Source organism: Catharus ustulatus, chromosome 2 (assembly GCF_009819885.2).
Source record: "Catharus ustulatus isolate bCatUst1 chromosome 2, bCatUst1.pri.v2, whole genome shotgun sequence".
Taxonomy (NCBI): Eukaryota; Metazoa; Chordata; class Aves; order Passeriformes; family Turdidae; genus Catharus; species Catharus ustulatus.
The window spans coordinates 77,580,975-77,725,153 of record NC_046222.1 but is presented as its reverse complement, the minus strand read 5'-3'; positions in this window follow the sequence as shown (position 1 = coordinate 77,725,153).

Sequence of the window (144,179 nt, the reverse complement as noted above, 5' to 3'; positions counted from 1 at the left end):
AAATCAGTTTTTTTTAACTGTGCTTAATTTTTTCTAGGAAGTCTTTCAAGGGAAAAAGAAAGAAAAGATTTCCTTCTTTCCTGTGCTTTCAAATTAATTATATCCTGTGGTTTCACATTATTTATACCCTAGAGCTGGAGTATATCTGCTATTGAATTCATTCCATAATAACCATTACAAAATACAGTACTAGAACACAGACAAGGAAACTGAAGAGTCCATGCCTCTAAACCATATTCCTGTACTTGATCACATTATTACAGCCTGGCTGTAGTACTGATGAAGAATACTTTCCAGCAGGACACAAAACAGGATTTATCTCCCTATAGAAGAAACAGCATGGTCAGGGTCTATGGGCAGTTCCTTGAGACCTTCCAAAGTCATTTATGCAAACTTTTTAAAATAATCTGTTAATTCCTTGAATTCATAGCTCAGATTTCAAGCGATAGATATATTAAAAAAAACCCCAAAAAACAGAAAACAACAAAGATGGAAAAAAGGTACATTTAAACAATACCATCAAAATTTTGTTCCCTATATGTCCTTCTTATTAATCTTCCTTTCATTTATTTATATTTCACCTCCAAAAACATAATAATATTGTATAGTATTATGTGTAATGTTAATGTTACGGTTATTCATGGGAATAATGCTAATTTAGCATTTGCATGAGAAAAAATATAGAGGTGGGAAAATTAGGTGTATTTTTTCGTTTAGTTTTGGGGTTTTTTTAATCTAAAAATAATCTCATAATCATGTTTTCAGTGATAAAAAGATGAACTTGATATAAATTTAACTTTTTTCTGTGGAATATTAGGAAAAATGTTTATAAAAGTTTAAAAAATAAAGTTCTACTGGTCTCACAATAACTAAACCAGTGTTTTTAAATTTCACTTTGCTGTGATTTCATAATAATTCAAAATGAAACTTGATCCTAATCTAATGAAACTCTACTTTATGAAGTATTTCGGATGAAATTATGTTTATTTTTGAAGCTTATTAAGGGGGGGAGTAATGTTATTGCTACATATAAGACATTGTTAGAGATTATGAAGTATTTGCTTTCTTTGCAATTAGAATACTGTTTTTGCTAATCTTTGTGATAAAATATGTACACCCATGACCAAAATTAGGATCTGTATACAACAGATAATACCAAATTATTATTTTAAGTACACTTTCATGTAGATATCTTGTGACTGCATGCCATAGTTCAGAAATAAACACCCTGATGCTACTTGAAAAACCTGTAAAATACATTTTTACACCCCATAACAAAAATGTGTCTCCCTCTCTGCTGGTATTTTTACTTTGTTTCCTTTTCCTTAAACTTTTGTTAAGTTTTAAAAAATTATTTGAAAACTGCCAAAAGCACAATAATGCAAGATACCTACTCTATGTAGCCATGGATTAATGGCTCAGGAGACAATGAATGACCAGGAGGCAGTAAGTATCACACAGGATATTCCCGAGCATGTGCAGTCATTTATGACTCAAAGACCCTACTGGTAATTCTTGGCTAACCATGATAGAACTAGACATTGTAGTCCTTTGAAAATTCTCATAGGTTTTGCAAAACCACTTAGCTAAGAACTATAAAACAATTTTCTGTGAAGTTTGCAACAGAAGCCAAGTGTACAAGAGATAGCACCAATGAATGTTGATGTGAAAGAGTTCAATAGTGCAAACAAGCATTAAGTTTTGCTTATTGGGCAACAGCTGGAGAGAAAGATTCATTCTTGTTATATATTCAAAATTGATGACACGTCCATATAAGCAGCTCTAGGTCAGCAGCAGAGTGCAGTGTACCTGTATGACATAAAAGGTTGATACTAGGGTAGAAGTCCAGAAATGCTTGTCCTGGCACCCAGCTCTCAGACCAGGACTTTGGTCCAGTGTAAGCCCACCAGTCCCACAGAAATGTCATGGACATTCCAGGTTATTTCAGATGTTACTGAGGGCCTAAAATCTAACTGAACCAAAGTCCTAAATAACAAAAGAGAAGTAATATCCATAATAGGAGAAGTAAGACATTTAAAAGATAAGAACGGAAGGGAAAACGTGAAGAACCATGAGTAAGATAAGGGCTGGGTTCAGATCATTATTCAGGTACTTTCTTTTCAGTGCTTATCATGCAGATGTCTAAACATGAGCTATGTTACAAAGCTCACACAACAATCAATGATGATCCTGTTCCTAGAGTTAATGAAAGTGTGGGAAGCTGAATATTAAGCTAAAGCAGAAAATACATCTGATCAGTGGAATAATTCTAGATTCCTCTAAATAGGAACAGTGTTTATTTTCTGCTTTTCACCGGTTCTTTTTTTTAGATGTTAGAGTATCAGAGACAGCTGCACAAAACTGGCAGTTTTAACATCTTCTAAAATTACAGACCTTGCCAGTTTCTTATCAGTTTAAATCCAATTGATTTACATTACGAAGAAAAACAAGTAGTTTTGTTTCACATTTTCACATATAAAGATTATAAAAGTGCATTTTTAATTCATGTTTGATACTTTTGAGACTATATCTGTTTGATATTTATCCAGAGAGTTATTTGAATCTTTAATGACTGAAGAGTAGTAGAATCTCACTATCTTTGTGCAACAGCCAATAGCACAGTTGAAAACATATGAATAAGACTCATCAGTTCAACCTGGTTAAACTCTCATTTAGGATCTCTTTCATAGTCTTTGGAACCTACAATTAATTTAATAAAATACTGAGATAATAACTTTAGTCTTAGTAACAAACCAGTCTGTCTTAGGAACCCTGAATAAACATCCTGAGACCGAGGCAAAGGTTTGGCATGCCAACACGCTCCTCCATATCAAGTAACCACAGCACTAAGTCCAGTTTTTTCTCTGCCTCTGTGGGCATACTGCCAGCTTATCTTCAGTGCTATTGACCAGAACCCCCAGGTCCTTTTCCTCTAGGCAGCTTTCCAGTCACTCTCCCCAAAGTCTGTAGCACTGCATGGGTTTGATGTGAAGAAATGCAGGACTCAGCACTCGGTGTTATTGAAGCTTATACTGTTGTCCTTGTGCCATTGATCCAACCTTGCCAGACCTCTCTGCAAAACCCTCCTGCCCTCCAGCAGATCAACACTCCTGACAATTTGATGTGAATCTTACTATCTGTCTATTAGTGGAACCCTCAACTCTGAGTTAATCACACATCAGATTCTCATGGAGAACATGGACATTTAAATATTCAAAGTAATGTGTCCAAAAGGAGGAGAACAACTCTTTAAGATGGTACAATAGATATAGTTGACCATGGCAAAACCAAGCACCATGAACTAAAATATAAGTCTTATGGCAGAAATGTACCTGATTTTAGAACACTGTGATGAAATTATGTGTGAAAATTTCAGGTGCTCAAAAAGTAGTTAAACGTTAATCTAAAACTACATCTTCACTGTAGTAATTGCAACTAATGCACATGTAAAGCTTGGATAGATACTGACAGCAATGCCACTAAAACTATTCATGGCTCAGGATAGTTTTACAGCCAGAGTATGTCTTCCACCACTTTTTCAGGGAGTATCATGGACCATGAAAAAGTCTTTGTTGCTCTGATACCAATATGTGATGTACTAGTGGCACCTTCCTAGAATGCAGTAATCTCAGCAACAATTGAAGACATAAAAAAATATTTCAGATTACACATTGTGAAGTTAATTATGTGCTTAATTATGAACTGGAGTTAATTATCATTTTTCTCAAGATTCTCAGATACTGGTTCTCTGAAAAAGTCATATATTACAATCATTCTGGCCATTTCAGAAAAGACAAATTAAAGCAGCAAGCAAATAATGGAAATCAGCAACCCTCAAATATTTCCAGGAGGACAAGCTTAGAGAAATAAAGCAACACTTAGAGCAATATAGTCATGTGGTGTCTGAGAATCACAGTTCCTGTAGATGGCTGCTCTCCAGGAGGACAACAGTGTTCTCAGAATGTTGTGGCTTACCTGACTCATTCTGAAAACAACAGGTGGAATAGAGAGGCTAGATATACAGCATTTTATCAGCTTATTGATATATTGTGTACTTCAAGAAAAAAACATAGTTCATAAAAATATTTAATAAATGGAATAAAAATTGAGTAAAAAAGTTTCAAAGCTGCAAAACTGTCATTGCAGTTTCCTAATACTCTGAATACGCCATGAAAAGGACACTTAAAATAATAGAAATTGCTGTAAGTCAGTTTCTTTGTGGAACAGCATATTTGTCATTTGTTATAGCCTGCTGGGTTATTACAGAACAATTGTCCTTTCCTGTAACTGGTGATATGTTGACTATGAAACAGAAGAAATAGAACTATCAAAGTATATTATTCATAGTAAAAATATTGTAAATATATTGTAGCATTGCAGCTGATATCGATTGAAAACCAGCGCATGCAATTAAGCTAAGAACCAAATCTCATACCCTTCTTTGTTGATAGATAATATTTTATATAAATTCAATGATAGTTCTATGTGAATAATGATACAAAGTACTATGGTAAGTTAGTAAGCCTTGAAAAACATGTTTTTGTTTACACAAGTACTTCATTTATCATAATACATTGAGAAGGTGTCTGAATACATGACTAGTGTCTATCTGGCATTAGAGCATTTATTTTCATTCAGGAATTTGCTTGGTAGAACTACATCATCTGCTTTACAGAGGGGTAGAAATTATTTTGCCCAGACTGTCCACAAAAAAAGCTAGGCATGTAATCTAATCTAGGAGCCTTGACTTGTTACCTGGCCAATTGTCAAAAAAAGGCTGCAACAGAGGTAAGGAGAAGTAATTTCTTTTAAGCAGCTATTTTGAATACTGGGGGGCAGGGGAAAGGGTTGTCTCCCTGGGTCCAAACTTTATTCATTTACTCAGTTTACTCAGAAGTCCATATACCTAAATTTCAATTATTTGTGTAACAACCTTGCACACATGATATCAAAATATCCCAGTCTTGATGGTCCTTCTGTCTTTCAACTTTCATGAGTTTGTGTAGAGGAAAAAAAAATCTTTCCAGCTTAAATGCTGGAAATATCACACATGCTAAGCTTGTATTTCATTGGCAGTATAGCAGTCCCAGAAAGAAAAAGGAAGAAAAAAGAAAAAAAGTTTGAATTAATTCCATACAACTATGAATGTCTGTACATAAAAATTCCAATCTAAATTAGTACTAAAATATTGAAATAACTTAGCAAATAAAATAAAATTAGAATTACAGAAATGAAACAAACTTGTAACTACTCTACAAAAATAACAACTCTATACCAATAGTGCATGTGTCACTTGTATGCTACCTCTCTGGAAGAAAAAGAAAAATCTTAAAGTTTGTAAATTCATCAGACAACTAACAGCAATTAGCATAATTAGCTTCAGTTGCATAACTATACAAGGAGGATTCTTTGTTTATTTTTTATTAAAATTGCAGAAAGCCGAAGTAGAAAATCTTCAAATCTTAATATTATTTCAAATTTCTGTGTCTCCAGATATTTTACAGCTGGACGTTGCAGAAGTCACTAGGATTAACAGTTATGTTATGACACATGAAGCTGTCTTGCGTCTGTTACTTCAGAACTGTGAACTGCAGTGTTGACAAGCCCTTTTTTTTTATACAAAGTAAGAAGCATAAATGGAGTAAACCCAACATTGAATAGAATGCAATTTCAAGTTTTTTTTTTCAGGATTATTATGAAGTATTTCACCCGTCTGCATTTTGTTTCTATTTTTTTTTTCTTTAGAAGTGACACCATGGACACCTTCAAATTAGAAGTATGAAGAGTCGGTATCAAAGTGATTTTGGAATTTTGCCAAACAAACTTCCTGCATTTTAGAAATAGCCTTCATTATTCTTAAATGCTGAGCAGAATACTAGTCTTGAACTATACTAATGAAAATGAGGCTTTCAGTACAATGGCTGACCTTCAGTATACTTTTAGTTTAATCTCTTGCACCCTATTAATATAATGCCTTCTAATTTAAGGCAGTCAGACATTTTCTGGATAATTTTTATTCATTAATAATAACATTTATTAACATTTTTGATATTTGCACTCATTGAAAATGTATTTTTTCATCACGTACCCTTTGACCCATATATACATATTTAAGGAAACAATACGGTAAACTATGCCTCAGTTAAAAACTTCAACCTGATTTTAAATTAGTTATGCATAAAAATATACCAGAAAGTTCTGTGTCTTAGAATTCACTAATGTTATGATATGAATATTAAAATGTATGACACTACTATCTGCAGACATATTCCATTAGTACTTCAGGATGCTCATTCTTTTCTGTCTTGCTTTCAACATAGACTATTTTAACATCCTTATTACTCTAAGAATATCAATCCCATCTTTCAGCCAGACAAAAACTATTGTACAAAATATGACAGCAGTGTTTATTACACCTGTATTGGTTCTGTCTTCTTTTATATTTCTCCCACTGAGAGACAAAATCTGGTTTTACTATTAATGACAGAAGGGCCTATGTCTCACATACACTTAAAGGGTAACTTTTATTGCATATAAAATAGAAGTTTAATCCTGTATTGAAAAGCACGTAGAAACATTTTCTGCAGGAAAAAAGTCTAGAATAAGGATTATAATTTTAGTGCCATGTTATAAATGTTTTTTTTCTAGGAAGAAACACCATGAGTAAAAAAGAAACAATAATATTATATAAAATTTAAAAATAATAGACATTAACTGAAGCTTATGGGTATTGTTATATTTGTTGATTTTGCGTTTCTGATGCATGTCTATGTTTCTACAACTCAGTTCTCAAATGGAATTCTTCTTTGTCAAGGATCTTTTATCCAGTGCAAACAGTGCCAGAAAGACAACCAGAGCTTAACATGTCAACCAGCTCTTGCTTCCTTTCCCAGTCATGGGAAAAAAATAAAAATAGAAATCAAGGCTAAATCACAACCTGCAGGTCCTTTTTAGTGTTGATTTTTCTCTCTCAGAAATGAATGTAGGTATTTTCTTCTTATTTTGTATAGATTTCCTGCTATTTTAAAAGGAGTAAGAGCCACTTAGAAATCAAGGTAATGTTCTGTTTTGTTTGAATGGTCTCAAAGCATTTTGGTTTATATATAAATAATTTAAATAAAAGGTATTTTGTAAATCTGTGTAGCAAGTATTATTTTAAAAATTGCCACATTATATCTCTACCCATTGTACTATAATGATGATATACGTCATTTAACTAACAGGTTAAGTATATAATCCGTGGTTTCTGTTAGGTCATTCTAGAATGTCTCTTTGACAAAACTCACTAAAATGCAATATTATATATCTTTATTCAGAGGTTTTTTCTAGGTTTTTTATTTTCTTTCTTTTTTATTTTTATTTTTGAAGACTTGCCACATGGTTCTCAACTTAACTGACGTAACATTTACTTGTTGCTTATGGCAATACTCTAAATAAATCAGCAGCTCATTTAGAATAGCTTACTGATATTAAATCTGAAGTGGCTTGTGGTTTGATCAGCTTTTCCTGATGACAACAACATAGTAATTCCCTCAGGGTGTATGCCACCTCTCACTAGTGCGTTAATCTAGTGTTTCATCTTCTTGCTCAATGGAATATCCACATAAATAATAAAACAACAAACATGTAATTCAGAACAATGCCAGATCCAAAATGTAAAATAAAATTTTTCAAGTGTACTTTCCTTTGAAAAGAATTTATGACTTTGAGATTTTTTACTGTTTTAACAAATCAAGACATTCTGTAGGTTTTCACAGCTACAAAGAGATGCTGTATTTCTGTGTTAGTCAGTACAAAATCTTAAAGAATGGCAACCAGATTGATTAGATGAACCCAGCTCTGGTCAAGGATGAAACATCTTCCTGTTCTTTTTTCTTTTTTTTTTTTTTAACTCATGGCACAAAAGGGAAGTAAAGATCTGTCAATTAAATATTTGGAGGTTATTTGTAAGGTGGAAGTTAAAGTATACGGAAAGAGGTTTTAAAAAAAAAAAAAAAGGTCACCTCTGTGCAAGTAAGGGACAGCAACCATCACCCTCGGGCATTGCAATCGTCCAGTACAAGCAGATAGTTGTTGTGGTGATTCTCTGTGGATCTTCTTAGTGCTGCAGTTTTCTTTGCTTTCACAATGAAATGCAACTAATGAATTCTGTAGATGGCTATGCAGGAACAGCTTTCTCACAGAGTACCTAGATAATTTCATCAATTTGAAGTTCTCAGTGAATATTTCTGTCAAACAAAAAAAAACTAGTCTATTATTATTTAGTCACAATATTCTACTTCCATCACTAGTTTTAAAGGTACTATAATAGAAAGCTTAAGTACATGTCCATTTTCTGATACAAATAGAGGTAAGTGTGTTTATATACACCATTTTTCCCTTTCCTTCTTTCTTCTTCCTTTCTCATTTCCTGTTTTCTTCTCCTCTCCACTCCTCTCTTGTAATTTAAGGTCATCTGAGGACTTTACATATTGTTCGTCCTACTTGCATATTTGCAGTATGTGTCAAAGTGTTAAAAGATAATGTAAAAGTATCAGGTGTCAGGAACATGAATGTTAGACTTCTTTATGTACAAGTAATCATAGTTAAGCAGGTTTAATAAGACTAAATTTGGCCAGACCTCAAAAAAAAAAGAAAAAATTAAACTATAGGTTTTAATATGGAAAATATTAATTCTGAGTGAAAAAGAGACAAAGGGCAAGTACATGCCACTTATTAGCAAAGAAGACAAATTTAAACTAGTTTCAATTTAGTAGAAGGAAAAGTAAATATATACAGTAATTTCATGATTATAAGCCGCACCTGATTATAAGCCACACTTTCGTTCGCAGCGAGGATTCTTGTACATCTTTCACAAAGTTGCCAATTAGTAACAAAATCGCAGGATCGCGGAGTTCAGTGTCTCGGCTTGGGGCTGGGTGGACTCAGATCGACCCTGCTTTTCCTCTACAGGAGCTGGGCGAGCTCGGATCGGTCTCGTTTTTCCCCCACCGGGGCTGTGCGAGCTTGGATCGGCCTCACCACCCCTCCCGCCCGGGCCATGAGGGCTCGGATCGACCCTGCCTTTCCCCCGCCGGGGCTGGGCGGGCTCGCACTTCCGGGTTGGCAAATTTCTGAACCTCATCAACATATTGACCACACCTGATTATAAGCTGCGCTTTCGGGTTCGGACCAAAATTTTAGTCAAAATGGTGGACAAGGGATCCCCAAAACATAATGATTGAGTAGCAGTTAGTGGCAATGGGGGATAGCTACAAAACTTGAATCATGTATAATTATAATTATAATGTGATTTGGATGTTCTATGATCCTTTCATATTTAATAGAGAGAAATTCTTGGAGTACAATTAATTAGAACTGTTTCTAATTCTGTTCTGCTTTAGGACCAGATGTACTGTACTTTACCTCTACTGTACTTGCAGCAGTGATCTAGCACATTAAAATCAAAGGTTACTTGAATTCTGTTTACAGTGATTTCACGATTATAAGCCGCACCATTTTGACTAAAATTTTGGTCCAAACCTGGAAGTGTGGCTTATGCTCCAGAGCAGCCAATATATGAACGAAGTTCAGAAATTTGCCAACCTGGAAGTGCAAGCCCGCAGGAGCCCTGTGCCGAGTGGTGCCTGCCCGGCCCCGCACCATGCAGCAGGGCAGTGCCAAGCTGAGCCCGCCCAGCCCCGAGCCGAGCCAGTAAACCCCGTGATCCTGTTACTAATTGGCAACTTTGTGAAAGTTGCACACGGATCCTTGCTGCAAAAGAAAGTGCAGCTAATAATCTGGTGGAGCTTATATATGGACAAAGAAGGAAACGTTGCCGACACCCGAAAGTGCGGCTTTATAATCAGGTGCAGCTTATAATTGTGAAATTACTGTACCTTACTTAAGATATATTTTCCATGCAAAACTCAGTATGACTATCAGACTAAAATCTGTATGAAACTTTCACAAAACAAGCTTCAGCAAATTCTTCAAAATCATTATTATTCATTTAAAACACCTACAAGTCTTCCTATAAACCGTCAAAATCTTCAATTTGTCTACTATTCTCTCTTTATTACCCCTAAAGCCTTTTTTTCAGTGCCTTCTCAATTCCTTACAAAGGAGTTCTGGGCAGGAAAATTCCTTCTTTTGAGATCAAAGGTCCTCAAAAGTGAATTATTCAGTAGGAATATTTATTATCCAACTCTGATTATTACTCAGTTATAATATCATTCTCTTGACATGCTGCTTCAGTAAGAATAGTACCAGTTGTGAGACATAAGAAATAATTCTACCCAATAAATCCAACCATTTACAATTTGCAAGAATTATCTTTCTTTGGTTATAACACAAAGCTGAACAATAAGGAGCTGACTGCACTTTGCACATTTTTTACTTGCATTACATGAGATAGAAGCACAATGCCTAGTTCATGTTTGTACTGTATGCAACATTTAAATTGTCATCTTCAAGGAACTTGAAGTCTGTACAGACAACTTGAGCATTTGTACTTTCCTGAATATGGAAAAAAATTTAAAAACTGGCTCTTATATCACAACATTTGTAGCTGCATACAGGAAAAAAAATGGTGCTTACATAATTGTTACATGTGGCTGGTACTTACCTCTTTGTAGAAACTTTGTTTCTGTAACCCTTGATTTTCACAGTTACAATACTGAAAGCAGACAAACTTGTCCAAAATGAGTAGGTTTCACAGAGGTTTGATACCTCTTACAGAGAAGATTCATTTACTTCCAGATAGTAATACCAAACGTTTTTCTCATTTAGTTTTCTCATTAAGTGCACTGAAGTTACATAAACATATCAGATGAAGCAAAAGTGAAATTTAAGGCTTTTCTTGGTCATAGAAAGAAGGACATATTTCCAGAAAGTGTAATATCACTGATGGTGTTGGATGGTACTTGTGGTAATAACCATTTACTTGTCACAATGGTTTATGTACAAGATGACTGAAACAGGAAGTCTACGACGAATCAAATTCTATGACTTTCAAACAGCAGGAAAATACAAGTTATTTGACCTAGACATTTCAAAGATGTATTAAGGATATAGCAAGGGGCACCTGTTATGAGTTACAAAAATTAGAAAAAATATTTGTTGGATAAGAAAAGTAAGAAATAAATTACCCTCTCCTCTTTTTTTTTTTTTTTTTTAAATATTTTATTGCTCACAGAAATGAGTAAGAGGAAATTTTGAAGACAGAAGGCAACTTCAATAAGAGCAACTGTGAAACTTATGAACCTTAAAATGAGGAGAAGGAATGTTTGTAAATATAAAACATTGATCTAAAAGACAGAATCATAACTAAACTCAAGAAATAGCAACAGAAATCACAAGGAAATGAAATGAAAGGTAAAAAATGTTTAGAGAGTTCAGTCTTACATAAACAATATTTGAAGAAAAAGCATAAGACCAAATAATGCAAACACATCAAAATTATAGAAGTGCAATAAACGACCAACTTGCCTGCATCAAAATAGAGTATGGAAAATTTTAAAGAATGAAAAGGGAGATAAACTAGTGTGAGTTAATTATAAATTGCATAATCATGCAGAAAAAAAATAAAATGAGAAAAATATGTAAGAAGTGGTATACAAATACAGTCTGGCTTGTCTACATAATGCACTCCATACATGGACATACACAGACATTCACACACAGCTCTCTCACTGTCTCTTGCCTGGGACGACTTCTCTTCCTTTGGATCTTGAAAAATTTCAAGTTCATTAAGTTTCAGAGTATCTTATATGTTGAGCCATCTCTTCCTGCTAGTGAGTCTGAGTGAAGACTAAAGTAGTTTTTCAAACCCCACATTATATTGAGAAAAATGTTATATCTACCAAAGCACACATCAATATCTCAGTATACTCAAAGGGTCCACCTCCACATAGTTCTTAGTTAATGTAAGACTTCCCTACTCTGTTCAATTAGTTTAATATTTGCATAAGGATATACAAACTTTGTAAAGATTTAAAAGGTTTAAAAACTTGGTTTTGGTAGTTTAGCACAAAAAAACCTGATGGTTTAAATTCATTTAACCTGAGTTTTCAAATATATGTATGAACTGCTACCTTTTCTATCTAACCTTTCTTGTCAGTGGAGAAATATGGGCATTTCTACTGTGAATTCCCTAGCACGCACTAAGGTATGCATACATATGCTTAGTATCAAGTGAAAATTACTTTTTCCCCCTGTCTAGGAATTGTAGATGTGGCCCTGGGAATTTTCCCATATGTAAATATCTACAGCATCAGAAAAATCTCTCTTCAAGTCTCAGGAATATTTAGGAGTGTTGAGCCTATGTTCATTAAGAGTCCAGCTGACAAAATACAAGCCACACAGCAAAACAAATGAGTTTTCATGCTGATTTGGCAGCATAAGTAGAATGCTAAAATATATATTTTTAGTGCATCTTCATGACCTGGACATTGATTTGAATCTATGTTTTATCTTATTCATCAAGATAGTAGATTTGGAACAGAACATTGTGACAGATGATTACTTGAGTAAAAATATTCTTAGCTATATTTCTAACTGTTGGGGAAAAAATGTTATTTTGATGTGCATAAAGGAAGTTGTATTATTAAAATTTTTCATACTCTCTAGGAGTCGTTCTGACAGAATAGTTGTTCTGGATTTATTTGGCATAATACATAATAAGTCAGATACCAATTATTTACTTCAGATACAGTTGATGAAAGACCTAAGACAATGACAAGTTAAAAAAAACACTAAAACATCCATTTAAAGATGACAAAAATCAAAAAATAATATCTGCAAAACTCTATTGCATATTATTTATTCCTGAAAAGTATACATCAGTTACTAAAAGACCAGATTCATCCCTGAATTCATACAAGTAGAAGGAAAAAAGCAGAATTGACAAAAACTGCTAACTACTTATAGGCAAGTTTTCACGTGTCAAAGCCAACTTAAGGAACTTGTCTTCTAATAAATCAAAAAATGGAAAAAGAAGAAATCTGTGACTTCTGTACCAAATATGGCCTACCCATATTTGATCCATCACTTCTCCCTAAACTTTTTTATTCCTCTATATCTCTCATCTGTGATGCAAGAAAGTGTTCTGTCATCAATTATAATCTCCATATCAATTTTTTGTATGCTGTATATGGTGAATATATTAGGAAATGGGTTGTCTTAGAGCTTCATGTAGATCAAAAAGAACTTTTAGAGTGAAATATCCAGAGGCTTGTATGAAAAATCAGAAAATACTATTCAGTAAGAGATGACTTTTGGGGAAAAAACTCAGTTAATTCACTGCTTTATTTAACAAAGATTGACCAAAACTAAGGGAGATTTTAATTTCCTTTATGTAAGCTTGTAAACTATAGCTATAAATAGGAATCTGTGCAATGTTATAGTGTAAAAAAAAAAAAACAACCTGAAGATTTACTCCTGCATGAATTATTTACATTTTATAAATTATGCTAAATATTTATGTCAAATGACTTATTGCTGTCTTCATCATTCTGTTGATTACAATCATGCAAAGTTTTGTAAAGTCTTGAAAGACTTTTTATTAATTCTGAAACTGCTAAAATGCATCACAAAATCTCTTGGAGACTCATACACAATTCCTCTATGAATTAAAATTACAATTAGAATGGGAACCATTCTTAGTTGCCAGAAATAAAATACAAAGTAGTATTTGAAACCAAAATATCAAGGAAGAAAATAATATGTGAAGAACTTCGGTAGACAATATGTGGTAGAGATTTGATTCCTATGAATAAACATACTGGTAAATATATAGATCATTTCAAAACATGCCGTTTTCAGAAAATTTTAGAAAACCTTAGTTTTGGTGGGACCTTGGGGAACTTTATGTCCCAGCCTTCTGTTTGAAGCAAGACCTCAGGTTTTCATTTCCATGACATGGTTCTGTTACCTAAGCATCAGAAACTTTTGAAATTTCTTCAACTCTTGATTTTTCTTTAGTTTATCTCTAGTACCAATTATTTGAGACAACTCTTCTCTTGTATTTTTTCTACCACTCTAATGTCCTATGCACCTTGCAGAAAAGTTAAAGAACAATTTTAGACTTAAGAAGACTAATTTGACACAAAGTTGTTAAATTATAAAAAGTGGAAAGAAATTAGAGAGCATAATGATGTCTTATAATTACCCAGTAAATATGCAGATGGAATTTACTTGCAATTTTTTGTCTTGTTTCAGTCAAGTAAAAGAGAAATAAAATTCATACAAATCAATTTAATTAAATGTTGCTGTTTGGACTTCTGTTTTATTAATATTATAATGCTCAATTAATATTACCAGTTAATTATTTTAATTTGTTCCATAATATGATCATTTTCTTTAATCTGTTTGAACAAGGGGATGGTAGATACATAAAAATGGTTAGACATTAAACACAAATATTTTCCCTATACTGTTAATTAATAGCTGCACTTTCCAAACTTCTTCTCATCCAGATTATACCAAGGAAGATAAAAAAATGCTTGCCATAAGTCACTGACCATATATATGATTTATATTTTTAGGTTTCTTGACTGCATGTTTCTTATAAATTTGTTTAAGCACTTGTATGAGAGTTGTATTTCCATTTGCCTTGTGATCTAGAATAAAAGAAAAATACAACTCCTTTAAAATTAGCAGCTGCTCCAAAGAAAGATATATATGTTTCCACTAATCAAATCTAATCAAATACAGATAGCAAATTACTTGCAACACATTCTGAAATATGGTTCTGACATGGTTTTTATCTTCCTGAATGGTTGCTGTTACTGCCTCAATTCCAGCTTATGATTTGCTATAATATCTACAGAATGGCATCTGCTTAGAGTATTACATTTGTGTGCACCAGGTAAAAGAGGGTGATTCATTCAATGCAGTAATCTCAAACATACATCTCCATCATTAACGTTAGGTGCAATTTAATTGCCTAAATAAACTACTTTTTTAATGTAAAACTAACTAGAAAAGACGAATTTTCTAAATAAGAACATCTTTCTGGGTTCTAGGTGGACCATGCCACTCTATATGGAGAACTTTCAGGCTAACAGCTGTTACAAAAGCAATCCAGCTGACAGAGACAGCAGCAGCTGAACATGCTGCTTCCTTGTTTTGAGCACCTGAATCTGCTAAATGTTCCAGATGGTTGGAGGGTAAACAAAAGGGGTATTAACATCTCAATTCATAACCTTGACATGATGGTAGTTACTGTATTCAATCGTGGGCGTTAATAAAGCTTTCTAAATATTTCACAGTCAAGGACTTTGTGCATATCTGTTCTATGACTATTAATATCTGGACCCTTTAGACTGCAATATGTTCTTCACAATCCACTCTGCTTTATTTCCAGGTATAATTTATATAGATAAGGAGGGTTTGTGTGGCATGTCTGCAAATTAAATATTAATAACTATTTAGAAGTGTAAATAATATAATGCAAATGATACACATCAGCTATTACTTCAAGTCTGTAAATAATTAGACTTTATCAAGGGTACTTAAACATTACAGCTTTTCTTCTGGAGACCACAAATCAGAAAGGTTTGCATTTTGGTAACTGCAGGGAAATATTTCAGAGAAATAATCAAACTGAACCAAAGTAGAAAACAACATCCCTGAGCCAGAAAAAATATTTTAAAGTTTGACTTTCTTCAACAGAATGAGAAGCATTATGCTGCAATGAAAGACATGCCTATTAATCCTATTCTGATAACATTAGTCTGTTTAGCTTGCTATATTTTCTATACTTAGTTAATCCACTTGCAACTCTTCCAGAATGAAAATGGAAAATTTTTCAAAGCATGAGTGCACATACATTTCTAAAATTTCTTTCATGCACAGTGTTTTGTGTACTACTAAGTCTGAAATGTAAAATAGTCTTTCCATAAGGTATGAGTTTTAAAACATTTTTTTCACACAATTCCTTTGTTGTCAATCCACAGCAATGCAAACAATTAGTTTAAAATATAGAGATGATGAAAAAAGACAACTTCGGCATCCTTATACTTGTTTTTGACACTCTCAGTTTTTACAAAATAACATTCAAAAAACTAACTAATAATTTTAATTTTACACCAGCCAAATACTGCATTTTCTCCCTTAAAAGCAGCAAAACTCCAACCAAAATATGAACTTTGTCTATACTTTTTTGAAAGTGTGTTTGTTTTGGTTTTTTTACCATGGTGAAATTTCAATATTTAAGCATTAGAAATATCACTGCTGAAGATCTCTAATTCAATAATATCAACATCTAACATGGATCTTTAAAAAAAATAGGAAAAATAGTGGATCATATAAAAAATTCTTGTGATTATATTAAAGCAGATATTTTTGCACCATTACTAAGAGAAAACAAAAGGAAAATGGCCTGACTATGGAATTTTATTATGTTCTTTTGTAGGTAGATTATTTTTTTTCTCCAAAATAGTTGTGCATATATAATGAATCTTCTCTAAAGGTCAAGGTCTTATTAATACTGAGAAGAACTTAGACCTCAAATGAGCATTTCATTCTGTGGGACAGAGCAAAAACATCACTTTATTCACCATGACTGTAATAAAAGGAAATTATTCCTCAATGACGAAAATAAGTAATTTTCAAATATACGCTCAGATACAAAAACCAAACTAAGCCTATTAATTTTTCTTAGAAAATATGTAACTGCGTATATGTATTATGTAGCTTTGAATTTCTGAGTTTCCTTTCTCTTTTTATTTGAAAAATGTCTCAAGTTTGAGATATCCTACAAAATGTTTTGAACTAATATGACTGTTCAGATATTTTCTGCTTCTACTCAGCTGAAAAAACAAGAGGAATTAATTATTCTTGAGAAGTTAGCTGCAGGACCAGTAAATTAATCAAACTTTTTAATTTCAAGATTTAAAAGGTTTAGTTTTTTGTTTTGTTTTTCTCTTTTTTTGGTGTTATCTTTTATATGGATTTTAATATTGTTTAAAAAATTGTAAATTTTAAAAATTATATACTATGGAAGAAATTAGTGAATTCTAAATTTTGCCTTTTATACCTCACAAAATGCTCAATTTCTCTGCTATGCTTATTCACATTCAATTCTGTTATGGTAAGCCTTCAGATGAGGAACAGGGGAAAAGCTGAACAAGTAACATTTTAGGGAGCTGAACTTACTATGTTAGCTGTAGTAGGGTAGGAGGTGAAGAACAATAAACTATATGGGCAGAAAATAAGAAATACTGATCCATGAACCCAGGACCACATGCTTCCTTTACATATCGTGCCATTCTCCTGTGGAGAAAGAACAGAAGCTATCAGCTTGGCTTTACATGGTTTCAGCATAGGCAAATTTCCCAGATGATCTCTAGCTATTATGCTTTTCTGAAAATATTTATAATATTAGAATCATTGTAAGTATGGACTGCAGATATTAACATTTTGAACTGAGTTGGCACCCACAGATGAGAATATGCTTAACATCTAAGTCAGGATGCATACCTGAGTTATATGACTAAGCTGCCAGTCAAACAAAATCTGTTGTCTAACATCTTAAAAAGGACTAGAAATCTGTTGTTCATGAAATTGTGTAAGACCAAATGCAGGGCTTTGGAAAAGGCTAAATACTACATTCCATATATATAAGTGCATATATATGCAAGCATAAAATTAAAAGTTGAATAAAACTTTCATTTTTAATAAAACAAAATACAGAAATATTAAAATATAAAGTTTCAAAATTATACAGGCAATATAAAGTGGTGCGTTGACTTCCACTACCAATTACTCTTGCAAATCAATGCATACGCATTGTAGCAGCAATCCGTCATTTTTGCTCTCTTCATCACCATGATATCTGAATGTCTGAGAGTATTCAAACAGTTAAACATATTCAGCTTGGAGACTAAATAGCACTCTTCAGTCAGAGAAAGAAATACTCAGGGATGGATTGATCAGTGTTTACTGCACATAAAAGAAGAGAGAGAGGGGGAGGAAGAAAAAAGTGATTGTAAAATCTTTGCTGTATGTTTCCATGTACGATATAATAACTATGAGAACGGATATGCAGTTGCATTTCTCTTATAAGGCAACATTATCTAACTGGATGCATGTCCAGAGTGTTCTCTACGCTTTCGTGGGCATTTGGCAGAAGAATACCCCTATGGAATTCAAGCAGGACAGAGCGGGGTGGGTGTTGTTCCCCTCCAATAGGAGTTGAGGGAGAGCAGTTAGTGGATTATATGACTATTTCAGGTGTGGTCAACATAAAAATAATTATAAATTCACCTGTTGTTTAACTGCGAATTTTTGGTTCAACAACTTTAGTCTAAAAATGACTCTGCCTAATCCACATGTGATCATCTTTTCATGAAAAGTTGGTCAGTCTGGAAATTGACTTGAATGGATGGCTCTCAGACCTATTATTTTTATTTTTGCCTTTTGAAGGTACTATCTGAGACCTATTATTTTTATTTTTGTCTTTTGAAGGTACTATATAAGTAAGTTCTACATTGAGATTATTTTACCAGTTGAGACATTTCTCTTTAATGCCCAACTGACGCCAACCTCTCTAATACACTCTATGACTGCTAAGCTAAACCATCTTGAAGATAATGATGCTTTGACCTTGCCAGCCAACTAAATCCAGAATGCATTGAAAGCTCAGTTCAATAGAGTCTATGCAAACAAAAAGTGTCACTATAATAAGTAGTGCTTTTATTGCTTCTAAGTTTAGAGGAGTTAGCTGTTGCAGCAGACCTGTCATTAGGGGCAGAAGTGAGACAAGACACAGACTCTCATTCAACAACATGAAAAGGTTTCAGTTTATTCTTCTTTACAGCTTTGCCATCCTGACTCTGACTACAGCAAGCTCCTGTTGTAGGGTCCAACTGCAGACTCTGACTGTGGCTATCTCCTGCTGGACTCTGACCACAGGGGTTGGTTTGCAGACTCTGAACACAGCTTTCACCCAGCTCAGCTCTGACTGCAGGCTCCAATAGCAGGCTCTGACTCAGACCCAGACTGACCTCACAGCAGATCTTTTACTGCAGCAACCCTCTTCCATATTGCATTCTTCTTTGTGTCTCTCTGGATCATTCTTTCTTCCTCAGGACTCCTCTACCTCCTCCAGATCCTCTTTCTCTAAAATCCTCCTGACCCACCAGCCCAGACCTTTTATCACTTTTCTTTATTAGTCACAGCTGCAACTCATTAAGGGCAAGGCTGTTCTTCTTTGGTAATTAGTACAGCTGTGACTTATCAGGAGTAAGGTTGCCTGAATCTCTTCTTCCACACCTACAGTTACCCATATGGAAATTTATCTATGCCATTGGCTCAGTCATGTCAATATGAGAAAAAAGATAATAGAAGAGATATCACCACATTGGGTTGAGATCTATAAATTTATAGTGTGACTACTTTCTTTATTAATTCTATGTTCTGTCACTTGATAGCTAGTTTTTAACCTTTGAGTACTTTTCAAATGAAAAACAACTTTTTAAAATATTCCTCTTTGTTTTAAGATGGTATTGCAGAAACAATTAAAATAACAAAATAGCAATTGATCTCCCCAAATGCAAAGCAACAAAGCAACTGTTACAAAGATACATCAAGTTTATATACTTTTCATGAGCTTAATATTATTTCATCTTTTCAAGTTCCTTCCTCAATTTATACAACCAGAGTTCACAGGTTTCTGAATTGGATAAACCAAAGAAGTTTATCCCCTGTACTAAACTTCTGCATCCAAAAAAACCTGCCAAGGCTAAATAATTAATTTCTCAAATCCGTCTGGTTTTCAGATCCATTGAAAATAAACAATGCACAACTTGTTTTCCTCTTTTCTCACAGCAGTTTAGATACATACTCATATATACATGTATACATACATAGCAACATGCCTTTGGTAAGGATTAGCCTCCATTACAAAGTTTATTTATTTTTTTCTGTACATAAAAAAAAGAACAACTTTTATTTATTCTTATGAAGCACATTGCATATTTTATTTCAACAACAGTAGCATGATATTTTCTTAACTTTCCTAACTTTCTTAACTAATCTTTCTTAAGTGACTTTAATTGAAAAAATATGCATACACCAGGCTGAGTTCACACCATATACGCTGTCTTTCCAGGGATTGGTATAAGTGCCGGAAAGGGTGGTGCAATGCACCCAGATTGTAGGATGAATTTCTGTTTGCCCTTGGCTGGTTGATAGAACAAAGGCAGGGAATACATACACCTCTGAGAGTACTTCACTAGGTGAAGCTATAGAGATTGGCATTAATTCAAGGTTCTCTTTACCACGCTTTTTTGCGTAAGATTCTTGTCCATAAGATAGGTTGTGAAATCTTTTTTTGGGATGATCTCTGATTAGATTAAAAGTTGTGTTGTTTCTGTGTTTGGTTGGTTTCCTTTGTTTTAAGTTGTGTGTGTCCTTAATTCCATGTGTTTGGTTTCCAACAACAGAAGAATGGTCATTTTAATATCATTCAGTTGTGAAATAGGACTTGACACTATTAAGAAATAATGAATATTTTTGCCTTATATTGCTTCATTATTTTTTATGCTTTTTTCCCTGTTGAAATAACATGTTTTTTCATTGTTTTGAAATTGTAAAGAAAACTAAATTGAGTGAAGTTTTAGTGTTTTTACTTCATTGATATCTAAACTACCTTCATCAACCTTAAATCCTGTCAAACAAAGTTTTTTACTTGACAGGACAAGGCGCAAAGGCTTTCCTGTAATGGAGAATGGACATTGCAAAACGATACATATAATAAAATATTCCAGAAGTAATTTTCTTGTGTCAAGAAGAAAAATTTCCATGCTGGTTAAAGATTCCCGATTTTATGTGTAATTAAATATACATTGGGAGAGAGATACAATTTGCATGTGTGTGTGTGTGTGTGCTGTGTGTGCACACAGATAGTACCAGGTTGTAATGGTAACAGCAGCTCATAATTAGACAGAGTTATTTTTCCTACGAATGCATGTACTTTTGGAGCAGTTTTCTCAAAAAACTTTTTTTCAGCACTTGGACAAGATAATGTCTCCTCCTTTCTGAGTCAGAAAAGGGAAGGCTGCTGTGTAGCTACCAGGATGAACAACACCAGTCCAAATTGCAGGCAAGAAAGGATTCAAACACTTTGTTAGAATTCTTTGCTACAGATGGTAAAATAAAAGAAAAAAATGTTAATGGAAGCATTTTAAATTCAGCTGACCTTTTCCATGTTTCTTCTTTGTTAAAGGAATCTTTTGAATATACAGGAGACACAAAAATAAGCCTCAGCTTTTCCTAAGAAAAATAATTTTTAAAAAAAGTCATTCTTCCAGGATTTATTTGCATGTATCACTGTTTTTGGATGCTAAGCAGAAGACAAAAGTACAGACTGAATTAATGCATTCTGCTGATTAATATCCCATCCCATCAAATGAGCTAAAACTTTCCCCTCAGACCAGCAGCCTTCACTAATTTTTATAATGCTAAAATTGAACTGATTCTAGGATTATCCTTAAAAGTAGTACAGACTTTGATATGGGGTATACTGTCTCCTTCCACTTAGGGATGCTGCATCTGATTCATAAAATTCATATCTGCATAGATTTCATAAGATCACTTATTAATCATGAGACATACATTGCGTCTAAACATCAGAGGAATAAAATTGTGAAGGTAAGGATTTCCTATATGTTAATGAGATGACATTGTGACAGTCACACCAAGAAATAATGACTCCTGTCTAAAAAATAACCACAAGAGAAAATTCTAAATCTTAACAAAACTTTGAAAGTGATACTTTGAAACTATGCCTAATAGAATTCAATAGCAAAACACCCACTAAAAAAATCTTTCTTATCAATAGAATAACATTTTGGACATCTGTACAAGCATTTTTGCTGCCCTGGAGGTTGTTTATCTGCTTTTGATTGCCAGTGATATCAAAAAAGAAATATGTACAAAGAAAAAGTAGTTTACTCATAAAATTTAAATCAAAGAAAACCATATCAGCTCTACCTGACAGTCAAGAGTAAATGTCAGGAAGCAAAATGAAAACTGGGGAAAGAAATACGTAGGAAAGTGGTGCTGGTATGTTGTTTTCCTTCTTTATCTGCTGAGGTTTTCCCATGTATGCATTCAGAGAAATCAGGAACACCAAGAGGTAAAACCTCTGGGCTATTCAAGAGAAGAAATCCCTTAATTAAATAAAAATGGTAACATGATGTTGTATAGATTATTATGGACAATAATCATGCAGTAGTTTTATTGGATCTGGAAGTCCTTTGCATGTACAAACTGTCAGTGTAGCAGACATATTCTTGAGATGCAGGGATTTTAAGTCTGTCTTTTATACTTCAATTGTTTGCAAGGAATACCTGCTAAAATAATTCAAGGCAAACATTCATAGAAATTATTCATTATACATTGATTTTAGCGAACAGATAAAACAATATTGAGATTAAATAGGTCAATAAGCTAAATCTCTCTCTCTTCCTCTCTCAGAATTAGAATAACATTATTGTAATTATGGTCATTTAATTCATATGTACATTTGCATACAAAAGGTCATTATTCAGGTACACAGAAAGCAATTAGTAATGACCTCTTATCTCCAAAATCAAGTCATGTCAGTCAATATTTTTTACTTTATTAGGATCTTGAGCATTTGAAGGAGTACATTTTTTTTTTCAGTAAACTTAATATATAAAGGTTACACCAATCATATTTTTTCCATAACCAAAGAGAAAAAATAAATTGTGAGTATTACAGGTTTTTCTTTTCTTGTGGAGAGTAACTAGTGTTTATTTCTGTAACCGCACACTAAGGGAACACAATGAAAGACTTGTCTTTTTGGTTGCATTGTTAATGAAGTCTGATTAGTGAAGTGAAATACCACAGTAACAAAATGTCAGATATGGATTATTATTGTTTTTTCTTCTTCTGTATCAAATGGCGTGACCTGAAAATGCCTGGGACTTACTCCATGTATTGCTTTTTTTACCATGTAGTGTAACTCCAAAGGTTTTTATATTCTACCATTGGACTTTTCTGCAAAAGTGTAGTGAAAATAAAATAATGTGGAAAACATGAAAACAATAGGCAAAACTTTTTGGTCTTTTTCAAAAAATATTTTGAAAGATGAAAGAGAGAGAAGAAATAATACATGAGAATGATACTATGTTTTCTGTACAGGGATAAATGATGCTTTTATGATCAACCACAATCATGCAGAGATTTGTTGTCAGAATACTGAGTTACATTAGAAAATGTCAGACATTGGAAGCCAAGTGCTTTTACTGCGCTTCCCACTTGCAAAAAGGAATAATCTGAGAATTACCTGTAATAGAACCTGCATCTTCTTCAAATTTTTCCTGTCCTATACAGGCCTGCAAAGGAGAAAGCTACGTTTCTTTTCTTGCAAGCAACACAAATCCACTTCAGCCCCCTTCTTCACAGTAGAATATATCCACATCAGATTATCTACTCTCTTGTGCACTGTGTATTTTGAAATATATAACCTCTGGATATTTGAAGGAAGTAGGACTCATCCCAGTTTTTGGTTTTGTTTTGTTGTTGTTGTTGTTTTTCTCTGTTCTCTTTCATGTCTAATATAGTCCTTAATATTTATATAGCAACTGTGTCCCAAGGTTAAAGTCAGAATCAATGGTTCTGAATGTTAAATCTTCTGCAGAGCTACAAAAACTCTGCTTGTGGCTAAAAAGAAACAACTGGACACATTAACTAAAAGTACATAAGGACAGGAATAATTTAAAAATTGAAAAGGATTCGTTCCCTGTAAGTGTCAGAATATATATGGGAGAGTCATATTTTCAAAATGTTGTTTATTTATAGAAACCTGAGATAGACTGTAATTTACTAACAAGCAAAATATTTGAGTATCCATTCCCTGGAATTTTTGGAGTTTATACAAATGTGGTCACAGATAGAGTGCATATTTCAATTTTTACTGGTAAAATTAAAATAATTTGCATCATAAAAATGTTGAAGTACCAAGATTTATTTTTGTTTGCCATTTTGGATGATTTTTTTTTCAGAGGCAAACAAGTGTGTTTCCTATTATGTTAGAATTCAAATAAATTATGAATGAATATCTGAACAACTTGTATGCAGAGAGTAAAAATCCCTTTTCACTGCTCACAGGCTGTAATAAGTAATTATTTTTTCAATGTACTGGACTGTTTTGCCAATCAGTTTCCTATATTGATGTTTGGTCTCCTGGATGCTCACCTTTATTGCAAAATTAAATACAGATGTGTTATGTTAAGTTTGGCTTTAGCTTTGTTTGTTTGTTAATAAAAGCGATTTTATGTAATGTATCATAATTCTTTTCATGCTGATACATTGTCCTACATGACTACACTTTCATTAAAATAATCCCTTGGGTATAAAATAAGATCACAGTATTTCTTATAGAGCAACACACAGAAATCATAGTAGCTATGGAAATAACCAATTTTCCATCTAACTCAAGTATGTCTATAACAATGGTGGGTTGGCTAAAACACAAAAAGTCTAAGTGGAAATATATTTTTCTCTTAATATTGTTCATGTTTGGGATCTCTCTAGACCTCACAAAAGTTAATTACTAAAAAAACTTATATTGTAAAAGCTTTCAAAAATGAGCTATCCACAACACAAAAATTGTCAAAAAAATCAAAATTATATGCATAACTGACTTTATATTTGATACAAGAAAGAATGCAAAAAGAGATTCTAACATGCATATTTATATATCAGACTTATATTAGGTATATTCTTTGCAAATTTCATTTGTCATTGGGCTTGTTTGTGGGAAAGTTTGTTATTAAATAAACAAGTTTACTACTACAAACTCACAGGTTTTGTTCTTTTTTTTTTAATCTTATGATTTCAGACTCTGACACAGAGTAATTGAAATGGTCTGAGGTTTAACATTATGCCAAGGAAGTATTTGTGAAACTTTTTTCAATAAAGAGGAAAAATAAAATTTACAGTAATTTCACGATTATAAGCCGCACCATTTTGACTAAAATTTTGGTCTGAACCCGAAGTGCGGCTTATAATCAGGTGCGGCTTATATATGGACAAAGAACGAAAAGTTGCTGTTTTAGTTTGGAGGACAGGTGTCTGCTGAGAAAGGCAGGAGTTTCTCTTTGAAATGGAGAATGCAAACCCCCTCTCTCCAAATTATTATAATTTTGAAATCAAGGGGCTTTCAGGCAAAAATATGGGAATTAGGAATAACAGTTCTTTTCTAGGGAAATCAAAATAGAAATACAGTACTACAAAGAAACAAACTCCAAACCCTGACACAGTCAGAGTACAACCTGACAAAGCCAGAGTACAACCTGACACCGTCAGGCAGGGTGTTGGTAGCAGTCCCATTAAATGGTGATTGCAGTCCCCTTGCAGTGACAGATGTGGCTCAGTTGGAGTAGTGCTCCTGTAGAAGGTGCAGTTTCCCTCTGGAGGTCCAGTGGTAATGTGGAGAAATCCGGTTTTCCTCTGGAGTCCAGTGGAGAAAGGGGCTACCTTATTGTCCCAAAACCTCTGTTTTTATCTTGGTAAGAAATGTTGGGCTCTTCCCCCTGGCTGGAGCAACTTTCAATGGGATGCAGTAATTTTATCAGTCACGCAGTGGGACTCAATGGGCCATTAGCAGACAATGACTGGCTGGAGGAAGGATGGGGTGTGAAAAGATAAAGAACAATGCCTTGCCTGGTTTCAATGGATGGCCCATTAGCAAATTATCTGCCATTGAGATAAGGATCACTGTCCCCACCCTCAACAGATGGTGATAGAACAGATACCTTTTATCACACTCTGTATTGTAACATGCGGCTTATAATCAGGTGCGGCTTATGTATGGACAAAAACCAAAAAGTTGCTGAAACCCAGAAGTGCGACTTATAATCAGTGCGGCTTATAATCGTGAAATTACTGTACACTGGAATTGTTATATTGATACTGCTACATATCTGTGTGCAGGGCTAGAGTCTCAGTTATATTTAGAAATTTGTCTTAAGGTTCATTACTTTTTGTATAAACATTTCCCAGAAACATAATCAATAATTTTGACTCCTTCATCTTCAGAACATACCTACCGAATGGATCCAAGGAAAAACCAAGGAATCCTATTTACAGTAATTTCATGACTATAAGGCACACTCTTTTGACTAAAATTTTCCCCCAAACCCGGAAGTGCGCCTGATAGTCCAGTGCGCCTTATCTGATGTGCAAAGTTCGGAAATTTGCGAACCCGGAAGTGTGATCTGCAAGCTGAGCTGGGACCCGCGGGAGCTGCGGCCATGTGGGGGTAGTTGGTAACTGGGAGACCCACGGCTGCCGGGAGGGGGAAACCGGGAACTGGCACAGCCACTGGCTGGGGAGAAGCGGGGGGAAGCGGCACGGCCGCGGGGAAGTGCCGAAAAGCGGCAAGAAAGCGCAGAGGGAAAGCACCACCAACCCTGTAAGCAGTGGCATCCGCCACTGCCACTGTGGCTCTGTAAACAGCGCCGTCAGCCCTGTAAAGCGGCGCCACCGCGGTCCTGTAAACAGCGCTGGCCGCCGCTGCCGCTGCAGCCCTGTAAACAGCACCGCTGACCCCAAAAGCGCCACCGGCCCCCACCGCGGCCATGGCCCCAAGTCGCCCCAAACCGCTGCTGTCCCCAGCCCTGCCTCGCCAGCCAGTGCCGGGGGTGGGCAGGAGTGCCGGGCCCCATGCACGGGGAGGATGCTTGCGGCTGCGTTTAAAGGCTACACCAATCTGTGAAAAATATTTGCAACTTGAGCATCTACCAGTAAACTCCACGATCGCAGGATTTTGTTACTAATTCGTTACTTTGTTGCACACAGCACGGATCTTCGCAGCAAAAAAATGGTGCGCCTTATTGTCCGGTGCACCTTATATGATCTACAAAGCTGTGAAATGTGCCGGCTCCTGGGGGATGCACCTTATAGTCTGGTGCACCTTATGGTCGTGAAATTACTGTACTGGACTTTCAGATAACAGAAACACAGATGTTAAAATCAAGAATCAAACATACCAAAAAAGATTCAGACATATTTACTGAAAAAAAATTAATCAAATAGCCTTATGTGGGATTCATCTTGCCAACTGAATATGCCTAGCTTAAGAGCAGAATTAACTTCTTCCTAATCTTAATATGCACCACACTACTAAAATGTATTTATTTGTCTCTTTCAATTTAAAAGCAATCTTAGAGTGACTAGCTTAGACATTAGCTCTGTAGACAATAAAATTTAGCTGAGACTAATTATATTTGCAGATATCACTTCTACTAAGAGAAGTCCTTGCAATACCACCAAAAGTGGGAAATTATTCCTAGGAAGTACCGTGATAAATTTTCCTAAGACTTAAGGCATGTTCAAGACAACTGGTGTATGTCTGGGACTGGGAAATGGGTCTGCTTCCCTGGTGTATCTCTACTCTTGGTAGAGAATGTATTTTCTATGAAACTTTCAAAATTTAATATTTCCATATCATATGCTTTCAGTAAGAACACATTGGCTGAGAAAGTAATAACCAAGAATAACTGCATAAGAATTAGTTTAATGAGAAAGACAAGGGTTTTGCTACTTGTAAGACTTCTTTTAAAAACCTAATAAGCTGCAGTTCTATATGCATGTGAGTTGTACTTCGGTTTTTTGGGGGGAAGCGGAAACAGAACACGATGCCTGCAATGAAGACAACATTGGAATCCTGAGAGTCCTCAAATTTCAATGAGGACAGGGAATCCATTCTTTCAGTATTACAGAAAAATAAAAACCCATGAAGTTATAAGTGAGAAATTTGGGGAGCAATTCATTGTAGCATATTACGGTAAAAAATGAATGCATTGATAATCCAAAGAATTATGATGGGTTTATTTTCTTTTTTCCAATTTTTAAAGCAGTTACTCTGTTGAACTCATTTGGGATTAAATCAGATTCATGTTAGAGTAGTTCTGAACATCATTTGGCCCACAAGTGATAACAGTTGTCTAATTGTTTATTTAAGTCTGTGAATTTCACTGTAACTTTAGAAGATTTATTTTCCTGTTATTTTTCTTTGCATTCTTATCTGCTAGAGTAGATTTATATTGCACTGTAATATTTCCTAAGCATTTAGTATTCTTCTGAGACTATTGTTTTAGTTAAAGGATGGCATTGTCATCAGGGAAGATACTGCTCATATTTAAAACACATGCTACTCCATTAGTTTCAGATTTTTGGCCTGGTAGCGACAGATACCTTCAGTTCAATGGATATGTTCTTTCAGTTAAATGTATATGTATGTGTAGCAAAAAGGAAAAAAAACCCAATAAATATTGTTTTCTTAAAAGCAAATAAGGAAACTACTAGTTCCCCAATCAGGACAACTGAAAATCAATTAATTTTTATTCTTCAGAGAGATTTCAGGAATTAAAGGAAAAGCATTTGAAAGAAATAATAAAGTAGAGTTGCAAGAGCAAAGGAGAAAGCTCTTATTGTGAAGCCAGCATAAAAAGAAAATTAACATACTGGAGAATAACACTCAAGTGCCATATAGAGGAAAAAAAAACAAGGAGAAAATTGAAAGATGGAGGTATATGGAAGCTTCGAGCAGCAAGGTAAGGGAGGAGAAAATAATAGTGAAATAAAGAGGAACAGAAAGGATAGGAAGAAAGGAAGAACTGGAACAAGGACTGAAGAGAAGGCAGAAGTTGTAAGAAGGAGATTTAAACTGCACAAGAAATCCTGATTAGTCAAGTGTGTTTACCTATCTAATTAAATAATTCTTGATATAGTTTCCAGTGCTCATTCAAGTCACCTACTTTATTGTTGTCACCTGTATTTGCCCTTTCTGAATTGTCTGGGTGTCGCTGGTTAATAAAGGTCATTTTCAGAGTTTATGCCTCAACTGGGCCATATGCTCACTACCTTTTTTTAAAAGACAGTAGATCAGAAGTGGAATCTAATCTAATTCAAAAGTGTCTCTTATTCCAGCATGTAAATGTGTGAATAATGAGCTACCCATTTAAAAGTTGCTGAAATTTTCCAGAGATATTTTGGAAAATGTTTATTTATCTAATTTTGAAATACGTATGAATTTAAATAGGTTTGATATACCCAGAGAAAACTGGAGAGAGTCCTGTGATAGAAAAGGAGGAATGGCCTTAAGCTGAAAAAGAGTAGGTTTAGATCAGATATTAGCAGAAATAAATACTTTATTGGGAGAGTGGTGAGGCATTGGAACAGGTTGCCCAGAGAAGCTGTGGATGTTCCATCCCTGGAAGTATTCAAGGCCAGTCTGGATGGGGCTTTGAGTAACCTGGGCTAGTGAAAGTTATTCCTGCCCATGGCAGAGAGGTTGAAACGAGATGATCTATAGGGTTCCTTCCAACAAAAAAAATCTATAATTCTATGATATTTGTAATCAACACCCTTTGAAGTAAGAGTAGTTTTATCACTTCAGGGGTTAGATTTACTTTCAGATTTCCAGCGTGTGAAATAGATGTTTAAAGTTAAGTAGTCAGTTTTTAACCTCTGTTACTGTTTTCATAGTTTGTACAGTCTGTGAAGACTCGAAAGTAGTGGAGTTGATAAAGAATACTTAAGTTAATTTTATTTCAATAGTTACTACAATATACAACACGCACTCAATTGCAGGAACTAATCTGGAACTGAAAACACCCATAGGACTCAATGAGTTTTCCTAAGTAGCTCGTGTGAGGTTTCTTAATGAACCCTGCTGGGCTTCCAGCTCCCCCTTTAGGAGGACTGGTTTCTCTCATGAGATTTGTGTTATAATTTCCAGTCTTGTGAATGTGCCCTTGGATAACCTAGGGCATCTGAAATGCTGCCAGACAGCTATGTTAAGGTAACTGAGCCAGCTATCAGATATGTATAGCCTAAATGTCTTCATCTGAATTAATCACCAAGACTTCCTTTATAATTAATGAAGAGAAACGGGTACTTCTAAGGAGTAATATATCTGACCTACTTTTAATATGAGGTGGATTTTATTTTAAAAGACCCTATTTCTTTTCAGTTAGGACAGCAGGAGCCTATGGGACCTAGCCTGAATATAGGGATGTACATTATAGAAGTCTAAATTTAGTTGAATAAGTCCTGTACAGTCCTGTAGGAATTTAAGTCATATTGTAAGGACAGGATGACTATATAGAAACACTCAGCCTTCAGATCAATTTCTTTTCAGTAGAGTGGACAAACAAATAAACTGGGCATACCAGTTAAAAAGAGAAACAAAATCTGTTTGTGATTCTGTGTTAGAAAATACAGATACTTTTCTTTTGAATACCAGGAAGGACAAAATGCACTAAAGTCATTAAATGAGAAATAGGATTTGTTTCTCTTTTTTAAGCGAACACTCCTATAGCTTTAACAAGAAGTCATTTCACCAGAGAAGAGTTATAGCCCTTAGCCATAAGAAACCAATAAAAAGTAGGTGTTTGGAGAACTCTCTTAGAATGATACTCCCTGCTCTGTTTGTGTCTAGAAAACTGCTTGAAAAAGCATTTAGCTTTTAAATATTCAAAATACCCAGTATTGGTTATACTGATATGAATACGCAATTACCTGTTAGATTAATTTTATAGAACTTGCGTTGCTAAATGGCAGCTCTCTTTCACTCCTACCAAGTTTTACCTAGTGTTGTCAAAATTAACAAGTTGTTTTTGCATTACTGCTTTTCAAACCTGCTTACAACTTCTGCTTTGTCTGGGATCTCCCACATGCAAAGGCAGGTCTTGCTTATAAATAGGACTCAACTCTAAGTAAAAGAAAGCAGTTCTTTCATTCCTTCTTTCAACATTTATAATAGAATTGAATGCTCATTCAGGCAGTATACAAGTTTGATAATCTTCTTATTTAAAAAATAGAATTTATAAATAAGAATCATTATATTGAAAAGACTTCTTTTCAAAATTGATATAACTGTTGAAATTAAAACTGCTAATCTATGTTTTATGATTTTTAATTTTTATATAGAAACATAAGTTCTAAGATACAATGGTATAACAACTGAAGAATATATTTCTGAACAATAAATCTTAAAGAAGTTTTCTTACTATTTCAGTCTTCAGAATACTGAGAATTTAAAATCAGTGAAAATTTCAGCATATGACAGTGCTTTTTTCAAGAAAGGTGCTAATATTTACTCTGAATGCTTTGGATTCAAATGCACAGCTACAACTTCCATGTGCGTGTATTATGTGTGATTGCATGCACATAAACTGCATGTGACTCATGAATGTACTCTTAAATGCATTTGTGTGCAAACAAAAAATACATTGACAATTTTTCCTACCACATGGTCCCATTTAAGATATAGCAAATGGAAACAGAAAATTAAGGGATATACTTGGTCATACATCATCACAGAGTGAAATTAGAATACTAGGAACAGAGAAATAAGATAATAGCTACATCCAACAGCAACTACTAATGAAACTGCATGACATTTAAACAAAACATTGTTAAGAATGTGACCTTGTAATATTCAGGCAATATGGGTAGAAGTTTTACAGCTTTTCAGGAAGAATGAATTACTTCTAGAAAAATAACATCTGCAGGTTTATGAATAAATGATGGATGATTAGCATAAAACCATGACTATTAATCATAGACCATTCTCCCTAACTAAAAACTGGGCAACAAAGTACTATTAGAAAATTGTGGAAGCCAGGGTTTTGAACTAGTACGTTGTTTACATAAATGTGAGGTTACTAAACATTGACGCTAATCACCAATCAAAGACTTGATCTCAGCCACAGTTAAGTCAGAAGGTTGCCATATAAATAGAAGGAGCTGCCTCTTAAGTAAGTGATACTTGTCCACAATGTCAGTTGCAGTCCCACAATTCATGTACAAGTATGAACACTTTACCTGTATAAAAACATTTCAGGAAGGTTTTTGTTATTTTCTTTAAATATTGCCTTTACACTTTTCTGCTGCTCTTGTTATTTCACACAAAAGCCAGGAGATTTTTATATGTGAAATGATATTTTGATGTTTGTTTTAAAATTAATAAGTCTGGAATAAATTGTTGGTTATTAAAATAGTGGAAGTCTGATGGCATGCTCTACGTGTTATGGTTTAAATGACAGTGTTTACATTCGCATTTCTTAAGCCAGTCACAGATACAAGAAAGTAATTACAATGAATTCACGATTACAAGCCACACTGATTATAAGCCACAGATCTGGGTGTTGGCAATATTTCGTTTCTTTGTCCATAAATAAGCCGCACCGGATTATTAGCCACACTTTCGTTTGCAGCGAGGATCGGTGTGCAACTTTCACAAAATTGCCAATTAGTAACGGAATCGTGGGATCACGGGGTTTACTGGCCTGGCCCTGCTAGGGACGGCCGCCAGGGAGTGGCCCCAGCCCCGCTCGCCGGTGCCACCGGGAAGTGGGAGAGGAGCATGCCTGGCCGGTGCCACTGGGAGGAGGGAGAGGGGTGTGCCCGGCCAGTGCCACTGCCACGCCCCCTGGGGCCGGACAGTGCTGCCACTGTGCCACCACTGCCCCGCCGCCCAGGGCTGGGCAGGCTCCGGCTTGACTTGGGGTTGCTGCTGGCTCTAACTTCCAGGTTGGGAGATTTCCAAAATTTGTTCATATATAAGCCGCTCCTGAATGTAAACCACACTTCCGCTTTGGGAGCAAAATTTTAGTCAAAATCATGCAGCTTATAATCGTGAAATTACTCTATATGATATGAAGTTCATTCTGTTCTGTAGTGAAACAGTCGTTCACTAATATTGATGATTTTCAGCATGACTAAGGAAAGTAAGTGGGATACATTAGATGTTAAGGATGATACTGTTCACTTTCATTAAATACTCTGAAATCTTGTCCAGCAAGTTTCTTTAGGGCAGGAAACGTTTTATTTTTTGTTGGAAGAAGAGGACAAAGCTTCCAGCATGTAACACTACAGATATTGTTTTATTCATAAGAAGAAATTATACTGATTAAAAGATTCCCATTAGAACAAGACCTATACTTCAAACTCTGAAATTAGTTTTTGGACACTAACATTTTAGCTGAGTCATTTAGCATTTTAGCATTGTCTTTGTTACATCTGGTTCTAAAGAATAGGAGAGCCTCCACACTGTGTTAAGAAAAAGAAATTAATTCTAGAGTGTGTAAAACAAGAGTGTCATTGTGAAGTGTCATGGATGTTTTAGACCATTGGTGGAATTCATGTCTTAAATTGTTTTAAAACCCTCTCTTTGTTCTTTAGGATAAAATAGTGTGAAGTGTTTGAAAACCAAAACACATTAATCACAACTGTATGCAATTTTATGAATTGCATGACTTCCCCTTTCAGTATGAGAGAGCTCAGAATCCAAGAGAGAACTTGGGTGGATCAGCACAGTCATTCCAGTTCTGCAATATGTAGACCTGGGAAAGGGTATTAGGGTTCCTCCAGAATCTCTTAGGTTCTTCCTTTTCTACATCCCCTAATGTGTTGCCTATCTATAAGACTGTAAAGGGAATGCTTTCTTGATGACAAGGCCATTCAAATTGCACTAATGTTGTCTACTATGTGGTCTTCTTTTTTCAGTGCTCAGTATCTTCTTGCTCAGGACACCTCTGAAAGTTTTCTCTTTTATGGTCAACAGGTTGTTTGCACAGTTTGTCTGACTACATCCCTGATCAAATAAAACCTGTTCAATGTTGGTTCTGTTATTTGGGACAGGTAGTCAATCATATTTCTCCTTATTGTCTTCTAAACAACAGGATGGTTATTTTGTCTACTGCAGCAAAAGTTCATGGATAGGATAAGCAGTCCTAGAGGCACCTGGAAAGAACTTATTCCACTGATACAAGAATAACTGTTCAGTATGTGTGTGCTATGTACTGCTAGTTACCATAGAACTGTGGTCTCTTGTAGTGTCTCAGTGGCATTTTTGATTTATTCAAAATTTAATTACATAGTCCAAAATTCTCTGGGGATGCGGATGTCAGAAAGTTCAAAAGAAATAGGAGAATTCAATGTGTGGAATACATCTAGAAAAAGTAAAATGACACCATTTCTTTTCTGTATGCAATTTCAAATATTTTGTGTATAAATCTAGATTTTATAGATTCAATTTTTTTCAGCTACAACAGAAAAAATACCAAAGGTATGTAGTATAATAAAATATAGCCTTGTTGTCAGTTGCAAAAAAAATGTTTATGCAACTAGCCTAGCATCAAGGTGATTCTTCAATTAATCAATTAATTAATTAATTAATTTTAGTTCTAAAGAATTAGAAAGAATCCTGTAAAAAAATGCACAAGTGTGCAGGAAAAGCAATTAAATGAGAATTTTCAACAAATTTGGTGTAGGTCTGACTTAAATCTCAATTGTGTACATAATTTAGATTTTTACATTCCATGGATTTGGCATGAACTGTATAATATACTCTCAATTTTCTTGGTATGCGTGCCTCTCTCCAAACTTAGACAACCACAGCAAAATCTATTTACAAATGTACAACCCCCATTTACCTCCTCTGCCCTCACTAGTTGAGTTTGCACCAAGTCAGCACAGAACAGCATACTTTTCTGAGCAGTATTGCTCTGATGCTATGGAAAATTCTATTTTGAACTTAAGAACTTCTTTAAAACATGAGTTTAATGTGTAAAGCAAAGTGCATTAATATATGGCAATGTCAGTTTTCTTGGTTGCACCACACCATGTCCCTGATTCTTTCTTTCTATAGAGGGTGTTGTAATACTGTATTTTGTGTCGTGTACCTCAATGTTTCAGCTGGCATATTTCTCTACTAAATGTTTCATTTAAGTCTGTTTAATTTGCTGATAATCAGAGGCATTAAGACTTCTACTGGAACGTATCAGCTAAAATTATTTTCTTACTGCTTTTAGCCTTTAATTAATGACTTGGAACATACTTTTAAACTCCTTCGCTCTTACAATTAGCTGTAGAAAGGCTAAAGGTTATAGTCTCTGAAGATCTGAGATGGTTGAGTAGTGAATTTTAAAAACTAGTTTTTCTTCTTGCTTTACTAGTACAATATACACCTTCAGCTACAAATCAGGTCTCTTCATGCAGTTTCTAGAGACTTGCAAAAAAGTAGGTGCTGAACTTCCTTAGTCTGAGACTGATCATACATGACATATGGGTGTCTTAATTTACTTCTCAGTGACTTACCTAATATTTGAGAAATTACAGTAAATTCACTAATACGAGCCGCACTGAGTATAAGCCGCATCTCTGGGTGTTGGCAAATACTTTTTGTCCATAAATAAGCCGCACCTGAATATAACCGCTCTGTCGTTCACAGCGAGGACCCGCGTGCAACAAAGTTGCCAAATAGTAACAGAACGGCGGCAGGGCGGGGTTTACTGGCTCAGCTAAGGCTGCGCAGGCTCGGCCCGCTAGGGGCTGCTGACGGGGCCAGGTAGCCCAGCCCGGTGCTGCCGCTCGGCGGAGCCACTGCGGGCCAGCCACTGCTGCCACTGGGCTCGGTCACCATGGCCCGGCGCTGCCCTGTGGTGGCAGGCAGGGACGGAACCCCCGCCGCTCCCATGGCAGCAGGTGGGGACTGAGCCCCCCGCCGCCTCCCCGAGCTGCGGCAGTGGCAGCCCGGGTCCCCCACCGCCTCCCTGAGCCGCGGCAATGGCGGCCCGTGTCCCCCGCCGCCTCCCCGAGCCGCGGCAATGGCGGCGCAGGGCCCCCCCGTCTCTTCCCCGGGCTGCGGCAGAGGAGGGAAGGAAAAGCTCTCCCTCCTCTCTCCTCGCCCCCCGTGCTGCCGGCAGGCAACCAGGCTCCACCCGCAGCGCTACAGGGTAACGATTTGTAACAATCGCAAAATGCCGACTTTGCAGCTGCTCGCCTAGGCACCCTGGCTGGCACTTCTGAGGTTGTAAATACCTGAGTATTAGCCACATTTCTGGTTTAGGAGCAAAATCTTAGTCAAATTGGTGTGGCTTGTATTCGTGAAATTACTGTAGTTTGATATCCAGTTTCTCTGAATAGTTATTGGAAAACAAATTTAAATTCTAAAGAAAACATATATTTAAAAAAAGAATACTTGCTGAAGCAACTGCTGCAGGCTAAGAGACCAATTCAGGTGGTGAAATATATATACACAGTGTAATCTGACCGCTTACCTCTCTATGTTATCACAGGAGGTTTTCCAGCTGCTGTTTCAGATGGTCCGTGTTATGACATGTAAAGATATTTCAAGTGACTCACTGCATCTAAAAATTGTATTAAATTCCTCTGTTTAGCTACCTCACTTGTTTACTTTTAGGTAGTAAACTCATGTTCATTTTCTCCTTTTTCTGATTCAGTTTTTCAGTCAAAATATCAAGCTGTTCAGCTCATCTCAAAGTCAAGCACCTCCTCTTACTTTCACAAAGAAATTAAAATAGGGTAGATGTACTTACCTCGTCTGTCCTGAATTGTTTGTCCTATACTGATGAAAAGTCTTCTTTAGTCCAGATTTTCCAAGAAATCTCAGTGGTGTAGGATTCCTGAAGACCATTTGACAATAAAGACCAATGTGAAAAACGCATTTCTTACCTCTGCCTTTTCCATAAATTTTGCCAAATTACCTTCTGTGTCATTCAGCAGCCATTCCACATTTTCCCTCGTGTTTGTTTTGCTTCTGATAAACTATCTATGAAATGTGTTGCTCTTGCCCTTCACATAACCAGCCAGGTTTTATACCAGATGAGTTTCAATTTTCCTGACCCTATACCTGAATACTCAGTGTCTGTATTCTTCCAGGGTGAGTTAAACTTTCATCAACATCCTGTATGCTTCCTTTTATGTCTGAGTTTTGCCAAGAGATCCTTGTTCATTGCCACAAACACTGCCGAGGTCCACTGTCATGTTTACTAGACTTTCTGTATTTACGGGGTTAGAGGAAACAGTGTTTGAAAAAAATTAATTTTTATGGGTGCATTTGGGATAATATTGGAAGTTTCAAATTTACTTAATGAATTTTGAGAATATATAATAGTCAAATTATTAGCATACGGAATATAGTCCTCTTGAAGGGAATTACAGTTTTTGTAACTTCATTTCGGAGTCTGATTTTGAATAGCAGAGATTTCATCCAGTAATATGCCTAGTCTGGGCAGATAACTACATCAAGTTTTTTCCTCTTTCATTAAAGTCTATCTGCCAGTCAGTTTCCTTAATAAATCATTTATGTTTGAAGTGGAAGATGTAGCTATAATGTCTTCAGATATCACCTTGTATCTTAACTATGAGAAAATCAGATTTTTGAAAGGAATGTAGAATTTGAGAAAGGATTTGTCTCTCTTAAGGACTGCTGATAGATATAATATTAGCAGTAATATATTGACTTTTCTCTTAGTCTTGAGGGGATAATCTGTTAGTTCAACAATTCAGGTTCAGTTCTAGGAATACCATTGTCTTTGTAATCAGTTATATTTTCACTGGTTCCTGTAGGAAAGACTGATATATCTGTGATGCAAAAAAGAAAATTGCAGTTGCTTTTAACTCTTATAAAATCTGATGATGGACACATTATGAAGGGTCTAAAACCAATTTATTTTTTTTTATAACTGCAAAATTATTACTGACAGTTATTGCTTGTATGGTCAGGTACAGACAGCTCTGCTATTTATTGCTACCTATTAAATATATCATAATTTCCCACTAAAATATTTTACTATAATATTTCTTGAATCTCTTTCTGGGATTACATATTTTAATTTTTTTCAGACTCTGAAAGTTTTGAAAAGAAATTATTCTCTTCTGACCTTGACTTTCTGGATGTCTAAGTAGCTGGTTAGGAATGAAATTTCAGAGGAAGGGTACAGAGTTTTTTCCTATGAAATTTATCAATGAGTGGTGTTCAAACTGATAATATAGAGCATTTATTTAAAATGCTGACAGAAAACATATAAGGGTACCATTGAGTTCTAGACTTCAGATACATATGCTGTAGATGCTTACATGTAGACACAGAAATGACTGTGTCAATACACAAAGAAAATGTTAATACACATTTGCATTGTAGTCACTGGTCTTGATTCAAGTGTACGCACATAAAAATCTGGTATTATTTGAGGTATTCTGAAATACTTGGTGTGATTAAACTGTGATTCAGGTAATCTGTATTTTCAATACCTCTCATATATATAACAATCCTGTGCAAAGGTCTCAGATACATTGAAGTGGACAGCTATTTCCTTTGGCCAGATCAAGAAAATCTGAAAGGCTAAGAACACATTATATAAGCAACATTTAAAGATATATCTTACTGCACATGCACACCATTAATGCAAGCATTCTCTTCAAAGATATATTTATTTTAGTGTCTAGGTTAAGATATTAGGTATTGCTACATAGACATCTTTCATTTTCAGATATCTAGGTGCGTTTGTACATATATTTAAGTTGCAAATACACATACAGATGGAATGCATAAAAATCCCTGAGAGGATGTGTTGGGTTTTTTCTGCAAACTAACAAAGGAGACAAACTCCTCAGCTCCTCAGATAATTTAAAATTAGGCCAAAAACCAGTATTGTGGTAAAACTCCATGGGAATAATATTTTATTTTTAAAAATTACTTACAGTAATTTCACGATTATAAGCCGCACCTGATTATAAGCCGCACTTTCGGGGTACCAGCAACATTTCGTTCTTCGTCCATATATAAGCCGCACCAGATTATAAGCCGCACTTTTGTTTGCAGTGAGAATGCTCTCGCAACTTTCACAAAGTTGCCAATTAGTAACAGAATCGCGGGATCACGGGATTTACTGACTCGCTTGGGGCCAGCCGGCACTGCCACCGCTGCCGCCGCTCGGCAGGGGTCGCCAGCACTGCCCCGCGGTGCTGGCGAGAGACCACGCCCCCTGTTGCACAACAGAGTAACCAATTTGTAACAATTACACGATCGTGGATTTTACTGGCAGGTGCTCAATTCATGAGCTTGGCTTGGCCCGTGGCTAACAGTTCTGGGTTGGCAAATTTCCCGAACCTTGTTCATATATTGGCCGCTCCTGAGTGTAAACCGCACTTAAGGATTGGGACCAAAATTTTAGTCAAAATGGTGAGGCTGATAATCATGAAATTACTGTATGTGTATATATACACATATGTATGTATATGTATGTATGTATATATAGTTGAAGCTAGTTTTCTCAAAACTTGCTGCCATTTCTAAGGCAAATGGCAAGCATTTTTTCAGTGACTATTCAAATACCTAATTTTCACTGAAATCAGGAGTCATGTTCTCATATACCTTTTGTACTTGTATAATTGAGGGTCGCAGATGAGAAATGAAACCCTGGCTCTACTGAGAGGGAAAAATAGTATTGCTTAATCTCAGAGCCCTGAGATAAAAGACATATGCCATGAAGTGCATTAATGAATGCTGTGAAGCATTCAGATGTTGAAATTAGTGCCATAAAGGTTGGTGTGAAAATTATTATTCCATCTTTAAATATGACTGAATAGTGAAGACTAAAGAATTGTAACTGGTGCCAACTATGTGGTAATGAAGAACAAAAAAAAGGCATGATAGCTTCTCATTAAATGATCATAACCTTGTGTATAGAGGAGTAGAAGCACAGCTTTTGTTGGGAGGTGTGTAAGAATAGATGGTTATGTGATTAAAGAGTGAACTCTACTGCATATAAGTTAGGGAGAGCAATTACATTGGATGGTGTGTTCCTGTGTGCATGTTTTTATATTCTAAAATCTGTTATATTTTAACACTACAGTGTGTGAAAGAATGGCCTCAGTGCAGTTCTATTTTGATGAAGGCTCCCTCTATCTATGTTGTGTATGGACACAAGAGGCTCTCAGGTTTCTAGATAATGAGGATCCTAGGGTAAGACTCTAAGAAAGGACTACTGTTTTAGAATTCCTAGTGTTAAAGGTATAAAATCAACAGGATACTTGAAACCAGAAAAGGCATCTTAAAAGCTGCACATGCTGTGATTCTTACTATATTGTCCTTTCTTGATAAGAAATAACAAACATTCTAGATGAAAATATAGTATTATATACCGTTTTAAAATAAGCCACAGGTTTTGAAGTTCATATTCAGCAAAATATTGAATCACATACTAATATATTAATCCAATCAATTTTCAAAAATGAACCTTAAATTTTAGAACTCAAGTGGCTAAACTGTAGCATATGAAGATTTGTATTTTTTTATTTATATATCAACACATATTTTGGTGAATGGAGTTGACAAGTAAAGTTGCTAAACTTATGAAAAAAATATCCTTCCTAGAAGTGAGTTGTAAGCAAAACCAAGAAATTAAAAGAAATAATTTAGCAAACAGTGAGAGAGAAAGATAAAGAAAGCATAGACCAGGACAGTTAAGCACTTGCCAATCATTTCTGCTTTAAGTTTAACAAAGTTTTGGTAAGAATTTTAAGTAGTGTTTGCAAGTAAGTATAATGCCATTACATTCACATATTTATCATTTAGAATACAAATGTACGTAATTTCTCCGCAGCAGTCCAACTATGATCAAGTTATTGACCTGTTCCTTGTTATTAACTCCTTTTATTACTATTATTATTATTATTATTATTACATTTTATTATCCTAAAATTGTATAAATGGCATTGTTTCATATTAAAACTTTAAGAATTCTGTACAGTAATTTCACGAATACAAGCCGCAGCAGTTTGACAACAATTTTGGTGGAAACCCGGCAGTGCGGCTAATACTCGGGGGCGGCTAATATGTGAATAATTTTCTGACATTTACAACCCCAGACATGCCAGCCAGGGTGCCGAGCCGAGCACTTGCCAGTAAAAGCCGGCATTCCGCGATTGTTACAGTGTTTCTCTGTTGCCCTGGCTCCCCGCAGGCAGTACGGGGGGCGGGGAGAAAGGCGGGAGAGCTCTCTTCTTCCCTCCTCTGCTGCAGCCCAGGGGAGAGACGGGGGGAGCCTGCACCATTGCCGCGGCTCGGGGAGGACAGGGGAGGGGTGGCGCCGCCATTGCCGCGGCCCAGGGAGCCGACGGGGGCCCTGCGCCACCATTGCCAAGGCCCAGGGAGGACGGGGTGGGGGGGGGCGCCGCCATTGCCGCGGCCCGGGGAGGAGGGGGGGTGCTCTACCCCCGCCCTCCGGCACTGTGGCGGGAGCAGGGGGTGCTCCGTGCCCGGCCGGTGCCGCAGCAGGAGCGGGCCGCTCTCTCCGTGCCCAGCCGGCGCCGTGGCGGGAGCAGGGCCGGGGTAAGCGAACCCAGAGGCGGCGGCCAGCCCCGAGCGGCACCACCGAGCTGGGCCACCTGGCCCCGTCAGCTGCCCCTAGCGGGCCGAGCCTGTACAGCCTTAGTTGAGCCAGTAAACCCCCCGCCATGCCGCGGTTCTGTTAGTATTTGGCAACTTTGTTGCACGCGGGTCCTCGCTGTGAACCACAGAGCGGCTTATATTCAGGTGCGGCTTATTTATGGACAAAAACCGAAATATTTGCCAACACCCAGAGATGCGGCTTATACTCAGTGCGGCTTGTACTCGTGAATTTACTGTACTTTGAATAACAGTGTTCCGAATACATAGGTCTGAACATGGGCAACTGGGATTCTTTTACTGCTTTCAGCTTTAAATATTCACGACAAGAGAGAAAACCTGAGCACAAAGAAGAAAGAGAAGAAGAGGAAACATATTATATTTATTAGACTGTCTTGCTTAATTTCTTTCTCTTTTTAGAGTGCTGTAGGATCTCTGGTTGCAGTCTGATGCCTTGTCATATTTTATTAGCCCAGGTTTCTAATTCAGTTTTCTCATCCTTAAAGCTGTCATCAGGTGATATAATATTTATTTTTCAGAACTTCATTAGGTTTTTCCAGGCTTGGTGAAGCGTCATTTTTATTTTTCAAAGACAGTGATTAAGAAAAATCATTGACTAAAAAAATCATTTAAGTTCTTACATAAAGTTTTGTTTAATAGGACACACATATTCCATATTTTTGAATCATTTATCCTGTTGCCACTTAAATTGAAGCAACCTTAATGTCTCAGATTTTTCCTCTGACAGCCAATCAAAGTTATGTTTGCACTTCTCAGGGTGAGACTTTTCCCTGATCTATAGGTATCAAGCAACAATGATAGATGTGGGTTTTTGTGATCTGTTCAAATAAATATTTTATGCAATCTACATGGAAATACTAATTTTGATGGTATTCTTTACAGCACTGTATTTCAGCAGCACTGCCCATTTAGTATAGTGCTTTGCACTATTTACAGACATTCTATTCTGAATATAATTCAAGTTGTCTGTTCTGTTTTTTAAGATCCACAACTTTGAATAAGTCTAATGAAAAGATGATTTTCATATCTCTAAATGTGAATTCTTCCAACATCAATCCTAAAGTACAGTTAGATCATATCTTTAGCCTTAAACCCTTGAGCTAGAATACACAAGTGGATATTTTCATAAATTACTACTAAATAAGTCTACATAAAATATTTAGAAGACCTTAAAATTAAAACACCAACTGGAGTTCACTATTCAAAGTAGAAGGGTAAATAATTTTTGCCCTGCTACTGTTGTGAAATCCTAAGCAATGAAAGGAAAGCAAATAAATACTAGTGGAAGCAGTTCCTTATAAATGTGAAATTACTATAATTAGAAAACAGACATTTAAGAATTCAATAAAGCTTATTCAATCAATGAATAATTGAAATATTTATTACCTTAAAAGTGAGATAGGTGGACTTTCCATATTGTTTTCAGAATAGCTATTATCGTGTCGGTAACAACCTTTAGAAAATGGCATTATCGACTCCCAAGAATTTCCACTTCAAGTAAACTGTCTCTATTTAGAGATAGTTATTCTGCTTCTACTCTATTTATTCCTTATCATAAGGAATTGTGAGATTCTTTAATAATAGCTTTAGAGAGTTATAGGAATAAAATGGTCGTACTTTAAAACAAGCTGCTGAAGAAAGTGGTATAGTCATTGTTTGCAAAATTACCGTTTGAGCTGACATTGTGAGGAACGTTCATACAGCAGTGAAAGATCCTGAAGCTTGCTTAATTAAGTGGAGAACATTATGATCATTCTTAGTTCACAATGCAGAACTGCAGAATTGTCATATAGGCATCATGGTATGTCTTTCATCAAACATCTACTGGAAGAGCCATATTGAATTTTATGGTGTTTTCTGCCTTATGAGAAGCATTTTTAAATCTTCTGTAAATACATATGCAGAACATCCTGTTACTAAATACACCATTTTAAACTATTCAATGAGTCCCTCTTCAGCACCATCAAAGAAATCCAATACATTCTAAAAATTTGTCACTGGACTGGAAGATTTAGACATTAGGACGTACATTGTGAATTAAAATGTGTAAATATGCATTTTTCAGGTTTTTTTTTTCTAAATTGCATGACATCTGTTATTTTGCATGACATCTGTTATTTTCCCTGAGCTCTTCCAATCCTCTCTATTATCCCTACAACTACTTGGCATTTAAATATTTTCAGTATTCTACAGAACTTCTTTTAATTTATTTTTCTTTAAATTTCTAGTTCTATGTAAGAAAAACAGCCTATAGAAAACTAAGTTCTTTACGGCCAGTAAATAATTTTATAACTTTTTCAAATATTATTTGTGATCCATTCCTGCCATTTCAGACATCCAGATATGAGTGGACTGAAAAACATATTGTTGCCAGAGGATTAAGTGATAAATTCAATGATTATGGTAGCATGTTCAAAGAGACATCTTGTAAAAAATCCTACTTGTCTCAATCCTTCAACATCTGTACCAACAATACATTATAAGTATTGGTTTCAGTGAGCAAAATCTCCTCAATTTATTTTTTCCATTTTTTGCACACATTAAAGACAATGTCCTTAGTAGGACCGGAAAATGATCGTAAAAAGAGTTTTGCTACTACAAAAAAACAGAAAAAGAAAAATAGGTGCTTGTTCTGTAAAACGTCAATTATGTAAATTCAAGTGCATCCAAGTACTTTTACAGTCTGTACAGCAATTGTGCCTATCAGTTGGATATTAGTTTTTTGTCAGAAATACTTTCTTGGAAGTATCTTCAGGGCATTAAAATTTTCCTCCATTGTCTTTTGTAAACAGTCCTCTGTTATACTCCGCTGCAAAACAAGAATTATGAAATGAGGTATATGACCTTGCAGAGGTATTTTTACTGTGGCTCATTTCATATTAAGCCATACCTAAGCAGTTTTCAATCCTTCACCCTTCTGAAGCTGGTGTATTTAAAAGGAACAAAGAGTTTCTACTCTCTCACATGTTTACTGTGTTTTACAAGTCTTATTTTGATATACACAGTCTTCTGAAAAGTTGAATAATATCCTTTTTGAAGCACACCTTTTCCATTTCTGTTACAGAAGGCTACATTTAGATTGACAAATTAAATGGCACTGAGACCTATTGCTGTGGGACACTGAACTAATTCTGTTAAACACATTTCAAACCAGATGTTAGTAACACATGGACCACACTACCAATGTAAATAATAAACACTGTTAGCTTGTATTGCTTCTATCTCACTGGGCTGTAACCAGCTAACGTAATTTACAGAAGTGTCCTCTGCAGGAGTCTTTCTCTGTTCCCAGTGCAGATGTCTGTTGGGATAATGTTTCTTACTCTAAGCCAACTGTAAACTCATGGAAAATATTGACTGGAAGAATCTGACTAAGCAAAATCCCTGGCAGACAATACCCATCTAACCTTTGAAGAGTGTGTGTATGCTTCAGTTCTTGTACCAGGCAACATTCACTGTCAATGTTTATCAGTAGTATCTGATGGCATAAGTGAATAGGTTGACGTTTTAAAACACACAATTAAAGTGAGACACAGAACTTTGAAGATCAGTCTGTTGTCACTGTTAAGAATCCAGCAGACTTTCTCTTAGGAGAAGGAAAAATAGTTTTTGCAGTATACAGTAGTTTCACGAATACAAGCCGCACGGAGTATAAGCCGCACTTCCGGTGCGTTGACAATGTTGATGTCTTTGTCAATAAATAAGCCGCACCCCGAATATTAGCCGCACTTTCGTTCGTAGCAAGAATCCGTGCGCAGCTTTCACATATTTGCCAATTAGTAACAGGATCGCGGCATAGCGGGGTTTACTGGCTCGAGGCAGGGCCAGGCAGGCTCGGCCCGCTCATGGTTGCTGACAGGGGCGGGTGGCCCAGCTCAGCGCTACGGCTCGGCTGGGCCAACCGGGCGGTGCTGCTACCGCCGCCGCCACCAGGCTCCCTGGTTCCCCACTTCCGTCTGCACCGCCGTTGCCGCGTTTGCTCACCATGCGGGCGGTGCTACTGCCGCCGCCGCCACCGCCAGACTCCCTGGCCCCCCTCTCCCGTCTGCACCGCCGCTGCCGCATTTGCTCGCCCTGGCCGGCACTGCAGGCCCCCTAACCGCCGGGCTCCCCCACGCTGCTGGCCCTGGTTCTCCTGGGCTCCCGTGCACTGCCAGCCCTGCTTCTGCCGGGCTTCTCCCCGCCGTCGGGCAGCCCTGCCCGCCGGGCTTCCTGCTTCTGCTATCCTCCCCTATGCAGTTGGGCTCCCATGCACTGCCAGCCCCGCTTCTGCTGGGCTCCCCCGCCCTGCTGGCCCGGGCTCTGCTGCCCCCCCTGCCCCACCCTGCTGGCTCAGGCTCTGCCCCCTGCCCTGCTGGCTCAGGCTCTGCCGCCCACCCCCCACACTGCTGGCCCTGCCTCTGCCAGGCTTTCCCACCTCTGCCGGGGCCGGCCGGGCTCCAGCTTGTCTTGGGGCTGCCGCGGGCTCTCACTTCCGTGTTGGTAGCTTTTAGAATATTGTTCATATATTAGCTGCCCCCGAATATTGGCCGCACTTCCGGGTTTCCACCAAAATTTTTATCAAATTGCTGCGACTTGTATTTGTGAAAGTACTGTAGTTAAAACTCATGGATATTTTTTTTTTTTCTAGAGGCTGCATAATAAAAAGTAAAAAAGAAAGAAAAACAAACTTGTCACAAAAAAAGAGTTTGTGTTTCCAGGTTAAAACAAGCATCAGGGGCCTGGAAAGGAAAGGAAGCAATTCCAACTGAAATGCATGACAGGCTCCATGTGGGAGAATGCTTGAGAAGAGGAGGCAGTATTCATATTTTTAGGTTTATAAAGACACTTGTGTTGTTTAAGGAAGGATATCAAAATTGTAGCACAATAAAACTGAGTTCCCATTTGGGGGATGTTTCAGGTTGTCTGCTTCAAATAAAATTCTGCTTACAGTTGTATCTTATTAAGCATACTGATGGGTGTCCTGATGGGAAGCAACAGTTAAACTTGCAGTTTGTGCATTTCATAAATTTTGACAGAGGTACAACAAACAATACACTGTGCTTCAATCAGACCTGTTTTAATCTGGAATGTTACAGGCTCATCCCACTGTGTACTGATGAAGTAGATCTTCCAGTCTGTTAATTCACAGTAGGATGTTTGTTTGAGAACCTGGTCATGAATTTAAGGTTGATCAACATAGTTGTTTGGTAATGGTATACACTACACATAAAAGTGGAGGAGCTCTCAAATACTTCCTAACACAGTTTATATAAGAATAACACAGAACACTAGGTCTTGAGATACGCAAGGTTCTGTACAGATGGAACAGAGGATTTATTTTGCCCTTAAGCACAAAATAATTTTCCTTATTTCTCTCAGGCCAGAGGGCAGGAGTCAGTGTATATAGACAACCAACACCCATAGACAAAATGACACATGAAAATACGACTTTTTAAAAAAAGAATATTTCAGAAAAGAAAAAATATGGAAAAATATTATCATTTTAAATAATTCCATAAAGACAAAACCTAATCTAAAATATTTTACTTCTATTTTTAACGAGACATAGTTAATTAAAACCCTTCAAAGAATAGGCTGTCACTTAGGTAATGCAAAGATTCTATTTTCCTGTACCCCTTAATTAAAACGTACCTACAAATGTAAAATGAAACACAGAGGATATTAAAATACTGCAAATAAACCTGCACTAATGTACTTAGTATCTGATTTTGTTACCACAAATGACATTTGTGCAAAGGAAGTATAACATATACTGGCAATAGCAAAATTAAATACTTTACAGAAATGTGATACTTCTAGCCATTAACAATAAGTACTTTTTCACATTGAGAACTTTGAATGCTGAATTATTACTTATGCTATTGATCCAAATAATGATGACTTTCAGTTGTCTTGCTCCAGGAAGCAATGTGAGAGATCTGGGTGTCCAAATGCCTATGGGCAATGACAGATTGTCTCAGATCTCAGATTTATAAGCTTCCTACATAGGAAATTGCTTCCTCATTAATGTCTTGCTCCTTTAAACTTTTTGCCATGTTGATATTAAAAAAGGTGTCCTAAAGTAGTTGAAAAAATATTAATATCACTCTGAAATTAAATAGATGCATGATCACCAGGATTATTTTCTTTATGTTCATTCATTTTATGTTTTTACTTAAAACAAAAACTAGAAATATTTTTCTCCATTTCATTCAATTTATCTTTCTATAATATAATTATTACAGATGAAGACAACACAAATTGATATAACATTGAACAGTAATGTAATGTGCTGTATAAATTTATAAGGAAGCAAACATTTCACCTGATCACTTACAAATATTGTTGAATCTTTTTGAATTGTAAAATTATTTTACTGGTAATCCAGTTATGTATATAAATAGCCTCAGCAGTGTCTTCCTTCTCTGGCAGAACTACTGCACAGCATTATGAACTGTTTTTTATCTCTGTAAATATATATGTATGCTGTACATGAAAGGCTGAATCAAAATAAAATCAGTAAATATATTTCATTCAGTAAAAGAAGATATTTTCGATTTTAACGGAAATGTTAATATTTCTTCTTTTAAGGTGTAAGTTTTGGATGCCCTCTATCTTCAAGCTTTTTCTGTCATCTTTGCTTTCATTACCCAGATGCAGAAATTTCCGTAATGGGAACAGTGATTGGAGTTATATTCTAGGCTGGAGTCAGAAGGACAGAACAGAACACTGACATATCATGTAGTTAGCTACTGCCTGTAAGCTTTCACACATTCACTTTGGGCTCCTATAATAAGGTAGATTTTTAAAAGGTCTTATTAATATGTATTTTCATTGGTTGATTTTTGGGGTTTTTTTGTTAAATCTTTGAGTAAAAAAATTGTTCGCTAATAGAAATTATTTAATCTCTCAAGAATCATCTCTTTGCCAATCTTTTCTTGATTCCTGGTCTTCTCTAATGTCTTGATTTCTTTGCCTGTTGTAATTATGAGCACTAGTTTAAAAAAAATTAATTTAAATAAATATTTTTATTTGATTAACAAAAATATTTGGAGTGGATTAACAAGATTCTTCATAAGGACAAGTAATGTCAAATGACATTTTCAATGTCATGTTCCCTTTTAATAGCTTTGAAGCCTTTGATCTTGTTTTCATCTCATTAATAACTGTGGTATTTGAGAACAGTATATTGTAAGAAACACTGTTAGTAGAAAAAAAATTGCATTTTGATGCCTTTTAAATCCTTTATTTCATTACAAATTAAGACTTTTCAAATATATTCTTCCTGAAGAAGACAGAATCAGTTTGTTTGTTACTATGAGCATTTTGGATGGGGTATTAGCTGAAAATCCTAATAACACATAAAATGACATGTTCTTAAAAGGTCATCAAGACATGATCTTCCCTAAAGGTTACTATTCTGTGCTGAAACTAATTTTGTGTTTGACCTGCCCTATTAAAATCTTCACTGACAGGGATTCTTTAACCTCTTTACATAGTACCTTTCCATTATCCTCTATCTCTATATTTGGACAGTATTTTCAACAGTATGTTTGTATTATGGCTTGCAGATGACCTGATTTAAGACAGTTTGTATTTCTATTGTCAAAACAAACCAAAACCAAAAAAACCCAAACCAAACCAAACCAAACCAAACAAAAACAAACAAAAAACCAAAACTGAAACAAAACAAAGCAAAACAAGAAAAAAAAAAAAAAGACAAAACCAAAACCAAAAAACAAACAGAAAAAAAAGAAAAAAGAAAAAAAACCCCTAAACTCAAACCAAAATCTCACAACCCATAAAAATGTGCCCCTGAAGTTTTTAGTTAGTGCATATCTGAAAATTAGAACCAATATACACAGCTAATATATGAATATGCAGTAGACCATGAGAAATGTTACTCTACTTCCTGTAAAATTTCAGGATCACTGCAGCTTGAATTTTTTTTGCAGTACTAGATGGAATACCAGAAAAATATAATTAAAAGGGGCTGGACAATAACAGTTAACTGTTAAGCTGTTAAACAGTTAACTGTGATAAAATTAGTGGCATTACCACCTAGCTTTACATGTCTAACAAGATCTGCAATGGTTTTACCACATGTTTATCACTTCCCTGAGAACGAATTATTTGAACAGTGAATTTTTTTCTCTTAAGATGGTTTAAAGCAAAAATTATCCAAGTTACAAGCCTTAGTGTTCTGCAGTGGGAACAGAGAAAGACTCCTGCAGAGGACGGACAGTTCTGTAAATTATATTAGCTGGTTACAACCCAGTGAGACAGAAGCAAAACAAGCTAACAGTGTTTATTATTTACATTGGTAGTGTGGTTCGTGTGTTACCAACATCTGGTACACAGAAAGACAGGAGTGGGACTGCTATCAATGGAATTATATAAACAGATAATATGTCTATAATGTAAATTATGTTTTTTTCAGTGTCCCATTGTGAATTCTAGAACAGAACAAAGTCATTCACTTTTATGAATCTTAAAAAAAACCCAAACCCAAATAAGCAAAAATACCCCCAGTAAATTTAATTTCCAATAAAGTTTCCATAATTTTGGAGTGCCTGCTTCAATGCCAGCGTGCTTATACCTCAAGATATCTCATTAAGTTCCATCATTTGTATTAAAAACATACCTAAAGATGGTATGTTATTGTTATATTTCTCTGAGAAGGAAGAGAAAAAAGAAAACTTTTACAGAAGTTTTTTGTTCTTGCTGGGAATTTTATGAGGATAATATTAGTGTATTTACTCATTTAGCATAAATTTTATTCTGAAAATAAATTTTCTCTTGATTACTGATACTTGAAGCATCCTTTAAAAAATACTTTAAATTCAAGCCATAAAACGTGACTTTATATGTAAGTAATTACATAGCTCTTCTTAACATTTGTTTACTTGTGGTACAAGTGAAGAGAATGGGTGGCAAATTGATATTAATTTCTGTACTGAAAGTAAGATATATAGGAACAGAAAAGAACTCAAACCCAGCTTCATTTAAAAAATAGGTTAAACAGGAACAAGTAGATTAAATACATGGTCTGTTATAACCTGTTGTGAGAATACACAAGTTGATTTGAAGGGTAAGAAAATTACAGAAATGTTCTGATAGATGTAGTTACTGAACTCTAAAAAAGGTTCTGAGCTGCAGACTAGAAAAGAAGAAAAACCTGTAGACTTCACCAGAACTAGAAATTAGCCTACTCTTTCCATTAGGTTATTTTTGAATTTGAATTGCAAAAGTACAGTAGTTTCACGAATACAAGCCGCACGGATTATAAACCGCACCCCCGGCGCCTCAACAATGTTGCTGTCTTTGTCAATAGATAAGCCGCACCCCGAATATTAGCCGCACTTTCGTTTGTAGCGAGAATCCGTGCGCAGCTTTCACAAATTGGCCAATTAGTAACAGGATCGCGGCATAGCGGGCTTTACTGGCTTGGGGCGGGGCCAGGAAGGCTCGGCCCGCTCATGGTTGCCGACGGGGCCGGGTGGCCCAGCTCAGCGCCACGGCTCGGCGGGGCTGGCCGGGTGGTGCTGCCGCCGCCGCCGGGCTCGCTGGCCCCCCTCTCCCGTCAGCACCGCCCCACTGCCGCGTTCGCTAGCCCCGCCGCCGGGCTCGCCGACCGCGCCGCGTTCGCTAGCTCCGCTGGCGGGCTCACCGGCCGCGCCGCGCCGCGTTCGCTAGCCCCGCCGCCGGGCTTGCCGGCCGCCCCCTCCCGTCTGCACCGCCACCGCGTTTCCTCGCCCTGGCCGGCACTGCAGGCCCCCGCACCGCCGGGCTCCCCCACCCTGCTGGCCCTGATTCTGCTGGGCTTCCCCCGCTGCCAGGCAGCCCCACCCACCGGCCTTCCTGCTTCTGCCATGCTCCCCTGCACTGCTAGCCCCAGTTCTCCTGGGCTCCCCCGCCCTGCTGGCCCGGGCTCTGCCGCCCCCCTGCCCCGCCCTGCTGGCTCAGGCTCAGCCGCCCGCCCCCACACTGCTGGCCCCGCCTCTGCCAGGCTTTCCCACCTCTGCCGGGGCCGGCCGGGCTCCAGCTTGTCTTGGGGCTGCCGCGGGCTCTCGCTTCCGTGTTGGCAGCTTTTAGAATTTTGTTAATGTATTAGCCGCCCCGGAATATTAGCCGCACTTCCGGATTTCCACCAAAATTTTGGTCAAATTGGTGCGGCTTGTATTCGTGAAATTACTGTAGTTGAATTCTAACTATTTTCTCCAAGGAAAATGAGCTAGTCAAGGACCAAAACCAAGTGAAGAGGAAGATAGCTGTGTAATGTTGAACTGTGATTGGCTTCTCTTCCACCAGGAATTACTTTACAAAGGGTTTTCTTAGAAAATGAGATTACCTCTGGAGAGAAGGGAAAGAAGACTCATTATGTCACATAGAAATCCATTCTAGATTTGCCATTTAAACTTTGGTACTTTGTGATCTAAAAGCACCTTAATCTGCATAAATTTCCATAACATTATATGTATAATATATATAAATTTATATGCCACATTTTACAATGTTTAGCCTGAGAGGGAAGCTATTTAATTAGTTTCATAAGAAATGTACATTTGATTTAGATTTACAGAATGGTGTCTAATCTTTAAGGAAAAATAAAAGAGGAAGGAAAAAATCTTTACCTACCTACATAGTGGGTGTCTCCAGACTTTTACAGAAGGACAGGCTCTCTCTTCTTTTTTTCCCCTGTATCATGAATTTACTCATTTGTTTTAATAAAAATTTTGTAGAATGAGCTATTTTCCAGAAGCCAAAGGCTAAAATTTATTGCACACAAGTAATGGCGGTTCCAGTTTACACGATATAGAAGAGATCAGTAGGGGCAAATCTCTAGTGGGTTAGCTTCAAAATAATCATTGAGTTTTATCCTATTTTATCTATGGCATGCATATTATAAAATACACTGTGTGAATAAGTAATATTCATGTATACCACATCAATCAGCCCAGAGGCTAAGAAGCCAAAATCGGTGTTTGATGTTTACATATAGAATTGAATAAGAAATGTACTTACTGTATTAATGGGTTTAAACTAAGATTCCCTATTAATAAATCATAGTCTCTCATATAGCCTGGGGAGACAATATAAATACAATATAAACTACAATATAAATAATATTTGCTTTACTAATGTAATCACTGATGGATAACAGATGTATAGAAGATCAAATATTATTAAACAATATATTGTATATCTTAAAACCAAGACGATCTCTGGTTTACCAAAAGGACCCAAAATTTAAATTGATTTAAAGAGTTTTGGAAGCTAAAATAGTTGTACATTTTGTTGAATGCTTGCAAGATTTCATAGACTCTGTGTACAGTATGTGTATGTAAAAAACAACAATAATGAGACTCTGTAAAATTATTATGGGTCTGTTGTGATTTATTCCCTGTAGACAGCTAAGCACCACAGAGATGCTCATTCACTCTCCAACACTGGGATGAGAAAGAGAATGAGAAGGGGAAAAATGCAAAAATAATGTGGGTTGACACTAAGATAGTTTAATAAATTTTTAAAAAGCTGTACATGCATGTAAAGCAAAATAAGGAATTAAGTCACTCCTTCACATCAACAGTGTTCAACATTGCCCAGGAAAGCAGAACTCCATCTTGCATAACAATTACTCAGGACAACAAATGGCATCTGGAAATCCCCACTCTTTTCTCCTTCTCTGTAGCTCTTATTGATGAGCCTGACTCCACATGACATGGAATATCCCTTTGTTCTGCTGGGTCACCTATCCCGCCTCTGTCCCCTCTCAGCTGCTTGTGCACTCCCAGATTCCTCACTGGTGGGACAGTCTGAGGAGCAGGATAGGCCTCAATGCTGTGTAAGTACCGTTCAGAAGTAGCTAAACTATCAGTGTTGTTTTGGTAACAGACCCAAAACACAGCACCATATGACCTACCATGAAGAAATTTAACTCTGTCCCAGCTAAAATCAGTAGAGGTTGGAAAGATGAAATTAATCACGAAGTGTTCTTATTTTGTGTCATTGCATAGATTCAGAATTCACATAAACATACACACCTCACAGTAACTCTCAAGCTAATCTATCTGCAGTCCAGCATGGCTTATGTTGCCTTTTTTCCAACCTGGAAATGAAACTCAAGATAACTTTAGTAAGGAGGTAATATAAGGAAGCCTTCAGGGGCAGTTATGGAAAGATGTCCACCAAAGTCCACTCCTACACAGATGAGGACATTTTTTTAGGTTTCAGGATATCAGCATAATTGATAAAAGGGACCAATTAGAAGGACAAGTGATGATCCAATTCCTATCTCCAGGTAAATTCCCTTCTCTGGAGCACCCCTTTCAGCACTAGCTCTAGTTTGTCCATGAGAATGTATCACCAAGAGTTGTTCTCAACCTTGGATCCTGGGAAGAACCAAGCACTTGGAGCTCTGGAATTTGTTTCTTTCTGCTTAGGGATAAGGCCATGGAAAAGAACTGGGAAAACTAGTCACTAATACAACACACTACAGAGCTACAAATACATGTGAGAATAATATAGAAAACATATAAAAGAAAAAAAAAAGGCAAAACCCAAATGGCATCACTGGAAGTGAGACTGTTCCAAGAGAGATGCTGGTCTGTTGAATTATTGGATTACTATAACAAATCCAGACCATCTTCTGCTGTAGACTACACAGCCTGTGCTCAGAATCTCATGGCACAAGTCTCTGTCATGCTGGACTGGTCCATATTTTTGGAGAGTTTAGTTTAATTTATTTCAAATCCCCCATTGTCTCTGATATGCTTTCCTATTTTACTTTTCAGGTACATGTTCACCTCTCATCTCTCTATATGATTCTTTTGAGTCTAGTGTTTAGCTTCCTTCTGTCAGCAAGCATATGGTCTTGGGCAGTGTTCTATAGGTCATAAAAATTTCATCTTAAAAGAGAGATGGGATTCCACCTAAACAAAACGTAGTAACTGTCACTAATTTTCTCAGTTCTGCTCTGGTACATCTAATCAGCGGAACTTTTTTTTTTTTCAAACTTATCCAGAAGTATATCACCTTTATTATATCATAAATTAATCCTCTATTTGGAAATTTCCTATTTTACTAGAATTAATTTTGATGGAAGGATAAAAGCAAACTACAGCACAAACTTTCTTCCTTCATTACTTTTTATTCCAGGTTCAGCATTGGTTTAGTACTGCAGATTTCAAATACATGACATTAAAGATGAATCAGGTGTATTATTCTGAGCAGCTGTTTGAGACTGCAAAAAATACCACATGACTTTCAAAACCAGATCTAGATGGATTGGATCTCTAAGCAAAACAGAAAGCAATTTCCATGCATGCGTGTAGTGAAGACCCAAAGCCAAAGAGCTCTATTTAGCTAGATCTAAGAGGAACAATTAAATCTGCTGATTTAGACTCTAAGGTGCAATATTAGATTTACTATTAAGTTAGAAAAAATTTTGCCTGCATTCCTAAATTTCTCATAAAAACTGGTTTAATTCAATTGACAGTGTTCAAACCCTGGTCTTCAGAAAGGGCAAGGAGGACCTAGGCAACTAACTGCCTGTCAGGCTCAGCCCAATCCCCAGAGAGGTTACAACTCATCCTGAAGGACATTGTCAAGCACATGGAACAGAAGAAGGTGATCAGGAGTAATCAACAGGGATCCACCAAGGGGAAATTATGTCTGATCAACCCAATTGCCTTCTATGATAAGACGACTAGGTGAATAGATGATGGGAGAGTAGTGGATATTGTTCTACCTTGACTTGAGCAAGGTTTTCAAAGCTCCATTAAAATAGCCAGCAGGTCATGGGAGGTCACTCTATTCAGCTTTAGAGAAGCCACATATGGAGGGTTCCTCAATATAGGAGACATGAAGCTCCTGGAGTAGCTCCATTTGATGCCTATTAAGATGATTATGGGACTGGAGCATCTCACCTTGTGAAGAAAGACTGAAGGAGCTGGTGTTTCTTAGCCCAGAGGACATGACTGATAGGGGATATTATTGATGTATACAAGTATCTGAGGGAGGGGAGCAAAAGGATGGACTCAGGCAACATGGTGTTGAGCAATAGGACAAAAGGCAACAGAGAGAAACTGGAACGCAGGAAGTTCCACCTTAACATGAAGACCACTTCTTTACTGTGCAGGGGACTGTGGAACAGATTACCTGGAGAGGTTTGGGGGTCTCCCTCACTGGAGATATTCAAAAACTTTCTGGACGCTGTCCTGTGCAAATGTGCTCTGGGATGACCCTTCTTAAGCAGGGACATTGGATCAGATGACTCACTGTTCTACCTTCCAACCTGACCCATACTGTGATTTTGTGAGTCTGTGAATCTGTGATTCTATGATGTGTTTTCTCCCATTTAGTGTATAAACTCATTTCAGTTTTGCATATATCATATGTATCACTGTTTTCAATAGACAGATATATTTTTGGACCTGCTACACCATCTACACTGCTGAGTAAGCTTCTGGAAAGAGTAGAAGATGTTTTCTCACCAGGTTCATGGGAACATGCACAACAATTCTTAATTTTTGTTGTTTAAATACATAAGTAGTGTTAACATTCTATAAAGCAAAACAAAACCCAACAGTCAAGGGCTTATGTCACTGAGATCATATAACGTTACCTAGGAGTAATATAGCATTAATGATAATTACCCAGTAAATAACAGATCAGTCAGAAGGAATTAACAATATGAAAAATTGTAACTATGATACTTAAATTTTTGAAAGTTGCATTCCTGGTATTTTGTCTGAGATATGTAGATACAAATAATGGATCTGGAAAAGGTAGAGGAAGGAACAGGTCAAATCAAGGGACAGACAGGGGACTGCTTCAGTGTGCCATGATTTACTCCAAAGGCTGTAGACTTCCACAAACTGAGAAAAAGGCTGCCAGACCATATTGACTTGATACTTCAAAAGGTACTGGAGTCCATTCAGTGCAAATAAGAAGTCTACTAGAGTATTTTCAGGATGCAATATTGTCCATTGGCTAAATATGCAGTCATTCATAAACTACTAGAAATTGAACTGGACATTAATTGATTTCTGAATGCATTTACTTGATTAAATTTTTCCAGTGTTAATTCCCCCATAAAATCACTGATTTTGGTTCAGGTAAGGGTTAGATTGATTTAACATTACAAGAAACATCTGAAAGACATTATTTCTGATATTAGAAGACAGTGTTTACATTTTTTGTAAGAGACTGAAAAATTTTAAACCGAAACATAGCAAAAAAAAAAAAAAAAAAGAAAAAAAAGGAATAATAGATTTTAGAACTGTGAAAGCCTGAGTTTTAGAAGCAATGTCTAGACATGAGAGATTGTGAGTGTCAATAAAATCAGAATGAAAAGTGAATCAATAAAGCTTATGCTTAGCCTCAAGCATTTGCTTAAAATATTCTAAAGGGAAAGCAAAACTGGATAGATTTGATCTATAGTGAATTTACAAATAAATTTTATAAGGAAACTGTAGATTTCCTTAAATACCTACATATGTCTCAACTGCCTAAGGATATGTACTAGAACATAATTGTCATCCTCCTGGGTAATTTTTTTCCTCTTCTGTTCATGAATGATAAATAAGTATCTTTAGATAAATCAGGTATTTACTGCTTAAATGGTATTCCTCCTGAGGGAAAGAGATACCACACTTGTAGTTATATATATATATATATATATATATATATATAGAATACACATGAATTTCCTCACAGGAAATTAAGACAAACTGAATAAGAGAAACTTTTATAAATTAACCAATTTGATGTTGAAGAGATAGCAGTTTTAGCTACAGCAAGCTTCCCCACATGACTTTCTAAATATTGTTCTACTATAACTCTGGGAAGACCAACTGAAAAAATAAGAATTATATGTCTAAGTTACTCCAGGTTTTGTTCAAAAGACAAAAGAGAGCATAAAAGTCTTCCATTTAAAATGAAAATATTAGATATTTTCCACAGCTGGAATATTAACCTGGTATGTCTATTTGCTCACTCTCTTTTATTGACTGTACTTTATGCTTTTGAAGGTATAAAGTAGCAGATAAAACCTTTTTCTTCACAGGAATCCTTGCAAGAAAGATCTAGTAAGGTTAGCTGGAATTACAGACACCTGTTACAATAAGTTAAGTTGTATAGAAATGTTAATAAATGTTGGATTTTCCTTGGATTTTCTTGTATGTTCATGGACATGTGCATATTAATACCTTTCTGTGTGCCAGAAATCCTTTGATTTCACCAGCAGTTATTGGAAGATTTTTCTGTTACCCTGGTTTGCACAATACAAACTCTTCAAGGAAATGCAGTAGTTTAGCTTTAGAACACTGAGAATGTGCTACACCTAAGGTACTGAGTGCTTAAGGTGACACAGAGACACCTTACAATTTTGACACACTTTTAGAAAGAACAGAATGTCATTTTACTGTCAGGGTTGCTGAAGGAAAAAAAATCAAACTAGATTAAACTACTTTGCAGATACTTTCTTCATAACACTCAAAATAGCAAACACCTACATGAATACTTGTAAGAGAGAAGTGGTGCAGAAATGAAAGAAAATCTGTTTATTCTAGTTACAGGAAGTCTAGCAGACACCTCCCAGTCTTTGTTGTTTTAATGACTTGTGTTCTTTCTCAGGAGGTAACAATTGGGGATTCTACTTGCATCTTCCAGCTTGAACTGTATTTAATGTTAATCAATGTAATCACTCATCAAATATAGATGTTCTTGAAGAGCTGATGTCATAGAATACACTCAGGATTACTTCTCAGAGTGCACATTCAAGTAGAATTTAATCTTAAATCATATCCTTTCTCCTATTATTTTTGAAAGAGGTTGTATATTTCTTACAGCCTATACTCCCTTTGAGCTCTTCTAGTGGGCCACAAAAATGTAGTCCTTCATCTAAAATTTCCTCCATTCCTGTGTTACTTTCTTAGACAAAGTAGATGTTGGTTAACATTTCTTTGTTAGAACAGGAAGTGCAGCCACTGGCACTTAAGTAAGTAACAAGTAAAACTTCATTTCAATACAGTATAAACGATTTTTTTCCTTTTGGTGAATGCTTATGTTTTAGTATTAAATGTGTCTTGCAACCAAACTTTACATTAAAGTGTAAAAACAATTAATTAACAAATGTAACTACTTCATAACTAGTTTCTGAATAAGTATGTTCATATTACTCTGTAAAATCAGTACAGAGACTACTCTTTGGTCATAAATTAAATGGCACATGCTAGCCATATTTACACTATAAAAGCTTGGCCATGGGTATTTCCTATGGCACCTTTGTGGCTGTCCAGTCTTAATATGCATCAACAGATATATCAACAGCGCTCAGGAAAACTGTGGTATCTTGAGAGGGATACAGAAAGTTGAAAATCTCTCTTGCAGTAACATCAATCCAGCATTTCATAGGCAGGTTTTGGGCAACATAAGCAGCACAAGAGCAATCCCTAAATTTCCTAAAAGTGCAAAAGATGTGCTAGACCCTTTCTTTACAGTCTCAGTGCAAAGGAATGGGAAATGTCATTGCTGAAATTCTACAGTTCTCTTGTTAAGACTAAGTGAAGAAATTTCCCTTAAAATCATTCTCCCTCCATTTTCCCAAGCTTCTTTTCCCTTGATCCACCTCAATCTGTCCTGTTCAGTGCCTTATGCTTTGCCCTAAACATCCCATAAGTCTTCAATATCCCCACAATGTCCTTAAACATTCTGTAAATTTCCACACAATTCTCAAATGCTCTTCCTCCTGTATACCATAAGTCTAAAGTCCTCATAGGCAATAAAACTCTAGTCTGCAAAGAGCTCTGTGAAGAGAAACTTTTTGGTTGACTACTACTGTGTGGACTCACATCAGGGACAATAATCTTGCTGTTCACCTTTGTTAGTCTTAGACCAGCTGGTTCCACATGGTCCATTTCCCTTCATTAGGTTACTAAATTTTCTCCACCTGCCATTGTTTATCTGACCTTTACTGGATCTTTGTATTTTTCTCTCTTTGCAATGTAACCTAATACTATTTTTCTAAGGATTAAAACTAATCTATAATAATTCGGCTGTTTAACTAATGAAAATTAAAGCAGCCAGCCAAAAAACAAATGAAAGAAAATATTTGTGAAAGAAAGTCCTCAACACAGAAAAAACCTCTGGGGAATAAATGGATCCACAACTTCTATTAGTTGTCTTTTCAGGTTCCTATTAGGTTTGGCAGACTAGGTTAATGCGCTGTTCCAATCCCTAAATCACCCAGTCTCTAGATGTTGAGGTTTACAACCTTGATGTGGGTCCAAAGGGGAAGATATTAATACAGAATTGTCTGATCTGTATTCTGCAAATTTTGGAAATTATCCATCTGAGGTGCAAGACACTGTTCACTAAACACAGATATTTAATTTAGGATGTAATGAATTGTGATGTGAAAGACAATATAACACATATTATCTAAATTAAAGCTAAGGTTCACACTTGTTTGGAAGATTTTTTTCCCAGAAGAGCTACTCTCTCTTTGCTGACTGAAAACAGAGCCAAATGCAATTTGGCAGCTGAAATTTAGATTTCTAGTACTGGTTCAGCTGCCATGCAGCATCTGAGAAAATTGTAAGGAGTTGGAAGACACTACAGACTTGAAGAAGACCCACAGCTCCTGAAACATAGAATGCCTGGAATCTGAAAGTTGAACATATCAAATTAGACTAGATAGCTCTGCATTGCCTAATCTTATTCCTTTAAATTTCCATACAGAGATATGGTGACTATCCATCCTACAGCCCTATAAAAAATATAAATAAGGTGTACAGTAAGGCATCAAATACTAACAAGGAATTCAGTAAGCTATCAAAGGGTGTTTTTTTTATACAATTTTGCACACTGATTTTTCTTTTGGATAGTGTCCAACTGCAGTATAATAGCAGTTTTGATAGAGTTTTGTGGAGAGAGAGTCTAACTGACTAAGTTGCAACTCTGCTGAGAGAGATCTTGGTGGACAGTAAGTTACAGTAATTTCATTAATACAAGCCGCAGCAATTTGACAAAAATTTTGGTGGAAACCCGGAAGTGCGGCTAATACTCATGGGCGGCTAATATGTGAATAATTTTCTGACATTTACAACCCCAGACGTGCCAGCCAGGGCGCCGAGCCAAGCACCTGCCAGTAAAAGCCGGCATTTCGCGGTTGTTACAAAGTGTTACTCTGTTGCACCGTGGGTGGAGCCTGGCTCCCTGCAGGCAGCACGGGGGGCGGGGAGAGAGGCAGGAGAGCTCTCTTCTTCCGTCCTCTGCCGCAGCCCGGGGGAGAGACAGGGGGACCCCGCTCCGCCATTGCCGCAGCTCGGGGAGGAGGAAGGGGGGCCCACGCCGCCATTACTGCGGTTCGGGGAGGAGGGGGGGAGCCCGTGCCGCCATTGCCGTAGGTCAGGGAGCCGACGGGGGCCCCGTGCCACCATTGCCGCAGCTCGGGGAGGAGGCGGGCGGGGCTCTGCCCCTGCCCTCTGCCGCTGTGGCGGGAGCAGGGGGTGCTCCGTGCCCAGCCGGCGCCGCGGCGGGAGCGAGGCCCGGGCGAGCGAACCCAGAGGCGGCGGCCATCCCCGAGCGGCACCACCGAGCTGGGCCACCTGGCCCCGTCAGCAGCCCCTAGCGGGCCGAGCCTGCACAGCCTTAGTTGAACCAGTAAACCCCCCGCCATACCACGGTTCTGTTAGTATTTGGCAACTTTGTTGCACGCGGGTCCTCGCTGCGAACGACAGAGCGGCTTATACTCAGGTGTGGCTTATTTATGGACAAAGAACAAAATATTTACCAACACCCAGAGATGCGGCTTATACTCAGTGCAGCTTGTGTTTGTGAATTTACTGTAAACAGAAGGAAGTGGTGTGCCTTGGTGGTCATGAAGGAGCAGCAAACCAGGCTGTATCTGCATAATAAGGGAATGATTACCTGGTACTCATTAGCTGTATCAAGAATACCAAATGTAGATTTAAACTTACCGGTACACAAAAGAAGCTGATTGCCTGGAGTGATTTCATTGGAGAGCCACCCATATGGTCAGGAGCTGGAGCATTTGCACTGAGAGGAAATGCTAATGTACAAGACCTCCTTTAAACTGGAGAAGAGAAGGATGAGTGAGAGCTGAAGGGTGGTTTCCCAGTGTGTAAAGGGAGGTTACTGACAATGTCAGCTCATTACTGAAATGAATAGTGAGGGAAAAAGAGGCAGTGGCCACAAATTGAAACAGGAGGTTGTAACTTGGCGTGATGAAAAAGAAATCTGTGACAATAATTAAGAACTTTAATAAGGAGGAACCTAGTTGAGCCTGGGGCTGAGGCAGAGAAAATGCTATTTTAAATTTTGATTTATATTAACTGACATAATCTGAATTAATTTTCTCTTACTTAAACCTGTTTTGCCTATGACAATAATTGGTAAACACTGTCTTTATCTTAACTTACAAGCTTTTAATCTTGTTTTCTTCCCCTGTCCTTTTGAGGAGGGGGAGTAATTAAAATGCCTGGGTGAGGTGCTGGGAACTGACAAAAGCTAAGCCTCCACATTCAATTACATAAATAGAATAGAGAAGCCTATTTACCTGTTCCTACTCATCAATATATTAGGTGCTTTGATGCATTGAATTATTAGCAAAACCCAGAATAACAGGGAAGAAATAAACTACTTCAATCAGCAAAGAGTTTAGAAGAGCTTTTCTATATCTTAGGCACATGCATTCATTCTTGTTTATGCTTCATCGGATCTAAGGCTATTTTAAACATATTTGGAAAAACTTTGATACATTGCCCCCAAAATCTTTCTATTAAATTCCATCATCTTTGTATTTCACTTGGGACAAAATTAGGACAAATTCTGTCTTTTCTTCAGGATAAACTATCTGTGATTTCTGAAAATACATCAGTCCCTGAACAATGAAAAATAAGTTCTTTATTATGAGAATGTTATTCTGAATGGCTGCCAATATTTAAACTATGTATATTGGAGGGAAATAGACTTTACCCTTACCAGATGGCCAGCCTATAAAATTTTCAATAGTAACTGCGCTATATATTAGGAGCATAATCACTTCTATCACTATCGTTATGTGAACAATTTGAAAATAATAACACTGGAAGCAATAAGCACTGTGAGTACTTTGACTGTGTACAGGGAGTCTTCATTGGGGTAGAAAGGTAGACTTCCTAGGTTTTTTTAAATTTTCATCTAGGAGAAGTTGATATTACCTCATTTTTTCAGGTGATGTGTCTAACCTCTATATGTCGATGGTTCTATTTTGCGTATTCATTTGTGCTAACTCATCACAAAATCAGACCTCTACAAGACTGTCCAAAACTACAAAAACAGAGAATTCTGGGTATGTTCAGTGAAATATTTTTTCCCCTTATAGAATTGTACAGGACAAAATAACAAAAATAAGAAAAAAATTGAGGTTAATACTGCTGGAAATTTTTACTAGTGGAAATAACTTAATGAGTGTTTTACTCTCAGCCTAAAATCTTCAAATGGTGGATAGTAAGAATTAGATTCAAATCTGCAAAATTTTACTGTATAAAATGCATTTCATAAATGTAATTAGATGTAGGTTGATGTTACGGTCACTTGATGGGAAAGGCAATCATGGGAGGAAGTTCAATATACCTGTAGGTGCAGGGAACAACAGATCTCTACTTGAGTATTTAACAGACACCTGGGAAGAGTTCTGAGTTTGCCCACCCAAGTGAGACACTATTCAATGTTTTCTGTCATTAAGACACTGTCTTTGTGCCCTGGTGCCAGCGGGAAGGAATCACTGAAGTGGAAAGAATGCATTGTAATTTTTTCTTTTTTTTTTTAAATGTTTATAAAAAAAACTAAGTGCTAAATATAACTGGAAGCAGCTATCTCCTCTCACTCATCACAAAGAAACACTAGAAGGGTACTTTAAATTAGACACACTGTATTTTGCTGTGGAGTGAGATGGCATGCTGGAAAAAATGAAGAGATTAAGTAAAGGAGAGAATAAAGATGACTGTAATTTTCCATACTTTAATTTGCTGTTTTTGAAAGCACTTTGAGGACCATTTTCTATTAAGAAAGGGAAAAGTTAGATAAATGGAGCACTGTGTAGCTGAAGTTTGATGGTGAAGTCTTTAACAACACAGTTGACAGAAGAACTGTGCTTAAGTTGTGATAAAAAAGATTTTACAAAAGATAAACTTGGGAGCGGCATGACATGAAAGTTAGGATGAAATTGCAGTGTGCAGACTAAATGGACTTGGATATTAAAATATTTTAGTCACAGATACCTACAATTTTATTAAGTATATTACTTCCTTGTTCAACAGGAGATACAATGTGGTCGAGAAGTTGGATGGGTTGCAGTAGAGGCTTCATCCATACTTTGTGTGGTGCTGGGCTAGGATCTGACTTCTGTGAGCGACCTTGGCCCTGGGAAACACTGGTTACAGGATCCCAGTTTTGTGACTGACCTGTTCACAGTCATTTGGTGGCTTACAAACAGATGCCAAGTTTCCTCTGGAAGATTCTGGACATGTTCTAAACTTTCACAATGATTGATATGTTTGTATCTTTCATAACAACCAGTGCTGAACAGTGTGTTTGTGTGCAAGGTAGATCCCCTATCATTATGACTAAGCTATGCCCTTGTCCTGTAGGTCTAACTAAAATTATGCTCACACAATTGTCAACCAGCCCTATTTTATGCTATCTGAACACAGTGTATGAGTGAGGAATACTAAGCAGAACAAATATGTGTAAATACACACAACATGAAAATAAAACTACAGATTTTCTAGTTTAATTTTATCTCAATGTAATCCAAAATTTTAGAACAAATTATTAAAGACTACTGCAAACAAACAATTTAATACAAAATGTAACAACAGTTAAGATCTATTTATAGAGTTAAAAAAAATCCTTATATTTGATGGAGAAATTAAGCAAAAAGAGGACATGTTATAATAATTATGAATCTCAAAGTCAAAAAATATTATATTAAATATGTTTCACTATTTCTTTCAGCATAAAAGTTCTGGATGTAGAATATTATCTAGTGGCATATTATGGAAGGGTATTTGTGGTTGTTTTCCTTTCACCATCATAATAAAATATTTAAGTCAAATACTTAAATTTGAGACAGAGAAGCATGAATATTCCTGAAAAAGCAAGTAGAGATTTTATACATACTTCTTAATCACACTTTTCAATAAAAGAGAAATTTAAATTGGAGAAGAGATAGAATACTTTTAAGTAATATGCAGGAATAAATATCTCAGCTGCACCTGATTATAAGCCATACGTTACAATACAGGGTGTGATAAAAGGTATCTATTCTATCACTATCTGTTGAGGGTGGGGGCAGTGATCCTTATCTCTGCGAGAGATATTCTGCTAATGGGCCATCCATTGAAACCAGGCAGGGCATTGTTCTTTATCTTTTCACAACCCATCCTGCCTCCAGCGAGTCATTTTCTGCTAATGGCCCATTGAGTCCCACTGTGTCACTGATAAAATTACTTCATCCCATTGAAAGTTGCTTCAACCAGGGGGAAGAGCCCAACATTTCTTACCAAGATAAAAATAGAGGTTTTGGAGCACCAAGGGAGCAGCCCCTTTCTCTACTGGTCTCCAGAGGAAAACTGGATTTCTCCACATCATCACTGGACCTTTAGAGGGAAACTGCACCTTCTACAGGAGCACTGCTTCAACTGAACCACATCTGTCACTGCAGGAGGATGCAGCCACCATTTAATGGGACTGCTACCAACACCCTGCCTGACAGGGTGTCAGGTTGTGCTCTGACTTTGTCAGGGTTTGGAGTTTGTTTCTTTGTAGTACTGTATTTCTATTTTGATTTCCCTAGAAAAGAACTGTTATTCCTAATTCCCATATTTTTACCTGAGAGCTGTTTGATTTCAAAATGATAATAATTTGGAGGGAGGGGGTTTATATTCTCCATTTCAAAGAGGAGTTCCTGCCTTTCTCAGCAGACACCTGTCCACCAAACTAAAACAGCAACTTTTCGTTCTTCATCCATATATAAGCCGCACCTGATTATAAGCCGCACTTCTGGGTTCGGACCAAAATTTCAGTCAAAATGATGCGGCTTATAATCCTGAAATTACTGTAAAATAGAGGAGTCTTTTGATTACTACACACCGATTTTTGGGGATACCAGTGCAGGGCCAGGAGTTGTGATCCTTGTGAGTCTCTTTTAACTCAGGATTTTCCATGATTCTCTTTTTCTGACTCCAGTCTAATTGGTGCTGATGACATTTACCTGAAGCGTTGTGTCTGAATCTGGGCTTCACAGTGCAGGTACAATATGGACTTACTGGAGTAAGTGCATCATGGGGTTTTGGGACCACAAAGATGGTTAGGGGAGTAGAACATCTTTCATATCAGATGGGATTGAAGGAACAGTTCTTGTTAAGCTTGTAGAAAATAATGTTTATGGATGAGTTTAACAAAATGTTTTCAGACCTGATGGAACAAAGGAGAAAAAAGTGAACCGGGTTCCTCTTGATCAGCAGTGCTCACTAACAGGACTAGAGGCAATAATCATAAAGTAGAAAATACATTAAATTAAATCTGAGGAATAGAGGGGTTTTTTTGTGTTTTGTTGTTGGGTTTTTTTGTTTGGTTGGTTTTTTTTAATTGTCGGTGTGACTGGCCACTGGAACTGGTTATCCAGTGAGGCTGTGGGAGTCTGTCCTTGGCGAATCTTAAGACTCAACCTGATATTGTCTTGAATACTGCTGTAATTGCCCTTGCTTGATCAGAATCAGTTGAACTAGAGAACTCAAGAGGTCACTGAGACTCAATGATTCTGTGAATATTATTTTTTGTTATCCATGTACATTTTCTGGGGAAAGGAAGGGAAACAAACCCTATAAGTCAGTTAAGTTGCTAGATAGAATCTTCAAATCAAAATTGTAACTTTATGCTGAGTGAAATAGAGATATATAATTTAAACTCTAAATCTCGATTTTTATACTTTTACTATACTCTACTTATTAAATCTTTTTCAAAAATTGATGTAGAATGTTGTCACAAAAAATTCAGGATAGAATGTATCAAATACTGTGTCTGGGAAATACCTTTCAAGGATTCACTGCTAGTGAAGTCTTGGAAAATTACAATGACAGAAGCTTGTAACTATTCAAATGTGTCACTAATGATCATTTGTGTGTGCCACATAAAAACTTCTTGGCAATAACATGTCTTTTAGCTCAAACTGTACTCAAGCTCATATCTCTTGCATGTCCTTTAAAAGATGAAATTGGTTTACAACAACAGCAATGCCCTGCAAATTAAGGCAAGACTGTTTGAAAATATTGCAGGATGGTGGAAAAATGTTATCATTTTGAAATAGTGTCAATGCATTAATATCGTCATAGTTTTGAAATGGTGTCAATGCATGAATATTGTCACAGGTACCAAATTGACTACTTTATATCAGTAGTGGAGAGACATAGTAAAAAAATAAAGATTATTTGAAAAGTTGATGGAGCAAATAATGCCAAAGAATGTAGTTTTTGCTGTCTTATGTTAGAAGATGAAAGCAATATGAATTTGGCCTCAGTAGTTTAATCTCCCAGTTAAACTAGATACCAAGGCTATATTTCATTAAGTGGAGATGTACTTTTCTTCTCATCGATGTACTTTTACAGTTCTGTAGGTAATGAAAATTTGATGTAATTTCAAAGAAGTGAATAATTGCAACTGCAATATCTGTGATTCAACTGTATGGGACAGTTAACATAAGTGCTGTGAGATTAATCTTTTAATTGATACTATTTTGACACATACTGCAAAATTTGTCAACTATAATTTAAGTTGTCTTTCATCCCTCATTTTAAGTACTATTGCTATCTAATGTCTACTTGCATGCAGTCAAAAATCAGTATATATATTTTCTCATGTATATCAATATAAGTAAAATAAAAGATCGCAAGTAATGATAAAATGAAATGATTAATGCTTTTGTAGAAAAAAGGATGTTCTACAGTACTGTGAAACTTGTCACCCTTGGAGCTTGTATTTGGTTGGAAGTTAAGATACAAAATTGTTATTTCAAGGGAAACTCATTAATTAATTGTATAGCTTTGAGGTTTGTTTATTTTTTTGTAGCAATAATCAGTCATAATCCTTGTTTTCTGAAAGAATTTTGGAGGTTTTAAATGTTGAGAGACATCCAACTGACTTGAATAGACCGTCCAGTCACTAGAAAGAGTTAGATGTCTGTTTATTAAGACTGAAGAGTAATTTCTTTAAGAAGCAGCAAAACACAGTGCAAAATCTATTTCCTCTTGAGTAGTTCTGTGACACTGTGAGGGGAACATCTGTGGATTTATTTGCTGTAAAGCTTGTTGCCACAAGGAATTTAACTCATAGTGTTTTATGAACATGCAGAGTTCCCAGTGTTCATGTGTACACTTGAAACTATAGAGCTTTTTGGAGAAGTAAATGAATGTTAACATATAAATATGCTCTCAGATTTGAATATATTAATAAAATTAGACTTAGGAGAGTAACAATTTAGTTTTGAGCTTAACAACTGTGTAAAACTTAATAATATGCAACAAGTCGCCAGAGATTTTGATTCCCACAGTCAATCATTGAGGTCAATATATTTTTGTTTAGCAATTTTGTTTTTTTCTGTACAAGTGTTTTGGAATAGAAAATCACATTGTTGCTTTTCTTTTTTTTTTCTTTTTTTCTGTCATCAAATGATTTGTTGAAATACTAGGAAAGCATTCTGGGCAGACTTAAAAAAATAATTAATTAAGAAATTAATAATGGGATTAATAATGGTGAGGGGATATTTTTCTCAATAACAGCAAGGTAGCATCATTAAACAATATATTATTCATAGAATAAATATGTTACGCCAGCAAAATTAAGAGTTACTTTAAAATCTATTTTTCTATCATTCCAGCTAGGAGGTTTCAGCAAAGGACAGCATTAACTTTGCCATAGCTGAGAGGGAAAGTGGCTGAGGAGGTATGGCCAGGATCCAGTTGTTATTTGATATCGTCTCACATAATTGCTGGAGGCAAAGAGAAGGGACTGCTTGACTTCTGTTAAAAAGGACATGGTTTCTTGTCAGGAATAAACCTGTCAGAGGAGCAGCCAAGATAGTGTTGGTTTCAAATTCTGTTACAGGAGGTCAAAAGAAAAGATTTTTTTTCTATGACGTGAACTTTGACCAAGGCAAAGACTGTGTTTCTACTGCATGTGCTAGCACCTTAAAACTCCCATATAAATTACAAACTATAATACTAATGTAGATCTACCTGGTAGCAATGCTAACTAAAACTGTAGAATTCTACTTAATCTGCACAAACCCAGTAATGAAGTAATCAACTGTATTTTTGCTAAACTTTGAGGTAGAATTAACAGTTTCAATACAGCTTTTAAAAGTCTATTTCCTATATACAGCTGAGCATCATTTCTTTCTTCAGATTGATGTGGTTAAGGAGATCCCTAAAATATTGCTGAAGTTACAAGTTTAAGTGGAGATAGCTGGTCAAGAGAAGCAATTATCCCTCTGTATTGGTGAGGCCTCACCTTGGATACACTGTGCTGTTCTGGGTGCCAAAATTTAAGAAGGATGTCAAGGTAATTGAACGTGATCAGAGGAGCACAGCAAAGGTCATGAAAGGGTTGGAAGGAATGTCCCATAAGTAGTAGACCAGGATTTTGGACTTGTCTAGTTTGGAGAAAAGGAGGCACAGCAGTGACCTCATTGGTGTCTACAGCATCCTGACATGGTAGAGGGTAGGGAGGTGTTCATCTCTTCTCCCTGATACCCAGTGATCATGGGAATGGTTCAAAGTTGCAAAAAGAGAGGTCCAGACCGGACATTAGGAAATGTTTCTTCACTAAGGGAGTGGTCAAATCCTGGAACAGGCTTCATAGAGAGGTGGTTGGTATTAAAAATCTGTCAGTATTTAAGAGGCATTTAGAAAATGCCTGTAATAACATGCTTTCACTTGATCAACTCTGAAGTGTTCAAGCTGTTGGATTAGGTGATCACTGTAGGTCACTTCCATCTGAAAGTCTGTTGTATTCCAAGAAAAGAAATAAGCTGCTGTCAGGACACATTAAGTGCTGCTTAGTGTGGAAACAATTGTAATAGTCAATGTAGACAATGAAGTACTGGAAAAGTATTCATTGCAGTAAAAGTTTATATTTGGTCACCTGAATAATTCCCTGGGATCCACTTCCTATGTTGACCAGATATTCAGTTCAGCTGCCAGTGCACTTACATCCTGTGCTCTCCAATATTTTTCATATTTTCTAAGATATCAAAGACACCCACAGAGTATAATTTCATCTTACTAAGGTCGTTTGGGAAGTTTTACTCAAGAAGATTGCATGCTAGGAAGAAAATACAGATATATATATACATATTTTTATGTGTAACAAGTTGATAAAAATTTTTAAATTATTATATAAATGAGCATCAGATATTTTATAATAATTATGTAGTAATATAGATGAACAAAAATGTTTATTTCTCCAGCTGAATAATTTTTCAAATTAAGTCAATAACATTTTGTTACCAGATTTCACTCTGTACTACAAAGACATAACTATCATAACAAAATTAAAGGGTAGTGTTGCAACTACTGAATTACTGAAATTCTTTCAATGAGATATATTGATTCAATTTAAAAACAAACCCCTGAACTATATGAATGAATGTTAAATTTCAGTGAAAGATTGACTAGTAAAATATCTGTACAATTTTTTTAAACATAAGAATTTTCTTCGGTTTCATTGGTTCTTGCTTTTAGTAGATTTTGGTACATTTCAACACACATGAAGTATCAGTAGTATCTTGCAGAAATATTAGTATAGAAAACAGTTTTAAAAGTTGTAAAAATACAGTAATTTCGTGAATACAAGCCGCATGGACTATAAACCGCATCTCTGGGTGTGGGCAAACATTTCATTCTTTGTCCATAAATAAGCCGCACCTGAGTATAAGCCGCTCTGTCATTCGCAGCGAGGACCCGCGTGCAACGAAGTTGCCAATTAGTAACAGAACTGTGGCAGGGTGGGGTTTACTGGCTCGGCTCAGGCTGTGCAGGCTCGGCCCACTCGGGGCTGCCGACGGGGCCAGGTGGCCCAGCTTGGCGTGGCCGTTCGGGGCTGGTCGCCGCCTCTGGGCTCACTCACCCCGGCCCGGCGCTACCCCGTGGTGGCAGGCAGGGACAGATCCTGCCAGCACCCATGGCAGTGGCGGCGGGCAGGGACAGAGACCCCCCCACTCCTGCGGCACTGGGCTGGAAAGGAACATCCCTGCTCCTACGGCAGTGGGCGGGGACGGAGCCCGCCGGCACCCTTGGCGGCGAAGGCAGGAAGGGAAGGAGCACCCCCGCTCCCGCCGTGGTGGCGGCAGGTGGGGGCAGAGCCTGCCTGCTCCTGCCGTGGCAGGTGGGGGCAGGAGCCTCCTGCTTACCCCACGGGCCACGGGGATGGCAGCATGGAGACCCCCGCCTCTCCCCCGCCTGAAGGAGGGAGCTCCCCTGCCTCCCTCCCTGCCTCCTCCTGTGCTGCTGGCACTGAGCTGGCCCCACTCGCTGCGCAACACAGTAACTAATTTGTAACAATCGCGTAATCCTGGATTTTACTGGCAGGTGCTCGGCTCGGCACCCTGGTTGGCACTTCTGCGGTTGTAAATGTCAGAAAATTATTCACATATTAGCCACTCCTGAGTGTAAGCTGCATTTCCGGTGTGGGAGCAAAATTTTAGTCAAAATGGTGCGGCTTGTATTTGTGAAATTACTGTAAAGTCCATAATAAGCATTGAACCTGTGAGTTTCCTAAAAAATTGCTGATTTAAAGTATTCATGTTATAAATGTTGAGTGCTGTTGATGGTTGGTTTGGAATATTGTTAAAGGAGGGAAAGAAAACACTACAAGGAAGTAAAAATATTGCAGCATTTTGTGATAATCTTTGGTAAATGAAGCATGTATTTGTGCCTCTCCAGGCATGGAAATGTATCTACAACATATAGGACAGAGTTCTGGAGTCACGCCACTCTCTATATATAGTTGTCTATCACATGGACACATTTTTAAGTGAACTGAATACCTTATTAACCAGGTATCTATTTCTGGTTGCATGAATCATGTATCAAAAGTTCAGAACAATGAACAATATCCACAGTATAGACCTCTGAAGTTAGTTGCAATTAATTGCATTCTGAGAGTCATCAAAGTGATTAATTAGAGCATTAGTATGCATCAGACTACAAGAAAATCAGTAAATCTCAAATAATATATTTATCCTTGAAATAACTTCCTGAGCATCTTGTGGCATAAGTGTGGCATAATTTCTAAGCAGTCCAACTGATATTCATTCTTTTCTATACTTGATAATTCACTCTTTAATAGCTTAGCAGTTGACTCACTTTTAAGGTCATAGAACCCTTTTTCTTTTCTTCCTGAATTCAAACCTCTGAAGTGAACATATTTTTAATTGCCAAAATTATTATAAATGCTATTATGCCCGGAGATATTTCTGGCTATTAGTTCATTATCAAAACCAAAGACATTTATTGTTTACATCTCATTGCATTATATTACACCATGTGCAGTAGTTTAGAGACAGAAACAACAAATATCTAGTATATATATTTTCATTTGATATTCTTGTCTGATAGTATGTTTCCTTGTAGTGAGGAAATGTTTTTTGCTTTGAGGGAAAAAACCTTTATGAGTTAGAAAAGGACACCATCTGCAACTAATAGAACATTAACAAAGAAGCGCACAAAAGCATTTTGGCAAAGGAACAGCACTGATATATATCACAATTTTCTCAGGGAAACATCTTTGTAGTCTGAGAGGTAATTAGGACAACTAACTCTCTCTTCAAGGAAAGAAAGGGCATTATTTCTAAATAATTGAAGATAATAAAAATCAGCAGTAGGCAACACTCCAGTGAGCTAGAGTTTGGTCAGACTTGTTTTTCTCCTCAATGGCAGATGGATTTGAGTTTCAGTCAAGCTTTTCGGGGTTTTATTTTGGTGGTGGTGGTGTTGCCTTGTTTTTTTTGTGCGGGTGCAGTGTTTGCATAATGGGTCACATGAAAAATTGAAATACACAGTATTCTAAGGTGAATGCAATAGTTTAACTTTAAAAAATGCTTATCAAGTTTTCTTGTAAATTTTGATACTCTCTTCATAAGTAGTATGCACACTCATAAAGAAGAATGAAAGCTTCGAAAAGAAGGGTAGAAGGCTGACAGAGCAAGTCTGGCTTTTATAAATTTTCCTTAGATTTTGTCCTCTCCCTCTTTGGCAATTTTTTTGTGTGATATTTCCAGGTTCAGTGGTTCACAGTCCAATTTTTAATTATCTGTCTCATCTTTGGGAATGCTGTTGGACTCTGAACTACAGAAAAAATATCGAAGAATCGGTTTGGAATAGTAACTCTCATCATTTCCCCTAAAATGCTGTCACTTGTTCAGTTAATTTTTTTCCAAAACAAAACTAACCCAAACCTCAAGAAATACCAGAAATAATTTATTTAAAAATAAATATCTGCAAATGCAGTGGATCAAACCTCAAAGACACCAGAACATTTGTAATGTCATTTCCCAAGAACATTTTTATGAGGGATTATTTTATGAGGAAATAAAGATAAAAAACCCCTCACAAAATTGCATTGAAACTCACTGTAAATGTATACTAGTACAGTAAATAATTTGCCGTGTTTACTGATTAAACGGTTCTTGCTTTTCTTACATGTCAAATGTTTGCTATTTAATTACTCCCTTCTCAGATAAAGTATACTAAATTATCAATCAGATGTTTTCTATGCTTAAAACACAGAACAAGTCCATAAAATGTCCATAAAAAGTCCACATAAATGTGTGTGTGTGTGTGTGTGTGTGTGTGTGTGTGTAAGCATTTATTTAAATCTCTGAGCAGTGTCTACCCCATAAAACAAAATTAAACTGGCAAAATGATCTGACAGCCTTACTTAAGATTTTACCATTAACTGAATGCTCTTCGTCTTCTCATGTGTTAAAGATCACCTGCCTTAAAAATTTGGCAGTTTTTACAAACAAAAAAATTTGAAAAACTTTAATAAATCCTGCAATAGGTACTTTCATTTCAGTTCATATCTCTAAGAAATAGGAGATTATATGCTATGTGTATAGCATAATCACAAATGTAAAACAAGTAATTTTTTTCCTACTGCTTTTCCTCACCCTTAAAAACCTTTAGCACAAACATTTTTAATTTTTTTTTTTAAGAAAAGTAAGGACTGTGAACTCTGTTATTTTTTCTCATATGGTCAGACTTCAGAGAACAGTAAGTACAATTTTTTGTGATAGACTGATCACTTGGAACTCTGATTTTTCCTCCTCATGGCTCCTTGATTTTTTTTCAAGCTACTACAATCACAAGTTAGAATCGAAAGGCAGATAAATACTATAAAAAACAGCACTGTCGTATAGTCTGATCTGCCAAAATTTAACCTGCATTCAGTGTTATTTGCACTGAATAAACAGCATTGCAAAAACCCAAGACTAGGCACACAGCCTTCAAAGTAGCATAGATTGCTTAAAAAGGGTAAGCTAAAATTACCAGATGAACGAATAAAAGATATTATAGTTGTAAATATGCAGTTAAAATTACTTGATTTGCAGTTAAGCATCTGAAGACTAACATATTAGCATATCAATAGGAACATAATTACATGTTCATTCTTTATGTAAAATTGTGCTCCTTACATGGTAACTTAATTTCACATTCATTACCCTCGCATTAGGTTTAGGTCTGGTATGTACTTTCAAGTCTGTTTCTTTACATGGGCTCTTTAATGACAAAGCTACAGTAAGTATCATCAATCAAGAAAATATTATTGCCTATCAATATATAAATGCATTCATAGACTGAGTAATAGATCAAAGGACAATGAAGTGATGCTAGAGTTCCCTGAAATGTAAAATGTCTGTCTAATGTTTTATAATGTTTTAGTTTAGCAGTAGCTTACAAAACTAATATTAATAAGGTTTCTAAAGAGAAGTTATAAGATGGAATAAGGCAGTGCTTTAGGACCAGTTATTTAAAAAAAGGTTTTTGATTAAAATCCTTAAGATGTTGATAAGAACAGAAATATATTTTGGAAAAAATCATGAAGAAGGAAAACTGTTTAGTAGAGCACTGCTAGCAAAGAGCAGGACAAAAATTCCTCTGATACAAAACCACCATGGAGAAAGATGGTAGGTAACGTTCAAAAGAATAGCTGGTGTTAAAAACAGTATCTTTGTTGGATTTGGCTGGGATAGAGTTAATTTTCTGCATAGTAGCTATTGTGTTTTGAATTTGAAGCAGTGTTTCCCTTATTGCTGAGCAGTGCTTTCACATGGTCAAGGCCTTTTCTGTCCCCCATACCACCCCAATAGGGAGTAGGCTGGGAGTGTGGACACAGCTGGGGCAGCTGACACCAACTGACTGAAGGGACATTCCATACAATATGGCATAATTTTCAGCATACAAAAGTGAGGGAGAGTTGACATTGAATAACTTGTCTTTCTTTTATTTTCCTCTCTAGTCAATTTTTTTTGTGTTATTTAATTACTAAACAGCTTTTATCTCAACCCAAAATTAGTGTTTTCTCACTTTTAGTTTTCTTATTCTCTTGCCTCCATCCTGCTTGGAGGGAGTGGTAGTGAGTGAGCAAGGAGATGTTTGATTCTTAGTTGATAGTAACAGCTAAATCATAGCAGTAATTCCTGCACCTAATCCCAGGTTACAATATTCCATGTTTTGGAGCTAGTTTGATGGTTTTTGACCATGAAATTCAAGTTTGAATTGAAGAATTAAAGAGTTATATTCAAGTTCAAATTTAAGTACCTTAACTAAGGAAAATAACCTTGCTTTTTATTCTCTTCAGTAGTCTAACACTGCCTGAAGGAATAACTCATGATGTAACATTCTACAGTTACTGTTAAACTACTAAAGGATTTTGAAAACTGTAATTACTTCCTTGCTGAACATTAAAACTGTTGTTTTGAAGAGAAATGCTATAGATTGATAGGTGATTTTGTTTCCATTTGAAGGGTAATATATCAGTTCTGAGTCTTGTCTAATTGGTATGAAACTGAAAGGAAGACAATTAAATTAAAGAAGTGATGATACCGAGCAACAGAAAGAGAACACAAGGATATATATATATATATATATATATATATATATATATATATATATATCTTGAATATTCATTTGACTAAATCAAAAATTATAGATTTGAATCCAGGTCTTTGAAATTGTCAATCTATAAAGCTAAATTATTTTTGTAGTTGAACTATGTTAACTCTTCTTCTGAAGACATGTTCAAATTCTTTTAATTCACTAGCTGCAATGTTTTCCTCTTCCCAGCAGCACAAAAAAACCAAAATCTCATTCAAGTTCCTTTAAACTGTTAAAAAATAAAGTCAAACTTGATCTCCTTTTTCTCAAAACATTCCTTTTGCCAGGAATAGGAAAGGAATTTAAAATATTATTCATAATATGTCCTAATTTTTTATTTTAGAATTTTATGTTAACAGCTGAATTTTGATTTATACCTCTTTCTGTTAATAGAACTATTCACTGTAACACAAAGTGGGCAAGTCAGATAAAAGTCAAAATTTAGATCCTCTTCTTTCAGTTTTGATGGATTGTAGCAAATTACATTATTGATTCCTTGAATTAAATGTGTGCAATGTGCAATGTTTACAAATATATAATTCCGTAATAACATGATTAGGGTCTAGATGTATTACCTAAATGTTCTTAGTATATTATAATCTGAGAAAGAAAAGAAAGTTTGCTTTCCCTATTAGGAATTTTCATTGAATATGAGGAAAAACTTTGCTGCAAGCGTTGCAATCTGCCAAGAACAGACTTCCCAATTGTGGCAGTTATAACTGCTTTTGGTTATTATATTCTTGTTAATATGTCCTTAGCTTGAGATATTACTGTCTTCCTAATAGGGAAAGTAAACTTTCTTTTCTTTCTCAGATTTGTATCTGTTGACAGAATACACCCCAGGATAACACTGACCTTCTTGACAAGGACACATTGAGAGCTCATGGTTAACTTGTCCACCAGGACTCCCAGATCCTTTCTACAGAGCTCCTCTACAGTAGGTCAATCCCCATTCTGTGACAGTGGGTGGGGCTATTCCTCCCATGGTGCTGGACACTGCTCTGACCTTTGCTGAACTTCCTTAAGTTTCTCTCTGCCCAACAATCTAGCCTATCAAGACCTCACTGAATAACAGCACATCCTTCTGGTGTATCAGCCACTCCTCACAGAGTTGGATCAATGGCGAACCTGCTGAGGGAGCAGTCGGTCCCTTTATCCGAGCCACTGATGTTCGAAATAACTACACTGGACCCTGTACCAACCCCTTGGGAACACTGCTTGTAACATATGCTCTTTGAAGAGGCAGAAACCAGTGTTTTCTTGAATATTATAACATACATTCACCTTATTTTCTAATATTTCTATCACACAATAGACTGTCATAAAGATTTCCTTGCAATCTTTTTCCCATTATTCAGCTTTTTAAGTGATGATTTGGATTACTTAGGTGAAATCCCTGTCTATAACCTAAGTATGCATTTCATTCTTTTTTCCATTTTTCTTATGGGATCATTAAAAACTGAAAAATGTATCATTATTAAACCATTGTAGCGCAGCAACATAGCTTAAACCAAAAAGAATTAGGATAGAGCATCCTCCATCTATTCATGGACATTAGATGTGTCTAATTCAGTCTTCCATCAGGTGACTCTATATACTTTTCCCTTTTCTTCCAGAAGAATCTACTATAGACAGTGTAAGAATTAACCACATTTACTCATCATTTAGTACTTTTTTTTTTTTTTTTATATCTTGCATATCTTTCCTTCTTCTCCCTATGCCTGAAGCTTCCAGTAACTTCAGCCCCTTCCTAGAATGATAAGCATTTCTGCATAATTTATCCCAGTAATTAAGTCATAAATATGTCACGCATACAAAGTATAAGACGTGTTATAAATTGCCACTTTTGAAATGAGAAGATTAAGTGATTTGCCTACAGTAAGGCAGAAGCTTTCCTATGGTGGAAGGGGTTGAATTTATTTCTATATCTATTCAGGACAATATAATCAAAATTATTTCCTAATAGCATATACCTTTTTCTACATAATCAATTATTTTATCTTGACATGTTTACATTTGCTTGAGTTCTCATTTTATTTAACAGATTGAAAGGAAAAAATAGGTAGCTGACTAGCAGATAAAAACATTCATCTGAAGTTGAGCTTCTGAAGACTGAATAACTTCTTTTTCAGTAACTGGATTGAATGTCTCTGGCCAGTATCCACCTCTGAGCCCTTTGCCTTTCATTCACACAAACTAGAGAAGATGCAGTGATTCTGACTAAAAGACTGCACTTTGGGGATTTAATGATCCACATAACACCTGACCTAGGAAGGCACAATTGCATGTATCAATTGACCTCCTGGATTGTGCTGTGCTGCCCATATTCCTTCACAGGATATGACCCCAGATAGCTGATGGTAATAGAAGAGCCTGGAGACTGCATCCACTAGGCAACAGCAATATACACAGTGGCCTATCTTTGCCTTTGTCATGAAGAGAGGCAACATTTCATAAAAACATCCTTTTCAATCACAGTCCTTATCAAAAATCTTATAAATCCTGTGAAGACCATATTACCCAAAACTGTCCCCTTGGACAGGACCTGTGCAGCAAACCATGGCCACACTAAGAGGTTCATCAAATGCTACTTCAACTCAGGAATTTTAATATCAGAAGGAATGTAGGATTTTAAATCTAGTTATTGCTTTTCTTAGAAAGTTAATTAAATACGTATGCTACTTGAGAGAATTTGATCCTTGTGGCACCCCAGAGAATCAACATCTGTTAGTGTAGAAGGCAGACCATTTGCTTCCTTAAACTTTTTGTGAATAATTTATCATTCTGAGATAAAAATACAGTTTATTTTGTCATTTTTAAAATATAAAAGTCTTAATTTATTCTGTTTTTCAAACAAACAAAAGAAATAAGAACGCTCCTCCTTTCTGCAGCCCCATGAATGATAACACTTTGCTAATAAAGTTTGCAGGATATAGAAATAGAAAAAGAGTGATAAATAATTATAGATAAACAGAATTCTAAAGCCTAGAGTATGTCTTTTTATATGAAAAAATGTAACTCTGCATCACACAAATTCAGCGTAACAGCAGTTTGTGACACCTGTCTGAGCATCTTCCTTCCTTTGCAAGGACACCTGCAATACAAACTTCTGCTTCCATCCATGTAGTGACCTATCATCCTGCTTGGGTGATGTGATTCCCTAGGCAAGTCTTAATTATGTGAAGATCTCAATAAGTTATTGATTTTTATCCAACACTCATAAATATCTGTGCAAGAGGTGATATTTCACATGGGAAATAATTAATGTGAATATATTTAATGTTAACTTCGTTGACCTACTTCTTTCTCTGGTTTAGTATAAATCCCCACAGCATTTCCCAGCACCTGAAATTCACATCAAGTGTGACAGATGATATCTTTGCAAACATTTTAATACTCTCTTATCTCTGGGGAAAGGGGGACTTGTGCATTTTCTGGAAGAGCAAACAGTATGTTTGGTATTGAAAAGGAGAGGAAATTTCAAAAGGTTATGGTTTTGTCAAAGAGAAGAGGAGATTAAGGATTTCCAATTCAGAAAAACAGGGAACAGTAGCACAGAAGGGCTGCAAAAAGTGATTTCCCACGGAAAAAATAAAGCAGGCTAAGTAGAATTCTGTGCCAGTCACTAAGTTGACTGAAATCAAGCCTGAAAACATGTATGTACCTGAAAGGAAACAGTGCCAAGTAAAAGAGTTGTATAAAAGCCCCTTCCTTTCCTTTCTCCTGCCCATAACACCTTACACTGCTAAATAAAACACACCCAGGAGTCATTTCCCCATTATTTAAGGCATTAGTACAATTCCTGCTTGTTTGGACCACCGCATCTACTTTTCTCAAAGATGTGTTTCCCATAGTACGGGATAGGCCTAAGCAGCATGGACTACTTGGCTTTAGTCCTACAAAATGGTCTCTCATCCTCTTTTGTTTAACCCTGAGATCTCTTACTTAGTTGTGGGGTTTGTTTGGAATTTACTTTTACTTTAGTTTTATGTTTGGGTGTTTTTTTAATGCCTGACATTTTGTTAGGGAGCCTGTTGAGAAGAAAAGGACTGAGTATATCTATCATCTTTTGCCATTTTGGTGCACAGGGAACTCTAAAAAGTTCTCTGTTATTATCATGTCTGTAAAAAGATTTCAGAGTTGCTAATTGTCTAAGAGTATGGAAGTCAGTAACAAATGGGATGTAAGAACAGTGCAAAAGCTAAAAGACGTGTATATGATCTAGATCAGATCCAAAAGATTATAACAAAATGGGGTAACTCTGGGCCTCCATCGTTAATAAGCTGAGAAGTTTCCAGAGTATCAAAACCAATAAGAGGTAAAAATAGAAAAATTTTCTGTTCCTTTTATTATAGTGCAAAGATTCAGCATTATTATTTAAGAAAAGAAAATATAAGGCAGTGTATTAAAAAGGTAATTACAGTAATTTCACAATTACAAGCTACACCTGATTATAAGCCGCACCTCCGGGTGTCAGCAACCTTTAGGTCTTTGTCCATACATAAGCCACACCTGATTATAAGCCACACTGTCGTTTGCAGCAAGGACCCGCGTGCAACAGAGTTGTCAATTAGTAAAAGAATTGCGGGATGGCGGGGTTTACTGGCTCTGCTTGAGGCCACGTGGGCTTGGCCTGCTCGGGGTTGCTGACGGGGCCAGGCGGCCCAGCTTGACTCCGCTGCTTGGCGGGGCTGCTCAGTGGGGCTGCTCGGGGCCTACTCTGCTGCCGCTGCCACTGGGCTCACTCACCCCGGCCTGGCACTACCCCGCAGCGCCCCGCCTCCCTCCCTGCGCTGCTGGAATGGAACCCGCATCCACCCGCCGCACAACACAGTAACCAATTTGGAACAATCACGCATTCCTGGGTTTTACTGGCAGGTGCTCGGCTTGGCACCTTGGTTTGCACTTCTGGGTTTGGAAATTTCAGAAATTTTTTCATATATTAGCCGCTCCTGAGTGTAAGCCGCATTTCAGGGGTGGGATCAAAATTTTAGTCAAAATGGTGCGACTTATAATCATGAAATTAATCTTGAAATTATAATCATGAAATCATAAAATTCTGCTGATTTTACCAAGGGTAGATTATATGGAACTAACATGAAGTTTTTGTGATAAGCAAAATTTTTCTGGCTGCAAGAAATATGGTAGATCACTTTTTCCTCCAAGACAGTGAAATATTTGCTATAGTATCACATGGAATTGGAAAAGATAAGCAATAATGGACAGCTTGCAGAATGGTTGATGGCTATCTCATAGGAAGATAGAAACAGTTAATCCTGGAAAGACAAATATAAGTGAAATCTTTTAATAGTAAAGAGGCATTTCTCTGAATTACCTTGGAATAATACTTGGATATATGTAAATGAAATTTGCTTTTGAGACAACTTTGAAAGTCATTGTGAATACTTGTCAGTATAGAAGATGTATATACTATAGATCAAAAAAATTTGCAAACATTAAACAAAATTAAATGATACAATGCAGGTAGTAAAATCGCTGGCTAAGGACTTAATAGCAAAAACCATGACCCTAATATTAGATAAATACTGGGAAATTAAGTATCTAGTTAGGAATTTTATCGGAGTGTGACAAAGGAATTATGAATAAACCTGTAATTATTTAGTTTCCAACAAGTTAGATTAAACTGAAAACTGGGATTTTTTTCTCTGAAGTTTTCTTGTACCTTTATACGAAGTACAGTATATAGTTCTAGTTATCCATGGTTCACAAAGAATTAACTCAAATTTAGCTAGTACAAAGGAAAAAAAATTAGTTTGAAATGGAATTTTGCAATCAGAAAATAACATAATTTACTGTGTTCAGAACAGAAAAACAAATGCTAAGGGAGAATGTGATTGATGTCTATAATTATATAAAACTACTCTTTGAATTGAAAGACAGCTTTAGGAAAAACAGAAATAACTTATGACAAATTAAAAACATCAAACCCCAAAATTTTAAGTTAGATTATCAAAAGGTTCTTTCTCATGAAAAAAGTTTTCTGAAATTACTTGCAAGAACTAAAAATATTCTTCTTTTCAAATGCAGGTCTGTAAGTGAATCAAAACCCAAGAAGGTTATCTGTCCCAGAAGAGCAGGTCCAATGGCCCTAAACCACATTTCAAAATAAAAGTATTTAATAATACAATGTACATGGTATTATAGAGGGGGACTTAAGCAATACTTCAAGCAAGGTTGTGATCACCCATAGCTTTTAAATTTAAATCACTGTTTAAGCATTTTGAAATAAAGTCATGTTCCGACTTTATCCTGGCACCCATTTCATAGATATGACATCAGGCATACAGGAGGTGCAATCTTCTAGAATGGCAGCTGGAGGACGTATATGAAGAAGTAAAGCAGGTAACATGGCAAAAAACATCTGCATACAGGATTTCAAATCACTTCCTAAATGCAAAACAAGAAAAGGAATAATATGGGGAAAAATCCCAAAGCAATATTTTCTTGAAAAAAAAACATTTCCCAAAGTAGTAATCACAAACCCAGTGTTATTTAAAATACATTATTTAATGTTTTATGCATAGTGATAAAATTAATTTTAAAAATAATCAATTAAATAATTTAATTAAAATAGTGAGATATTCAATAGTAATACTTCAATAGTAAGCATCATTGCCAATATTTACTATGCCATAGACTTAAGATGAAAGACTGAGAGAATTTCAGTTGTTAAACCTGGAGAAAACTGAGGTCTTACAGCCTTTAAGTGCTTAAAGGAGGTCCGTAAGAAAGCTGGAGGCGGACTTTTACAAGGGCATGAAGGACAAGGTGGAATGGCTTTAAACTGAGAGAGGGTAGGTTTAGATTAGATGTTGGGAAGAAATATCTTACTGTGAAAATGGTGAGGCACAAGAAGGTGTTTCCCAGAGAAGTTGTGGATGCACCACCCCTGGAAGTGTTCAAGACCAGGCTGGATGGGGCTTTAAGAAAGCTGGTCTAGTGCAAGGTGTCCCTGCCCATAGGAGGAGGAATTGGAACTAGATAATTTTTAAGGTCCCTCTCAATCCAAACTATTCTGCTTCTATAAATTACATGTGTTTATGAGATTAGTAATATATGCATGCATACAACAATAAAAAGAATATATTATAATAAATTGTTGAAATATATTTCATCTCCCCTCATTTTAACAGGATAATTGTTTACATCTTTTGTGTACTTTGTTTACTTCTTGTCAGTGAAAGGAAGCATGTAGTTTTTGAACTGGATTCACTTATGTCCTGACATATGCTCTTGTAAGAATTTCTATCCTTGATGGTATTTGAACTTTAGATTTCTGGATTTGGTCAAACATATATCACCCTTGGAAGTCTGTGCAAACTCACGCTTTTTAATTCTATTTCTTCTGCACATTGTGCAGTTGTACATATGTTTGTTTTGTTTCACTGCAGTCAGGAAGCAATTAAAAATAAATTCCATGATGCTGGACCAGCATGACTGAAGTTGTGTTTCTTTTAAATGCCCTTACATGAATTTCCTGTCATAAATTTCCTGTCATGAATTTTCAGTAGTCTGTCTCTTTCAAATGGATTAATACTGTGGAATTGTAGGTAATGAAAATCTCTCTGCTGAATGACACAAATATTAAAAGCAACTTTCTGCACTTCACTAATATCAGCAGGGTCCCCCAGTTTCAATTTTGTTGAACTATTTCATGCCACTTCAAATTTTATTACAACTTGAACTTTCATTCTATAATTAATTACATGAGCAGCGTGAGTATGCCCTGGATACTGAAAGATTAAAGCCTGCATTTCTACATCTTAGTTCTGACACGGAGCTTTATTTGGCAGCACCAAGATGTGCTGGAGCCAATACTTTTATCAAAACACAGAGAATTAGTTCTTAAATTTTAGTTCAAGGCATTTCCTATGCAATGTTAAAAATTAATTTGCTTGTTTTCCTGACTCTTTACAATTTAAAGAGACAGTAACACAGAAGACACGCGTTCCTCTGGGGCAGCAGTTATAGGCTAGGAAAATTACCCCAAGAGTATTTGTAATGGTACTAGAAACCTATATTTCAGTAGCTGAAGCACAGTTCAGATGTGAACTGAAAGTTTGGTTGCTCTTTTAATCACTAGAAAGAAACAGACACTTCCCTAGAGCAAATCATCCCATGCTAAAAGAGTTTTGTAAGAAAAACTTGCAACTTGGAATACCGTTACCTCTCAACAGACTATAGTGAAAACATTGTAACATCAAGCAGTCAAGTAATTTTTGGCTAATTTTACCTAAGATGTTTGTTAAGCAAAACAGCCAAAGTATGTCTGTCAGTGACTGAGTATCAAGAAGTGATATCACTGAAGAGGTGTACTATATGTGAGCGACATCTGGGGGACCATGACCACAGAAGGAAGGATTTTGGTATTAAGCAGAGAAATTACACTCAGAGTGTGAGAATTCCACCTCTGCTTTGTGAAAAGGGGAGTAATGCAGTTATCACATTGTGAAAGAAGGCAAAACCAGTCCCTGTATTTCTCAGAACACAGTTTTTTATCCATGTCTTCAAAAATATGCATGAGATTCTGTGGTGAATAAATTAATGTCAGACTTCATTTTATTATGGAAATGCTTCCTATTAATAAAAATTGTTTCCTTAAAATAGATACTTAACTTGCACTAAAGTTTTTGAATGCCTAATAAACAACAAAGGAAGAAATCTTCAGCAGTTGAAACAGACTTCAGAGGCATAACTTGTTCATTTATTTTAGTCCACTTCGGCCATTCTGGCTGCGTGAAACACTGCAGGATGTTCTTTAAGAAATGTTTCACCTGTCACCAGTAACACATGGAGGACTAGATCTTATACCTCTACCATGGATTTCAACTGTATTGAGCAGTCCTCATTATTCACTTTTTCAAATGTTGCTGTTTTGGATGCCTAATGGGTAAGAAAGTTCTGGATCTCCTGTTCCATCATCTCAATTTCTTATTGTCCTGCTTTTGTCTGGGATAGAGTTATATTTCTCCACAGTAGCTAGTCTTGGGCTAAGTTTTAGATTTGTGCTGGAAAAAGTTTTGATACCACACTGATGTTTTATTTATTCCTGGGCAGTGCTTGGTGCCAAGCACACAGTGTCAAAGCCTTTTCTGCTCCTCACACTGCCCTGACAGTGAGTAGGTTGGTGGTGTGCAAAAGGTTGGGAGGGGACACATTGGCACGGTTGACCCCAACTGACCAAAGGGATATTAAGTACAATATCAGATGGTACTTACCAATAAAACCTGAGGACATTAAGTTTGGTGGGGGGGTCTGTAGCTCAGGGACCGGCTGGTCATTGGTGGTTAGCGGTGAGAATTTGGGGTATTAGGCACAATTTACTTTTCTCTGGTGTGATTTTCCTTTCCTTTTGTCTTTTTTGTTCTGATTGTTGTCCTTGTAGGGTTTTTTCTTTCAATTCTTAAACTCTCTGTAATTCAACCTATGAATTTTCTCTTTTACTCTTCCAATTCTGCCCCACATACTTCTGTGGGGGATTGAATGAGTGGCTATGCAGGGTGTAATTACCAGGTGGGTTAAACTGTAACATTTTAACCGCATTCACTAATAATTTTTTTTTTGTCTGAACTTCTCAATAATTTTTATGCATACTTTAATTTCTGTAATAGGTGCCACTTCTTTTTTATTCTCTTTTTCAAATGAACATGTATCAATTTTCCTACTTATTTATACAATTTAGCTTTTTAACCTTGAGCCTGTGGCTTTCCCTGAAGTGACAGTGGTGACATTGTTCACAGTGTTCCTGAAATATGACTACTCTTTCAGGTTAGCACAATTTTGTAAAACAATCCATAACTCTACTTTATACTCTCCGGAAACAAGGGGAGAACATTTCTGACATAACATCCCTCAAATGGCAAAGAAAAGCTGTAGGTTGCCTGAGGGTTACTAAAGATATGTTTCTGTAAGTTCTAATGCTTTCAGTACGAATAAGGGTCACCCATGAAAGATAAAATTAACTCTTTTTGCAACAAATGTAGTATGACTTTCTCTAGGCAAGGCACTCCACCTATAAGACTTAAGTAAGCGTATTGGAACTAGAATTGTAGGGGACAAAAGCAAGAATGAAAGTGCACATGGGAAAAACATTTATGCTCTTGAGATACATAGGGAAACATTATTTTATTGAATGGAGTTTTCCAAGCCTTCATCATTTAGTAAATACAGTAGTTTCACGAATACAAGCCGCACGGATTATAAGCCGCACTTCCGGTGCCTCGACAATGTTGCTGTCTTTGTCAATAGATAAGCCGCACCCCGAATATTAGCCGCACTTTCGTTCGTCGCGAGAATCCGTGCGCAGCTTTCACGAATTGGCCAATTAGTAACAGGATCGCGGCATAGCGGGGTTTACTGGCTCGGGGCGGGGCCAGGAAGGCTCGGCCCGCTCATGGTTGCCGACGGGGCCAGGTAGCCCAGCTCAGCGCCACGGCTCGGCGGGGCTGGCCGGGTGGTGCTGCCGCTGCCGCCGGGCTCGCTGGCCCCCCTCTCCCGTCAGCACCGCCCCGCTGCCGCGTTCCCTAGCCCTGCCGGCGGGCTGCCGCCGCCCGGCTCGGCGGCTGCGCCGCGTTCCCTAGCCCTGCCGGCGGCCTGCCGCCGCCGCCGCCCGGCTCGCTGGCCGCGCCGCCTTGCCTAGCCCTGCCGGCGGGCTGTCGCCGCCCGGCTCGGCGGCCGCGCCGCGTTCCCTAGCCCTGCCGGTGGCCTGCTGCCGCCCGGCTCGCTGGCCGCGCCGCCTTCCCTAGCCCTGCCGGCGGGCTGCCGCCGCCCGGCTCGGCGGCCGCGCCGCGTTCCCTAGCCCTGCCGGCGGGCTGCCGCCGCCGCCGCCCGGCTCGCTGGCCGCGCCGCCTTGCCTAGCCCTGCCGGCGGGCTGCCGCCGCCCGGCTCGGCGGCCGCGCCGCGTTCCCTAGCCCTGCCGGCGGCCTGCCGCCGCCGCCTTCCCTAGCCCTGCCGGCGGGCTGTCGCCGCCCGGCTCGGCGGCCGCGCCGCGTTCCCTAGCCCTGCCGGCGGCCTGCCGCCGCCCGGCTCGCTGGCCGCGCCGCCTTCCCTAGCCCTGCCGGCGGGCTGCCGCCGCCCAGCTCGGCGGCCGCGCCGCGTTCCCTAGCCCTGCCGGCGGCCTGCCGCCGCCGCCACCCGGCTCGCTGGCCGCCCCCTCCCATCTGCACGGCCGCCGCGTTTCCTCGCCCTGGCCGGCACTGCAGGCCCCCGCACCGCCGGCCTCCCCCACGCTGCTGGCCCCAATTCTGCTGGGCTTCCCCCGCTGCCAGGCAGCCCCACCCGTCGGCCTTCCTGCTTCTGCCATGCTCCCCTGCACTGCTAGCCCCAGTTCTCCCGGGCTCCCCCGCCCTGCTGGCCCGGGCTCTGCCGCCCCCCCTGCCCCGCCCTGCTGGCCCAGGCTCTGCCGCCCGCCCCCACACTGCTGGCCCCGCCTCTGCCAGGCTTTCCCACCTCAGCCGGGGCCGGCCGGGCTCCAGCTTGGCTTGGGGCTGCCGCGGGCTCTCACTTCCGTGTTGGCAGCTTTTAGAATTTTGTTAATGTATTAGCCGCCCCGGAATATTAGCCGCACTTCCGGGTTTCCACCAAAATTTTGGTCAAATTGGTGCGGCTTGTATTCGTGAAATTACTGTACTTATATGGCAGTCACAAAACCTGATTTAAAAGAGAAATTTTCTAATTTTTTGAGACTACAATAAATTGACAATTTATAAGTTGATCTGAAATGTTATTCATTTCAACTAAAATCTGAGGTTTTATATAAAGTTGAGAAAGAGACCTTGAAACAGACCAACATTCCTGAAGAGATGGTTTCTTTTCCTTTTGAGGGTGTTCATATATTCTCTTTCTCAAACTGCCTTGCATGTAAGCTTTTCATTAATACACCTGAAATAAATACATGAAAATAAAAAGAGATGAACCTTTTCTGGTGGCTCTATAAAGTAAGAGTTATGCAGAAAACCAGGACTATCTCCTAATATTTTTCAATTAAAAATAACTCTATATTAAAACTTCTTTGAAAATATCTAAGTTTTGGATCCTTGTGTGTTGCTATTATATTAATATGAAATGGAGTATAGCTGCTCAAAATTTTATGGAACTCTACTGAATGGCCCTGACAGAACAATATGAAAGCATCACATACGCTGATGCTTTAACTTCTTTATTTCTCAAGATGACAGAAAATCTGTTGTGGTGGTCACGGAAGTGATTGAGAGTTTCCAGTCAGACATGAATTTAAGAGAAGAGAGCTCATTTGCATAACTTGATTCATGTGTACTTAAAAGTATCTGAGAGCTTCCAGGAAGATGATATAGCAAATAATCAACCAAATTAATCTTCATTTTATAAGGAAAGAATTAAGATGCAAGGTATTTTCTTCCTTTCAGTTTTCTGATTCTATGTGCTTATTATCACTGACTGTGAATGAATAGATCATTTCTTTTTGAGTTATAGGTTATAGATTGTTCCACATCTAGTCAACTTGGCAAATTATGGCATCACTTCTGAACTGTAATTAATCCCCACAAAGTTCAAATACTGAAGATGGCAGCCTTCTGCTACCCTTTACTGAATATTCCAACCACTAGTAATTTTATTGTTTATTTCCATGCTCCAGTGATTTTTTTCCTATTTTTCTAAATCTTTAAAAAAAAAAAAAAAAAAAGTGGGAAATATATTTTGCTTTCACTTCCTTGAGCAAATAACCAATTAAAAATGTAAGTATAGCCTATATATAGGAATTCTAAAATATTTTTGGTAAGACTATAATTAACTTTAAAAACATATTTAAATTGTAAGCCATTATAACTGTCACGTATTACATGTAATATGAAATGGATATTTTTGGAAGTTTTTCTATGTCAAGTAGTTTATACTTATCATCAAATTGGGATCTAATCAAATCCTCTCATTCCTCATTCGTCAGTTCTCAACAAGGAGGTTCAGAAACAGAAGGTAGTTGGGAGCTCCACTGCCATTTGAGCAATAATTCCTCACAGTGATCTTGTAAAGCTTATTTATAATTTATTGTGTGCTAAAAAATTGTTAAGAAAACTCCATCCAGAATTTGAAATTGTCTTCTTTGATCTCTTAGGAAGATAGCCTGATCCAAATACAGTCAAGCATTACAGAGTGGCAGACTTAAAGGTCTCACTTGTCAGTAAACTGTTGGCATTAAAACTAATTAAACTTCTGCTTGGTGTTCTGTACAACCATCATCATAATTCTTTAGCAAGGGAAGGAAGACATCAAAATCAAATTTTAATGTGACTGTTCCATTTTATTCTATCAGGTTGAGCTAAGAAATTTCTGAAAGATTTCCTGAGTCTTCACACTTATAAACCAGATGGGACTGGAAATGAAACATTTAAAAAGCCCTGAGATTTGTGTACCATTGATTTAAGGTTCTGATATTTGCAGTCACATGGAACTTTACTGATATGACATGAAGAAATACTTTCCTAGACTTTTCTTTTTAACCCTTTTACTTACTGTCTCTGTGACACTGAAGTAGTTTAGATGTTACTAAATAAAAAGAACATAAGTTAAATATGTCACAGGATGCCAACACCTTAATGAATTCAAATTTGATTTTACTGTTTTTAAAAACTAAAAACTAAAACCAAAACAACAGAAATTCAATGATTCAATGATTTCAAAGATTTTGACAAAGTAAATGACAGAAACTACAAGAGACAGACTTTTGGGGGAAAGAAGCAAACCAAACCAACCAGCCAAAACTTCCAAGAGCATACATCCAACCAAACCAAAATAATTCAAAACCCCAAAAATAAATTTCTGAAATTTCTGAAATGTCATCATTCACTTCACAATAAAAATCAGAGTTTAGTTGTGGTGATGGAAACTTCTGACTTTCTCCTGTACACTGCCTTTCCCACTGAGTCAGAATGTTTACATACCCATCTCTGTAATTTTGGAGAGAGACAAGTGTTACGGTGCAAGCATTTTTCATGCCCAGCGCTGTTGCACATACTCTGGTCCCAAGACTTGTGAGGCTGGATGTGTGTCCTCATTGCTAAGGCAAATAAGGCTCTGGGGAATTTCACCAAGGGTTGTACACCTCTGGTGTGGAGGAACCACAATTTTTCCTCAGTAGGAGACATTTCTGTTTCAGATTTTACTTGCTAGCCCTGCAAAGACAATTATATTGCTGCTGGTTGCTGGGCTTTATGTTGAGTTTGCAGGGTGCCAGAACTGAGGTTTGTAAGGTTTTTTCTGAACTTGACCTGATAGGGGTGGTTTTTTCACTTGGTTTATCTGTAACAGATTTTCTTTTTTTTTTTAATGACCAACTGTCTATGTCTGATTTTTTTTTTTTGGTGGGATTTTTTGGGTTTTTGGGGTTTTTTAATATTTGTGTAGTGTAAAAAAATTGCTGCAGTAGAAAGGAGTATTTGTGTAGAATGAAGTACTGGTAACTCTAACATATTAATGTACTAGTTTACAGGCATATAGACAAGGTACAGTAAAAATAATTTTGAAATGTGGGGATGGAAGATGCGGTGTGCATGTGTAGGACACAAGATAGGGTAACAGACTAGCACTAAAAATGTTAATACTGTAAGACCACCTCTTGAATGGTCAGTGAACTGCAGAGCTGGGAACTGAAAAAAATATTAGGCTTGGAATTGGCAGGGATAAAAAATGCAAGTATCTAACATATATAAACCAGACAAATAAAATAAATTCAGATATAATGTGAAGTTTCACATCATTAAAGAAAAAGCAAACAATAAAATACCTTAAAAACTGTATCATAATACCAAGTACATCTTACAGTGAGGAGGAAGAAATCTTCACCATGAATCTGATATTACCCAGGCTGATAATGACTCACTATTTCAATAATGAATACATATTAGGATTCTAATGGAAGTGCAGATGCAGCAGTTGCAAGAAACTGGGTAGATGCTAAGAAACATGTTTTTACCAAATTAAATTGTATTTTTACTGCTGAGAGTGTTTCCATTTCAAAATTCTTTGCTTCTCTTTACTTTTTTTTTCTATAGTCAGATTTGCGCTAATAAGTCTTTGAAAACTTGTCAGTGAAAGAAATGGGATTGTTGTCTTCACTCTTTCCTCTTCATGTCTGGTGTTTTCATACTTCTTAATCACTGCCAAAAGGGAAGGAGGGCTTACAGTAATTTCACAACCATAAGGCGCACCGGACTATAAGGCGCACTTCTGGGTTCTGGGGAAAATTTTACTCAAGAGGGTGCACCTTATAGTCATGAAATTACTGTATTGCTTCCAATACTGTTACTGACACATGTCAGCTATCAGCAGCAGGTTTTTCAGCAGTATATCCTGCCCATTTGGAGTCCGTTGCTCTTACATTGCTCTTTGTTACTCATCTTGCAAGTTATGGGGCCCCTCTCATACTTTCCCATGCTAGTGAAGTGCAACTGCACAAGTCTTAGCTTTTTGGTGATTACATTGCTCATATACTTACCTGAAATGCTCATATGTTGGTGTAGCTGTGTTATCACAGTGTTTAGAAAATGTTTATACATGGTTATTAGTTACACTAGTTTAGCGTATTTACTCATATTTACATCCAAGGCATGCCAGCTGTGAAAGTCTTACAGGCTTCTGCTTTGGTTACAGCTAAAAAAAAGTTATTCTTCATAAATCAAAATCAAACTACCAAACTGAAAAATTCTGTATTTCTTATAAACGGTGTCTCAGCTTTCTTACAAAAGATTTGAGTATTGGACTCTGTTTGGAGGTTGTTACATTGTTTTCTGGGTGTTTTAGTGGGGGGAGGGGTTGTGGGTTTTTTCCTTTCTCTGCCTTATTTTCTACCTGCTACAAAGCTTAGCCGATTAAACAAATTCCAGCTGAACTGCTTGACAGAAAAAAGGTATCTCTGGGATTGTATATTTTGCCCTGTTGTGATACATAGAATGCATATTGGTGAATTTGGAAATGTTTCTTGATTGCCTCAAGCAGTCTTCAATGACTTTTTCAAAGAAAAAGTTATTGAATTTTGCAACACTACCTATGACAGAGATGTGATTGATGGGAAGCAGATGCAAAAAGCTTAATGTAAGTCTGTTTGATAAATGGGATCTCATTTCTTTCTCAACTGCTGAAATGTACAGAATTCAATTTTTTTCCTCTCAGTATTAAGACGTATAGGACAAATACTAGTCAATTCTTTCTTAAATAAGAATATTTCACATGCTTATTTAGTGATGATCCACAATGCTGAAATTGAAATTCCTGGTTCATTTCAAACTTGCCTAAAGAGAATAATTATATATATATACATATATATATATATATATATATATATATATATACACACACATTCATCTTTTGGAGGGAACTCAATTCAAATTTTTGAGTAATTTTTTTTTTTTAATTTTTTATCTGGAATCATAAATCTGCAAAATGTTGAAGACAGATAAAAAGTTACTAGAACCATCTACTGCCTATGCTGGGCTTATCCGTAAAAAGAAGATCCTATTTGAACATGATGTTATAGAAAATCATGGGAAATTTTTATGACTCAGATCCCAGTTCCTAGTCTTTATGTTCATACCCTCCCACTTCAGGGAAGAAAGCAGTCTGAAGCAAACATGTACTTGCTGTATACCCCTTGTCAAAGCTATATTGACTGATCCATGTGGATGGAAAATTCAGATGAACAAATAATGGAAAATTATTTAGTCTGTTTTTTCATTAACAGAAATATCTGTTAATGTTTAAATATGCATTTATCTAACAGAAAAGTAATCCTGTATATGACTAAAAACAAACCACTAAAGAGATGAAAAATTTACCCCCTTCAAATGAAAAACCATCTGAAAGTCTTCTTTTTAGTAAACTATATGGTTGAGAAAGGAGAGATTAGATGGCTGCCTGCATACTCGCTTCTTTTTTACTTTTACTGACAGCTGCTAGTTACTTCATACAAAGCTTCTTTGTATATGGTTTACTGTTGTTTTCCTGTCGTATGGCAGAGTATATATGTTCTTTATTTTGCAATTATATGATTATAAATTATTTGAAACATAATTGAAAGCAGAAAAGAAAATTAAAATTTGAAGGTCTATGTCGTAACAATAGTGTCAAGAGACTGGTAGAGGAGCTGTAAAGGAGAAGGAAAACACGGAGGCCAAGGGTAGAAAAGGTAAAATAACGCCTGTCAGTGGAATTAAGGACAAAAAGGAAAAACAAAGGGAGGAAGGAGAAGGAGGTAGGAGGCAAAAAATATATGCAGTTCCCCCAGATAAAATACCAGACTGCAGCTCCTGTGTGCCATTCTTTTGAAAGATAGAAATGACAACAGCAGGAACAGCTGGACATTGACTAAATTAATTTCCCATAAATTAGTTTCTTTGTTCTTCCTAAAACCCATTCTGCTGTTTTCTTTCATACTTTGGAAAAAAAAATTGAACTAACTTCACACAGTCAAATGTTTTGCATATTGGAATATGCTCTTCAATTTTTTACTGTAACAGAGTGCTAAGCTATGGTTTCCCAAGCACTGTCTACAGTTAGAAGATCTGTTATATGATTTATGGCTGTTTTCACTAAAGGCTATAATTATGTAGGTAGTTAGTTATGCTTTAGATATGAATTATTTAGCACTCACCAACAATAAATTTTCCTTTTCTTTCATTGTTTGTTCATTCAGATTGTGATTTTTCTGCCTCAGTGTGACCTAGGATATGCAACAGTGTGCTAAGATATGCAGACAGGTGCTGAAGGACTGGCCTGAGATTTAACAGAAGAGATCACAAAATGTTGAATGTGAGATGAGAAATGGGGAGGGATGAACATTTCCAAGGGAAGGGGGAAAAGGCAATGTAGGTAAGGGAAGAATAACTATCACAGTCTGAATGACAAAATTGAGAGAAGGGGATAATAAATGTAGCTGGTCATCTATAAACGAGTTACAAGTCAGCACACTAGTCTGGTACCTTTTCTGTCTGGCCTTACTGCTTTCTGTGTGTGTAATTTGTTGGGGCATTTCAAGCTGTTAGTTAAGGGAGACATGCATCTGCAAATGCACAAGATCTGAGACACTTATAAAGGAAAGGGCACAGGGTCTGGCCTTGGGTATCAGAGCTCAGAGATATTGCCAGGTATTCAAGTAGGGTGTGAAGGAGAAACCTCTGGGCCCCAGAAATCCACTGGATTCCACTTCAGCTTTGGGTATTTATTCAGCGAAGGTACTTAGGAATCAGGACGCAAGAACTGCATGATTTGACAATGTAGGTAAGTCTGTTGAGGCCCTGAAGCTGCTAATAAAAATTCTCACCTTGCAATCTAGGAGCTCAGAAAGAGCAACTACGCAGTCTCTTCATTCCAGCACACATGTTCCAGAAAATGACGGCACCATATTTTATAGAAATACATCCATCTGTTAGTTGAAATGTGATATCAGTTTCCTAAGGAGACACTATGAAAATGAAAAAGGCTGCTCATTCTCTTTGAAATAAAAATATGCTAGATCTTGTACTAATCCTCAATAATTTACAGCTGTTCTACTCTATTTGAAAACTCTAATAATGAATTAATCATCTTTAGGATGTAAATCAGTGATATATTCAAGGATTGTTTTTGTCTGATGTGTGTCTCCAGTAGTCCACTGATGGAAACCATGTGGGAATTTATCTCTACAAAAATGTTCCAAATTCAGTTGTGCTGGTCTCAATTTTCTTCATCAGCAGTGGATTTTATTTTTTGCTTATACTTGCCAGTTTAAACCTGCAGCATAAATCCTACCGAGTTCAGCTTTATCAGAAACAGACTGCTTGCACAGTACACTACAGAAACATTAGGTTCTTAACAAATGTACAGAGTCCCTGTTTCGACTATCGTGTATTTTAAGAGAACTATGGTAGTATTAGCCAGAGGAAAAAAAATACTTTAATGAAAATCTTAAATTTGTAAGCTTCCACACACTCCAAAAATTTTTTGTAGTCCCTTCTATCTCCTGTATTTTATATAAATGCTATCCAAGATTCAATGAATATTGCAAATGGATTCTCTTAACTTAAACTTTTAGTTTGGCTTTGAGAATCAGATGTCTGTAGCGAACTTTTTTTAAAAATTAATAATACAGTAAACATGGTCCCAATTTTATAGTAATTTTCATCTCATGTATCATAAAGTTTTAATGTGTTTCTTCATTCCAAATTGATGTTTAAAACCCCCAGATCTTTCTTAAAATTATAGTGTTATCTTCTATCACATTTGTTCAAAATATATTTATAGTTACTGTTTAAAATACTCTATATAACAAGTAAACAAAACCCAAATCATATTGAAGTTTTTGAAAGTAAGAAGCAGCATTAGCTACTAAGCATGTTGGAATTCATGAAAATCACAAAATCATTTTTTTTTTCCTATTTTAAGCCAAATGCTCCTATGAGATATATTGGAGCAAAATTTCCTGATCATCAAAAGGGGGAATCTGTGATAAATTGCTTTTTTTAAAAAGGTCTGTGTATGCTGACTTAACAGAACCTGTCAATTAAAAAAAAAAAAAAATTGAAATAATTGTAAATGCCTTTATCATGATATTTAAAATTACATTTTCTTCTCGCACTTGTTAGTGCAGGAGGATCAAACACTGTAAAATATTAGTAAATCAGAGTTTTTCACTTAAAATACAGGTAAAAATCAAAACGGATGTCCTAATACACATTCAATTTTTAAAAATGTAACATTTTTCAACAAGTTATTCTGTTTTTATTTAAGTGAAATGAGGTTTATCAAAAATAGGGCAAAATATCCAGTATAAGACTATTGTAGTGTTTGTCCTTTAGATCTTCTCATAAATTATATCACCTGACAGCTTCTTCAGGCAACCCAAATATGTAGTTAAGGTCTTGACAAAGATTAAATCAAAATGATTAACAAAGATTAAATCCAAATTATTAACACATCCTGTTTTAAAAAGCCCTAAGCATAACTCAAAGTGCAAACAATTCCTGACTACAGGGCAGAAAAAAAACAGACTTACAATGGCAATTGACATTCAATTTTATTTGCTTTTGTGACTTATTGCATGTTACTACTGGCTTGGAAAAAACACTATGACATCTTATTTTTCTGCTTTTCATTGTTCTGTTAAAATAAAGTACTACAAAGACCTCTACTTGGATAGGACATCTACTATAACCCTTTCTCTTTTAGGCATGAAGCTTCATAGTTTCATTACTCCGCTTTCTGCCAGCAATTCTGCTAAATTTTACAAGGATTTTGCCATTACTACTAAAAACCATCAGGCACTGTATGACATACAAAATGCTGGGACTCAGGGCTTTCAGAGAATATATCAGTCTCAGTTTTAACAACTTTATTGATCAATTTCCCTCACCTATTGCAGCTTCAGCTTGTTGAACCAAAAGCATAGTAAGGTTCTGAGAAAATTGGGTGGCCATCATATGAGAAACAATAGACTTTCATGTCAAATTAGGCTGGAGAAGGCAGTTGTACAAATTTCAGACATCAACTGGGAAGCAAGAAGTCTGTGATAAGAAAAAAACGCATTTTTGAGGGCATAATACTAGGTAGAAAGAAGACACTACAATGACTAGGATTTTTCTGTAAGAAAATGCTTTCTATTTCTAATGTCACATTTCATTATGCATGTACAGAGTGAAATTACATCACTAAAGGTGTAAAGCTTATGGTCTTGTGGTGTGTGTGTTGAATGCAGTCCTGTTAAAATGTACTCATCTGACAGATACTTGTGGTTTACCTGTAAAAAAATATAAAATTACAATATATCTATAAAATAGGATGTAACCTGGCTTGGATGTGTACATTAAAAGTGTTTTAAATACAATCTTTAAATGTCTTCAGAAACTCTTAGCATTATTTCACTCTGGTAAAATCAAAAGAACATCTGTCATAAGATCATAAAGCACACTAGGAAGATGAGTTAAGAACCATACTTGCTATGCTATTTACATCATTCTCCCCTTTTGGGGATGGTGATTTTCAGTTTCCAATAATGTTGGTGGTGGTGACTGGACTAGAAATTCAGACCTGCAGTCAGATCACTACACTGAACTAAGCTTTCACATTTTGTTATTGTATTATAGTTACTGCATTATAGTTACTGCTTAATAGCATTTTTTGTGCAGTCAAACTTTTGTGTTTATGCAATAGATTCGACATAGCTATAAGAGCTGTTAGTATAGTAAGGTTCATTTTATTCTATTTCATTCATTAATTTTGCCCATGCACGGTTTGCTTCCATTTTATTAATAATACAGACACATTTTGGTAGAGGTAGAACATTACAAATATATTAACTACTGCCCAAACAGGTACAGAAATGGACAATGTAAAATTTAAAATCAAAAAAGCTGTGAATTAATGAGCATTTACATTTGAATTAACCAGGCATCATGTGTCGAGATTTGGTTTTCCTAATACACGCTTTTCCCTTGGCAATTACAAGTAAGAAAAACTTCTTAGGATGACATAGGGTTAAGAACTTTTCAGAGCGAGGTCAGTCTATTGTGATGGCACCATCATGATCTTTATTTAACAGTAATGTACTGTAAAAAAAAAAAAAAAAAAAAAAAAAAAAAAAAAAAAAAAAAGAGTGGGGTGGGAAAAAAAGCTAAAGGAAAGGAAACAAACAAAACAATACCACAAAAGCCCCAGACACCTTTTCTAACTATGCAGAACTGAACTACTTCCTGATACAAAGAGCAAATACCTTATTCTAAAGCATTCCTAGTGAATTAGTTTGGTTTTTTGATCCATGAAAATTCTGTCCTGGTATTAAAATCATCACATAATTTTTAAGAACACAAAATCATCAAAATTGGTGGGATATCAATACAGCTGTAAACAATTGTTATTTAGATGTGCTTGCAGAAGAAATTCCAAATAATGCATTCTGACGTGGATATATTAAGAAAATAGGGTTAAAATAAGGGCCAATTTCTGTTTCCAAAGCTCATTTTTTCAGCTGTATATGAAAATTTTCATGGAAGTAAGCTTTTGATTTCAGAGCTTGTAAATTGCTGAGTTCAATGCTATGTAAGAAAATGAAATCATAATGCTGGTGGCAGAAGATACCCGCTGGTATTTGGAAGCATTACCTGAATTAGACTGTTTTAATCCAATTTAATCTGCAAAAATAAGTCTGCTTGGTAGCATATACAGATAATTCAGTTTAGCAAAATATAGAGGAGAATTTGTTTATGACTATACCATACGTAGTCATGTACATTTGCTCTTTGCATTAATGTCCTGACATTAGGTTTACAGACTTATGAGACATAAATTCAAATAGTTAATGAAGGAATATAAATATCATCATGAAAATGAAAGCATGCTATGCTGTTCATTAAAACATGTATAAAGAGTTTACATATCTCATTATTTTTCATACACAGATTTAAGACAGAAAAAGTCCTAGCAAACAAATCTGATCAAAAATCTGTCCACATCTCAGCCAACATTTAATCAAATACTGGGAAGACAGACTTACTATGAGATAGTCTGCGTAAGTCAACAGTTAGTATGAGATCAATGTAATTTTTCTAGCTATCTAAAATCTTGCTGTCTAGTCTGAGTGGATAATTTACACTACAGCCTTTGTAATGGATTGCTCCAGAAGCAATTATCTCACATATTTTGCAAATTCAGAATGGGATGAATCTCCTGAATGTCCTGTATGTTTCCACAGAGTACAGAAAGAATCTGCATGGTGAAATTCAAGAACTAGCTTTCAAAGGGAAAATAAAACACAGGGCAAATCCTTTCCAAGTGTCTAGGTGTGATGACAATAGATGGTATGTCCATTGACACAACAATACAGGAAGTTTGAGATTTGAGCATTCATATCACATCTTTGAATCTGGTGGACAGCAGCAAAACATCTAAATTTACTTTTAAGTGGAAAAGCTTGAAAATATGGAAAATTAACATTCAGTAGAATATCTGGGAAATAAACTGCATTAGTCTAAACTGTTCCAAGGAGTTTCATAGGATGAGAACACAGATCTTAAAGGAAAGCTTAGCTTCTGCTCTTGCATAAAATTTGTAATTTAGAATAGTTTGCAAAAATAATTTTTATATGATGGTCTTTATCACAGGTAAAAAGACAATTTTAAAACATCAATAGCAAACAGAAGTTGTCCAAAATAGAAAGACAAAAGACTAAAATCAAAAATTAAAATATTCATTATGTGCCTTATAGTGTTCATAATTTTCAGGTGAATTGCCACCATCTCTTTCTTAATGTGAACACCCAAAAGCTACTGAAGAGACTTACTTTCAATATGATGTTTGTGTTCTGGAAAGTTTTCCATATGAGAATTTTTCACTGCTCTTAGAGGTTCAGTTTTCCTTCTTCTTTTCAGAAGTTTCTCTGTGCACTCGCTCAAATCAAGCCAAAGAAACCAAATTTTCACCCTTGTATCTTCTCAAGTTCTTCTAAAAGAACATAATTTATAAATGTATATGCATGTGTATGTGTATGTGTATTTTAACTAGAGAAGGAAAACCCACAATGAAACAGTTTTATAACTTGTAGAAGCTTCAAAAGAACAGACTATAAGAGCATCAAAACTTTCTTGTATTTCTTTACAAAGAAGCTGCCACCTTAGTAAAGCTTGCACAGATCCCAAGTTTCAGATGTTAAAAAGAAAGAAAAAATAACTGATGAATTATTTTCTGATTTTCTCACCAGTAATTCAGTATTACCGAAGATTATGTTCTGTGTTTTAGAATATCATATATATTGCAAGAACAATTAAGAATGTACTTTACTGTAGTCACAGCTTCAATTCTGGTGTGGTATTCTTTGTGTATGCATTCTTAGGGACCTTCTTTAGTGTCATTTCATCATAATAATTAAAATTTCAAAAATTAGCTTCCTACCAGAGCCCATAAAACATCTTCAATATCCCAAACTCAAGTCCTGAGTAGTAACTAGTAGTAGCTAGTAGCAGCTAGAACTGCTACTGTTCTACAGGTAATTGCTAAAGACTTATGAAGACAGTAATTTCTAGGCCATGTCTTAGACCTTCCATTTCTGGTTCCTCTAAATATGTTAAGCATAGCTAAATACACAATTTAGATTGTCGTGGAGTCATCCTTCTTGGAAGTATTGAACACTGGAGTAGACACATTTCTGAGGAACCTGACTTAGTGGAAGTGAAGTTGGATCAAAAGATCTCAGAACTCCCTTCCCACTCCACCATTCTGCGATCATCTGGTTTGTGTTTGCCTGAGTAACAATTTCCCAGTTAAAGAAATCAGTGGAGTTGAAAAATTCATGATCTGACAATTTAGACTGATCTAGAGTGTTCATTCCTCATGTTTGAACCCTCAAATGTGACAACAATCTGTTTCCTGATTACAGTAATTTCACGATCATAAGGCGCACTGGACTATAAGGCGCATCCCCTGAGTTGGCAAAATTCGCAACTTTGTAGATCATATAAGGCGCACCGGACTATAAGGCACACTCTTTTTTTGCCGTGAAGATCCGTACCGCGCACAACAAAGTAACGAATTAGCAAGAGAAACACACGATCGTGGAGTTTACTGGCAGGGGCTCAATTTGGAAGCATTATTCACAGATCGGCGTAGGCTTTCAAAGGCAGCTGCAGGCCCCCTCCCTGTGCAGCGGGCCCTGGCAATCCTGCCCGCCCCCGGTGCCGGCAGGCAAGGCTCAGCACAGCCGCGGGGCCGCCTTCCCCTTGCGGCTCTGTGCTGCCGCGGTACTGTTCTCCGTCGCGGCTCCACAGAGCCACCGTACTGTTTCCTTGCTCGACTCGGCGCTCCTGCTGTGCCGTTCCCCCTCGCGGCTCCGTTGTGCCGCCATGCTGTTCTCCCTCACAGCTCCGCGGAGCCACCCTGTCACCCGTCCTCGCTCAGCGGCTCAACCGCCCTAGTGCCCATCCTCGCTTGGCTCAGTGGCTCGGCCACCCTAACGCGTGTCCTCGCTTGGCTTGGCCGCATGGCCACCCTGACCGCTTCTCGCCCCTTTCTGGTGACCGCGCGGGCAGCGCCACTACTTCTTGCCCCTTTCCCGTGGTCGGTGGCAGCGCCACTGCTTCTCGCCCCTTCCCTGTGGTCGGTGGCAGCGCTACCACTTCTTATCCCTTTCTGGTGGCCACGCAGGCAGCGCCACTTGTCACCCCTTCTCTGCGGTCGGCAGCAGCACTGCCACTTCTCGCCCCTTTCCTGCTGCTACAGGGGCTGCGCCGCCACTTTCCTACGCCTGGCAATGCCAAGCGGCACTTTGCTCTCCCCACAGCCGGTGGCTCCCTGTTTCCCCCATGCCAGGGCCGGGGCCAGGGCCAGGGCAGCTCCCTCCCTCGCCGCGCAGCTCCTGCCGGCCATGGTTGCCTGCTCCCACCCCTCCTCACGACTCGGCGCTCCCGTGGCACCGCCCCCTGCTTGCGGCTCACACTTCCGGGGTGGCAAATGTCGCAACTTTGTACATCAGATAAGGCGCACCAGACTATAAGGTGCACTTCTGGGTTCGGGGAAAAATTTTAGTCAAAAGGGTGCGCCTTATAGTCGTGAAATTACTGTATTCTTTAGTGGACTTCTACCTCTGACTTTGCAATGAACAGAAATAGTTAATCAGAGTAGATTTGCAAAAGGAGAAGTTATTTGTTGAGATCAGTCAGAGGCATGAATTTTTTCTATCAAAAATATCAGAAGACTATGAAATGAAATAATTCATTGAACCACCTTGGACTACTTTTGAGGATTCTTTGGGAGATGGGATTGGTGTTTGTCCCTTACATACATCTATATACACACAGTTAAATTTTTTAGTTGTTGCATAAGAGATCTGTTGGCTGTTATAGCATGCTGTGTTCCATCATTGTCCTTCTAGACAACTTCATATGCTATTAGTAAAAAAAATAAAAAGTAAAAAGTAAAAAAAAATCTCTTTGACCCTAAAAAAATAGCCTTTTTTTGTGCTCTGGCATAATGTGGTCACATGACTTTTGGGTCACCTCCTCAACCATGAAGTTCATTTGCTACCATATAAGTGCATGAACTGCTCAGGAACTGCTAATATTAAATGCTGGCTTTGCTAAAGGAAAACTACTGACTTTATAATATGGGCTTTTGATTAGCTCTTTTTCCTCAGCACTTCACTTACTAGCAAGACAATATTCAGCATATTTCTGTATATAATTATACAGTGGGACAATTCAAGGCTCACACTGTACTTCAGTTCTCTAGCTCTACATAATTGCTTTCAATTTAAGAATGCTGAAGGCCAATTGAAATGGACAATTATTGAGATTTTATTAGTTCAGTTACAGCTATGTAAGCTTTGAAATTTCCAAACTCTTGAAGAACTAAAAATGCTTGAAGGTATCTTTGGAAACTTCCATGTACCTTGATTTATGACTTGGACTTTGTAAAATAAACATTTTGTTTTAATTATATAATTAGGTAACAATGTAATTGTGAAGAAAGTTGAGAGAATCATTGAAAAAAGACTGTCTAATAGTTGTTAATGTTTCAGCACACTAAGGTAGGATTTCAAAAGTATCTATATAATGCAGGAAAAAAAAGAAATCAATGTGCTTGAGTCAAGTGGTATTTAGGAACCCGGGGTGAAATTTAGTTGCCTGCCCTTTAGAGACATCTCATTTTTCGAAAACAGATTCCTCCAAGTAAAAAACATATCTGTTTACACAGCTCGGCATTTATAGTAATTTCAAGATTATAACCTGCACCATTTTGACTGAAATTTTAGTCCAAACCCGGAAGTGTGGCTTATAATCAGATGTGGCTTATACATGGACAAAAAATGAAGAGTTGCTGTTTCAGTTTGGAGGACAGGTGTCTGCTGAGAAAGGCAGGAGCTTCTCTTTGAAAATGGAGAATGTAAAACCCCTCCCTCCAAATTATTATAATTTTGAAATCAAGGGGCTTTCAGGCAAAGATATGGGAATTAGGAATAACAGTTCTTTTCTAGGGAAATTAAAATAAAAATACAGTACTACAAAGAAACAAACTCCAAACCCTGACAAAGTCAGAGTACAACCTGACACCCCATGAGGAAGGGTGCTGGCAGCAGTCCCATTAAATGGTGGCTGCATCCTCCTGCAGTGACAGATGTGATTCAGTTGAAGCAGTGCTCCTGTAGAAGGTGCAGTTTCCCTCTAAAGGTCCAGTGGTGATGTGGAGAAATCTGGTTTTCCTCTGGAGTCCAGTGGAGAAAGGGGCTCCCTTAGTGTCCCAAAACCTCTGTTTTTATCTTGGTAAGAAATGTTGGGCTCTTCCCCCTGGCTGGAGCAACTTCCAATGGGATGCAGTAATTTTATCAGTCACACAGTGGGACTCAATGGGCCATTAGCAGAAAATGACTCACTGGAGGAAGGATGGGCTGTGAAAAGATAAAAGAACAATGCCCCACCTGGTTTCAATGGATGAGCCATTAGCAGAATATCTTCTGTTGAGATAAGGATCACTGCCCCCACCCTCAACAGATGGTGATAGAATAGATACCTTTTATCACACTCTGTATTGTAACCCAAGACAGTTGCTGACCCCCGGAAGTGCGGCTTATAATCAGGTGCAGCTTATAATCGTGAAATTACTGTACTTTATTTTTAAATCCTGAGAGAGTTCCTAAATTAGGAACTTTGCCACTTATCTCCTTGAGAGATTCAAAGGGGGTGTGTGTAGTTTAACTTTCATATTGATGATCTTATATAATTCTCAAGATGAACATCCATGCAGTTCACCAGCTGCTTTACCTTGTTTTGCAGATGGTAGACTTCCCATTTTTTAGTTGAAAAACACAATGAATGACACAATAACAATGGTTTCCTTTGCACCTTCATCTAGAAATCCCATTCTTTTCTCTTGCTTCCTTGTCCAGCTTTCCTACATAAATACCTTCAGTTTTTTGCTACATTTTCTAAGCTGGATTTGCAAATGGTTAAGTGTACATAAAATGAAGTTTTACATTACATGAACTGTGTGTCTACAACTCAGTGTGAGTGAAGTGCAATCTATACAGGGAAGGAAATCTCTGTAGAGGGCCAATGCCTTGAACAATAAATTGTTCGAGGTGGATTTACCTGTCCCTTCTCTTACAATTAAAATAGTAATGAACTTTCATTACAAGGAACTTCAACATAGTCTTTGAATTTCTACAGACTTCTATCAGAGTATGAATTAGTACAAGGTAACTTTTGAACAGAGAAAATTCAAAGTCGGTTAATAAGCATTTTAAATAACTTGCGAACAATTTTTTTTTCTTTCCTGCAGTATGTGCGCAAGAACAGATTTTAATTTAGTACACCAGCTTTTTCCAACTGACTCCATGCAGTCCTCCCTGGATCATTATGGCACGTGTCTCCATCACATCTTTAACAAATCAATGAGCCTCTGGGTCTCTCCTGAGGCACTGTGCTTGCAGCTTTTCTCATCCCTGTGTGAACCACCAGAACCCAAACTGACTTGCAGCTGAACAAAGCTTGTACTTCTCTGTTTCATCTGTTACAGATGAGAAAAAAACAAAGCCGCTAACTGTGCAGAATGTAAGAGTCACCCATTTTGACAAATAATCTTCATTTAAAAAGGGGTGGCAAAAACCAAATTATTGGCATTCTAGGGTTCTGGTTTTCCACAGAGAAAAGTTTGTCCTGCCATTTACTCTCTATTATAGAAATCAAAACTAGGTGATCCAATACCATTTTTTGTTTCACACAAATGAAACAGCTTCATTAGCATACTTATAACTCAAGCATCTGTTAAATTACAATGTTTTAGAAAGAGATTATGTTTTGCCTGTATTATTTGTTTATATTGTGTAGGGATCATGCTTTAATTTAGAAAACAGATGTAGTGATCAAGAATGAAGGTATGCGTCTGGCATGTTCTACTGAAATGTACATCTTGGAATGTATCTTTACATTTAGTTGCAGTTGTCTTTTAACTAGAAACTGCTTTTTCTGAAATACTCTTTGTATAAAATGATGTTTCATTACCTTACCTTAAATTGTTACTCAGAAAGATTTTTCAAGTTGTAAATTACATGGGGAAGAAGGGATTAAATGTCTGCTGAATTTGACACTATAACATTAGTTTAGTATTGGTTTGTTGCTAGTATTTGTTCTCATTTTGGGTATTTTCTCCTTATTTTATTTTATTTTATTTTATTTTATTTTATGATCAGAACTGTCATAATGACTTCAGATAGACAATGGTAGTGCTTAGGAAAATATTTTGAAGTTCACAAAAAGTAATTACCTTATTCCTTTCTTATGTTTTACTCTAAATAATTATTTTAAACAGCTATCCTCTCTGCTCTAAAATTACTATTGACAAGCATGTTACTGTCATTTCTCTTATGTTTTCTTGGAATTATGATGCTCACAAATATGGTCATTTTTTAGTTATTTTCCTGTTAAGCAACCCAGAAACAGAAAAATCATAGAAACCTAAAGGAAATTTTAACTTCATTTATAAGGAACTCTTATCTTTATTACTAAAATTTAAACATCCATCTTAAAATTCTTTGATTACATTAGGTTACGGATTTTGAAATGTCTCTTTAAACATTTGCGTCCCGTGCTCCTGCCCCTCCTTCTTTCCTTCCTCGTGTGAAGATTGGTGAACAGCAACATTTAAAAATAAGTCAAAAGAGACTAACTCAGAACAGACTTGTAGGATTCTTATTGCTAGTATTCTCAGAGTAAATTTTTAAAAACCCCTAAAATTAGAAAAGTCCTCTTAATCAGGTTATGTGAATCTGAAAGAATGATTCACTTTTTACTAATGGTCTTTTTTTTTTTTTAATTCAGAACATGAAGTAAATAACATCTTCTGTTATAAATGAGCACAATGGGGTATTTAAGTCAATTATATAGCCAATTTATTAGTACAGAAAAGAGAAAGCAAAGTTGCAGCGCTGGGCGACAGGGGAGTCACTGCTCCTCCAACTGCCGCACCGCTTGCAGCTCAGATTCCTCTTTTAAGTCTCTCGTCTTCCCGTCGAGTCCCCCTTCCGGTAACTTTTGCGCTTGCTCAGCTTGTTGCTAGGGGGTCTTTTTTCTGTCTCTTGGTGGTCGCTGACGAAGGTTCACGACATTCTTCTTCAGTGTTCTCTCTGTAACCTTGGTGCTGCAATATCTACAAGCATTCGTTATCACGCAAGCATAGCAGTTTCTGTTCTTTGCAGTTTCACAAGCAAGGAAAAAATGCAAGGATATAGTTGGGGAATGCAAGGATATGGCTAGGGCGATCACTTGTTTACACATTCTTCTCCAACAGTGAACATAAAGGTCACTCGCTTCTCCTCACAATCCCCCCTCTTTGTTTTTACTCTTTTTGTTCACTGTATTTCACCAGTTCTTTTCTGCTGAGTTCTAAATAGTCTTCCATTTCTACCCTATTCAACGGCTCATACTTTGCCCTAATAAGCATTAAATGAGCAGCCTCTAATCTTCTCTTGACTATATTGATAAGTTTGTTAAAGATACAAGGTCCAAAGGTCAATGTTAAAACAAACAGTATTAGTGGTCCTGCTAAGGTAGACAGAAGGGTTGTAAACCAAGGAGAGTGATTGAACCAGGATTCATACCAACTTTGTTGTGCCTCTCGTTCTCTCTTCCTTTGTTCAATTTGTTTCTTTAGCTCTGCCATGGCATCTACTGCTACGCCAGTATGATCTACGTAGGTACAGCACTCCTCTCTTAAGGCTACACATAACCCCCCTTGTTGTAGGAGCAAAAGATCTAACCCCCTATGGTTTTGTAGTACTACTTCTGATAAGGATCTCACTGATTTTACTAATCCGTTTATAGCTGTGTTTATTTTCTGCAAATCTTCATCTACAGAAATTCTCAAATCTTTCATCCCTTGCTGTTGATTAACTAAGGACGCAACACCTGTTCCTACTCCGGCACCCCCTACACTAAGTAAAACTGCCACGGTGAGGGCTGTAAATGGTTCTCTTTTTGTTAAATGTTGCTTAGAGGTGATATGTTGTTCATGGATGTAATCTTTAGAATGATATGCTATTCGAGGGAGGATTAGAACTTGAATACAATATTCTGAGGTAATATTGAAACTATTAACTGCTAGACATGGTGTGACTCCTAAGGTGTTACACACCCACTTAGTATTTACGGCAGGGAGGAGCCATTGAGCTGGCTTCTTTGGATCTGATATAGGTATTACCATCTGGCTTTTGCATAGATGATTCTTGTCTTTAGGGATGTTCCCTACACACCTCCCTTTACCCCTCACTTGAGCTAGAGATATCCCAGGGGTATTGTCTTGTCCCTTTTTCCATAGACACTCTTTGGGGTTTGTTCCATTTACCCACCTGTGTTCGGCAGTAGATCCTATGGCTTCATAAAAGGGTGGTTTTACCATGTAACATAGCCAGCATTCTTTTGTTATATTGGGGTATGTATCATTTAGCACCTTAAAGGTGGCTTGCATTACTTTCCAAAGTGTATTATATTCTTGGACAGGCTGATTTTTCTCTGGCCAGTTTCTGGTTTCATTCTTGGTTTCTGTAGCATTTTCTCTCAAGGCTGAGGTGTTTGGAGTCGAGGTGTTTACAATGTCTCCTTGACCTCCCTCTCCTATTACTGGATTAGGTCCTACCGGTTCTGGGTCATGTGGTATTGGTTCTTTCTTTATTAGAATCATTCCTCCTTTATCTGTGCCTGGCTGCAACGCCATTACTCCCCAGGTCTTTCCTATTATCCATACTGGATCGTCTGGCTTTGTGACATTCAGGTATATAAACTGACACCATGTATGGTCACCTCCCGCTATGCCCCATGCATAATCGTACTGAGGAGGTTTGCATCCGTGAGGACCTCTCCCTATCTTTAAGTACTGATCAGGCGGGCCGCCTGGAGGAAAACCAAGTGCTAATGTTTCACAACCCCAATATGCACAGAAGTTGTAACCAGGGTAATTGCAATAAGGTTTCCCTGGGTTAGAGGCTGGGCACATATAGACGGCCTTGTACTTGTTTCCTTTGATCCTGTACCTGAAGGTCACTAATTCTGTAAGGCTGACTTGGAACGATGGAGACCCTGCTGTTGTGACTGTTTTAACCACCCTTGAATCTTCCCATTTTATCAAAGACCATTTAAAAGGTTCATGACTACTTTCTACTCCCTTTACCAATTTCATCACAATTATTAAATGCATTATTAGAGTCAGGTGACGTCCAGTGCAAGTGATGTGGACAAAACAAACTCTTTTTCTAGTCCCTTTCACCCTATTATTTCCAAGCCTCCGGTCATCATAGGTTGCAGACATCTTTTCGGTTGTTTCTGTGTGAGATTCCTTATCCCCACCTTTTACCCCTCTGCCTCGCTCGCCAGTTAGGTTGCTTCTAACTGCGAGGTCTACCATCTTCACGGCAGCAAGGATATTCTTCAGGGGCGGAACTCACTCCTCTTTTCCACTTCCTTCTTTTGGAATGCCAATTTTTATCTTTCAATGGTGGAATGTCACACCTGAGTTCTCTTACTTGTTTGCGACACTCGACTGACACAATGTCTGTTTGAATGGTCCAGGAGGCTCGTTGGGGTGATAGCAATATAAGTCAGGGTTTACCCCCTTTGAAAATATCTGCCATCAGAGTGGAGATCCCACTTTCAGCTCTCGAGCTGCTACTTTTTGGTTTAAAACCGAAGCAGTCAGCTCGCGCTGTCCCTCCCAACAGGGCTGACACACACTTTTAGGAGCCCTCCCTTTCTTGCAGTGGACCCACCACAATTCTTTACAAATTTTACAACAGAAACATGCAAACGGGTAGCAATTACAGTCTAGCCAGCTACACACTACTCTGATGTCGTCATGCTCTGCATGCCTTTCTCCATTATACAACTGACCACGGTACTCTAACCTCATAGGTCTATAGTATGGTTGCTGGGCAAGTTTCTCTAAACTTTTACAATATCCCGGCGCTTCAGAAGTCCCAATCAATTCTTTTTGTAATACCCAATTATCCCCCACCCAAATGTCCCCCTTGTCCATTTACTTCCCTGGGGTCAGGGTGAAGTTCTTTTTAGGACGAGCTTTAGATCACCAGGATCACCAGTTGTTCCTTTGACTTCCCAGCGGGGGTTATTTTTGTTGGAGAACCTGGACGGATCTACTGGTCCTTTTATTCGGCTGGCATGCGTCCACCCTTTCTCCGCTGTTCGTATCGCGGTGTCTGTTGTAAGTAGCACTAGGTATGGTCTTTCCCACTTCGGTGTCAACGGGTTTTCTTTCTAGCTCCGGACTAGAACCCAATCTCCCAGTTGTACCTGGTGTAACACAAGATCTAGAGGTGGTCTCTGAGCCCACATTCTTTTTTCCCATAGTTGTTTTTTTTAAAATTTCATTAACGTTACTAAGTACTTATTAAGATGCTGATCATTAATGTTAGGGTGGGTCTAGACTTTCTCCAGGTTGTACGGCATTCCATACAGCATTTCAAATGGGGACAATCCCACATCTGCTCGCGGCTGAGTCCTAATATTTAGTAAGGCCAACGGAATGCATTTTACCTATGATAATTTAATCTCTAGTACCAATTTGGTCAACTGTTTTTTTTTTTGTTTTTTTTTTTTTATATTTCCCCGTTCATTCTTTCTACTCTTCCCGAGCTTTGTGGATGATAGGGGGTATGTTTTTCCCATTTAATTCCTAATGCCTCTGCCAATTCTTGTGTCACTTTTGATGTAAAGTGCGGACCTTTGTCCGAGTCAATAGTCTCAGGCACCCCGTATCTGGGTACTATTTCCTCAAGCAAAATCTTTACTACCGTTCGGGCTGTTTCCCTAACTGTCGGAAATGCTTCTACATAATGGGTGAGATGATCCACTATTACTAAAAGATATCTAATTCGATCTACTTTGGGTAGCTCTGTAAAATCTATCTGCAGACTTGCAAATGGTCTTTTTGCCAACGGCCGTCCCCCTGAAGGTAGTTTTCTTAGGTTGCTACGATTGACTCGTAGGCATGTAGGACAGTTTTTGGTGACATATTTAGCCATATCCAGTAGCCCAATGCTCATGAATTTAGTCGCGAAATGGTCGACTAACCCCTGGGCCCCCCAGTGTGTTCCTGGTTGAGTATGTGTTCCCTGATGTAGCCTATGCAACATCAGTTGGGCTACTGCCTTGGGCAATACTTCTCGCCCATCCTCTGTCATCCACTTCCCCCTATCTTCTTTTACCCCCATTCTCTTCAATTTTTTTTTTCTTTCTCTTCACTAGTAAATATAAGTTCTACATCTTCCTTTTCCAGTGTTTCTCTAATCTGTGGCTTCTCTTTCAAGACCATCTCCTTCACTGCTGCCCGTTTGGCTTCTTGATCAGCAGCATTATTTCCCCTGCTTTTAAAGTCTATTCCTGGCTGATGTCCTTTTAAGTGAACCACTGCTATTTTCTTTGGTCCCCTTAAGGCTTGTAATACTTCCACTATAAGCTTTTGATGAATCAATCCTTTTCCCTGTGAATTTATCAGTCCTCTTTCCTCCCATAATTTTCCAAAGGTATGTACCACCCCGAACCCATACTTGGAGTCAGTATATATCGTCCCTTCCTTTCCCTTTAGGAGTGTCAAGGCCCGAAGTATAGCATACAATTCACACGCTTGGGTTGACCATGACTTGTCTAAAGCTCCTGATTCTATTACCCGTAAATCAGTTCCTCCTATAATAGCATACCCAGATTTCCTTTCCCCTTCTATTATTCTAGAGGATCCATCCACAAACAGTCTTTCCCCTTCATCTAACTCTTCTTCCTCCAAGTCAGGCCTAATCTTCGTTTGTTCTTCTATAGTAGCTAGACAGTCATGGGTTAAAGGTCCCTGTTCCATTTCTCCATACAGGAAGGCAGCTGGGTTTTGCAGAGTGGTGGTTTCTAGGGTAAAGTCCGGTGCTTCTAACAGAATCCCTTCATATTTTAGGAGCCTGGCATCTGATATCCATTTATCTGCCTTTTGTTGCATTACCCCCCGGATATTATGAGGGGACAATACCTTCAGACTACTACTAAAAGTGATTTTCCTAGCTTCTTCTACCAACAATGCACATCCGGCCAACATCTGTAGACATGTGGGCCAGCCTCTACTTACAGGGTCTAAAGTTTTTGATAAAAATGCCACGGGTTTCTTTTTCCCTGCCCAGTCCTGGGTAAGCACCCCAAATGCAATTCCTTCCTCTATATTTACGAACAAAAAGAATGGCCTCTTTAAATTTGGAAGGCTCAGAACTGGAGCATGAACTAGACTCTCTTTTAGTTCCTCCAGTTTATTCATGTCCTCCTGGGTCCACTTCATTAACCCTTCTTGTGTTAGCTTTTGGTACAAAAATCTAGCTTTACTACTATAGTTCTCAATCCATTGTCTACAAAACCCCGCGAGGCCTTTCATTAAAGGCCTTATTGAAGTTCTGACTCTCTAATCTCTTGCACAATTATTGTCTTAAGGTCTTGCATATGGGCTTTATGTGCTGGATTTTGATGATCCCAATTGGGGTTCTGTAAAGGCCACTTGATATCTGCCGCTGGCCCTTGCCTATGCTGTGCGTCCCAAATATGCATGCCTTCTCTCCTGATCATATTCTTTTCTTCAGCTGTGAACAAGATGTTTAGTATGGACTGTAATTCTTCCCAAGTATACATATTTGGCCCTAAAAACTGATCTACCCTCTCTGCCACCCCCAGTGGGTCCTCTATTTTCCTTCTTAAAATCCCTGACATCCCCTGAGCTGAGAGGTACAGTGCGGCACATCCCGACCTGCCCCGCATGCGCGGGCAGCGCGCGATGAGCGCGTGCGCGATGAAATCAGTGATTACGCGCCACGCGTGGCGCGCGGGCTGCGCGCAACAAAGGCCGCGCTGCCGGCGAACTCTGACTTCCCCTGAGCTGAGAGGTACTGATATGAACCCTATACTCGGCTGGGGGCCTCCCATCGGCATTTCCCTCAGTGGGTATAGTCCCTTCCGAGCCCTGCTGCGGGTAACTGGTCCCGCATATTCCGAGTGATCAGAATCTGAATCCTCTCCCGGGGGTGCACTTGGGTCGGCAGGTTCAGGGGCCTGAGGTGGGGGCATATACGGAGGGGGGGCCATCAGGGTTTCCTCCGGTCGATTTTTCTTTCTCTTTTCTTTATTTTCCCTTGATTTTTCTATTAATTTAAAGATAAATACCTCTGGCCGTTCTACCCAAACTCTCGCATAATTGCTTTCCTCCGCACAGAGGAGTTTCTTAATATTTACCCAAATATTCAGTCTTTGTTTCACCCAATCCTCTGAGGACCCATATACGGGCCAAAACACATTCTTTGAAATCTCCTTCCCACCCCATACTTCCACACAATAATGTATCATTTTTACCTTGTCTTTTCCCTGCGTGCCTGGAAAATGTTCCCAGTTGTCTAGTAGAAATCCTAAAGGACTTTCTCTAGGTATGGGTGGAAGCCTAATACTCATAGGGGACTTACTCTTCCCCTGCCCCATTCTTCCGGAGTGCCTTCAATCACACAAACAACTCCCGCTTCCCCTGGTTCGTGGCCCAAGCCCTCGCGGGTCTGTGGGAACCGCACTACTGAGGGTCCGCTCTCGCCTGGGGAATCTGGCTGCCAGCCCCCCCTCATTCACACACCACACAGTCGCACTCCGGGATCCCACCCCCGCCCGGACGGCTCCCGTAATACTTACGCATCCTGCGTCTTCGTCCGGACCTTGTGCACAAGCTTTAAAGGGGTACGCCGGGCCCTCGAATCCCCCTTTGCTTTCTCCTTTCTTTAATTTTAGGATCGTTGGTCGGGATTGGGGTGAAGTCCAAGCCTGGGGGCCACCGAGTAAGTGGGGCGCCTCCCCTTAGGCAAGGAATTCCCCTCAAATTCCCGATCCGAGTCACGGCACCAAGTTGTTATAAATGAGCACAATGGGCTATTTAAGTCAATTATATAGCCAATTTATTAGTACAGAAAAGAGAAAGCAAAGTTGCAGCGCTGGGCGACAGGGAGTCACTGCTCCTCCAACTGCCGCACCGCTTGCAGCTCAGATTCCTCTTTTAAGTCTCTCGTCTTCCCGTTGAGTCCCCCTTCCGGTAACTTTTGCGCTTGCTCAGCCTGTTGCTAGGGAGTCTTTTTTCTGTCTCTTGGTGGTCGCTGACGAAGGTTCACGACATTCTTCTTCAGTGTTCTCTCTGTAACCTTGGTGCTGCAATATCTACAAGCATTCGTTATCACGCAAGCATAGCAGTTTCTGTTCTTTGCAGTTTCACAAGCAAGGCAAAAATGCAAGGATATAGTTGGGGAATGCAAGGATATGGCTAGGGCGATCACTTGTTTACACATTCTTCTCCAACAGTGAACAAAAAGGTCACTCGCTTCTCCTCACATCTTCCCTTAAGAAATTTTAACAGAGACAGATAGAAAATGTCTAAATTATAGTCTGCCTGTTGACCCAGACCCCAGTTCTAAGTCTTGGGTCTTTCAAGGACTGTTACTAAAGGGTGGAGATGAAACCAGAATTCTCAACACTTGATTTCTTAAAATATTTTACCCAGTTCTTGAAAAATAGAAATAGAAGAATAGAAAAATAAGAACTCTTTTTTTCTTAATAAACAATCTATACTGTGGTTTTGTCAAGCCAAGAGATTTTTGTCCACGTCAATTTCTTGGTCCTGTGAAACCATAGGGCTGTCTCAGGAAGCAAGCAAGCAAACAAACAAACAAACAAATTAGTCAAACAATTAATTCAGGACATCAGGCTACTGAAGTTAACATATTGTGGTTTTCACTGCATCACCAGTTCTTTATTTCTCAAGAATTAAAATTTCAGTGTTGTTCATTTAACTTTTGTCCTGACTCCCAAAAGTGAGGGTATCCTTGATATATCTAACTTCTGGTTCAGAAATGCCTACCTCAAAAACTTTCAGAGACCTCTGGCAGCTTTATAAAAGATCCTGTTCAATAGAAAAGTAGTTTTAGATATTTTATGAAGACAGGAACCTTAGCAATTTTGGGCTAATGCTTTGTTCAAGTATGATAACATTTCTGAGGCCATTAGCAGAGTTGTGCAGTCTGCCTAGAATCCATGGATACTATTAATAACAGACATTTTCTCTGCCTGCACAAAAATCCTAAAGAGTGCATCTCCTGATCTGGTGTTACTCTTCAATCCATAGGATTTCTTTTATAACTTAAAACTGTGTAAGCACTCTGTGAAATGAAACATTTTGTGAGGTAGAGAGATATAAAGCCAATTCTTTTTTTTTTTTTTTTTTTTTTTGTGGTGGATGAAAGTTAAAGCTTATGTCTTCATAAAAAACTATATTAATACATTTTAAATGAGCTCAGTCAACCTTGTTGTCTGCTATTATATATACATTATATATATATATAAAAAATAGTGAAAAAACTGTATGTATATGTATATATATATATATATATATGTACAGTAGTTTCACAAATACAAGCCGCACGGATTATAAGCCGCACTTCCGGTGCCTCAACAATGTTGCTGTCTTTGTCAATAGATAAGCCGCACCCCGAATATTAGCCGCACTTTCGTTCGTCGCGAGAATCCGTGCGCAGCTTTCACAAATTGGCCAATTAGTAACAGTATCGCGGCATAGAGGGCTTTACTGGCTCGGGGCGGGGCCAGGAGGGCTCGACCCGCTCATGGTTGCTGACGGGGCCGGCCGGGTGGTGCTGCAGCCGCCGCCGGGCTCACTGGCCCCCCTCTCCCGTCAGCACCGCCTCGCCGCTGTGTTGTTTACGTACTCGCCCTGCCGGCGGGCCAGCCACTGCCGCCACTGGTAGGCATGCCGGCCGCCTCGCCGCTGTGTTGTTTACGTACTCGCCCTGCCGGCGGGCCAGCCACTGCCGCCGCTGGCAGGCATACCGGCCGCCTCGCCGCTGCGCTGTTTACGTACTCGCCCTGCCGGCGGGCCAGCCACTGCCGCCGCTGGCAGGCATGCCGGCCGCGTCGCCGCTGCGTTGTTTACGTACTCGCCCTGCCGGCGGGCCAGCCACTACCGCCGCCGCCGGGCTCGCTGGCCCCCCTCTCCCGTCAGCACCACCCCGCTGCCGCGTTCCCTAGCCCTGCCGGCGGGCTGCCGCCGCCGCCGCCCGGCTCGCCGGCCGCGCCGCGTTCCCTAGCCCTGCCCGCCGCCGCCCGGCTCGCCGGCCGCGCCGCGTTCCCTAACCCTGCCGGCGGGCTGCCGCCGTCGCCGCCTGGCTCGCCGACCGCGCCGCATTCCCTAGCCCTGCCGGCGGGCTGCCGCCGCCCGGCTCGCCGGCCGCGCCGCGCCGCGTTCCCTAGCCCTGCCGGCGGGCTGCCGCCGCCCGGCTCGCCGGCCGCGCCGCGCCGCGTTCCCTAGCCCTGCCCGCCGCCGCCGGACTCGCCGGCCGCCCCCTCCCGTCTGCACCGCCGCCGCGTTTCCTCGCCCTGGCTGGCACTGCAGGCCCCCGCACCGCCGGGCTCCCCCACGCTGCTGGCCCCGATTCTGCTGGGCTTCCCCCGCTACCAGGCAGCCCCACCCGCCGGCCTTCCTGCTTCTGCCATGCTCCCCTGCACTGCTAGCCCCAGTTCTCCCAGGCTCCCCCACCCTACTGACCCGGCTCTGCCGCCCCCCTGCCCCGCCCTGCTGGCTCAGGCTCTGCCACCCGCCCCCCACACTGCTGGCCCCGCCTCTGCCAGGCTTTCCTACCTCTGCCGGGGCCGGCCGGGATCCAGCTTGGCTTGGGGCTGCCGCGGGCTCTCACTTCCGTGTTGGCAGCTTTTATAATTTTGTCAATGTATTAGCCGCCCCGGAATATTAGCTGCACTTCCGGGTTTCCACAAAAATTTTGGTGAAATTGGTGCGGCTTGTATTCGTGAAATTACTGTATATATATATATATATATATATATATATATATATATATATATATATATATACACACACACACACACACACACACCACAGTAATTTCACAACTATAAGCCGCACTTGATTACAAGCTGCACTTCTGGGTGTTGGCAACTTTTCATTCTTTGTCCATATATAAGCCACATATGATTATAAGCCACACGTTACAATACAGAGTGTGATAAAAGGTATCTATTCTATCACCATCTGTTGAGGGTGGGGCAGTGATCCTTATCTCCGTGGGAGATGTTCTGTTAATGGGCCATCCATTGAAAGCAAGTGGGGCATTGTTCTTTTATCTTTTCACAACCAATCTTTCCTCCAGCGAGTTATTTTCTGCTAATGGCCTATTGAGTTCCACTGTGGGACTGATAAAATTACTTCATCCCATTGGAAGTTGCTCCAACCAGGGGGAAGAGCCCAACATTTCTTACCAAAATAAAAACAGAGGTTTTGGGACACTAAGGGAGCCCCTTTCTCCACTGGACTCCAGAGGAAAACCGGATTTCTCCACATCCCCACTGGAGCTCCAGAGGGAAACTGCACCCTTCTACAGGAGCACTGCTTCAACTGAATCACATCTGTCACTGCAGGAAGATGCAACCACCATTGGATGGGACTGCTACCAACACCCTTCCTCATGGGGTGTCAGGTTGTACTCTGACTTTGTCAGGGTTTGGAGTTTGTTTCTTTGTAGTACTGTATTTCTATTTTAATTTCCCTAGAAAAGAACTGTTATTCCTAATTCCCATATTTTTGCCTGAAAACCCCTTGATTTCAAAATTATAATAATTTGGAGGGAGGGCTTTTACATTCTCCATTTCAAAGAGAGGCACCTGCCTTTCTCAGCAGACACCTGTCCTCCAAACTAAAACAGCAACTTTTATTTCTTTGTCCATATATAAGCCGTATCTGATTATAAGCCACACTTCCGGGTTTGGACCAAAATTTTAGTCAAAATGGTGCGGTTTATAATCATTAAATTACTGTAAGTATACTAGAAAATATATTTGTTAATTCCACTGTCAGATTCAAGATAGGAAGATAGTTATATTCAGATCAGCTTCAGGATTTCAAGAGATAGACTTCTGCACTTTCCTAATCCAAATGAAAACTTCTGAAAGTCAGAGTTAGGTTAATAATGTGATAGAGTGAGATATTAAAGGATATTTTTTTGGAGCCTGATGTTCACATATTTTATAGGATATTATTTTGAATTATGTTTTGCTGTTAGATTTCTTTGTGATTTTGATAAAATTATTTAATTCTGAACACTTCTTGAGATACTTATACTTCCATCTTTACTAGGAAAAGGTAAATAAACTAAACAGTAGGAAAACCAGGAGAAAAAGGATAGCGTAAACAACTTTGAGAAAGCTCATGCTGATTTTATCTAAATATGAAAAAAACCTCATTGCAATGTTTTTGAAATGCCATCATGTTGAAGGGGAAAATATCAAATCATTCCAGATGTAAGAAGAGCTATATCTACACTTTCATCACATTTGATTTTTCTTTCCTTTTTTGGTGTTAATTTCCCATCTGACAGAAAGAACGGTCAATACAGATGCGTAAGATCTACTAACATGTGTATTTAAATAAAGATATATTTGTTTTGTGCATACCTCTTTACTAGCATTTTTCACTGCTGCTGTTTGTATTTAAAAGAATAATCAAGATCATCATTATAATGAGATAACACACACAGTGTACAAAGAAACTAAAATTTAAAAAAAAAAAAATAAAGGTTAAGTTTTCACACTGGATTTTTTACAGTAATTTCATTATTACAAGCCGCACCTGATTATAAGCCGCATGTCCGGGTGCCGGTAACATTTAGGTCTTTGTCCAGATATAAGCCGCACCGGAATATAAGATGCATTTTCGTTCGCAGGGAGGACCTGTGTGCAACAAAGTAATGAATTAGTAACGATCACGGGATCGCTTGCCCTGACCCGGCGCTACCCTGCGGTGCTGGCAGGAGGGAGGAGGCACAGAGCCCACCTTCACCAGTGACGGCAGTGGGAGGGGGAGGCACAGAGTCCACTTGCACCCACGGCAGCAGCGGGAAGGAGGCACGGATCCCCTACCTCCCCCCGCAGCCACGGGGCTGGCAGCACGGAGCTCCCCGCCTCTGCCCGAGGCCGCGGGGCCAGGAGGAGGGAGGCCCCTGCCTCCCCCACTGCGTTGTCAGCACAGAGCCCGCCTCCACCCGCCACGCAACAGGGTAACCAATTTGTAACAATCGCGCAATCCCGGGTTTTACTGGCAGGTGCTCGGTTTGGCACCTCGGCTTGCACTTCCGGGTTTGGAAATTTCAAAACTGTTTTTCATATATTATCCGCTCCTGAGTGTAAGCCGAGTTTCCGGGATGGGATCAAAATTTTAGTCAAAATGGTGTGGCTTAAAATTGTGAAATTACTGTATTTTAATTTATCTCAGTCTCAAAATACTGGGTTTTTTTAAATTTCATTTTTGTGCTTATTGTGATCAGGAAACTACAAGCCAATTAAATTATTTACTTATGACTGAAATCACCTTTTTTAAACTATATTATTAAAGAATTAGTAGAACCAATGAGAGATACTGTCTCCCTCTAGCCTACCCCCAGGAGACTCCACCTCAAGCACTGCATTCATCTCTGGGGTCCTCAGCACAGGGAAGACATGAACCTGTTATAATGGGTCCAGGGGAGGGTTACAAAGATCATCCCAGTGAAGGAGCAGCTCTCCTATGCAGACAGGCTGAGAGAGTTGTGGTTGCTCAACCTGGAGTAGAGAAGGCTTCAGGGAGACCTCACTGCAGCGTTTGAGTACTCTGGGAGGGCTTATACAAATGAAGGAGAGGAACTTTGTGCACAGGAAGATAGTGACAGGACAAGAGGGAAAGTTTTTAAACTGAAGGAGAGAAGGTTTCAATGTTAAGAAATTCCTTGTTGTGTAGGTGGTGATGCACTAAAGCAGGGATCCCAGAGAGGTTGTGGATGTCCCATCCCTGCGAGTATTCAAGACCAGGCTGAAAGGGACCCTGAGCAACCTGGTCTAGTGAATGTCATCCCTGCTCATGGATTAAGGGTTGAACCAGATGATCTTTAAGGTTCCTTCCAAACCTAACCATCCTATGATCCTATAATTCTATTTATTTATTTAAAAGTTTATTTCTTAGAATAGTTCCTTAATGCAAATGATAGGATTCAATTGACTGGCCAGCCCTTTGAACTGACCCACATTATCTCTTTTTTTTGTTCTTATCCAATACACAATGTTCTTAGTAAATATATTTGCTTAGCATTCTTACAAATTTTTTACAGTATTGACCCTTTTAATAAAAATTGTTTTTACATCCTTTTTCACAACCTTGCATATCCATCACAAGTCTGAATAAATGGAAATACCTTACCTTGTTAGTTCAGTTAATTGAATAAACACTTATGAATAAATACTGTAAATAATGTCTATTTTTCTACTTATTCAGTCATCCTTGAAACAGAAATTACTATCTTTGTCTTTTACGTAGGTTGGTTCAAAGAGAATTGCCAGTAAATTAATTCATCATAAAAACATCTCCAATTTTATCATTACCTGCTACTGTGCTATTCCTAGGTCACTATGTTACCATGACTGGTTTTGTTCTGTTGAATGATTTCTCGTAGTCTTCCTACATTGCCACGTGGCGGCAACCAGAGTCTCTAAGGCAAAGTTGACTCTTTCACACAGTGTATACCACGCCCAGAATTACAAGAAACACTGGGGACACCACTACAGACCCTGGGTAGCCAGCCACCTGTAGTCAGATCTACTATATATTGTCTTCTAAGATCTGTTTATCGAAGGAAGAGAGCAAACACAAGTAGTGATGACAGTTTAATAAATGCTGCTACATACTTGACTGTGGTTTTCTTTTTCCGTCCCTGGTGGATTTGCCAGGACTAGGGAGTGCTAACATGTAGCTATCTCTCAGAAAACTCACATTTAGCCAACAGAGAAAGATCGGAGACCTACTTGACAAATTCCACAAGAGTCTTTATTTCATGCGAAGGGTGCTCAAGCAGGGATCTCTCAGAACAAAGGGCAGACAGCTATATTTATAGGTTCAGGGAGGATTCAAACTACAACCAATAAAAGTTTATACAAAGAACAGCATCCAATCTAAGTGAGAAGTTCTAAAGGTAAACTAACCAATTTCACATCCTAATTTCTAACCAATTACCTTCGGAAGTGTTAGGAGAGTGACCAAATTCTTAATGAATTTGGCTCAACCTTGGTATCTAGGATACCTTATCTATTATAGCAAGTTCCAGGGGCCAGGGGAAGATGGCTTTGGAGGAATCGTATCATTCACACTTGACTGTCAGTATTTTAGCCAGGTTTGGAACCCTTTGCCCCATACAGCATATGATATTTGGTCTCATCTATATAATCTATGTCTTTCTAGATCTATGTATATCTACCTATATATATATAGGGAGATAGATATTTGCAATACAGTCTTGAGGGTCTTGAATTAGAAATGTTTATTCACTCACAAATTTTAAATGTTGGGAGTGAATAAACATTTCTAATTGAAGATTCTTTATTTAAATGAAGAAACTGACATCAATCACTGCTTCCTGAAATGAGACTATTTGGGAGAGAGAAAAGAACAATAAAAAGTCAGAGTCCTTGATATCTATCAGATTGGAATTTAATGTTCTCAAAACCTGTAACTATCCAGGTCTGAGCTTCACAGCTGAATGGTTCAATCAGTAGCTTTTTATAGTGTACTGTGGTAATTACCTCTTACATGAACTATCTGTTCTTGAAAGAATGACACTTTAATCAGCTCTATAGAGATCCTGACATTTGAGGTACCTTGTTCTTTTTTATTGTTTGGAGTTTTTGCTCTGTTGGGGATTTTTGTTTAGGTTTTCTTTTTTCCTTTGTTTGTGGGTTTTGGAGGTTTCTTTTTAATCTACAAGTTTTTAATTTCCTTTTGACTTTATTGGTGTTAAAGCAAAGATGTTTGGACAAGGGCACTTGCTCAATGCTACAGCCTGAGTTGATAATAGAGAGCAGAAGTTTGACTATTAAGACAATTTAATATAGAAAATACAGTGCATAGTCTTTTTACATTAAAATCTAGTATCATTCACATATTTTAGTAATTTTTATGTTGAATCTTCTTGTACTTTTGTCCTCAGAAAAATGATAATGCACTACATAGGCTGTTTGTACATAAAGATTTAGGTGAATTTTTTCTGCATTCAGTACCTACTTTTTTGATGGCACTTATATCAGAGAAGACATTTGTTTCACTCAGATTTAAATTAGAAGTCAGACAGTTAGAATTGATAAAATTACTCTGGCATAAACTAGAGAAATTTGAGAACCCCTGAGACAGTGAGCAGAAGTATCATCTACCGATGTGAGTAAATATGGGACATAGTGAATTTTTGGAGCAAATTTCCAAACCAGTATAAAATGTTTCTTGACACTTCATTACATCTAATCTAGAAAGTCCTTGCAACTCAGTCAGCAGTCTGGATCCTTGCAAGAACAATAAACAAGATGTGACAGGATGTATGTAAAAGCCAGCACATACTGAACAGACATAGGAAGTGGCACTGATTCCAAATCCAGACATCCGTATTTCTACCAGGCCTCTGATGGTTTTATAGGCAACCAAAGTCATGTAGACAAGGTAGACTTCTTTAAAAATCAGTTTTGTCCCTTTCAGTCATTCGACTTAAATTCTCTTCCCATATGTATTTATGCATTTTTAAAATAAGCATCAGAACTCATTAATGAATTAAAGAAATTTCTTCTGGGGAACAGCATATTTATTGAAGCTATTTTTTTCTATGATACTAAGACAATGGAGAACCAGATGCTTTAAACATCCAAATTTTATAGCACTTACTGGGCCACTCAGCAGATGTTTCTAACTTTTCAAAACTATATAGTACTGCTTGTAGGCAAGAATAAGTAATTAATATTTTATTGGGAAAATATACAAAAACTAAAACACATCACAGCCATTTTCTGCAATGAAAAGATAAGTAGCATCAAATAAATGTAAAAAAAGGTGTATTTTATCACACTGATTGTGTAAATGAAAATATAGTTCACAGAAATTTGTTGATTTCTTATTGAAAGCATAAAAGCTAGTAAAATATTGTAACCATGCATCAGTCTATATAGCAGACACCAGGCAGTGGATTAATCATGCTGTTTTCTGATTTTCCAGAGTTTATATATCCTTAAACAATTGTAATAGAACAGGATTTTATTAGATTCATAAACAGGAAAAGCAGTAATGGTATAGACGCTTTACAATTGATCCTGTTGAGACCCATTGAACACATGTTGCAACAAAGATAATACTAAGATTGTGAGCAAAGAAAAAGATCAAAAAGATCCTGGAGCTCAAGAGGAAATACCAAAACAGAGTGTCTCCTATTTGGGCAATGCAAAGAAAAGCATTTCCATCAAACCTGCCTATTTTATGTGTGTGTGTGTCCATTCTTCACAAAACCAAGTAGACATAATTTGTGTTTCCTGGAGCATACCAGATTGTTTCTGTCCAGCTGTTTCTGTTCAGATATGGACTGCTCAAGCCACTAGAGATGAGGTAGAAAGCTCCCAGGCTTAAAGCCAATTAAGTCATGGACAACCTTTGTCGCAAAGAAAGAGAAGCAAGATGCCCCTACTTCTACAAACCCATAAAACTCCACTTACAAACAGGATGGTATCAATATAGCTCAAGAGATTGATTGATACAAATTTGATTGACAGTCTTTAACTTCAGATGGGAAACTTCAGTGATTCTGGGGACAGATTAGGGGAGGTGAGGTGAGGTAAAACGAGACATAAAAGGCGAGATGAAGTGAAGAAAGGCAAGGCAACAGAAAAAAAAAAGGAGCCATGCAGCTGCTCACACTGAGATTAGCAATATATTGCTGATTGAAAAATATGAACAGTAAAAGATGATTTTTTTTTTAAGTGTTCCATAGGTTTTCTTTGGGATTTAAAGAATACATTTTATATTTTAATATTTCTAGAACTTATTCTGTGTGGTCAAACCTTAAAGGAGGGTTTAAAGTTGTATTCAACACTCTTACAAGTAGATAGCTTAGGCTAACAAAATAATACTTCATGAATTTTTAATTCCTTTTTCTCAAAAATAATGTTTAATTGTGACTTAATTGAGTTTTTTGTACATCTAAATATTCTTTATTTCCCTCTGACACCTAGTGATCACTATCAAAAGCATAAACTTACATGTAAATATATTTGAAAATATGAATTGGGGTGAGTGCTTTCAGGAAAATTACCGTTTCTCCACACTACGTTGGAGCTCATGATTGATTTTCTAAAAGTTACTTGATATAGGGTTTTTTTGTTGTTATATTTATGTTATTTTAGTACTTACAAAAGTATTTTTTACAAAGAATAACTGCATTTAGTTATAATAAACTTTCAGAATTTTTTTATTGGCGGAAGGTCTGTTAATTTGCTCAGTTACGAACATACAAAACCTGAAATATACTGTGGTCTACTAAACCCAAAAGTATAAAGAGACATGAAAAATTAAATTGCCAGTTTAAAAGAAATTCTTTACTTTAGGAATCACAAGAACATTATTTTATAAATCTTTGCTTATGAAGTAAATTACTACATTGTAAAAGTGTATGTGTGTGTGTTCGCCGTGGCCCGCTCTAACCAGGTCGCCACTTGCCTTTGTTTCTCCCCCAACGAAGGCAACATAGTGGTGCCGAAACCCGGGATCTCCCCCAGGTGTTCGGGTGAGGGAATAGCCCCCGATACACGCGGCTGAGGGCGATCCGGGTGACGGGACTCGCACTGGAAGAGGTGGGCGGTTGAGGCAGCTGGATCTGACCCCGACGGTGAGGACGCTCACGTACCGCCAAGAAATGGATGCGCTTGGCAAGGTAGTTTCCCAATTGCATAGGCAATGTGGCATCCAATGCAAATCAAGGAATTTTGATTACGTAATCATGCAGTTGTTAAAATTGAGGGCGATAGACCGTACCACAGACACCCTGCATTCAGGGTGCTGGAGGGACTGTACTAACGCCTGCGCTAACAACATGATTGTCTCCAGGTCTGGTAAACGTTTGGAGAGCTGGGGAGGAGTTGTGAGGGCTCTGGAGGGAGCATTGTTGAAATGGGAAACTTGGAGAGCGGCCCGAGACTGTTTAAAAATCACACCGAAAGTGGAGGTGGCCGCCACTCAGTCTGCGTCTGGTGATCGTGCGGGGTCGAAAACTGACAACCGCTCGCGGCCCCAGTCCCTTATCTCAACCCCCAATCCAGCTACTAATCGGTCACCAGACTGCAAGAAAATATGTGAGCCTCAGGGCATTTTTAAAGAGGCAAGCCCTGAAGAAGTTTTAAAAAAAAAAAAAAAAAAAAAACAAACCAAAAAAAACCAAACTGTTGCTCTACGCGTCACAAGATGGCGCCGAGCCTGAGGGCGAGGGGCGGGGCCAAGAGCTTTCTCGCGCCTCACACACGGGCAGTGACGAACATGGGGGGCCATGGCGGGGCCGCGGGTGGAGGCTGTGGAAGCGCTGCTGCGGGAGCTGCTGAGGGAAGAGGCGCCGTCCCGCATTACCGCCCTCGCCGAGGAGCTGTTCCAGGCGGTGGAGGGCATCTCTGAAGAGGATGGGAAGGTGGTGGAGGGAGAGCCCCCCGCTCCCAGCCCGTCGGGAGGAACGGGGGGTGCCTCACACCCCACAGCCCTGGCCCGGGTTGGTGCCGCAGCTCCGTAAACACGAGCTGCTGCTGCTTCCCACCCTTCGTGGTGAAGCCAAACCTGTAGCACTACTGAAACGTAAAGAAAAGAATTAATTTCTTCATCGTTCGCCCCAATAGCGTGGAAGTTCAAAATAAAGTGGGCAACGTTATTTTTAAAAGTCAAAAAATAAAAAAAAAATAAATAAAAAAAAAACAAACCAAAAAAACACAGGGAAAAGACGTGGGGAGAAAGACAGGAGATTTGCCCCAAGGCATCTGGGCATCGAACCAACCAGTCACAGAAGAAGAACATCTAGCTCCCATCCACGCAGCAGTCCCTCCATCAGCTTCTTCTCGCGCCAGGACTGCGGGCGTTCCTCCTGGAGGGGTACCGGGTCCCCATCCAGCAGTCCAGGCAGGAGCGTGCCCACACATGCGAGAATTCCTCTGCCAGCGCCCTGGTGCATGGACTCAGCTGCAGGTAACAAGCAAGAGAAGACATGGCAGAAACAGTTGAAGAACATTCTGATATTCCAGCTGTTGTTCCTTTATCGAAGTATGAAGCAGTAGAACGGGAAAAGCCCAACGAGTGAAAGATGCTGAAGCAATGAGAGAACAAACCTCAGAGGAAGAGAGAGCAGAAAAGTTAGAGGAGACCCTGAGGATGGAGTAATGATCTGAAGGGCTGGTACATGCAGTTGCTGTTACCGTTGTGGAAGAAGAAAAGGTAGTGAGCAGCATTGAGGAGAGATCACCATCATGGATATCTGCTGCTCTGACAGAGTGCATTGAGCAGGCAAGAGAAGAGGAAGAGAAAGAAATTCAGAAAGCAGCTGAACTGGGTGTTACTGTGGAGGATGCACTGCTAAGACAGTGCCAGAGACTAGAAAGAATGTAAGTGATGACACCACAGCAAGTGAACTGGAGCTAACCTCTGAAGCAGTGACTGCTCTGGAGACAGCAGAAGCTTCCTGCGCTAAAGAAACAATGGAAGCTAGTTGTAACGGGCAGAGGGTACGCAGCAGTAAAAATTGATTATGTCATCAAGTGGTGCCCATTAAAATCCATAAAGCCCGTGCTGTCTAACAAAACCGATGAAACTAACGAGATCTCTGAGTTTCTTTTGACAGGTTCGCTGCCGTGATCCATCTCATCAGCCTCGCGTTCCATCTTCGTGCTTCGGTGTTCTGTTGTTGCCAAACCCACTTCATCGGCGAAGCAAAGAACTCGAAGACAAGTTCCAGCGTCATGACCAAACGCTCCGGCAATGAAATCAGTTCGATTCCCCTGTTTACCCAACAGCCCTGTTTACCACCCATGTGTTCACCCTAGTGGGACTAGTTGCAGTTGTTGTACCCGTGTTAACGTTCGGTTCCCTTTTCATTGTTGGACTAGATAAGTTATAACCAAGTTGCGATTGCATTTAGACGTTTAAAATAGTTCGCGTGTTGTTACTAATATGTTTCACGAGTTGTTACTAACATCAGTTTAGCACAGCTGCGAAGGCTTAATCAGTCATGGAGAGGGGGGAAATGTGGTGAGCTGGAAAGTTCGTTCAGAAGACATCGTTATGCACGAGGAGTTAGGCCCCGCCCTCTCCATGGCGTTAGCCAATCTCAGCTGTATCGAAGTTACTTAAGCCCGTGTTTGCCGAGAAATAAACACATTTCACCTTCGACTGTATCAGTGTAGCGAGTGATTTGTCCGGCGACTGGGATTGTAAAAGTGTATGTGTGTGTGTTCACCGTGGCCCGCTCTAACCAGGTCGCCACTTGCCTTCGTTTCCCCCCAACGAAGGCAACAGTATAAAGAGACATGAAAAATTAAATTGCCAGTTTAAAAGAAATTCTTTACTTTAGGAATCACAAGAACATTATTTTATAAATCTTTGCTTATGAAGTAAATTACTACTTAAAAACTCTTTGGGTTAATAAGAGAAACAAGAACTAATCAATACAGATTTCCAACTTTGTCACATTAATTTTGGGAGTGAGAATGTGCTACTTTTTTGGTTAAAAGTGGATCAATATAATTTTAGGTAGAAATATGCAGATAAAAAATGAGAGAACAAACAAAGTAGACCAAAACTAGGGCAAGTTGAACATTTTAAAAGCAAGCCTAAGCTTTTCTGAGCCCTGTATCTGATCAAATGTTTCTTATAGTCTTATAGTGTCAGCATTTTACAAGAAATACAAGATAAATCCAATAGTCAAAGTAGTTCATATAAATTGCTACCTAAGCAAAATAGTAAATGCTAGTATTTAATTTCAGAAAATGTGTATGAATTATTCATTGGTACAGTTTTGTCTTTTTTAAGGGCTACCACTTTAACTTTCTTTCATACTCACATTCACAACTGGATTAAGAGGCAGCTTCTCTTATGACAAAAATGCAGAATATCTTTGTACTATTATTGCAGAGCTTATACTACAAAAGTTATAAATCCACTTGCAGGAACAATAGATATTACTCATCTGTTCTGCAAATATTATAGAAATGTTATAGTTTTTGCACTAGTTATAGTAAAGAAAATACTTTCATATACAACATCTTTTCTGAACAATTATCATGCTTGAAGCTACCAAATTTTTCCAGTTTGCAGAGAACGACTCCAAATTTTCTGTTGTTACTTCTGCATCCTGTGTAAATAAAAAAGTCTTAAACTTGTGAATTTAAAACTACATTCTGGCTTTTTAAAAATGAATAAAAGTATTAATGAAATTAGTTGCATTATATATGTACACATATACACATATGCATACAGAGAAATACAAACGTTTTTATAGGTATGTCTCCCCAATAATGCAATCTATTTTATTGAGAGTTAGCTTCAGTAAAGAAATTTAATACGCTTTTAAGTTTTAGTTCCAAAATGGAGATAAAAACTTGAAGGTACACTTTTGACTCTTTCTTGTTTGACTGCTCACAGATATTTGGGTTATCTCTTTAATACTGAAGGTAAGGTTCAGTTTAAGTGATATATAACTCATGTTAAAATCAAGATCAAATAATCAAATTGAGACATTTTTAATGTCAAATAAGGGCTTTGTCAGATTCCTTCTTCAATCTTTCCAGCAAGAAAGGCAGAAAGAAATACCAATGAAGTATACTAAGACAATCACTAAATTTCATCACAAATGTTTTCAAAATTTACCAGATACCTATGTCCAATTTTATGAATCCTTAGTTCAGTGGTTAAAAATATTGTTCTGAATAGGGTCTTCCTCATCTGAAGCTGTCATGTCCAAATAGCAAGGGAGATAAAGAGAATTGTTGCTGCAAAGAAAAATATAATCATACGAATCACTCTTCAAGACATGTAAGAAAAATTTCAATGTACAAAACACCCCTAAACCCCAGACCTAGTAATAACTATTGGATTTTAGATGTTTTGTCTACCAAGTTGTCTTTGATTTAAAATGATAGCAAGGCATGGAGATATAGAATTGGGTGATTAAGGACCTTTTTCAGTGCCTAGAGAAACAGATGATAATCTTCTTCTCTCCATGTCCATATTTTTTGTGTTGCTAATTCTGCTATCAATTTTAATTGTCTGCTGCATATTGCATACACTTACGGGGTTGCATAAATAATGATTAGCATAGCAAACATATTGATTTTGTCAGAGTGACAGTAGTTTTCTATTTTACTGTTTTAACTGCCATTATCATCTAATCACTAGTCCATAATTAGTGAGGAGACTAATAATGGTAAAGATAATGGTAGCTACTGATTATGTACCATCAATCAATGGAACTACTGGGAATCATCATCCTTGGAAGTGTTTAAAAACGTGTGGAAGTGGCACCTGGGGACATGTTTTTGTGGTGGACATGTGGTAGAGCTAGGGTAATGGCTGGAATTGACCTTAGAGGTCGTTTCCAACCTTAACAATTCTATAAAAGAAGTCTTTAAAACAGTTTAAAATTTGCACATCTCACAGTAGTAGATTAGGAGGTCATATTTGGAAAATAAATTTAAAGCAGGGCTAAATACCAAAAATGTTGATGTCAGGTAAATGAAGTGCATGAAATCTTAAAATAACAAATTCTGTAGGTATATAGTAACTTCATTGTTAATCCCCTAGAGGTACTTGAGAGTAATTTGCCAGCTGTAGCATTTATTTCATTTGTAAAAATTCTCCTGTCTTTGCGACATGGTAGAAAGATATGAATATAAAAAAGAAGTCATAAGCCTCGAAGTTACATTGTTCTGAAAGCTTACTGCAAGGAAGCAATAGGATTTCAAAACAAAAAGAAGAACAATGTGGAGTCTAGAAAAGATTTCTCTAGAACCCTTTATTTTCTGCATTGCTGAACTTTATTTTTCCAGTACAGGTTTTGGAAGATTTTCTTCATCTTCTTTTGCTTAGAATTAAAATACTCTCCTTTGGGAGAATAAAATGTTTATTTATTCATTTATTGTTTGTTTGTTTATTTGTTTATTTATGGTTGTCCTAGGGTGACTTTATGGTGCTTATATCCCCAGTTGTCTGTTCTGTTTATGCTGGATGTTGAGTTCTGCACCTTGAAGACTGGTTCTGAGAGTGAAGGGGGGCAGAAGAAGCGTGCAGTTCATTTACAGAATCTGCACTTGCCCCCCCATATCCTTTTCCTGGACTGTGCTGTCTGCAGCATGGGTAGACAGCAGGACAGAGCCCTCCTTTGCTTTTATTTTTTGGTTGTTGATGTTTTTTGGTTAGCTGAGGCAGAGAAGTTCCCAGACTGTGGCTTTTCTTTTTCTTGGAACTGATCAGCACTTCTCTGGACTGAAAATGCAGAAGAGCACTGGGAGCTCGCACCTGTAGCTCACTGAGGGCCAGGACATGGAATTTTCCAGCACAGGAAGGACTGATAAGAGGCTGAACAAGCCAAACTATCCTTCACAGAAGGACTCTTTCTGAATTTTCCATCTCTTTTGAACAGCGAGATTTTCCATTGCCTAATATTATTCATTTTTCATGTGTGTGACTACTTTGTTTGCTTAATAAACAGTTTTTTCCACTTTTCTAGAAGGAGATTTATGTCTCCCAAACTGATGGGGGGATGGGTCACTAAAATTTGCTTTCCAGAGGGACCCCTTTGGAAGTTTCCTCCCAAAATTTGCCCTGAACTAGGACAATTACCTGGTATACAGGGATGCAATACCTTGGAGTGGTCCAAAGATGCACCAAGAGAGTTTTAGTCTTAGCATTAAGAAATATTGCTTCACTAAGGAGACCAAACACTGGAATAGGTTTCTTACAAACATGGTCAATGACTCAAACCTGTCTATGGTTCTGAGCCATTTGGATACTGATTTTAATAATATGCTTTTACTTTTTATCAGCCCTGAATTTGTCAGGTAGTTGGAGCATTGTAGGTCACTCCCAACTGAAATACTCTATTCTATTAAATTACATTTGTGTTTAGCATTTATTTCTTTTACAAAATCACTCCTAATATTCTTATTTATATTTTAAATTGAAATTATTTCCTGGTGTGGGTGGACGGACATGATATTTAATTGAGTCTGTAAGTGTGAAACTATGCATCAAAAAGTACAGTGAATTATGATTAATTGTCTGTTCTAATACACTAGAAACTGTTTATTTCTGTGCAAGTACCTTTTCCTGCACATGTGAGGCACAAAATGTCCTGCTGTAATTTTATAACCCCCATATAATTGCAGAGTCGGAGAAAAATATGCCGTATACAGTAATTTGATGCTAGAGGTTGCGGTAGGTTAACGTACCTTAATTAAAGCAATGAAACATATTCACAGAAAAATAAGTAAGGGTCATCCTCCTGAAATTATGTCACAAGATATACAAACCATTTATTCTGATTTGCAACATTAGAAGAACCAGTTAATATTTATTAACAAATTATTGTGGTCTCCACACTTTTCTTTTTGTGTGAACTATTATTTTTGGCATTTGTGTGACTCACAGATATGTACAGATTAGCACAAATGCAAGAATGAAAATTTGTTCCTCAGATAAGAAGATAGAGCAGTCTTCTTTCTTATACTCTGGAATGATGTGGTCAATGTAGAAAGATTAAATTACTGAAGTCTATTGAAAAATCTCCGTTTCATTTTGGTGAAAGATTAATTTCACTTTATGTATTTTTTATAGTGCCATTCCTCTTGATGTACCCTTCTATAAAATTTCTATACTTTTGTCCTTACCTATTTTATTTTATTTTAGTTACTTTTCCCTTCTTCCTTCTCCTTCTATCTGATACTCATTTTTATATGAATGTACCCACAGAATGTAGATTATTAAGGTAGTTTGAAATCTAGTAACAAAATGTCCAATCATTTTTTAAGACATCAGCAGGGTAACGAAGAAGACCTTAGAAAAAGCTTGCACTCCCGTGTCATTTGCACATCAGTCATTGTGCCTGCTAAGATGTCCTACTCTCCAAACAAATAGCCACCATGAAATTTCAGTGCAACTGTCTCAGCCACTGATAAGATTCAAGATCTGTATACAGCATTGTGTGTTTCCCACTGTACACACCCTCAGGAGAAAAGTGTCTGAGAATGCTGCAGCCCATGTGTTTGGAACCAGAGACTGGAGAGCTGCACTGGCCTGAAGGAGACAGCATGGAAAAATGTGATAACACTACAGACTAAATTTATAGTAGTGAAATGACTGCTGAGACTGTTCTCTGGCACTGGTACCTACTGGCATGAGATTCCAAGCATTGCAAAAAGAGTACCCAGTATAAATCACCCACTGGAATTGTCTTTAGCTCAGAGTATCTCCAAAGCCATACCTGAAAACTGATTGGATGCACATCAATGTTTTCAGGACAAAGTGATGTTAGGAACCCATGCTAGCAATGAAACAGTAAAAATGCTTTCTAAATTAACTGTTAGTGTTTATCTTAAATCTATCTTAATTTAAATGAATAAAGGCTGTCACTACAGTAGTGAATCAAAGTAGGAGATGTCAAATCATTGTGGGCTTGATGGGGATTTCAAGAAAAGTAGGAAAACAGTTTTTAGAATCTGTTATGTTCTTATTTATATACTGCTGTAAAATTCGCTAAAATCTCTGAATTGGAAGTTACCAGAAATTGGGTCATCATCCTTCAGCCTATAAATTTTGAGGGGCTTTTTTTTGTCTGTGGTATTCTGAGAAGAAATTAATTTCCAATTCTTCTCCCAGTTTTTATTAAAGCAATAAAAACTAGATGTTGAGCATAAAAATATAAATTACACATATCTCTGAAAACAACTCCATCATACAGGGTATGGTATTCAAAAGCACAGAATTTAGTTTGGCCTGAAATTGAGATTAATCAGAAAAAGAAATACTCATATTTGCAAATAAGCATATTTTATTTGCAGTGGACTCATGTAGAAGTAGGGTATATTATTTCTCTGACAATCTCTTTTACTAATGGCAATGGTTCTACAGACGTTTTTTGTATTAAGCATTCAATACAGAATTAATTAGATCATTACATTTTAGTTATATGGTTGTGCATTATTCACCCATCTCGTAATACTGTAACTGAAAGTTTTCTACTTCCACTTTTATTTTATTGTACACAGTTCTATAAAATATTTCTCTTATAGAGCCTTTATATCATTTAGATTTATAAAACAATTTTATTTCTATTCATTCTACTAACTGAAAGTCAGTATTTCTTGAAAAAAGTCTAATCTAAGGGGAAATAGATTACAAGTGTGCATGTATTGGTACATATTTAAATATAATACAAGCATAAAATACTATTATAGTGAAATTAGGACTGAAAGCATATATCACATCTCATGTAAAAAAAATTATAATTACAAAAACTATTTCTCTTTAAACAATATATTTCTGAAAACACAGGAAATTCAGTATTAATTTTATCCATTAGGGAAGTAAAGATGGGAGCTAAGAGAAGCACTCAGCCTACCTAATTCTACTTCATTTTTGTTGGCCTGTGTTTATCGGTAAGGCACTTTAATGCTTGTGAATACAAGGTTCGTCCCCACTTTTCCTTCCATTTTTGGACAGAGGCTGTTGTCTTGTCTTCCCATGCCATCTGCCAGAGAGAAATTCAAATTATAAGGAGATAGAATAATCCCCTCAAGAAACCTCTAAAAGGAGTATATAAACTGATTTCATAAAATTAGATGGGATTATCCAAGTGGCATGATATATGACATACAACAAGGGATAAGGTCATTTATCCTTTTAAAACCAGTGACATTTGAGACAGATAATTAAATTTCTGAGTGGTTTTGACCTTTATCTAATCTCATTTATATCTTAACCATTATAATAAAGAAAACTGTTGCCTGCAGGTAGGTTGTAAAGGAATGATGAGTTTCATGAATCATCTGGTAGAGCATTGGTTTTCTTATTATTCTTGGAAAGCTAGCATTAGTCTTTGTAATTATAAACATCAGATGTCATTATCAATACTTACAGCCGTGATAAGCTTTTCTTCCCCAGCTGTGCTTTTTATATATCATACAAGTTAATTTTATCCATGTAATGCTTTCAGTAACCAGTGTTCTTCCATTTAGATTGACACAAAAATACTAAAAACAGTGATAAAACTATGTGTTCAAATCAGTTATATAGATTAAAATGTTTATATTAGAGATGTTACTTAATGTTCAGAATTGCAAAAAAAAAAAAAAAGTAATCTACATATTTCTTCTGGGTTTCTTCTCCCCTTCTCTTCTTCTTTCAATTATTCCTTAATGACATTTATTCATTTTCCATCACCTTTCACCTACAGTTGATGATATGCAAAAAAATTAATGTTACCTATCAAAATAGATATTTAGCTCCAAAAATGCATCTGCACTACTATATAAAGAAGAATGGGGGTGTGCTCAACTAAGAACATCCAACATCTTAGATTATTTGAAATACTTTATTCTTAGATCAGTTCCAAATTAGCTCACCTCCTTTTTAGTCTGCTGAACAATAGCACTATTTTCAAAATAAATTTGTATGGATGAGATTAGTCTTTAGAGACAGATCTGAGACAATAACTTTTACTCATCTTGGACACAAACCATCTTTTTTTACACTTTTATATATATATACAACCAGAAATATAACTGAAGCTTGTATGATGGTCACCTCTTATATTTTTTCTAATTGATATTCTCTGTTACCCAGTCGTTAACCATACTAAGACATAGTTATGTCTTGTAGGTGTCAAGATGCTACCTACTAACCTCCAAACCATTTGAAATATTTGACAGGGCAGTTTTGCAAAGGAAGCAAAGAAGAAAATCTCTTGGCCCTTCTCAAGAAAACAGGATTGGAAACTCAGCAAAGGCCTTCCATTTCTGTCTTCTGATTAACATAGAAGACCCTATTTTTCGCTTTGTCAAACAAAACAAGGGCATTGATTTGAAACAGCCTTGTTAGAAGAATGCAAGACGATTCAATAGCAGAAAACTAGTAGTTGTTGTATAATTCCTTGACGAAATCAATTTTGTCAAGGTTTAAAGGAAGTACTTTTTAGGGGGTTTCTGCAGACTCCCTTGGAAAGACAGTAAAGACTCTGTTAAACGGAGAGCAGTAGCAAGTAGTGCCACTCAGGAGTTATACTGTGACTGGAACTGTTCCCTATTCCTTTAATAATGACGTAGTGGGATTCAGTGAACCCTCAGCAAGTCTGCAGATGACACCAAGCTGAATGATGCAGTTAAAATGCTGGATGGAAGGGATGACATCCAGAAGGGCATTATCCTACCCAGATTTCTAGATTTTAGTGAAGCTTTTGACATTTTTTTCTCACAGTATTCTCCTGGAGAACCTGGCTGCTCATGGCTTGGACAAGTGTAATCTTCACTGGGTGAAAAACTGGTAGTTACTTCCAGGCAGTCTGTTCCAGGTGGCAACCTTCAGGACTCACTTGTGGGGCTGGTCATGTTAAATTGGATCAAGTGCACCCTCCGTCAGCTTACAGATAACACCAATGTGAGGGGGAGTGTTGATCTGCTGAAGGGTAGAAAGACTCTGCAGAGGGATATAAACAGGCTGAATCAATGGGAAAAGGCCAGTGGGAAGAGGTTCAGCAGGACCAAGTACCAGGTCCTATGCCTGGATCACAACAACCCCATGCAGTGCTACAGACTGGGGGCAGAGTTTCTGGAAAGTTGCTCAGTGGAAAAGGATCTGGGAGTGTTGATCAGCAGCTGCTTGAACATGGAGTGTCCAGGTGCTCAAGAAGGTCAATAGCATCCTGGTCTGGATCAGAGTAGTGACTGTCCCTCCATACTCAGCACTGGTGAGGTCGCACCTCAAGTCTTGTGTCAGGTTCTGGGCCCCTCACTTCAAGAAAGGCTTTGAGGTGCTGGAGAGTGTCCAGAGTAGGACAACAAAGGTGCTGAAGGGTGTAGAGAGTAATTCCTATGAGTAGCTGGGGGAGTTCAGGTTGTTCAGCCTGAAGGAGGCTAAGAGGACCCTTTATCACTGTTTATAACTACTTGAAGTTGCCAAGTAACAAGAGATAGGATAAAAGGAAACGGCCTAAATCTTTCTAAGGGAAGTTTAGTTTGCATATTAAAAAAAATTTTCTTCACAGAAAGCCTATGAAACATAGAAACAGGCTGCTCAGGTTGAGTCTCCATGCCTGGAGGCACTTAAAAGATGTGTAGATGTGATGCTTAGGGTCATGGATTAATGGTGAACCTGGTGTGCTGGGTTAAGGGTTGGATTTAATTTTCTGAAAGATTATTCAAATGTAAGTGATTGAATGATTCCATGACAGGCTTGAGGAGCATGTCCAGTCTGTTTGAGGCTCATAACTTCAAGGTCAAATGAAAACACTGTCAGAGGGTTTAAAATGCATGATATTTAAAGGTTCCTTCCAACTCAAAACATTCTACTATTCAATAATAACTGTTTTTGTTTTTTCCCTGTTCCATGCTTCCTTCTCTTTCTTTTTTATTATTTCTTGCTTCTGTCTACTTTTATGGCTTTTATTTCATCTTCCTCTTATGTCCTAATTTACCAGGTTTCTACCCTTTGTGTCAAGTGTTTATTTACTTACACTTTCCTTTCTTCCTCCTGAACATTCTCCTTTTACTAAGCACTTTACTGCAATGGATGTAAATAGACTGAACAGCGAAGACTACTGTTCCAGAACAGATCCTTCATTTTCATGTGAATGTGCAGTTTTTGCTTTGTCAGAAATGGAAGACAAACAAAATTGCTTTCAAACAGCTCTTTTTCAAAGATGTCTCAGTAGGCTTGTTCAGATTTTTAGTTCATTCATCTCTCGGTCAGTGATTGCACACTGCTAGAATTTCTTTACATTTTTATTGTGTGCCTTTTTATCACATAGAATAACCTCAGCCTGAACACATTCAATATCTATACTTTCTCTAACTTAACCAATTTGAAATCTTTCAGATATATATCTCACTTCAATATTCCCTTTAAAAATATGACAGTGCTATTTTACACCTTACATAAACACAACTTTTAAAATGTCTCACTCCAACACAGAGAAAAGGGAAAAAAAAAAAAAAGGAAAAAAACCCAAGGACAAAGTCCTAAACCCAACCTTTTATTCCATGCTTTCTAGCTGTCATTCTGAGTGTTTTAAAAACAAACATCTATCCAAAGCTTAATGACACTGACATAATGGAGTTATGAAAATATTCCAGTCCATACCTAAACAATTCTAAAACTGGGGGAAAAAAACAAACAAAAAAAAAAAAAAAAAAAAAAAAACAAACCAAAAAAACCCAACTTCTGTCAAGAAATGGCTATGAATACTTGAATACTCAAATGTTTATATTGTTTCCAGATCATACAATAAGTAGTTTATTGCTCGATAAAATTCAACTAAATAGTTTCAGTTGAAATTGTTCCATATACTTTCATATATTGAAATAATTTTTAGAAGTCATCTGTGCTTTTTATGTTGCTGAGTTCTAAATCTTTTTCAAAGTCAGAAAATGCTGAAAGAACAAGGTACTACCCTTCTCAGGACAATGAGAGAAATAATAAACAAATGAAGGAAAAATATTAGTTCTCTAGCTGCTGTACACAAGTGTTACTTCATGGACTTCAAAGGGACATCTTTTGCCACAGAGATTGTAGACTTCAACAGCTAGGGCTAAATTATTGTAGTCTGTAACAGCTGATGACAAAACAACTGTCTTGGAATGTGGGAGAGTAAACCCCTTTCCTGGAAACATTCAAGATCAACTTGGACAGGCATCTGAGCAACCTGATCTAGAAGAATATACCCCTTCTTATTAAAGGAGGTTGTACTGGATGACCTTCAAAGGTCTCTTCCTGCTGAAACTGTTCTATGATTTATGATTGAATTTAAAACTAATATAAACTGAGATTTAAATGATATGTACATTTTTTCAGAAACTAAATCTGTTTTTAGCCCCACTGTGAATGTTGCATGAAGTTTTTTGTTATTCTCTTAAAATTATTTCTTCTCACTTAGAATTTGCATTTTACCAGTACTTAAAGTTTGTCATATCCTACAAGATATGTACATAAGATATACACATATGTACATTGATATATGAAATGCTGGAATCAATGGAAAAAAAATCTCAGTTCACTTCATTAAAATGATTAAACCCTAAGGTAAGTTTTTTCATTATACATGTATAGAGCAGTTTGCCAGGTTTCCAGTTCTTAAGGTTTCTGTCTTGAATTCCTTTCCATTATCAGCGTTTTGTTAATGGGACATCTGTGAACAAGCATATCTTGGTGAGCAGGTTCTACCTCGAGATGAGAGGGAAGCACTTGTTTATTACTGGCAGCTTCTCTTTTGTCTCTACATCTAAACCAATCAGGCTATTTTTGTGTTACTCATCTGGATACATAACTTTTAAACTGCTACCTCAATTGTTATTCCTACAATTCTGCTTTCTCTAGAATTGCCAAAACCAAGCAAAGTACCTCTTAATGAGCTTTCAGTTAAGAATATGAGAATAATGCTGTTACATAGGCACATTTAAGTACTTACCTACATTTTGAAAGGGTCAAGACTAAGTAATTTGTGATGTTTTGCTGAATTTTATCTATCCTTGGAGCCAGATCTTATTTGGAATTATAATTTGGGTTTATGGTTTAATATTGTTTATTTATATCCTGCCTATTATTCTCATTTTTCAACCTTGTTTTTCATTGTTTTTCAAGTTCCCAATTATGTTTCACATGCAAATTCCATCAACATAGTTTATCTGATCTTTCAGGCTATTGATGAGAAACAGCTCAAGTGACAAAATCATGGTTGACCCACTGCAGAGAGCAGAAGAATAAATTTACAGTGAAATATGCAGATATAACATAACAGCCACACACATTTGCAACAGTCTTGTTCAACATGTAGAGCACATACTGTCGTTATATATCATGTGTTAGCTACATCCTTTTTTTTTCTTATATTACTCTGTTACTTTGACCTCTGAAGATTAAATTATACAAGACATTAGATGTTTTTCATATATATTAAAAATAAGTAATATTAGTTTGATAAAATGATAGCAAAATATTCAATGAATCATATATATATCAGGGTGACGTATTTTTTTACTTGTTATATGGAATGCATTTTTAAAATACTTTGAACACTTCAAAGGACACGAAGACTGTTCTGTGTTCACCAGAAGGGCTGTGAAATACAATGTAGAATTTGTTTAATTGAAGTGTTTCTTGAAGTACTCTAAAGAAGCATTAGGACTAAGCAAAAGATTATACTTCCATAATTAAGGCCCAGTTCAGAGATGTGGGAATGTTACCATGCTAGATGTCATATTGAAACTTCGTATTAGTACTAATTCTACAGAATCCACTGTTTTCAATGTCATTTTCAAAGTGTATTTCAAGAACTATTTTACCAACTGTATGCTGTACAGTTATTGTTACTAAAGGTAATTATTGTTTTATTTGGTGGCGCAGAAGAGACAATTTTCTGTGTATTGGCTACAGTTTTAATGAACAAGGTCTTTTACAACCTAAGTTGTCCCACATTTTAATTAATGATCCCAATATTTCTTCTGAAAAATCTATCTAATATTATTATATAATTGATTACCAGTCACAGTTGTGGATGTCTTCCCAGCCGTGTTTCATACATAACATTTAGACCAGATTGCTCAGGGCTGGGCTCAGTTTCATTTTGAATTTTACTCCAGGAATAGACACCTCACAGCGTTCCTGTACAAACTGTTCCTGTATCTGACAGCCTCAAAATAACCAAGTAATCTTTTTCGGTGTGTTAAATTGAATTTTGTGTATTTCAGAATATAATCATTTCCTTTTGTCCTCACTGAACCACTGAGACGAATTTGTTACTGCCTTTCTTGTATCTCCCTCCTCTTTGTTAAGATCTCTTTGAGCTGTCTGCTCTCCAAAATTAACAGTCACAGATATCTCAGCTTCTGCTCACATGACAGTTGCTCCAGTACCCTTCATTCCTCTTTGGGCAGAACAACCGACCAATTAACAAAAAGAGCAAAAAAGAAGAACGCCTGTAGTGCCCATTATCTAAGCCTCCATTTACCAGAATCCTAGAGTTCACTGTGGGCTGCCTATTCTGTGAACCTTTCCTATATGTGGCAATCCTTGGTCTGGTACAAAACAGCTGAGAATTCTCCTTGAACAGCCTTTATAGTCTATGCTTCCACTGCACTCACCAGTAACACTCCTTGCTCCTGCTCCTGCTCCTGCTCCTGCTCCTGCTCCTGCTCCTGCTCCTGCTCCTGCTCCTGCTCCTGCTCTTGCTCCTGCCTGTGGACAAGGACAGAGGTACATACACAGTTTGAGGTGGATCTAGCTGGCTGTCCCTTTTCTGCTTTAATTTGAATTTATCCTACAGTTCTCAAAGCAAACAACTGGTCTGAAGGCACTGACTGTGTCTGAAAGAAGGCATATGCACTCACTCTCCCACAGATGAGTTATGCCTCAGGAGAGGAAATATTTTAACAGTGACAGCTGCATTTGGTATTCCTTACACGCCTGACAACCTTTCCCCACAAGCTGAACTAATCCTCCTTTGTCTTTCCTTGGGACAGGTTCTTCTGGGACCTGCCGGGTGCCCGTGTAAACTGTTTTCTAAGCTGGGAAAAGACTGGATCTGTTTGTAAGTCTAATCACCCTATCTTGCAGGTTAATTCAGTCGTTTAAAGCAGAAAATCTCCCTCCATTTCTCTCCCAAGTTTGAAACATTAGGTTTCTGTTGGATCATACGAATTTGCAAGGCACATCTGTGCTAAATTTGATGCCCTTAAAAAACAAAGTCATGCTAATGAGCAAAGTCTGTCAGTAACAGTTGGTTTCTGAAATATCTTGAACTTTGAAATAAATTTGCATGATTCAGAATAGTCATACAAACTTTTTTTGATGCAAACTGTGTGAAAACAAACAAAATTGATTCTTTTTCCCCCTGGTGAAACTCAGTATTAAAACATGACCCTGGTGTTCACAATATAATTTTCAGCAGACTGACTTTTCAAGTGGGAGACTCAACTCACTCAAGGACAGTAGAACTGTCTGAGTAAAACTATTCCTCTTGATTGATTAAAGAGGGTGACTGTATTTTAACACAAGTGCCTCAGTTGACTGCAGCACAATCAAACTTGAGGGAAAAATGTACAATTCTAACATTTTTTTAATTGTTCTATAAATTACATCAGTAAACTAAATGAAAATCATTTTAGTCCTTTTAGAAATTGACTTGCAGCAACTGAGGTCATGCAAGTGAGCAATGTTCTTGTGATGATAGACATGTCTATGCTTTCACAAACATTAATATTTTTATTTATATTTTTAGAAAGTACAGCTTTGTAGTGGTTTGAAAAATTTTTGGCTTACTTGGGCATTCACCAATGTTTTTTCTCAGAGTATTTTAGTAACAAGAAGCTGTTGTGATTGTGATGCTTATTCTAATAACTCAGACTTTCAAAGATTTTCTTTTCTAAATTTATTTACATACTGTGGTTAAGATAAAGAATACTGAGTACACAAGTAATTTCTGTAAAAATACAGAGAACCATTGCAATTTTTGCAATCACTTCTAGAATATTAAGTAAAATTTTTTTGTACTCTTCATAGTTAGATGTTGCCCAAAGGAGAAATAAAATAATTAATAATTTAGTTACTATGCTTATATGATGTCTTGGATACAGAGACCCTAAGAAGTGTCATATTCCATTTCCAGCATAGGAAAAAAATTCAAAGCTTCAAACTATTCTGCAGTGTTAGTTTATTCATACTGCAAAATGCTCATTTTTGTTTGAACTGTTGGAAATTAACAGCTAAATATTTAACTTTGAAGGGGATCATTAGTAGTTATTTGCAGACTGAAGTACATGACATACCAGTAAACACAGGCAGGAAAAAACCTTTAATATGTGCTTTAAGAGGAGTCTTTTTTGGTTGTCAACTACTTACAGTGTAACCTTTGAACAAATTAATTTATTGATCCTAAATCATTCACTTAAGAGTACATTAATTATGAGTTAGACTCCTCAAAAGAGGACTATTGCTTGAATGAATACATTGTGAGATAGTGATATACAGAGAGAAAGATTAAAAAAATCAATACAAATGCACAAATATGATAGTAGTAAGGTACTTACATAGAACATATGCAACTTCTTAAACTCTATATAATTTTTATATATTATTCAAGTATGCGAATAATGGAAAGAGAGGAAGGGACAAGGACAAGAGAAGAAAGGAAAATACTGTATAAATGTAAAATGTGATTGCCATAAAAAAAAAAAAATCTGCTTGATACGATATTCTTAATTAAACAGGTTTCAAGTGCTGTTTATCAATCAAAAAGCAAAGCATTTTGAGAACATCAGAATATAAAAGAGCTGCTCTGACAAGAAGAGAAAGAAAAGGCAAGAAAACATTCATTTCACTGCTACCCAATAATTACCTGTCTCTCTTTGATAGCTGATATTGGCTGGAATAAAATTCAAGTTCAAATGTTAGTTGTTTAAATGTGAAAAAAAAGCTATTATTTGGTTTAATAGACACATTCTGTATATAAAAATAAACTTGACAAAATTGACAAATGTAATATAATTTTACCAATAGATGTATGTTGCGTAAACACCAACCAGAGGAAGATTTTGTGTAGAAGGATCCAAAAGCAAATACCATAATGTCTAATTCTGCTCTGTAAACTATTTGTTCCTTTTTATGGTTTTGTTTTTTAATTAAGATAAATTTAATAAATGCTTTACTATTTTATTTTAAATTCACCTTGCACAATAAGAAGGGGTATTTATAATTAATTTATTTATTTTTACATCATAGTGTATCACTACATAGAGATTACATGTACGGTCAGATAAAATGATTAATCACAAGCAACTCTAGTTTTGAAAACTCATGTTTTCAAAAAGAGAATAAAAGAGGAAGGATAAAAAAGAGCAACCTACATTGGACTTCTGTTTTCTAAGTGGTGACCCTTATAAAACTGTAAACTCCATGGAAATAAAGAATGTGTCAAAATATTGAATTTGACTGTTAAGATCTTCCTTCTTTTTTTCTTCACATAACAGACAAGCATGAAAACGAAACATTAAATGACTTCTTCAATGAAGAAAATAACATCTAATAAAAAGTTTAAGGTCTGTTTAGTTTCCCCCCTAATCCATTACCCATAACTCATTTATGTAAGTAACAGAGGCACCCCCATTTACTTCAAGGCAGATGCTACAAACCAGGACTGACCGCTCCTTTTCACCCCAAGCAGATCCAATTAGCAGGCACTGACTCCTTGTAGCACTCATACCAGGCAGAATATAGTGTGAGATTATGCAGAACTGGTTAGGATTAAACAGGGTAGGACAGACTGTGCTGATCAGGCTCAAGGCTCAGCCACAGAAGTGTACTCATTGTCCCCATTTTACATGTGAATACATCTTTCTGTTCCACCTTTGCTCCTTGCGAGTTTCCTTCCGCTGCACATCTCTTTATTAGTTTGCACAGATTTAGTAATTTCACTGTAGAATTCCAATTCCTTATGTGTCTTTAGCTCCCACTTACTAGCTACAAAATGCATGTGATCATCTCCAGGCCTGTGCCTGCAGTTTTTAATAGCCTGTCCAGTACTGCAACTGATAAGGTTCGTTTCTTGTCATTGTCTCCATTATTTTGTGCCTGTAAGGACTGTGTCTCTGTATGTTTTTTATGTGTTGCCTTCTCCTCTTTTTTTATGATTACATTTAACAAGGTCTTTAATTAGATAATCCTCAGGGAGCAGACATGCTCTCCTTCTCCATATTCTTAAAAAGACCTGAAGGGATAAACCTTGCACAATATAGTCTGACCTCATAGATGATTTTGCATTCAACAGTAAACTGGCCTAGTGGCCTTCTCAAATGCCTTCAGAGTTATGAGAGTTATTGAATTACCCTACTGTTCTGTAAGGGCATTTAGGAGATTATGTTAATTTATGGATTGTGTTCAGGTTAGGAATGCTTATTTAGGGACATCAGAGGGAAGGAGACTTTGTTAAACTCTGTAATGTTGCATGCTACGTAACTGACACACTCCAAGACCCCAGGTAGGAGTACATTTCGATAAGCCTTGAGATTTGTTTTTTCTCTATCTCAAGAGTAAGCCTCCACTGTTAGCTGTCTACACTAGATAAGGTTCTGATGTAATAAAAAAAAAAAAAAAAAAAAAGAACACCGACACACTGAAATTTACACTTGTAAAAATCATTCCTGCAGCTCAGGACAGATGCAATCCCCTGGGCTATTTCTATATAAAACTCTACTGTAGCTGTGTTTTTACTTCACATACATGTATGACAGCCTTTTTAATGCATTAATCAACAACATTTGGAATAAAATCTTTTAATACAACCATGAGTTTTTCATCCTAAGGGAAGGCAAATTTGTTGTCAAGATGAATACCTTGTACTGGGTTTACGTGGCAAGATTTTGCTAGCAGGAGGTGTTTGTAATGTAGAGGTGACTCCTGTGAAAAACTGCCAAAAGCTGTGCCTATGTCAGCCAGTTCCAGCCAGCTGCAAGGCAGACCCACTGCTAGACAAAGCTGAGCCAACTACCAACATCAGTAACACCTCTGAGATAATATTTTTTAAAAAGTAAAAAATGCTCCACAGCAGCTGGGAGAGAGATTTCAGAAGATGTTAGAGAAACAACTCTCCATATATCAAGGTGAGAATAGAAGAAGAGAAAAAGACTTTGTAAGAGCCAGACCAGAGCAGGAGAAGAGTATGAGCAGGAAGAATCAGCAGAAATGAAAGATTATGAAATGAACACACCTATTTTCCATTCCTATGCACTGCCTGGGCTAAGGGGAAAGAAAAGATTAGGGAGTGAAGTTAAACCTAAGAGGGGAGGGGTGAGGTAAAAGAGGCTTTAGCTTTTTCTTATTTCTCACTATCTGATACAGGTATATGGCAATCAATGGAATTTAATTTCCCTACTTGAGTCTATTTTGCCATGACGGTAAATGGTAAGCCATTTCCCTGTCCTTGCTTCAGTCTGTGAGCTTTTGTCCTATTTTCCCCCATCTCTTCTACTGGTGGAGGGAAAATGGTAGAATTGCTTGGTGGGCATCTGGCAGCCAGCTGAGGCCAACCCACTACATTCCTTTAAACTAATGTCTAAATATAAATTTCCACAGAGATGAGTAAGACTTATTTATGCAATTCCAGAAGTTTCAGTACCATGTGAAAAAGAGTGTTACTGCCCAATGGTGTGTGTTGCATTCAGATTTGAAAAACTTCTTTCTCTCCTGAATGAAAAATTTTCTCTTAGATTTATAGACCTAGATTTACATGAACATATTTTGTATATCTACTCAGAAATAAAAGCTGAGATATTCAGTGTGAAAAATATAGGGAAACAGTGCAAGTTGCAAGGGGATATAAAGGAATAAAATGGAAGTAAATGTAAAGGAATATTTGTGGATGTCAGTCTGAGCTTTTAATTTGTCTGATATTTACAACAAAGTCAGTTAAATTTCAGAGTTACTGCTCCACTTGTGATTATTTATTATTTTCATCATATTTCTTATCTGAAGATACTGCAGATGACTATTTTGGATCTTTCTCCTTTATCCTTATTTTTTCTTACTGAAACCCACACATA